Consider the following 144,179-nt stretch of genomic DNA (forward strand, 5'->3'; position numbering starts at 1 on the left):
CTGAGCCCAACCAGCAGTATAATCATTAAGTTACACGCAAACTGGAATATGTATCCTGATTTGGCACCCATCCTTTTCTCTGATGATAACTGCTAAAGACTGAAAAAATAATTCTTCAGTTTTTTGCTATTCCCTATGAATAGTCAAATCAAAACAGAGACAATATAGCTACAACACAGAGTGATTACAATATACTTTTTGTCTTAAAAATAAAGAATAAGGGGGGTAGGGTGTAGCTCAGCGGTAGAGAGCAGCTTAGTATACACAAGGTCCTGGGTTCAATTCTCAGTCCTTCCTCTAAAAATAAACATATAATTAACACCACCCCTGCCCCCCCCAAAATAAAAGTAAAATAATGAGAACTAACAAAGTAAAGCTAAAATTAAAGCTTTATAAACACAAACAAAATGGAAAACTTCTGGCAATACTATGTCAAAAAAAGTTCTCCGAACTGAGGAATTCTTGCATATTTTGAATAAAAAATAGTGAAAAGGTTGAATTTAGTAAATACATACTTAATGGTAAGTCACCCAGCTCACTCCTCATACTTAGTTTCCACAGCTGTTAACAGCCAGTTCTAGACATTCTACAGACAAATAATCAGAAGAAAATACTCTTGGGAATTTATCAAGTTCAACAAGAGATAACTGAAGATGGTAGCATTGGGCACCCTCTAATGAAATGCCCCTGAGGATGAACTACAATAAATAATACAGACTCATATGTGGAATCTAAAAAAAACCCAAAAAACAAAAATAAAAAAAAAAAAAGCATAAATACAAAACAGAAACAGACTCACAGACATAGAATACAAACTTGTGGTTGCCAAGGGGGTGGGAACTGGGAAGAGATAGACTGGGATTTCAGAATTGTAGAATAGATAAACAAGATTATACTGTATGGCACAGGGAAATATATACAAGATCTCACGGTAGCTCACAGAGAAAAAAATGTGACAATGAATATATATATGTTCATGCATAACTGAAAAATTGTGCTCTACACTGGAATTTGACACAGCATTGTAAAATGATTATAAATCAATAAAAAATGTTAAAAAAAAAGATAAATAAAAAAAAATACAGGCAGCATGCCAAAAGCATGGATACAGAGCCTTCTATTAATTAATTTTTAGAAATCCATCCTTAAATACAAGTAGAAAACAAGCATCGGCAGGTATCTTTGGAAAACTGCAATGACGAAAGATAAAAATCAAACAAGTAAGTGGATAGAAGCAACATGAAGAAAAGAAGTTCTAGTAGAAGGAGACTTTCACAAATGTACCATTCATGTCCTCAGAGGAATAAAAAGAGGAAAAAATGTGATCAATGAAAAGAAGCAGTAGGTTAGAAAACAGACAGATTAAGAGAACAAAACAAGTTCTTGGATATTATAAGTATGACAGCCTACCACTGTTGGGCATTTATCCCAGACAAATGCAAACTTACATTTAAGCAAAAATGTATACGCAGTTGTTCATAGAAGCTCTTTTCATAATAATCCAACACTGGCCCAGGCCCAAAGTCTTTTAGTAAAGCAACGGCACATCCATGCCTTGGAATACGACTCAGAATCCAAAAAATGAACAATCTTACTAAAACACATTACAACTTGAATAATCTCAAAATAATTATGCTGAGGGAAAAAAATCATCTCAAAAGGTTACATATTTATATGAGTCCTTCTATATAACATTTATGAAATAATATTATAGAGATGGAAACAGATTAATGGCTTTCAGGGGTTAGTGATGGGACAGGTAGGGAAGGGTGTGGTTATGAAAGAATAGCACAAAAAAGTCCTGTGGTGATGGAACTGTTCTTTGTCTCGATTAAGATGCTTGTTACACAAAGCCGCATATGTGATAAAATTGTGTAACTGAGCAGGACCCTGTGGGAACTTCCTGGGACAGACCCCCTCCCCCCATATCCTCTGCTGTAGCTCCTCTCTGAAGTACCCAGATAATAGTATCTCATGTATATTTCCTGAGTTTTTCAGATGCTATAAAACACCACCAAAAGGAGGAAATTAACTACTTGATGATTGTGAGCACTTGGCCCCCAGACCTTCTGGTGCCTAGGGGTTGATAGTGTTGACCTCTCTGACCTCACTTCAATCAGAGAATTGAGCCGAGCTGATTACTTACCCTGCGACCTCCTTCCCTTACCTGGCCTTTAAACACACTTTGCTGAACCCCTCTGGGAACTCAGGGTTTTCTTGGGCATGAGCCACCCCATCCTCCTTGCTCGGCCCTGCAGTAAACCTTTCTCTGCTCCAAACTTCAGCATTAAGGTTTGTTTGGCGTCATGGTATGTTGGGCACCAGAACTTGCCTGCAGTATCAATTGCATAGAACTACATATATGAATGAGCGGGCATGCTCAAGTGCATACACACACAAAGTGCTTGTAAAACTGGTGAAATCTGAATAAACTCTGGATTGTACACAGACAGTTCACCAGTTTTGATAGTGTACTATGGCTGTGCAAGATGTTAGCATTGGGAGAAGCGAGGTCAAACGTGTATGAAACCTCTCTGTATTGTTTTTTAAAAAAGCTCCCATGAATCTATAATCACTTGAAATTATGTATTTTTTGAAATACAGTAAACTAAAGAAAAATTGATACAAGCTTTTGGGAAATGTAGTTAAGTGTGTTTCCCATAAATCAGAAGGGGAAAAAAAGCACAAAACACAGAAAAAATAGAAAAATAAAATTTAAGACCAATCCAGGAGAGTCAGTAATTGAAGTAAAATGATATTTTAATTGGAGAACAAAGAAAAAGGAGAGGAAGACTATTGATAGGTGCAGCCTGTATTTATAACAGTTTACATTTTCTCACCTACAAAATTTGTATTTAACTTCCCTTCAGAATGGATTCCAAGCCTAGCAGAGAGTGGATAACCATAAACGTCACTGTCCTCTAAGCGGGGTTCGGCAAATGACGGCCTGATGGCTAAATCTGCCCCAACACTTCGTTTTGTACAGTCTACAAAAATACAAATTCCTTTACAATAATTTTAAAAATGATTATAAACGGTTACATAAGTATCTAAATAATATCTTAAAACTTCTCTCCTAACAAGCCTAAAATATTTACTATCTGGCTCTTTAAGAAAACATTTGCCAATCTTTCATCGAGAGGAATCAAGAAAATGAATTTTCTGCAGAGGTCAGGTTTGGATGAGACCAAACAGTGATCTGCCTAACAAAACTGGAAATTGTGCCAGGTGGGAAATATGTCCTCTATTACAGAGAAAGACAACTGCTGTGACATTAATCGACAAACCCATAAACTGAGAAACATTCAGGAAATTTACTGTAATTTCAAAGCTAAATGCATACCAGTAGTTGAATTTCACAAGTCCAAAATACTGAAAAACTGTGAGATTGGTAATTACTTTCTTGGAATGGAAAGCACAGTGTAGAATAGTTTTGAAAAACTCAGTTCCACAAAATCCTCATAAAATTGGTTAATGTCTACATTAATTTGTTCCAGGGTCTCACTAGAAATTTGGTGTGAACCAAAAAATTCAAAAGGATCCTTAAAAACTGGTTTTTAAGGATGCTGTCACATCAAAAAACGTTCAAAGGATAATGTTTTATGTGAGTTTAATTTATATGAGAAAATATTTTAAACATGAAATAATCTATTGAAGGTCATAAAAAGATTCATAAAGCTAACAGCTAATTCTAAAGACTCATAGAATACAAAAATTTGTAACATAAATAATATGGGCAAATAGAATTACAGACAGCAACTGACCACACTGATATATTAACAGATGGTACTTGTGCTTCTGATAAACCCTAAAAATGGAAATATTTGCAGAGATAGAAAGTGCCAGAAGATACTACTTTTGATAGGACAGATTCAGAGATCAGATTCTCTAGGAGCAGAACTTAAAACAAATTTTAGGGCACAAAATATTCATTATGGATCAACATCTATGAAAGGAAAAAGATGGACACAGTATCGGGCACATGGACGAAGTTTCACTGCAAATTATGCCAACATTTCCTCATCGAACTCTGTATCACAATGTCAAAGAAATTCTAATAGAAAGTAGAAAATTCACAGAGGTTCCCAGAAACATTTTTCTGAGGATGTTTTTAAATCTGAAGGAGAGAGAGATCTCTATATTGAAAAAAATAACATTTTGGTATAAGAAAACTACTTCGAATATTTACTAAATCATTAACATTGATTTCAGATTCTACAAGCTAGTTAAGAGAATCTTTTTGGAGGAATTTTTTTTTTTTTCATAGAGTAAACAGAATAAGTACTATGCATAAACAGAAATCCAAACAGCTAAACAAAACACACTGTTATTTCAGCAAACTCTTCTGATTGTAAACCTTCCAATATTTTACTTTTCCAAAATCAAAGAAAAATGAGTCTATTTTACCCAAATGTATCATAATTATTACTCAAAAATTGTCCTAAGCATTTTTTTTGTAATTTTGTTTGAATTACAGTATAATAAATCTGAGGAGACCATTCAGTTCAGCTTTCTGGGTCAAGCTGACATAAAGATCATGCATTCATTAATATTTTGCCTCAAAAATCTCAGATACTGTATATGCAATTAGGAAGGTTTTATTCAGCACTCAGAACTGAGAGCAGAATCATTCTATCTGTAATGCTGTACTTGTTAGATGCAATATCATCCCAACATTTCACTTAAGTGTAAGAATGGTTTGCTAAAGTACTTCAGTATTTTGTTTTGCAATATGAATATACTCACTTTGCAATTACAGATTTATTTAACTGAAAAAGGGACATACTAACACTTTCTTATTTAAGAGCTTATGCTGCTTTCTTCTTTTTTAATTTTTTCATATACACATATGCACATTATTTTAAGAGTCAAATGCTTCAATAAGTTTGTTATGAAAACAATAGCTTCCTTTCCTCACTTCATCCATTTCTCCCTTCCCAGAGACAAGGACTTGCAAATAATTAGCCAAGAGTATCAACTTTTGTAAAGCTGTTTTTCATCAAATAATGTATCAGTTTTAAAGAAGCATCTTTATCCTCTCTTATCTGGGCTGGTGGTTAGCTGGGTCTTGCACATTACTGTTTTTTGGTAACTCCATTCATTTTGGTAACCTCCTTCCTGGATAAAATATCCTATTTCCTTTTTCTTTTATCCCATGCCATCCTTAATTTGGTGCTTCCATTATAGCATCTTGGGAAAGACTGTATGAGTCCTAATACTTTTTATGCTGTGTTCTCTTAATTAACTTTTCATATTTGATTGACTGCTTGGGTATTGAGTTTAAACCCAAATGTGTGTGTGTTTTTTTAATTTAAAAAGTATTGCTTCCTATTTTCTGGCTTTCAGAATTTCCCATGAAGTTATTTTGGTTTATTATATTTTGTGTCTTCTTGCTGTCTTGTTTTCTTTTTATTTTCCTCTCTCTTTCTCTCTTTCTTTCTCTTCTGCACTCCTCCCCCATTTAAGGCCATTTTTTGTTCATGCTGTGAAATATCATGATAACTTTCTACATATACATCCATTTTCATCCATTCTCTTTAGCACTGAACGGATTTTTTTTCAATCTAGAAACTCAACACTTTTTAGGTATAAAAATGTTAAGTTCCATAGCCCTTTCACTAAAACGTGACAGGTCACACCTCCCTAGTTTTCACTATTTTTATTTCTGAAAGGAGTGTTCTTAATTTTATAAAGAAAACTATGTAAAATATTAATTACAAACCTATGTTGATGGAAAAACAATGTATGAAGATGAATTGTGATTAAAAATAGCATAAAGGAGTGGTGGACTAGAGCTCTACAGGAGCCAATGTCTAAATATTAGTGAAATTACACGGCTATTAATCTGAACTAGATTGTTATAATGTTAGTGGAAATAACATATCCTTACAGGTTAAGAAAATCTCCAAAGGACACAGCATTCTACTGACAAGTTATCAATTAATCTTTTTTGCCCATTTCAAAGTATCATAAAAAGATTAATGCTTGTCCTTCCATGTTCTGTGAGATATCACAGGTCGTAGGAACCTGTGAGAATGTCATTTTATAATGCAGAAGGGACTTTGCAGATGTGATTAAGGTCAAGGACACTGTGAGAGGGAGATTATCCTGGCTCACCAGGGTTGGCCTAATCTAATCACTCAAGTCCCTAAAACTGAGAATCTTTCCTGCATAATTAAGAGGTTAAGTGGAAGGAGAGATTTGAAGTGTATGAGAGACTGGCCCCTCCTTGCTGGCTTTCATGATGGAGGATGGGGAAAGGGAGACAGGAGCCAAGGAGTCTGGGTGCCCTCTAGAAGCTGGGAAGTGTCCTCACCTGACAGCTAGCAGGACACAGGAACTTAACATCGATGGTCGCAAGGACCTGAATTTTGTCAGTGGCTTGAATGGGCAAGGAAACAGTTCCTACCCTAGAGCCTCTAGGAAGGAAGACAGTCCAGCAGACACCTTGATTTCAGCCCTGGGATGATACTTATGTCAGACTTCTGACCTACAGAATTCTGGGATAATAAATTAGTGCTATTTGGAGCGACTAAGCTTGTGATAATTTGCTAAGGCACTGACGGGAAACTCATGCAGATATGATTAACTTTTCCTTATAAATACATACTAAATATATGAATGGATTGACTATTATAAACAGTGGGAAGAAGATAATCCTGTGGCCACAGGATAGGTTCTTACCTCACACAGGAAAGAATTCAAGTGCAAGGCACAGTAAAGTGAAAGTCGTTTATTCAGGGAGATGCATACTCCATGGAGTGTGGTCCCTCTCCATTCAAAGGGAGGGCAGCTTAGGAGATACACACTCCATCAGCGGAATGCGGGCCATCTCAAAAAGGTGAGAGGGGCAGAGACCGCGGGGTGTGGGGATGTTTAGTTTAAAGTAAAAGTAGATACACACTCCATAGATGGAGTGCAGGCCAACTCAGAAGGAGAGAGAGAAAGAGAGAGAGAGGGAGGGAGGGAGAGAAGGAGGGAGAGGGAGGGAGGGAGGGAAGGAGGGGGAGAGAGAGAGGGAGGGAGGGAGGGAAGGAGGGGGAGAGAGAGAGGGAGGGAGCGCGCAAGCGCGAGTGAGCATGGGCGTCATCAGGAGGTGCAGAGCTCTTAGTTTTTATGGGCTCGGTAATTTCATATGCTAATGAATAGGAGGATTATTCCAACTATGTTGGGAAAGGGGCAGGGAATTCCAGGAATTGGGACCCTACCCACTTTTTGAGCTTTTATGAGTCTAGGAACTGTCATGGAGCCTGTGGCTGTGTCATGAGGCTCAAGGTCTACTTGAAGTTGAATCTTCTGTCATCTTTGTTCTAACCAGTGTGTCCTGTCCTCAATGGCTGTGTCATTCCTTCAGTGGTTGTGTCCTGCCCTCTTCCCTCCTGTCTCAGTACGACTGCAGATTTTTTTTCCTGAATAAGTGGCATTTAGACACATAACTTGAAGATGGATTAACTTTTTAATTGGTAAAGAAGGGTTATAGAGAATGCAATTCAGTAACAGTTTGAGTGCCCCTAGGTAAGACGATAAAAAGTATACTTTCCCAGAACTAGAAAGCAACCACTGTGGTTAGACCAATTGATTATATTCAATGAATAATGTGCTAAATACTTAATCATTGTTACAGCAGGCAGATAGCTAGGTATGAGCAGAGAAAGGGAGACACAGACGAAATGGCAGTAACTGGGCAGAAAGGAGGGGCACAAGCCAAATGCAGGAAACCATGCATCATGTAAGCACCAGGGGTCCCCAGGCGGAGAAAGAAAAGCTGGAATCTTTGGGCTGGTAAGGGGCCACATCTTTTGGCCTGGAAACCAACAAAGAAAGGTCAGAAAAGTCAGGAAATTCCAGTGTCCGAATGTGACCTTTTGCTCATTATGTCCTTATTGCAATAAAATTAGCCTTGCAGGTCAGAAGTACTGATCATGCACCGACGCCATGACACTTCTGATCCAGACTAAATAAAGACAAAAATCCCTCCTCCCTTTGGGAAGGTGGAGTTGAGATGATAATCAGGAAGTATGACCCCAAGCCCTTCCCTCCTCAATGAACATTCCACCCATTCATTTTTACACCCAATGTAACTAACTTGCCAAAGAAACTCAGGGCAGCTGCTCACCTGGGCCTGCCCGCTCTCCCCTTGAGAGTGTACTATCCATCCTTTAATAAATCCTCGCTTTACTTTTTTTAACCTCTAAGTCTTGTCTTTGAATTTTTTCTGGGATGGGACAAGAACCTGGAACACTGGTTGGATCCACCGGCAACAGTATGTCCTCAAATTCTAAAATGTATACACTTTCATCACTATCAATCGCCATGAAAATCAAAGCAAAAAGAGAAAGAGAACAAGGTAGTGAATATATTATTATTATATTTAATCCTTTAATAATTTAATTATCAGTAGAATTACAGAATGTAAGTGTGAAGCAGAACCTGAGAAATAATCCAGAACAGTTTCTCTTCATGTAGGTGAGAGAGCAGACTCGGAAAATGCAAAAACTGATTTGCCAAAGATAATATAATTAATTAATACTCAGACTTATAAGAAACTGCTTTTCTGACTTCAATTTCAGTGGTATTTAATATATTTTAGCCAGCTGTCTTTCTGCTGCATCTTCTTTTACTTCCTGTTAGCACATTATTTAGCTTTTTAAAAACTTCTCCAGGGTACTATCTTTTTCTTTTAACTATTAAAATTAAACAAAAATTATTTAACTTAGTCTCTACAACACTGCTTCTTTGATCTGTTTTGATAACTTGTTCAATAAACATACACATTCAGTCTATCTCACCTCTTAAGTGAATAATTCAGGGTTGCAATTATAGAAGAGAAAAAAAAATTGCTGCTTTAAATGGTGACTTGGATAAAAATAACTTATCTTTGTAATTAAACTGAAAAAATTTCAGAGTTCTCTTCCTCAGACCAAGGCTTCCCGCTGCTAAAAAGTAAATTACTTTGGAGACATTTTGGGGATCTGAAGTCTTCTCTCAGATTCACTGGGACACACAGAATTCTCCAGCACATGGCCCCAGGGAGAGCTTCACTTCTGAACAGATGCTAATGTTTCATGCAGTTTAACGGTGGCTATGGTAATGAAACAATTTTATTTAACTTCAGTCTAGAAGGGAGACACACCCTGCGTGACTTGACAATGTTCAAACTGAAACTGCCTTTAGGGGATGGCAATTGACACCATCTAAAGTTGTTGAAAATTTACAAAGTACTTAAAATGTCTTTTTGTGAATAAAAATGTGCTTTACTGTTGTCTTCATTTGAAGTTTTAATCATTCTAACCATATCGTAATTGGTGTGGCAAAGATAAGATACATTGCTTTATTGGCCTTCTGTCTGCGTATATCACATTTTTTTCTTTTCATAGTAACAATATTTGATAAGGAGAATGCTTATTTTTAAATAAGATAGCTTATCTGAGGAACTATAAATTGTCACAAGAAGTGACCTTTTCTAGGCAATTCTTTATAAATCGGTTCAAAGAAAAACGTATCATAATGAATTTCTGGTTTTAAGTGACTGATGTTCATATTTTTTGGAACAGACAATAATGAATCTAGAACACCCTCTAAAGTCACGTTGTTTTCTTTTTACAGCACTGGTGAAATTAAAGCATCCAGAAAACAATATTTTTAATAGTCTACTGCTATTGTCAATTATCAAGATATCATGACTAAAGGGCCAACTGTAAGGGGATCAAACTGACTTTTAAAAAGAACTGTTAGTTTTCCTTATTTGACACCAAATACTTAATAAGCTACTCATATTTATAACCGGTTCTCCATTGGCAAATCACTATGTTCCGTCAAATACTCAAATTTATATTGTGTCTGCTAAATATCTGTGGTCATGTCTAAAATTTTCTCTGTCATTTGAATAAAAGGATCTTGAAAGAACCTGGATACTAGGATTCAATTGTGTTGTAATGAGAACTGGGAGCCAACTGCATTTTAATATAGTAGCTGGCAAAAAAAAAAAAAAAAAAAATGGCGCTCTAATAGGCAACCATGAAGTACTCAAAGAAGGGATTATTTCCCAGCGTGTCCAGGGTTAGGATAAACCATGGGAGATGTTGCTATCCACAGGAAAGAAGAATCAAGGGTAAAATATGGTTTAATCCAGGGAAAGAACTGCAGCTGGAACTTTGGAAAAGGTGACAAGTGCTTTAGACTTCTGCAGAGAAATGAAGCCACTGGCCACCTTCACCCTGTACCTCCTTATCTCCTGCCAGCATCTCCCATTAGCTAAACTCAGTGGGTTCAGAGGTCACAAATCCTGTTGATTCAGTACCTACATTCAGCCTGTTGGAATACTGATGAGGCTGGAGAAAGGCGGAGACTTGATCCTGTGGGGAAAATGAACATACACTCCTTCGGAGGATACTGTTTTACCACCCTTAGTGTTTCCTTCTACTTTCATTTTTCTCCACTCTGTCCCTTGTGTGGTGGAAAGTGATATATGATTTGAAAATTTGGAATGAATAACTGATGCTTTTTTCTCTGGGAATCCAGCTTGCCCAAGGAGAAGATGGGTTCTCCATTTGCTATCCTGGTCTCTGAGCCTCGCTGATCTATATTAGCACCACCTCCGAGAGCCTGGCTGAAGCCTCCCCAGTTCTACTTTAGATTTTGTTCGTCTGCTACTGCATGTTCCTGTATCGGGGTTTATCTAGAATAAAGGTAATTTTTTGGCCTTGATATTTACTCCTTATTTCATATCTCAGCTTGCTTAGCATCTGGGGAGAAAACAGAAATGCTCTGTCTTGGGGGGCCCTTAGGAATCTCCAGTGCTCAGAAGTTACTCTCTTGGTACTTCACTGCCATATTATTCAGCCTTCTCAACAGAAGATATAATCTATTTTTTTTCTTTGTTTGGAGGAATAGAAAAGTTTTGTCATAAACTTGAAATGGAGTAGTAACAGGAATATGCAACCAGCTTTCTTTCCTTGCAGGCAGAAAGGTTGCAAACTGCAACACCAACCCTGAGATGATCACTGTGCTCCATATGGAGTGGTTATCTTGCAACCTGAGAAAAATAGCGTGTGGCCTGAGAAAAGCAAGGAATGGAAAACAATATGGGCCAATTCCTGAAGTATTTAAAACAGTTCTGAAAACATGTTCCGAAATACCTGGAATATGCTATGGAGCCAGGAGATTTTTAATAATAAAGTAAACGAAAGCTTATGTATTCCTAACTTACCTCACATACTGATTTCTTTATTGGGTCAGAACCACTTGCATTAAGCCCAGTTTTTTCTTGCCTATTATAGAACAAATATTTGTCTTAGTTAATCTTTAATACTGTGCATAGTCCTACTTTTTGTCATTTTTCGAGGTTTAAATTATGTATAATACAGTGCACCCATTTTAAATGTACAGATCAATGAATTTTGTCGAATGCACCCATATAACCACCACCATGAGCAGAATGTAGGTTTTTCTTTTACCCTCAATATACCCTCACTCCTATTTCCAGTTAATTCTTCCCCATTCTGGGGCCTGGCAGTCAGTGAGCTTCTTTTTGATTAGTTTTGCCTGTTTGAAAATTTCAAGCAAATGAAATAAAATTGTTTAAATTTTTGTCATCACCAGCAAAATGTTTTTGATATTCATTCATACGGAGTATGTCAGTGGTTTCTGTCATATTATTGCTGAGAATTATTTCCTTTATAGAAATTCATTGCAATTTATCCATTCTAATAGTGATGGACAACTGTGCTATTTCCAGTTTTTTTTTCCAGTTTTTGATTATTATGAATAAAAATTTTATTAACTCTTATGTACAAGTTGTCTTGTGGACATATATTTTCATTTCTCTCTGTTAAATGCCTAGGAGTGGAATTGCAGTATGTTGTAACAATAGAAACTGACAAGAAATGCACCAAAGCGGTTGCACCATTTTATAATGGTGTGAGAGTTCTGGTGTTTTCATAAACTCACGGATACTTGATATAATTATATCAACTGTTATAATTCACCCATTTTAAATGGATGATTAGCAATATCTCACCGATTCCTGTATTTTAGTAACATTTAGGAAACTGTTCTTATATATTTATCCAAAACATCCTCTAAATTAATTTTTATTTCTTACCTATGAATTGATGATGCCTTGATCATTTATGCAAATATATTACTGTGTGTAAATTAATATTTCATTTTAATTATCATAATTTTCAAAATCAAGCCATCTTCTTATATCTCTTGATGATAAACAATCTTTATTCCTGCTAAATTAGACTTACCACTTAGCACTTACTGTACCTCAGACACTTTTCTAAGTGAACACATATTAACTCAATTATCAAAACAAACGGACTCATAATGAAGTTAAGAAAGTTGGCTAAATTTTTTTCAACCAAAAGTGTTGGAGCTGAGTATCTCACTCAGTCAGCTTGGTTTAAAAACCCATTCCTTTACTCATATGCTCATCTTATTCTCCTTTCTTTTTTAAAGCCTCTTTATGTGTGCGCCAAACTTTAAGTTACATAAGTGAGGACAAAGAGATGAAAAGTAAAAATAGAAGGCAAGGAAGGATACATGGAAATGAGGAAAAATAAGATTTAAGAGAGGAGCAACTGATTTTCTTTGTACACTGCATATATTTATAATAGCTATAGAAATAAATCTTACATCAACTCATGCTTTGAATTAAAATGGCATTTCTTTCTGGGAAATAAAATGGCATAATGGACTATTTTAAATCCACCAAAAACATATAAATAACAAATTTATAATATAAAAATTAAGCAAATGAATATTTATAGATATGATCAAATTTATAATTTTTTCCAGTGTACTCTCAAATCAAGAAAATTAATATTTAAGCAAAAATTCAGCTAAGAACACGAAGTGTAGATATCTCTAAATATTAAATATTTTTGCTTATTTATAATTTTTTGAACCAGGCAATTTAAAAAACAACATAGATTTGATGAGCATTTTGACATCTCAGAGTAATTGTCTAAGAGAAGAGAAAAGAGAAGCTACCTAAGGAAAATTTCTCTATATGGAAATGTAAAGAGTAATAACATATGTTCCCTTTACATTTGTGACTTTATCATAATTATAAACATTGCATGCCTTGTAATTATTGTCTTATAGTCAGTAGGGTCATCTAGCATTTAAGCTACACAGAAAATGTATTGACACTCTAAATAAAAAGACAAGAGGGTAGAACTTTGGATAGCCATGGATACAGACTTAAAGGTCTTGGGGATATAAGCCCAAATTCTTCTCTGGCATTTAAACAGGTTTTGTTTTAATTAACCTCTTGTCTCTGGGTTCCCATGGCATCACAGTGTCACCCACGGTTAGCAAGAGGAGGCAGTTTAAGTGAGTGTCATCACCTCTTGGACACTGGGAAGTCACTGGAGTCAGCAGGGCACACAAGCTACTTCATCCACTGCTACAATGGCTTCTGGCGTGAAGCTTGGATAATGGCTCTGACATGAAATTGTCCTTTATAAAATTTAGCTCTTCAGGTCTACCAAGAACAATCTGAACCTTAATTGACCAAACTTCTACAGGTATGAGAGTTGTTCTGTATCATCAACCTCACAGTAGTATTTTCTCATTATCCCAAACCTGAGACCAATTCCTCCCCCTCAGGTGTATCTCTTTATTTCTGTGCTCTGACGTCAGATACACACACATGATCAGGGTAATAAGAACATAGGACCCTTGGCAGCAGCTGTCTCATCTGGAAAGGGGAAATTAAAATGATAACAAATTTAACATTTGCAACCACTGACTAAAAATCCCAGACACTCTGCTAAATACTTTATGTACCTTATTTAACCTCCCCAATAGCCATTGGCATGGTGAAGACACTGAAGTTTGAAGAGGGCAAATTAATCATGAAAATCACACAGGTGACAAGTACCAGAGCTTAGATTAGAATCCAAGTCTCTCTGACTTCAAAGCTTATAATCACCAGGCTCTGCCTCAGGGTAAAAGAGAATCCTCTTTCTACAAATGTAGATAATGACACATTTGATCATCCACTTTCTTAATATATGGTAACACTAGAACAATGCGTACAGTATCATAGAATTCGTGTAAAAATGCATTTGTCTTACTGTCGTTTATGTGTGCGTAGATTTATATAGGTAAACATATACATTTATCTGTCTAGTTATGTATCTCTACTTTGAATGCTCAGTAACCCCTCTGAACCAAGAATGGCAATCCCTCTCGAAATTGACACACTTCCACTCCATGTGGCTCTGGAGGACCTGTAAATCACTCCACCTTCCTTCCCTTCCCGTCTCGGAAGAGAGCGAGAGTCAGTCTTGCTGATAACAATCACATTGATTGGACAATCACAGTTCTTCCTTTGCATTTTATATATAGTGACTAGATGCAGGAAATTCTTACTTCTCTCTGGAGACCACAACACAACAAAAGAAGAAACAGAGGTGACATAAACCTGGGACAGTCTGTGATCATGCTTCCTGACTCCCCTTTTCCTTGGTTCAGAAGGAAACCAATTTTCTGAGCATGAGAATAAAGTTAACACAGTTTTAAAAAGAAAAAAACTTAGGTTATTCATGGTGGGATATGTTAGTTTCCTATGACTGTTGTAACACAGTCCCACAAAATGAGAACTTCAAACAAGGGAAATTTATTTTCTCACAGCTCTGGAAGTTAGAAGTCTGAAATCAAGATGTTTTCAAGGCTGTGCTTTCTATGAAATCTATAGGGGAATCCATCCTTTCCTCTTCCTAGCTTGTAGCTTTCTAGCAATTTCTGCAGTTCCTTCCCTTGCAGCTGCATGACCCTGATCTCTGCCTTTATCACATGGTACTCTCAGTGTGCATGTCTTCACACGGCCATCTTCTAATAAAGATACGAGTCATCCAGGAGTAGGGGTTCTTCTTACTTCAGTATAGTCTCTTCTTAACTTATATCTGAAATAACCCTATTTCCAAATAAGGTCACATGCCGAGGTACTATGGGTTAGCACTTCAACATACCCTTTCCCTTTAGGCGGTGGGGGCACAATTCAACCCATAACATGGTTGCAAGGAGACAAACAGGTAGAGATAAAAGGAGAAATGTTTGATCGCTAGGTCCCATTGTGCCTGTTGCCAACTGTAATTCTGAACATTTCAGATACAAGAGCGGATGCATTGTATTTTGTTTCACTCATTGATTACAAGTAAAATAATTCTAACTCACCTCCTTCACTTCTCTAATTATAGGGACTCCTATGGCCTGTAACCAATGAACACTGCCTCCCTGCAGAGACAGTCATATCTTGCCAAATGTGGGATCTGTGTTTTAATGATCTACCATCTGTTCTAGAGTGGGGTGTCTAATCAGTACATGAGACCTTTATCAATAAAACTAGGTTCTATTAGCCTTGGTAATGGGTAAGTACTGGGAGGCTGAAGTCTCTACCCCTTTAACTATACCTGCAAAGAGACTTCAGAATTAATTTGGGGTAGTTTACTTTTGCATATTTCAGGGATTCTCACAGTGTATTCTACAGCCCTTTTGCATCAAATAATCTGATACCGTGTACTAACCATGCCCTATAGCCAACCTATAGAAAAAGAATCTCTAGGCAAGATTCTTTGGATCTTGGCTGCATCCATTTATATGAGATTAGTGTCCCCACTGGCAAATACAAGCAGGCAACCACATGTGTGAATCTCAAGGCATTATCTACTCTAAGTGAAAGAAGCCTCAACTTTTAAGGCCACATTCTAGATGATCACATTTAGACGGCATTCAGGAAAAGGCAAAATTACAGAAACAGAAACAGATCAACATTTGCCAGGGACTAGGGGAGTGAGGAAGGGTTGACGACAAAGGAGCATGAGGGATTGATGGGTGAGGATTTAGGAGCAAAACTGGTGGTTAGAAGTGTCCTATATCTTGACAGAGATTGTGGCTACATGACTGTTTTCTTTTGTAAAAACTCACAGGACTATGAACACAAAAAGCCAATTTCAAGTATGTAAACTACATCTCAATTTTTAAAAATAAACTATCTTAATACTTCTGTTTTCTCTTACAACTTCTGCAATTAATGCTGTTCCTATGTTTTTTGATTCATAATTTATTGTATTTTATTTAAACTTGTTTCCATTAATTTTAGAAAAGGCCTTTTTCACATTTAATGATTTGTCTTATTTTATGCCTTCCCTTTATCTGACAACAAAATTATGATTTATGTTTTAGTTTTGCGTAGACTTGCCTCATAACACTTTGTCCATGGCTTTGTATACAGCTTTACAGAATTATCTCCTTTTACGTATGTCTCCTGTATCCGTTGTTGAGTTGGGAATATTCATACACTCAATGTGCAAGTCTTATTCTTTTCATAGGCAAGTTTAATATCTTTCCTACACTGATTATAGCAAGATGAAGAATGTAGAATCATATTTCTTATTTGTGGTAGATTTAAACCCCAAGAAGTGAGAAAATAATGAATTTAATCCTTTGGGGCTTTCTTTACTGCTAAAACATCCTGAAGTTTTTTCTAGTGGTTAAAAATACAGGCAAAACTCATTCCGTGCGGCTGAAATTGGCTGTGCCCATCTGACTGTCTTCCTAAACGCATTTGACAGTGTTGATGATCTGTGAGAGACGTGGTTGCAGCTGCAGCCTCATGGAGATTTCTGAAAATAATACCTTGATAGTAAGGAAAGGGCCATATTTAGTTATGTAGTCCCCAAACATGCATTTCATTTTTTGCATGTAAAAGGAGCCATATGCTTCACTGAATATAATGATGAATTATAAACCACCCATGAAAACAAGCACCACTAAGGAGGCAGGAGGAAATGGAAGTTAATACAAATCAATGTGCAAGGCTGAAATAAATTGAACCAACAGAGCACTCATTTTGTATATAGTTTATATTTAATTTTTCATGGAAGTATATATCTAAGGATTTCATTGTTACTTTTCTGTTTTACTTCTGACTTGGTTTTTAGAAGATTATGAAGGATTTGTGCCACTATTCTAAGTATTCTAATTAATCTTGCATTGTGTTTTTCTCAAATTTATACTATATATTTCACACTACCTAAAAACTACTGGTTTTAAAATGTGTGGTAAGTAATTATTTTCATTACATGGTGGAATTTTCTCTGATGTCAAGTTACTAAGAAATTAAGATCGAAAGATTGTGACGTTGAGATTGCTATAATAAATTAGTTAATATGTTCTAGCTATAGTTATGATGTAGTAATCTTGCCAATTCACTGTGCACATATATTGTTTTACAAATAGTTAATTAGCAAGGCTGACATCCCATTTGCATGGATTTCAGATCTATTTACTTAATAGTGGACATTAGGATCAGAGTAAAGAAAATTTTTGTTACAAAACAGATGTATTGACTTATTCCATTGTATTTTACTCTTTATGCCTTCTTCAGGACCCTGAGCAATTTATACTTCATAATAGCTCTTACAAATACTGTCTAGAATATATTCTATAGTTAAAATAAACCGATAGTAGAAAAAAACTCCATTTGAAAAAAATCACGCTACTCTTCTTAGAAATATCCTGTTCTTAGAAATACCTTAGAAATATCACACTATTAAATTTTTAAAGCGTAGCTGCAGCTAAGTGTAATCAAGTGTAAGTGTTCTAAATGTTTCCAGTCCTATTATATCAAATATTTGCCATCTTTAAACACCATCATTTAAAAAAACACAGGGGACATGAATGGCAAAATATGTTATTTCTAAAATATTACGATTTAGGAAAAGAAAAAAAAACAGATTGAAGGTGTCTGAGAGCTCTGTGTAGTCAACAGATGGAAACATGTAGAGGGTTGACACTGTACCTCATGAATCCTTTTAGGAACTGTTCCTACTAGAATGTCTGACAAATGATTCACTAGATTCAGTTAGTCTAGGACTTTCTAGTTATTAACTGAAGGTCACATATATAAGTGGCATAACATGAAAACATCATGAAAAGAACACCCCTCTGGCTGAGGCTGACGGGGTCCAGGTTGGTGCCTGACGCTGCCTCATTTCATTTCCCTTCAGCACCATCCTGCACTGTTGCTGACGAATCTTCTCCACCACCCCTTAAGTCTGTAAATACTGTGCCCCTTTTCCCACCCTCCAAACTGCCATGTGTGTTCTGCAAGTGGATTTATCCTCTCTTCTCAAGGGTGTACCCTAGGGTCCTTGACATGCATAAAGGTGCACCGCACCATGTGTTACCACTGGTTACCAAGATGAAACAGTTAATAAAGACTGAGTTGGACATTAAGAAAAATATATTTAAGTCATAGCTGTAGTGGAATAGGGTGCTATTCAACAGGCAGGGAAGCTAGTTTTGATTTTTTTATTGGGTTTGCTGCAGTTACAGGATAAGTTAAATTACTGAGAATGTTTCATGGGGAGATATTTTAATCTTAATAAAATCAAGAGCAGCCTTCAGAAAGTCCCTGCCCCTTGAATTAGGATTGAGGTGACATGTACCTTACTTATATGTTAGTGGACAACAGGAGCTTTACAAAAGTCTAACAAGGCTTCATAAGCCGGAGGAGACAGCCCAGTCTCTGACCTCATCTCTACTTTAAGATCTTAGCGGAATTTTGCCACCAGTAAAAAAGTTCTGGAAAGCAGGAACCACAGGCAGAGCAGCCACGTGAGCATTCTTACAGACTGGATCTTAGAAGGAGCAGAGTTGACCAAGGAAACTTTGGAAATCCGTTGTCATGTTATTGCTAAGTCTACAACTCCCATAATGGAGTACAGTGGCCATCCCAAAACAGACTCTTTCTAGGAGACTAAAGCCTACATTGTAAGCAGAATTTGGCTCGAGGAATTCCTAACTTTGAAGAACCTTCTTTAGAATGAAAAGTAGTCTCCACCACATTCTTTCGTTTTTTTCCTCCCTTATTTGGGGTCAGAATTTCACTGTGCAAACTGAAGGTGCCCTATCTAGTCTCCTTCAAACATGCATTTCTCCTAATAAATTCCTTCAGCATTTATTTAATCCCTTCCTGGCATCTGCTTCTCTGAGGATCTAGACTAATAGCCCAGGATAATGGTTTTTGTTTCTAAATAAAGTTTTAATGCAACACCAATGATAAGAAAATATTTCCTGGAAATTCTATTCATAGGATATCACAGAATTGGGTTTATTTTCCCTTACAAACCTGTCTTTATGAAAGAAAAGAAACTCTTTATGTCAGAAATATTAGTTCTAATTTTACTTGAAATTACTATTTTAAAATACACTTGTATAAACACACGTCTTTACACACACATTTTCAGTTAATGAAGTGAGGACTGTTGATGGAATACTTCACTATAGACAAGTAATATGAATTAGAACTTTATAGCTGAAATGAGAAAGAGCTCAGACACCCACAGACCAACTTTCTCATTTCACAACTGACAAAATGGGAGCCAGAGAATTCAAGAAGTTTACCTGAATCAAACAGCTTGGTATTTGCAAAAACAGAAAATGCATATTGAGCATCTATAATGTACAGCACATTTTAATAGGTACTTACATGAACTTTATACCATTTAAACGTCAAAGCATCCCCATAAGGAAGACATTAATATCATTGCACCTATTTAATTATTAGGAACATATTTCTCAAAGCGATTTAAGTACCTTGCCTTGGGTCTCAAGTTAGGAAATGCCAGATTCTGGATAATTCACATTTCACAAAGTAGGACTTGAATGGAGTCCTGACTTCTCTCCAAGAGCCTCATTTCACATTATTTTAAACAGTGCTCTTAAAAATCCATATATCAAACGTACAGCCACTTTCCCTGATTTTATTTAACTGGTCATATCAATTTTCATTTGAATATGTGGGGAAATATATAAATTTGTCCATCAGATAGATATTATCTCTTCTTGGCAGAACTTGATCATGATAGTCTGTGTTATCAATACCACGGTTTTTAAGCAGCAAACGCCTTTGCCATGTTTAAATGGAAGGATGCATAAAGTGATTATAAAATAATGATCTATTTATCTTGCATTCTTAGACAATCTATAAATATACAGACAACATGCTAATTATTTAGATATTGAAAATGTTGTATAAGTAAAGGTCAATTAGTGTTATTAAATGCCCAATTTGAGAAAGCATTAATATTGCCTACAGCATTACTAGAACTTAATCAGATAAATTCTGTTGTTTTAAAAATGGTACAGGCAAACATTCCTTTACTGAGCTGTCAAAATATGCTGTAAATTTAACAGCTTGTCCTTTTTTGACTATTCCACTTTTTAATCAAATCATTTAATTTAATCGTGCTATGTATGACGTTACAGACAATGTGGGATAGCAGCTGGGACCATAAAGGTCCTTAATGACTAAATGAGTTCTTAGTCCATAGTTTAGTCTTTCCTGAATTCTATCATCTCATGCATTAACTGACTTATCCTTAAATCACTTACAGAAAAAAAAATCATAATCTTTAAAATGTGAGTATCACTGACATCCATAGAAGAGCTGTTTATTCACACTATTGATCCTCAGTTTTTGGGCCTGTATGTTGCTCAGCAAAAGTTACAGAAATAGAACTGAGTTTCCCAGTAGCCTTCAATGGATCTGCGAAGTGACTGATATAATATGTGATTATAGGTAAAAACTACATAAAACTCTGTGCAGCAGAAAATCCCCTTACAGATTTCATTTAATGGAAAGAGTTGCAGGAAAGCTTGTGTGTGTGTGTTGCACAAAGTTCCCAGAGTAGAATGAGGCTTGCCATTGTGCGAGGTCTCTGACATTAGAGTAAGTACCACTCCAACAATCTCACTGAGCCTTATTCCTGCCCAGTGCTTCCTTCTAGGGTCCACCAGTGTTTATATTTCATAGTCATTCAGATGCAAGAGGAAACATGCTACTTTGTCTTTGTACCATGTCTTAGAACCACAATACATATATATAGATGGTTGGTTGTTTTTAACTTAAACTATCCTCACAGGCAGAGACAAATCATTTTAAAACAATAATACAAAGAACAATAATAAAATGAACAAAAAAAAAAATACAGTCTGCTAAGCTTTTTACAGACACTGCCATATGTATTTTTTATGACAAATATATGAGGTAGTTACATTAGCTCCATTTCACAGGCTCAAAAACTGAGTTGGACTGTTCTTAATTTCAACATAGATAGATCTTTGTGAGTAGTGGACCTAGATTCACGGGATTCAAGAAAATGTAACATAGGAGGCATATAAACTTCATCATCCTTACTTTGATGTGAAATTAATAACAACATCAACAAAGGCATATAGTGATATCCCTAAGAAACAGGTTTAGAATTTCAAAACCATTCTTATACAAGTTAGTCTATATTTCATTTTATCCTAAATATTTCAAGACCTTCTTGCTCTTTAAATACAGATAATGCAATATTCACACTGATACATTCATCTTCTTCCATCCCTATTTGGATCTCCTTTATTTCCAAAACCTGTATTTCCTGAAAAAGCTACAGAGGTGCTCTTTTATTTGTGTTTATGCTATCTCCCATGTTACATCACCATGTATTTACTTTATGCTTCAAATTCCTTGAAGTTTCAATGCCTGAGAAATCACATATTTAAAGCTAGTAAGAGCCAATGGCCACACTACAAGTGTCATCCTCCAATAATTATATTAAGTACCAACACATTTCTCAATTCTATGCAAAGTTTACTGAATCTCTTCTTACCTTGAACTTTAACCTGTGTAGCTCTTGCCCATAGCTTCATGAAAATAACTCTTCCATATACCATGAGGAATTGCAAATGCACATAATAACACCCAGCAAGCAGAAATAACAAGCTGTAACACAGTATCATCAAGATCTACATATGTTTATATATATATACAGACATATATTAATGTATATATTTATATATGTGTATATGTTCCCAAAATGATTCACGATTTCAAGAGAAGTATTTCACATTTCAACATGGAAAAATTATCTTCAATCTCATGAAAGCACTTTTACCTCTTACAGGCCTCATTTTTATACAATAACTCCATTTCAAATGAGAACATCTGCTTTACATTTGTATAGATAAAAGGCACATTTAGTGGCTTTACAAAGAGAAAGACTATCAAAGGTGAATTCACAGAAAAAAGCTTGCAGCCTTAACAACAATGTTAAACATTTTCTCTGTCTTTTTCTTTGGTGAAGAAGCGAATGCTGCTAATGCTGATCTTCAAGAAATAATGGGTTATCTACTTCTCTGAAGTATAAAAGCTAAATAAACACAAATATGTATTGAAGTCAAAGTGTCAAGTAGAATAGCACGTGCTTTGGTCCTAAAGATACATTTGTATGTTCTCCAGAATAGATAAGCTTACAAGTGACAAAGTCAGTCTTCAAGCACTGTTAAAACGTTATTTATTTTTGCCACAAAACTCCATTTTGATGGCTGTGAGGAAGCATTCTACTTCATAGTCTTACTTGATAGACAGAAATGAGTGCTGGAATATGTTTCTCTCTCAGTAGCAATACCTGGGTTTTCTTCATTAATCTTTCAATAAAAATATTTCCAACTAAGGAAAATGTGCAGAATACTTAAATAAATATTTCTTGCATTTAATAAAGTGCAAGAATTAATGATTGTACTTAATAACATGCAAAATTAATGAATAAAATGCAAGCCAGAAATGGCCCGCCCTCCTTAACTAACTGTGGCAAAGTAGATCAATCAGGCCCAACTCTTGAGCTAATTTCAATTTTTTAAACTGTATTATTGCCACATAAGGTGGATGGATATTGCAGAATCAATACATCTGCTAATGTGTTTTTATTAAAACACAAGAAAAGCTAAATTTTATTCACTAGGGTATAAAATGTTGGATCACATACCATGATCAAGAGGTATTCATCCCAAGGATGCAAGGATTTTTCAACAACCACAAATTAACCACTATGATACATCACATTCACAAATTGAAGAATTAAAAAAAAAAGATTGTCTCAACAGATGTAGAGAAAAGCTTTTGACAAAGTTCAACATCCGTGTTTGATAAAAACTCACCAGAAAGTGAGCATAGAGGGAACATAACATAATAAGGCCATATATGACAAACCCACAGCTAATATTATATTTCAAGGTAAAAAGCTGAAAGGATTTCGTCTAAGATCAGGATGCCCACTCTTGCTATTTTTATTCAATATAGTTTTGGAATTCCTAGACACAGCAATCAGAGATGATAAAGAAATAGGAGAAATCCAAATTGGAGGAAGAAGTAAAACTCACTGTTTGCAGATGATATGCTGCTATGTACAGAATATGCTAAAGATAGCACCAGAATACCACTAGAGCTCATCAGTGGCTTTGGTAAAATCTCAGGATACAAAATTAGCATATAGAAATCTTCATTTCTATACGTTAGCAACAAAACATCAGAAAGATAAATTAAGGAAACAATCCCATTTACCATCTCATTAAAAAGAGTAAAACACCAAGTAATAAACCTACCTAAGGAGGCAAAATACTTGTACTGAGCAAACTATAAGAAACTGATGAAAGAAACTGAAGAGGACAAAAACAGATGTAAAGATATACTGTATTGTTGGATCGGAAGACTTAATATTGTTAAAATGGTCATACTACCCAAGGCAGTTTTCAGATTCAATGCAATCCCCATCAAAGTACCAATGGCATTTTTCACAGAACTAGAACAATATATTTTTAAATGTGTTTGGAAACACAGAAGACCCTGAATAGCCAAAATTATCTTAAGAAAGAAGAACAGAGCTGAAGGAATCATGTTCACTGATTTCAGACTATACTAAAAAACTACATTAATCAAAACAGTATGGTATTGACACAAAAACAGACACATAAATCAATGAAACAGGAAATAAACCCATGTATTTATGTCAGTTAATCTATGACAAAAGAGGCAGGAATATACAATAGAGAAAAGACAGTCTCTTCAATAGTAGTTCTGAGAAAGCTGGACAGCTACATGTAAAAGAATAAAACTAAAACATTCTCTAGCACCAAATAAAGAAATAAACTCAAAATGGGCTAAAGACTTAAATGTAAGACCAGATATTATAAAATTCCTAGAGGAAAACACAGGTAGAACATTGACATAAATTGCAGCAATATTTTTTTGGATCTGTCTCCTAAAGGGAAAAAAAAAGCAAAAACTAAACAAATGGGACCTAATTACATGCAAAAGTTTTGTATAGTCCAGTAAACCAGCTACAAAACAAAAAGACAATTTACTGAATGGGAGATAATATTTGCAAATGATATGACTGATAAGGGGTGAACATCTAACAAAAAAATGAGCAGAAGAACTGAATTGACACTTTTCCAAAGAGGAAATGTAGATGACCAACAGGGACATGAAAAGATGCTCAATATCATTAATCATCAGGGAAGTGCAAATCAAAACCACAATAAGATATCATCTCACAACTGTCAGAATTGCTATCATCAAAAAGAACACAAATAATAAGCATTGGCAAGGATATGGAGAAAAGGGAACCTTTGTATACTGTTGGTAGGAATGTAAATTGATGCAGCCATTGTAGAAAACAGTATGGAGGTTTCTCAAAAAACTAAAAATACAACTACCATATGACTCAGCAATCCCACTCCTGAATACATGGTGAAAGAAACAAAAACATTAATTTAAAAAGATTCATGCACCCCAATGTTTATAGCAGCATTATTTACAATTGCCAAAATATGGAAGTAAATAAAGTGTCTACCAAGAGATGAATGGAAAAGATGTGGTGTACATACACAATGGAATACTATTCAACCACAAAAAAGAATGAAAATTTGCCATTTGCAGCAACATGGATGGACTTGGAGGGCATTAGGCTAAGTCAGACAGGGAAAGACAAATACTGTATACTATCAGTTATATGTGGAATCTAAAAAATACAAACTAGTGAATATAACAAAAAAGGAAGCAGACTCTCAGATGCAGAGAACAAACTAGTGGTTACCCGTGGAGGTGGGGAGGGGCAATATAAGGATGGGGGTGTGGGAGATACAAACTACTGAGTGTAAGACAGGCTACAAGGATATATTGTACAACATGGAGATGGAGAATACTTTGTGATAACTGTAAATGGAGTGTAACCATTAAAAATTATATAAAAAGTAAACATTTAAAAAAGATGTCAATTGTTGGACACCTAGGAAACAGATTTGAGATGAATGTTTGCTATCTGAGCATCAGTGAACTGTTTTGTGATTTAAAATTAGCTGTAAATGATCTTCCATGTTGGGCCCACATAATTATCATACATCTTAATTTGTTGTTAATGAATGTCCCAGGTAACTGCTTGGTGCTTTAATTTCATGGAAGTCATCAGAAATTAACAGCTTTTAACACTCTCTCTCTTGATCTTGTGGCAAAAGTTCATTAACCTTATCTTTGGACAAAATCAGCTTCAGCTAAATTAATGCAATTCTCTGCCAACTTGATTTTAATGAGTCCCTTAAACCTAATGGCCTCTTACATTGTGTAATCTTTTGTGCTCACTGATGAGACACAGCGTTCACCTCAAGTAAAATCATCTCCGATGAAATTAGATTATAAATCTCCTTCACACATTTCTATCCATTACTATAGTATTTTAAATACTGTTATGAAAATCATGGCTGTTTATACTCCAAGAGCTATCCATACACCAAACATATTTAATAGACATCTTCTAAAAATCTGATTTTTTTTATTGGTGACCTATCTTACTACCAAAATAAGACCTGTCTTGGTATATCTTATGACCAAAATCAGATCTTATTAGGTTGGTTATACCATAATATGTCTCAACTCATCCCTAGAATAAGACACTTCATCAGACTTGTAACATTTCATTCACAAGAGATTGCCAAAAATCTGGGGATAAATGTATATTCTGAAGATAAATAAACATTTTGAAATACTTTGAAAACAAGAGAGTTTCTTCACTTCAGCAAGAACTTTAATTAAATAATACTAAACAAATAAAAGATCTGTTAAGTATACCAGTACTTCTAATGGAGGTGGATGTTATTTTTAAAAAATGATAGGGGAGGGTATAACTCAGTAATAGAGTGCATGCTTAGCATACATAAGGTCTTGGGTTCAATCCCCAGTACCTCCACTAAAAATAAATAAATACACAAATATATAAACTTAATTCTCTCCCAAAAAATTAAAAATGAAAAAGAAAAAGAAAACCAGCAATGCAGTGTATGAAGGCAGGGGGAGGAAGTCATATGGAGAATGCAGAAAATACCCTCACCGGTCACTGTGTCAGAAGAAACTCTCACTAACATCCTGGCCCCTTTACTACCCTCCAAACTACAACTTTTGAGAATTTCAAAGAGGCAGTGGGAAGCCGCCAATCAGTTCCAGAATACGAAAAAAATGGGAAAATATCTGGATGCAAATTATACAAGAATAATCTCTATCAATATGATGCCCATGTGGTGGCACCAGATCATCTGAAATAGAAATATTTTATATTTTACGTGACTTTACCCACTACCACAAGGTCAACTTGGCCACTGTACTCAGTCAACCCTAGTGAGAAAATCTTTCAATATTGGTGAAGATGTCTCTAGAGCATTCCTCATTATGTCAACAGCATAATACTGATAAAACCATCAATGAAAAATCTGGATGAGAACCTGAGTGAGCATCATGGTTGTTCTGAATACAAATGGATTTCATACAACTGTGGTCAATAGTGGTTCTAAATATGGTTTGGTTAATACACAGACACATAGAATGCAAGTAGCTATAAAATAATGTATCATGTAAGCAATCCATTTGGGAAGTTTAGAGTGCAAAATCTAGTAACAGATAAATTTATGGGTCAAAGGTGAAATTACAAAAGAAACTAGAAAATATTTTGAGATAAATGACAAATGATTATAATATATCATAAAGTGGGCTTGTGTAAGAAAAGAATGAGCTAAATTTTGTGAACTCACATTCAACACTACCAAATCAGAAGCAAAGTAAATACAAAGTGAGTAGAAGACAGCAAACATAAAGATAGGAGCAGAAATCTTTGAAATTAAGAACAAACAGACAGTAGAGGAAATCAAAGTTAAAATGGGTACACTGATGTTTGATAAACCTCTAGCTGAACTCTAGCTGATAAAGGAAAACCTCTAACTGATAAAGGAAAAAAAAAACAACACAAATTGACATTCTTGGGAATGAAAAAGAGGTTATTATAGATTTTATAGACATCAAAAGATTAGCAAGATAACACTATGAACCAAGGTATGCCCCCAAATTCAACAATTTGGATTAAATAGACAAATATCTTAATATAAACTATTTATCATAATTGACATCAAATCTTAAAAATAGAAAATTGATCACATTATCAAAATTTTTCCAAAAATAAAAATTTCAGGTCCAGGTGGTTTTAAGTGTTCATTGTAATGACATATTAGAGAAAACAGGAGGAAAAAAACTCATCTTAAATAGCTGTTTCAGCAACTTGAAGATGAGGGATTACAGCTCAACTATCTCTCCAACCCCCATCTTTGGAGGCTGGTATTACCCTAATACCAAGAACTGATAAATATATCAAAAATAAGGAGGAGAAAGGTAAGGAGAGAGATGGGAGAGGGTGAAAGAATAAGAGGCAGGGAGAGAAAATGAGAGACAATAGATCAGTGTGTCTTATAGATGGAACAATGCTTATAAAAAAGTAACAAATTGAACCACTGAACTGAATAAAATAAATGAAATGGTCAGCACATCAGTACTAAGTAGTGTTTATTCCAGGGATGAAAAGCAAGTCTTACATTTTCAAAACAAGTATAATTAACAGGAGAAAGCATAAGTTCCTTCCAATGTATGTAGCAAAATGTTTGAAAAACTACAACACTCACTCATGACAAAATGCTTAATAAATTAGGAATAGTAAGGAACATTCTCAGATTGTTAAATGGCATCTATAAAAACCTTACACCTGTGGACAAAGAATAACATGCCCAACATTATACTTAATAGTGAAAGACCTGAATTTTGTCTCTTTAAGATTAAGGATAAGGCAAGGATCCCTACTTTCATCACTTCTATTCAGTATTTTACTGGAGGTTCTATTATTGTACAAAGGTAATAAAAATTAATAAAAGACCTAAAGAGAGGAAAGAAATATAAATTTTCCTTATTATTTATGATTGTTAACATTAACAATTCCGGAATGTCTATAGAATACCTACTAGAACTAAGAAATGAATTTAGCAAGGTCATAGGATACAAGGATAATACACACACACACACAAAAAACCAAAATCAAGATTGTTCTTATATTCTGGTTGCAAACTATTAGAAAATTTTAAAACTATTTCTTTTATAATAGGACTGATGGCATAACTACCTGGAGATAAACTTAATCAAAAGATGACTAAAACATGTGATCTTGAAACAAAAAATATTGAAATTAAATACAACCTGAATAAATAAAAAGATACACAATGCTAAAGAGTTAGAAGGCTGTATTTTTGTTAAAATGGAAAATCTTCCCAAATTCACCTACAAAGTCATTCCTATACCTCTCAAAATTTCATCAGACTTTTTGGTAAGTATTGGCAACCTGATTATAATTTAATTGAAGTATATATAGAATAACCAAAGAAAAATTTTTAAAGAGGTTAGAGGACTAATAACGTTGTCTATTTTCCAGATTTACTATATATCTGTACTAATCAAAATAATTTAGTATTGACCAAAACATAGACCTGTACGTTAGTGGAAAAGAATAAGAATTCCATATCCCTGAATGTGAAATTTTCTCATATAGGGTCAATTTACCTAAAGCAGATTCCAACGCAATTTAATGGAAAAGTTAAAGACAACAAAGTATGCTGAATCAACTAGATATACATAGGGAAGAATGCAAACATCACATTTTACCTCATGCCACAGAAAAAAATTTGATACAAAATGGATCATTGACTTCAATGAAAAACCTAAACCTGTAAAATTTTTAGAAGAAAGTAGGAGAAAATATTTCCCATTTTGAGGCAGAAAAAAGTTTTCTTAGGATACAAAATATGTGATCCATAAAACAAAATGAGAATTAGATTTCATCAAAATTAAAGTTTTTGCTCTATGAAAGACACCTTTTAGAAAAGAAAATGGCAGGAAACAGGATGAGAAAATAATGGAAAATTGTGTACTAGATAAAGGTTTTATATTCAGAATAAATATTTTATAAACACAACTAAATAATAGAGAAGGATAACAACAAAAAACAAAACACAATTTCAAAACAACAAAAGATTTGTACACACATTTCACCAGATGCACAGATAGCAAATAACCCCATGAAAATATATTCAACAACATTAGCCTTTGGAAAAATGTGAATTAAAACCACAATATGATAGCACTGCACAACCACTGGAACAATACATTAAAATATACTGATCATCCTAAGTGTTGATGAGTTTGTGGAGCAATTTAGATTCTTGTGTACTCCTGGTAGGAATATGAGATGATACACTTTCTTCCGAAAAAAGGTTTTTAAGTGATTGTTGTTTGCCTACTACATGACTTGCCAGTCCACTCTTACCTCTACCCACCAAAAATCAAAACATAAATCCACGTGAGCCAGGAGGGAAGGGGGCAAGGTATGGTCATGTCAAGAATGACACAGCAATTAACATCAAGATGGAAGAAGATTCAACTCCCAGTAGACCTTGAGGCCCAAGATGGGGGGAGTTTTGACTTTTAGCAGACCTGTTCGTCACTATACGCTCATTGTAATATTAATATGGTAAATGACACTCCCACAGGGGCCATGACAGTTAGTTCCAAGGCTAACCGTAAAAGGTCAAAAAGTGGGCAGTAGACCAATTCCTGGGAATCGCCGCCCCTTCCCCAAAGTAGTTGGAATATTCCTCCCACTTGTTAGCATATGTAGTTACTAAGACCATAAAAACTAACAAACCCCACACACCTCATGGCCGCTCTCCCTTCTGTGTGAGATGGATCGCACTCTGTCTATGGAGTGTGTATCTACTCTTACTTTAAACCGAGCACCCAAGCCCTACACCTCATGACCTTTCCCTTGCCTTCTGAAACAGCCTGCACTCTGTCTATGGAGTATGTATCTCTCTGAATAAATCTACCTTTACTTAACTGTGGCTCACTCTTGAATTCTTTCCTGCATGAAGCCAAGGACCCATACTTGGTGGGTCATGTCCTAGGGGCTCAACTGAGACCTGGGACATGGCCATCCTCTCCCATATCTTTTTTTCCTGTATCATGCACAAAGCCTCATATTCAAATGTCCATGGCAGCTTTCTATGCAATAGCCCCCAGATGCAAACAACTAAAATGCCCCTCAACACTTAAGTACATAAATTGTGGCATATTCATACAATGCATAACTACTTAGCAGTAAAACAGAAGGAAATTTCAATACATGAAAAATAAAGGTAGATCTCAAAAGCAATATGCTGAGTCAAAAAATTCAGGCAAAAATGCATACCTATTTACATAAAGTTATAAAAAACGCAAACTACTTAGAAGAAAGCTGGTCAGTGACTTCCTTGCCTGAGGATGGGGATGGAAGGATACTCAGACTAAAAGTCACATGAAAGTGCTGGTGGTAAAGAAAACATTTGTTATCTTGATTGTGGTGATGTTTTTAGGTATGGAAATATATATGTATCAAAACTGATCACTTCTTCACTTAAATATGTGCAATTTTTTTTAATTCAAATATTCTTCAACAAAGCTTACAAAAATCAAACAAACAATTGTCTTCTACCAGAAAGATAAACAAGGATTTATCATCTTGGTAAACTAATGCCAAAATTCAGCATAGCCCCTCATAATTCACAGTTAAAGAACGAGTTTGGTCTATTAATTTTCCCTCTTGGAAAAACTGATCAGTGAGAAGTTAGCCCAAAATAAAGAAAAAACCAAACAAACAAAAAGCTAGTCCCTGATTTTATAGTGTCTTCACAACTGAAGGGGAATTCTGAACTAAATTTCTTTCTTTTGAGCCCAAGCTCCTTTATTTCACAATGCAGAAGAGGCTCAGCAGGGTAGGAAAATCCTACAAGGTGTAGTTCAGAGACTAATGGGGAAGGTATCAATAGCCCCAATGCCACAGAAATCCTTGATTGAGAGGGTCATAGGGAGTTGACAAACCCAGATAAAGACAGAAGCCCTGGATATAAAATTGTCCTCTCCAGATTGAATGTGTTTCATCCAGCCGGACAAAGCTTTCACTCATATCATCATAGTTATTTCTGTGGTTTTTAATATTGTAAAAGTCACACATGAAACAAACAAGGAAATCACACACACACACACACACACAAATTAACGTAATTTGGAAAATGTCCCCTTATGGAGTTTTGTGGTCTTTCTGGATTAGGGATGGGTATGCATGTCTTGGTTTAATTTGAGTGCTCTGGACTAGAAATTCTGGTCATCATCATCCCCTAAGTATGAGACTGTGTCAGAGTGTTCAAGTGTATAGTTTCCAGTGTCATTAAATGCTGTTTTGCCATCTTTGTCCAAAGGATTACACAATAACAAAGAAAAAAGAGAAAACCAGACACTCACAGAGAAAGAAATACCAGCAATGAGACATTGATATGCAGTCTGTACACCTCAACTCACTCCCACAGATGGCAGTGTTTATCCTCCGACTAAGGATGAGAATATACACAGGAGGGGACTGAGAACAGAGATCACCTGAGTCTGCATGACTCTGCTGTTAGCACCAGGATATTTTTTGCCTAGAAAGACTGCAAAAGAAAAAAAGAATAATTTCTCATTTGCTTCAGAAAACTCTTTACAAACCAATTTTTCTGGGTAAATGATTTTCTCTTTTAGTCATATATTGCCTTATCAGGGCAACAGTTTGCTTATCTGGACAAATAACTAACCTATGAGGCAAATCGTCTGCTGGTCAAACTTGGCTTCAATCTGTGTTAAATTCTCCCTATTTGGTTAAATACAATACTTATAAAAGAAAAGTTATATTACTCACATTATCATATGTAAACATGATACATACCCAAGTTCTTTTACATACACACACACACACACACACACACACACACACACACACACAAAATAGGTTCCATGAGTTGACCAATTAATGTCATTAAAATATCTTCGCTTCCTCACCTCTTCAGTGTCACTGGTGGAAAAGGCCAGCATGCCAAAGGCTTTTTTTTTCCCTTGTAAATACAGGAATTTTATTTTCTCAAATTTTTTTATTATTGAAAGAAATTATTTTTCTTGATTGCACAAGTGAGCTATCATAATACATATATATATATATATAAAATCTAGCAGTACAGAGAAATACAACAAAGAAAGTAAATATCATCCCAAATTAATTACAATGTAGTAAGCACGATGATACCCGTTCACTTTGTGTATTTACAAAACAAGAAATTCAATGCACGCAGAGCTTTCATTCAACATATATAATGGGCGTCTTTCCAAATCATTAAATACAGAATGCCATAATAATTTTAACAGCTGCTTAATAAATCCTTATAAATATTTATAAAGATTGATTTAACCAGCCCTCTACATATGAATATATTTTTCTCACATTTTCTATAATTTGAATAAACTATAATTGTGATGTTTAAAATTTATGTATATGGTACTTTACGTGTATCATTATGAAAAGTTCATAGCAGTTATCTGGTTTGGTCAAAAATAACTACTTATACTTACAGTGAGTATTCACCTGCAATGACCATGAGAATATTTAGATTAATTTGCACTCCGAGAGAGTGAGTAGAATATTTCTGCACTCTCTTTCCAAAATTTGACTTTCTCAGCCTCTTAAGTACTTGTATAACTTAAGTATAATATGAAAACTACATACTAATTTGTTACGCATGTTATTTGTTACTAATGGAGTTGAATAACTTACCATGAATTTATCAACTATATATATATATTTTTTTTATTTTTTTAAATACAAATGCTTAAAATCTTTACTCAGTTTTTCATTTTTATTATTGTTCATTTTTATGTATTCCTTTATATTGGGAACAGACTCTTCGTCATGTATGATGCAAACCTTTTGCTACTTTTTATTAAATCTAGTTCATTATAACTTTTTAGTATATCTAGCACATTTTAATCAATTATGGTCTACAGTTTAAAATGTGTGTTTAGTCAAAACTAAGTTTTATCACACACAGTGTTACAGAATTTTGAAATTCACATATAATCAAAGTAATTACTTTGGCATGATTTTGACTAATAAATTCTTTCATTTTTTTACACTCTTATAAGAATAAACAGTTTTGACCAAAAAAAAAAAAAAAAAAAGGTAGAGATGTACGGTACAACTAGAAGTGGGGGAAGGGGACTGTGAATTATGTTCTTTAGAAAATATGAGTCTTTGCCTTACTTTGGTAATTAAAGTTTGGCTCTCTTTTTCAAGTTGCCTTAGTTCATTTTGGCTGTGAGGAAGACAGGAGGATGCCTGTGAATGTACTTTTACAAAATCATTTGTTTTAATAGCCCTTGTATATGAGATTATATTCACAATATTTTAATGAGCAGTAGTCAGTCAAAACAGATGCTGCCTGGCCTAGAGGAAGATTCCAGGCGGACCACTGCTGGGAAAGGTCTTAATTCTTTATTGTTTGATGTACAGAGGTCCTTGGGAGTTGGGAGGAAAAACAGCATGGCTAGGGTGGCCTGAGCTGGGGAAGAAGGAAGCACTCAGCGGTCAATGAAAGCATTTCAATACTTTACCAGTCACTACGGCTCTCAGATATACTAAAACACACCAGCTAAATAACATATTCTGTCCTTCTTAATTTTATCATTTCATGGAGATATAAAGCTAAAGTATTGTATTTTGTTTAAATTAAGACTTCAGCCCTCTTTTTCATTATCAAACATATGATTCATGTATTCTTGATTTACTGTTAAATGACAGCCTATCTGACTGAACTAGTTAAAGGCTATTAAGTGATCAGTTCAAGGTGTTAACTTACTATTTATGAAAGTAAAGGGAGTTATTAACATCATTTTGATCAATATCAGGTGATAGAATATATTCATAGTTAAGTTTCCAGAGTCTCCCAAGAAGTGAGAATGTTCCTCCACTATGTTCATTTCCCTTCAGTCCTTGATGCGATTTCTCACTCATTCCACCTCCAAAAGCTTGAGGTTTCCACGTGCACTCAGTGTAGGGAATATGGGTCTTATTTCTTACCCACCTCCTCCTCCACTCACGAAAGCTGTTTCATACTCTGCCAGAGTTTAAACTTGGTGATGGTGGGTAGGAAGAGAAAGACACAGCCAAGCTGTCACTTCACCTCTGCTCCTTCTGGTGGGTATTTCCGTGTGCACTGCAGAAGCTCCCCAGCAAGCAGTGCCTCTCCTTCCTCTGGCTCCTCCTGTTCCCTCTCAGTGACTGATTTTCTTACATTCTTCCTCACATAGACCTGCTTCATGGTCCTGCCATCCTAGCCTAGAAGACGGTCTGAAGCAAGATCCCTTTTAAAGGATCCTGGTCATACACAGTTAGATTGAGTTCTGTCATGCAGCCCTGAGTTTCATGTTTCAATTACTATTTACGGTTGTCAGAAGGAAGTGCAGTTATTTACTAAGTCAGCAACAACCCCTACAGAGCCCTCATTCCTTCCATCTCTCTACCCAACCTACTGCCAAAGACAGAATCCTTAAATTCCACAGCCACAGACTAGTATCTTCAGATCCCTCAGGCAAGCATCCAAAGTCATTCATGGGTAAGCCCATCACTGCAGGGCACCTCGTTTTAATTCTCTGAGTGATCTCCCTGAAGGCCCTCCCAGCAAGCTATAGCTCAGATGTCACCAGCGCCCTTCATTTCTTGGGGGTGCTAACTGATATGGGGTGTGGAGGGACTTTCAGAGTATGACAATACTTTTTTTTCAAGGACATATCTTTAGCAACACACATTAAAAACAAACACAAAAACAGAATCTTCTTGAGCCTTTTTATACCCTTGATCTAAATGAAGGTTATCCTAAAGTGTTCGAAAATGAAATACCTGGCTGTTTCCTTGAAAATTTTCATTTTGGCCAGTCTCCCACCTCACTTTGGAATCTGATACCTATGCTATCTCAGACATTCACAGGACATTCCCAAATTAACATCCCATGACAAATGTTTCAAAGTGACACTCTGGGAAGAGGGGGAACAGGGAGAAGAGGGAGACAGAAGTATCTCAGCATAATTTATTTTGCAGAAGAAAAGAAGTAAAATATTTTTTCTCTGTATTCATTGCTATTATATTTAATAGAAGAAAATAAATTACTGAAAGAAAAAGCAATCAATGTTGCTTTTCTGCAAAGCATTGCAGAAATATGGAAAGAATTTATATATAAATTTCAAAAAAAATTGATGGCAATCACATACTAAGAAACAGGAAGCAAAATAGACTTTTTTTTTTTTTAATAGAAAAGAAACTTGAAAGTAAAAGAAGGATTGTAAACAAACAGTTTCAGGTTCTCTGCCTTTATTTCTTCCATTTTCTGCTGGGTTATCACCTCAATTCTCACAAATACTGCCAACCAGAGACTGAGGTACGTGCATCTATCATGCAAGAAATTGGTACTACATGAAGCCTCTTTTGAAGTATCTTGACTCGAATCTAAAGTTAGAAATGTATATTTTGGTGTCACACTCTGTACTTTGGTCCTGTCTCTGAAGTTTTAATGTCCTCAGAAGACAGCAAAAAGTTTGTGGTTTTTAAATTTTTTTTTCCCCTTTTCAACCTCATTTCACTCTCTGAAAGTTTAAATATGCCTAACTAACTACATTGGCTAAGGTTGGCATTTTAAAATGCCATTGAATCTTCACAGTGTAAAGGATCTTTCATAGTTTAAGAAAACCCACACACAGGGTAGATTTGTTTATGACCAATTAGTAAGCTTAGATATCTCACATAACACAGGATTCCTTCAAGGCAGCACACATCTAGCTAAGATTCATTCACAGTGACAAGGAAATGGCAGACCTCTGATTTTTTATTTCTGTGTATATACATACATATTTAAAATATGGTAGACAAACATCTTCAAGGACATTTCCTTTAAAACTGAAATGTCATCATCATTTTAGGAATGTCTGTGAGTGAAAACCACCTTGAAATATTTAATAATTAAACATCTGCTAATTTCTCATCAGAAAAACTCCTGTTGAGAAAGGGGTGGAAATTCAGTATGATTTAGTTGTTGCAACATTGAGCAATCAGTATGAGAACAGATTGCAAACTTTTGACATTAGCTTAAATTTCACAGATAGAAAATCAGAAAAAATGCTATAATTTTCTTACTTTACCATTTTTTCTCACAAAATAAAATCATGTATCTCTACTGAGTCTCTAAGCAGAGACTCATTCCAAACAACAGCTCCATTACTGAGGTGGTTTTTTTTTTTTTTTTTTTAGTGTCACTAATCCCATCAGTTAAATTTCCTTCCTACACATAGACATTAAAAAAAATATACAAATATTTACTAGTTTTTTGTATATTGCTCTAGTCTTTTTTAGACTGTCTCTATGCTGATATTCAAGTATGTATTAAACTCAGATTTCCCACACCATTTGATATTCAATATTTTTTTTTCAAAGTTTCACTTGTGGTGTTGAATTTCATGTAAATTAACTGGTTAACTGCTAAGTAGTATGTGGCATGATTAGACAGAGATAATTCTGTGTCAACTGATGTTACACGTGCAGCTTTGGTTTGTTTCCTTGTCCTGTCTTAAAATCAGGATCTTAAGAGCAATATTTAGATTAGCTAAAAAAATTTGCCAAGAATAACTGAATTTTAGGGGGGCAGGGATCAAAAGGGCTACATGGGTGGAGCCCTTGCCCTGGGGAGTGAGCAGACTGAGCCACAAACTGGGCGTCCAGGCCTGGGCTCCTGCTCAGAAGAAATAAACCTCACCTGATGGGAAGCCCACTGGGGCAGACAGAAGAGCTAGAGAAGTCTAGATTCCACATATGAGAACACACTTGCACACACTGGCCTGCCAACAATCAAGGCAGAAAGCACCTTGCACTGGCGACTGTCAGCTCACCACACTTCTCAATCCAAAGGGGCATACACACTGCCCTCACTCACTCCACACCACAGCCTGGTGCCAGTTCTGGGAGATTTGGTCTAGCTGTGCAGAGACAGACCAGGGCACCTGGGGTGTGATCCAGGTGGAGTCTCGGAGGTCACGGTCAGCATGCTCAGGGAGCAGTGCCACAAGAGCTTGAGCGGCTAAGTGCTGAATCTCAGGCACGCAGGCACTGAGAAAGGAGTCTTCTAGCCAAGCAGGGAAAGCCTGGAGGGCCTGGAGTGTGGTCCAAGGCCATTGACATTGAGCTCAGGAGTTCCTCTCCCAGCAAGAACACCCTGGCTGCAACCACTCCACACCACAGCTTAGCACTAGATCTGGAGCAGACAGGTTCTGGGAGAAGACAGTGACAGAGGCAGCTCAGATGTCAGGCAGTGGCACAGCCACCTCAAATCCTGAGCCACAATGTCCCAACCCCTAGCCCCAGCCCACTCCACACCACAGTGTTGCACTGGATTTAGGGTGCAATCTTGGGCTGCTTCTGAGCAGAACAACAGATGCCTATGCAGGAGGTGAATAGGTCCTCTGTGACCACATGGGTGTCATTTGTGTCAGCAGTCCTCCTTTGGGGCAGGGCACAGCACTCAGGGGCAATGGAGCCTGATCAAACCTGACCCTCATAGAGTCTAATCCAAGGTTAGCTTTTTTTTTTTTAAAGATGAGCAAAACCAACAAAACCAACCTCTGACCAAGTTCACCAAGAATAAATTAGAGAGGACCCAAATAAAGCCAAAATAAGAAATAAAAGAGAAGAAATATCAACTGATACCACAGAAATACAAAAAAGCCTAAGAGAATACTATAAGCAGTTATATGCCAACAAACTGGACAGCCTAGAAGAAATGGCCAAGTTTCTAGAAACATATAGCCTACCAAAACTGAAGAAGAAGAAAGCCTACCAAAACTTCAAGAAGAAACATAATTTGAATAGACTGATCACTAGAAGTGAGATAGAATTTCTTATAAAAATACTCCCTGCTGGATGGCTTCATTGGGAATTCTACCAAATATACAAAGAAAAGTTTATACCTTTCCTTCTCATTCTATTCCAAAAAACTGAAGAGAAGGGAATGCTCCCAAATTCATCCTATGAGGCCATCATCAGCCTGACACTAAAACCAGACACAGGTACTACCAAAAATACATATATATATATATGTACAGTCCAGTATCTTTGATAAGTATAAATGCAAAACTCCTCAACAAAATGTTAGCAAACCAAATCCAACAATACATAAAAAGGATCACATGCTAAAATCAAGTTGGATTCATTCCAGAGTCACAAAAATGGTTCAACATACGCAAATCAAACAATGTGATATATACATTAACAAAAGGAAAGACAAGAACCACAGGATCAAATCAATACACACAAAAAAGCATTTGACAAAATTCAACATCCACTCATGATAAAAACCTTTGCCAATGTGGCTATAGAGGGAACATGTCTCAACATAATAAAAGCCATTTATAATAAAACCGTAGCCAGTGCACTACTGGGTGAAAGTTTCCCCACAAAATTTAGGAACACGATAAGGATTCTCACCCTCACCTCTTCTATTCAACATAGTATTGAAAGTCTTAGCCACAGCAATCAGATAAGAAAAAGAGATAAAAGCTATGTAAATTGGAAGGGAAGAGGTGAAATGGTCACTATTTGCAGATGACATGATACTCTATATAGAGAATCCAAAGTCTCTATGCAAGAACTATTAGAACTAATAAATGAATTCAACAAGGTAGCAGGATACAAGATTAATCTACAGAAATCTGTTGCATTTCATTCCAATGAAATATTGGAAAGGGAAAGTAAAAGACAATTCTGTTTAAAGTTACATCAAAAAATAAAATAAAATAAAACAAAATAAAATGAAATAAAATACCTAGAAATAAACTTAACCAAAGAAGTGAAAAACCTATACACTGAAAACTATAAAATATTGATAAAGAAACTGAAGATGATTCAAATAAATGGAAAGATATCCCATGCTTCTGAATTGGAAAAAACTGTTAAAAATGTTCATACTATCCAGAGTGATCTATGTATTTAACACACTCTTTATGAAAATATCCATAGTAGTTTTCACAGAACTGGAACAAATAATCCCACAATTTATATGGAGCCACAAAAGACCCAGAATTGCCAGAGCAGTTCTAAGGAAAAAGAGCAAAAGTGGAGGTATAACCTTTCCAGACTTTAGACTATACCACAGTAATCAAAACAGCATGGTATTGACACAAAAACAAACTTACAGACCAATGCAACAGAATAGAGAGCACAGAAGTAAATCCATGGTCTTATGGCCAACTAGTCTATGACAACAGAGGCAAGAATATACAATGGAGAAAAGAGAGCCTTTCAACAAGTTATGTTTGGAAAGCTGGAGAGCCACATGTAAATCAATGAAATTAGAGCACTCCATCACACCATACACACAAATAAGCTCAAAATGGTTTAAAGACATAAATGTAAGACACGAAAACAAAAACCTCCTAGAAGAAAACATGGGCAAAATATTCTTTGACATAAATTGCAGTGATATTTCCTTGTATCAGTCTCCTAAGGCAAGAGAAATAAAAGCAAAAATAAACAAATGAGATTTAACAAAACTTGAAAGATTTTGCACAGCAAAGGAAACCATCAAAAAACCCCAAAAAGACAACCTACAGAATTGGAGGAAACATTTGCAAACAATGGAACTGACAAGAGATTAATATACAAAATATACAAACAGCTCATACAACCCAATATCGAAAAAACAACCAATCCAAAAATGGGCAGAAGACCTAAATAGACATTTTTCCAAAGAAGACATCCAGATGGCACAGAAGCACATGAAAAGATGTTCAGTGTTGCTAATCATCAGGGAGATGCAAATCAAAACCACAATGAGGTATTACCTCACACTGGTCAGAATGGCTATCATCAAAAAGTCCACAAATAATACATTGTGGAGAGGATGTGGAGAAAAGGGACCCGTAGTACAATATCGGTGGGAATATAAACTGGTGCAGCCACTATGGAAAACAGTATGGAAGTTCATTAAAAAACTAAAAATAGAGCTACCATAGCGTAGTCCCCCAACTGTGTAAACAAAGGAATGGGCCTTGGGCTGGAATGGTAAACAAGTTATAAAAGGCTGCAGACTCAGAGGTGAGAAGGCTGGTTAGCCAAGGACGGGTAAGATCCCCAGAGGGGGGCAACCTAAGACAGGCACAGCCACCTGAGTCCAAGAAGAATCTTGCTCAGCAGCTGTTTCTCATACGTTCCACCCTAATAAGCTGTAAGGCTCGCTGGTGCCAAGATGAACACGATTTACCAAAACATCAAGGGTCTTATGACCTTGAGCCAGATACTGTCTGTTAACCATTTCCCTTATTATCATTCTTCTTTGCTATATAAGACTGTGTAACTTAATAAAGCTTTAGAGTAGCCATCAGCTCTCTCCTCACACGGTGTGTATGTGTACATTGATATTGTGACACCAACACATAGGATCCAGCAATTCCACTCCTGGGTATATATCCAGAAAGAACAGAGACTCTAATTTGAAAAGATACACACACCCTAATAGCAACACTATTTACAACAGCCAAGTCATGGAAACAACCCAAGTGCCCATCAACAGATGATCAGCTTAAGAAGATGGGAGTATATACATACAAAGGTCTATTTCTCAGCCATAAAAAAGAATGAAATATTGCCATTTGCAGCAACATGGATGGTCCCAGATAATATTATACTTAGTGATGTAAGTCAGACAAACACTATATGATATCACTTATATGCAGAATCTAAAAAATAATACGAATGAATCTATACAAAAGAGAAACAGATTCACAGACAGAAAACAAACTTATGGTTACTAAAGGGTGGGGAGACAGACAAATTAGGAATATACAAACTGCTGCATATAAAACAGATAAGAAACAAGGATTTACTGTATAGCATAGGGAAATATCTTCAATATCTTGTAATAATCTATAATGGAATATAATCAAAAAATTCATGAATCAATATGCTGTACATCTGAAACATAATATAAATCAACAACACTTGAATAAAAAAAGAATTTAATTTTTAATTTTTGGTTACTTTTATACCCAAGCATCATGGATATAAAGAAATTATTTACTTATAATGTAAAAAGGTCTAAGTTGATAATTTATTTTTGGAATGTGTGAATATATAGTTACATAAACCTGAGGTTAGCAAACTTTTTCTGTAAAATATTAAATAGTAAATATTTTAGGTTTTGCGGCCATGTAGTCTCTGTGGTATCTATTCAATTGCCATTTTAGTATGAAAACATCCAAAAATCATGCATAAATAAATGAGCGTGGCTGTCTTTCAATAAAACTTTTTTTTTAAACATGAGGCAGATAGTTTGGCCCATGGGTTATAGGTTCCTGACCCTTAACCTAATACATTATGATAGAAAAATATATTCTAACATTTAGTGAGTTTCTGATGTTAATTTTGTTTCCTTTAAGTTTTAAAATTGGTGAAAATCCTGGGTTGTCTATTCCTATTTTTCATCCTTATTGTAATGATCATATTGAGTTCCTCACTGGAATATATTTGCTACAATATTCTTTGAAAATACTCAAATATTTTCCTGACTTTGAGTTCAATTTCTCAAGTACATCAGTTCAATCTCAGTAGTGTATCTTGGTAGGTATTTTCTACAAAGTTTCTGTATAAAATATTCTCTACAGAGTTATTTGAATGATTTGCTTCTCTGGAAAGTCTGTAAAATTCCATGGTTATGTGGCTCTCTTTCTCTCCAAACTATGAATTCCTCTATATTTGAATCATTTTTCTATGTACGTGGATCAAGCGTTGACAAACAGTTAACAAGGAAAGAAAGAAGAAAGAGAGAAAGAAAGAAAAAAAAATAGGAAAGGGAGGAGAGTGGGTGGGAGTGAGGAAATAAAGGATAAACAAGTCTTATTTTGTTTGTTTGACAGAAAGAATGGCTTCTTAAATGAAAACTAAGATGAAAATATTTGGTATTTATTGTTTTACTGAGAGTTCACGTAAGACTCAAAGTAAGTCGCAGTTAATACGTTAAATGAACACTTGCTTAGCTGATTACGTTCTTGCTCCCAGTTACTGACTGCCCTCCCTGTAATGGAATATAAACCTCTCCACTCCATTTCATGTGACCTGCATGAAATCTCCATGGCAGGAACTTAGCCTCCTACCTCTCTGACATCAAGTCTGAGCTCCTGACTTGCCTTGACCAATGAAATGTTAGAACAATGGATGTGTATTACTCTGAAAGAGACTTTAAAATCCTTGTAATCCATTGTTTTATCCACTTCTCCAGAGTAACAGCATGGCATAATTTTGGGCTCTTATTTTGGTTTAAGTTCTTGAATAAAGATGATACATGGAACAGAATTGAGCAGGGAAAAGCAGAGTTGAAATGTAACATGAGAGAGAAATAAATCACTTGTAAACCGCTGAGATTTTGAAGTTATTTGTTACTGCAATAAAACCTGATAAGAGTTTAAATGTATGAAGATTGTATTAAGGAATGGGGTGTTACAATCATTGCAACCTAACACAAGTAACACTGTCTTCAGGGCCAGGCAGCAAGCAGATAGTAAGAAAATTGTTAGTGGAGACAGGACATAGGGAATCACACTAGGCACAAGTCCAAAACATTAGATAAAATTTTTGTGGCACCTAGAGTCATAGACTACAAACAAATGAACTTGCAGTTTATTAAAGAGATTTGGGAACAGATTGTTCCAAGCATACCTTAGCGTTTATCCCTGACCATTTTTGTTTTTCTATCTATAGTATCAATTCTACCTAACCCATCTAATCTCAATTGTTGGAGATTATTAAAATTTTGAGTTTGCCTTCCAAGGCTTACTGTACTTTCTTTACCAAGGTGATTTTATTATTTCCTATGAAATCAAGTGCTACTTAAGTATCAAACATTTTTCAAATGTGTACCTTCAAATTACATGTCTCTTCTAGGATCAAAACAAATATATTCACCTTTCTTATTTAAACTACTAGGTGGATGATCTAAATGCTTCTAAAACTGAACAGAGACAGAGAAATGCAAGCAGCAGAATTCTGGATTTTCCACAACTCCCAGACTCCTCCTCCTGAAAGAATGACTCGCTGTTTTACAACTACCTACTTAGTAAATCTCCCCAGACAGGTGGGAAATTTACCCCAACATTTTTTATTACCTCCCTCACCCTCACTTCCCACTTCCACTCCAGAGATAAACTATTATACCTTCTAAGTCAATTCCTAAGTCACTCTTCATTATCACTGCTGTCAGATTAGCTCCAGCCGTCTGAACAGTTTAGATGCTTTTTAACAGATATCTGTGTATTTGTTCTTAACTTTTTTAAAGGCATTCTCAACTAAGCAACCAGAATTATCTTAAAAATGCAAAGTTGATAATTAGGTTACTATTATAAACATGTCTATGGCTGCCTGCTGCTTTAAGGAGAAAACTAAAACCCTGACAGCCAGCCCAGAACTCATGTTACTCTTACTTTCATCACATACGCTCAAATATTCTTCTCGTGGTTCAGCTCCTCATCAGCAGCACGCTTCATCTCTCCTAGACCTTACACTTATCCTTCCCTCTTCCTGCTTCCTTTTCTTATTGCTCTTTATTATTCTAACTCTGGCTTAAGTATCCTTTCTTCAGGGTATCCATCACTGTCCTTGAAGTCTAGATTATACATCTTTGTATGTCCCATAACAGCTATCAAAATGTAGTTATGCTTCTCATTTGCATAATTATTTGTTTAATATTCCACAGTTTCACTCCTGACACAGAACTTAGCACATGGAAAACACTGAGTAAATATGGGTTAAATGAAGAGATGAATATAAAGACAGTTCAGAATTGTGATGACTGTCACTTTTTTTTTTTGAGCTTTTGAGTTTCTTTTATCAGATTAGTTCTTTTTATTGCTTTCATGACTGTTTGACAGCAGCCTATGTTTTAAATGTGGCCACTAAAACAGCACAGTGCCTGAAGTAACTTAAAAAAAAATGTGAATTCTTCATGTTATTGTGACTTTTTTAAAGGATGACTTCTTAAGAGTATATCTTTCTTCCTCATTACCTCTTTAAATAATGTTTAGAAGTAAAATATCAGAAAATCTAACTGACTGCAACTTAGAGTGATGCCAAACTTGAAATATAGAAGTATTTTAAACCGAGAAATTATTAAGTATACTGACAACGAGGACTATTTTAACAGAATCCATGGGTCAATTAAATTTTGAATCATAACAAAAGACAACTAAAATACTTGGCTAAAAATATCTTTTCCCATGAAGACTGGGAAGGTGCATGTCAGAATGATGAAATTTCCCCATCAGTTTCCTTTCATTACGTTTCTTTTAGGATATGAAACTGGATACTTAACTTGCAATTTAAGTATTTTTTCTTGTATCACAACCCATGATAAATACATCAGCAATGTCAGAGTCTCATGCTTTATGTGTTAATTTCAAATTGGATAATTATTAGTCTGATTATATAAATAAAATCATTACGCTGCTTTGTTATTTCCTGAAATTCATACCTTTGGGATTTAAACAGTTAAAACTACAATTGATGAATAATTTATTGTAAACTTTTAAGAAAATCTTTTATCTCAGTGTTTGACTCTGAAGTAAGTAGCGATAATATCATAATATAAATATAATAAGAACAACATAGTACACATTTTTAACTCCTTAAAATACTTCTAATGGAGGTAGTAGTGGAAGGGTTGTTGAACAATTGAACCACAAAAGGCATTGTTAACAAAAAATGTTCTTGTATTGGGTACTCTCATGAAGGTAGGGGCAGGAGCTAAAGTTTGAGAATAAGAAAATGAGAGCAAGTATTAAAGTAAACGTTTGAAAATGCTTGTGATGGTTAATTGTATGTGTCAAATTGACTGCATCACAGGGTCCCCATGTATTTGGCTAAACAGTGTTTCTGGGTGTGTCTGTGAGTTTGTTTCTAGGTAAGAATGGCACTTGAATCAGCAGACCGACGAAAGCAGGTTGCCCTCCCCAGTGTGGATAAACATTATCCAATCCACTGAGAGCCTGAATAGAAGAAAAAGGCAGAAGAATAAAGAATTTTTCTCTCTTTGCCTGATTGCACGAGGCAGGATACTGATCCTTGTCCTTGGACTGGGACACAACTGGTGCTCTTAGTTCTCAAGTCCTCAGACTCAGCCTGGAATTTACACCATTAACTCTCTGGTTCTCGTGCCTTTGAACCTGGTCTAGGACATAGACCAGTGGTTCTCTTGGTTCTCAAGCCTTTGGACTAAGACTAGAACTACACCACCAGTCTTCCTGGGTCTTCAGCTTGCAGACGGCAGGTGGGAACATCTCAGCCTTTATAATCATGTGACCCAATTCCATATATATATATGCATTGCGTATATGTGTATATATATTATATATATCATATTTGAATATATCCTATTAGCTCTGTTTCTCTGTAGAACCCTAAATAATATAATGCAACTTAAGACAACTAGATCCACTCACAAAAGTAAAATGTTCCCTGCTAAAATAACATGTGCTTCATTGAAAATGTGTCTTTGCTTAATAGAAATATTATATTCAATCCAAATCTCTAATTAAATTAAGCACAACCTATTTTCAATACAGTATGCTAGACAGGGTGGCAATTCAGATTTAAATGCGTATGGCCCCACTTTTCCAGGAAACTGGAATCAAATCACAGGAAGGTCAATAAAGAATGACTATAAAAGTGAAAAGGACTAAATAGATGTAAAACATATAATATCCAGGGAAGATTAATTATAAGAATAATTCAGTAAAGAAGTAGTGGTCATGAGGATCATCTTGATTCCTGCACAGAGAGAGAACTTGAGTTAGGCAGGAAAAGTCACAGCTAGGTTAGCCAGGGTGTTGATTGAGTAAGAATGTGTAATACTCCAGGAAGTAAGGACAAGGGCAAATTCAGATCAGTAAGAAGATATAGCATGGATATAGAAGGGCAAGCTACCAAGTTTGACTACATATATTCGATTTTACATGTACTAAACTATATACTAAAAATCTACTTGTGCCAAGATGTGTTCTTAGCAATCACTACAAGAGATACAGTCTCTGTTCCTATCTGATGGGGGTGGAAGTAGAGGATGGGAGAATACTAAATTTAAAAAAAAAACAGATTTCAAAAGCAATAAACAGATAAACAGCACTATTTTGAGAACTAAAATAGAATTTTTCTGGGTAACTACTATCAATTGGTTGTGCAGGAAATACATAAGATGACAGGTAAAAACATTTTATATATATAAATGTATATATGTGTATATATACGTGTCTATCCAACTAGATAGACACATACAAGTATCGGTTTTAGTGCATACAGGTATATGAGCAGAGCATCTAATTAAGTAACTTATTACCTTTGAATTGGCAGGTCTTGCTTCCTTCTCACTGGGTAATTCTGCAACTGAGAGACTAGCTGAAACCGCCATCAAACAGCAGGTGAGAAGCTAGAAACATGACTACTTACTACAAAGGCAATGTTTTTTGGTCTCCTTTACAGTTAGCAATGACCCTGTGATTAAGTAATGGCCAATATAAGCAGAAGTGCCTTGTGAAAGTTTGTGAAATTGTCTCCAGAAGATCGTTAATGCACACTCATTGAACCTTTTATTCATCAAGCTTTCTCTCGCCTGCTGCCTAGAAACCCTATCTGACGGCTGGGGCTCTAGCTGCCAGTTTGGCTTAAGGGTCCCTCTGTAGGTGATACGCAGAACAGTGTTAACAGATCTGCCCTGGGCTGTCCAGTTCAGGAATTTTGTAAGAAAGAGAATGGCATTTATATTTTGTCTGGCTTTGGGTCTCTTTCTGACAGCTGCGTGTAAATATAGTGACATGCATAGATAAGAAATAATTAGAGAACTATTAAGGAACCATTATGTGATTATGAATGTCACATTCTGAGAAAGGTTTTTATGTACTTAGAACAATCTGGGGAAAATATTAAGTGATTTGTGTAAATTCAATGAATGATAACAAATAAACTGGCAATTACTCACTATTCCTACCACATTATACTATGAATGGGAATCATTTGGGACTGGTTCCTATTTTGATGTAAAGAGTTAAAAATACAGAGCCATTAAACTCGGGCCCATTTGGGCAGAAGCCAGATGTCCTTTTGACTACCACAATTTTGTAGGATCAGTTTTATCTTAATTCTACCAGGTACCTCCCAAGGAAAGTAACTGTGATGACACCTCAGGGACAGTGCATCTGGAATCTATCAGGGAGAACATGCCTCAGAACGTCCACACTGTCTGCACGTGACGTTCCACGCGCACGGAGAAGTGCTGGTCTTAAGAAATAGCCCATTTTTGGAAATGATGGGAAAGAGGAAGGCTACGTTATGTTTTAACTTTGTCCAATTGCCCTGAACAATAGGATCTTTATTTATTGTTTGACACACTGGGAATGAAAAATTCTTCAATTAGTCGCTCACATCCAGATCACTGAAGATGTTAGTAATCGGTGTACATCCTTGAAGCTACACAGTTTTATTATTTACATTATTTGGACCATCTGAACACACATGAAATAACAAAATAAGTAATTATTAGAACTAATTAGTTATAGAAAGTATGTTCATGTCTGCAAAAGCAATACAAACTCAATTTGATCTCTCCAAATTACTAAAGTGTTAATTTCACTTGATCAGGAAATATATACGTATACATCATAAATTCATTTATAATAGACAATTGCAAAACATGAAAATGTGTTTCCACTAATGTAGTTAATTTATACATAACCTATTTCAATATTTAGCAGAACTATTGCCTTGGGGAGAATTAAATTTGCTTAACACAGAGATTTAGGTGATGGAGGACAGGTAATTTGATGTACAGGAGACCAAATTAAGCACACTAATTTATCTGACCTCTCTCCAGCTGGGAAGGATTTACTGTTAAGCTAGAAAAACACAATTTAGTGTTAACTAGAAGAGGCAGTAGAGGTTGAAGCAGAAACCTGAAGAAAATGCGAAGAAGCTCTGGGTTCACTGTGATTTGTTAAGGCAGAGGAAAGGATTGATTTGTTGTGTTGAAATTTAATTCCTGCATGCAAGGCCACCTTCTTATGCATCTCAGCTGGAAGGTTTTTAGCAAGGCCTATTAACTTATAAGCCCTGTGCTTTCCTGCTTCCAGTAGATCTTTCAGTGAGAATTTACACTCCACTAAGAGACCTAGCATGAAACTGCTCTATTTATGAAATAGAAAAAGAGAAAAAAATGGGTTAAAATTATTTATAAATAATGGATGACAGAAGATCATCAAATTCAAGAAGAGAGACCACAGAAGTACATAAAATATTTAGAGCATACACAATGAAAAGTAAAACATACAGTTTAAAACCATGAGATTCAACACAACACTAATAGGTAAAAAAAAATTAAGAACAGAAACAATGGATCAAAAGATAATCAATAAAATAATGCACTGATTGCAATTTCTGTCATTATTAACTTTAAAATATATTCATAAATTGGACTACTTCTAACCATCTCTGCTGCCACCAGTGTCTTTTGTCTGGATTATTATGTTAACCCTCCAGTCATTCCTTCCGTATTGAAAACATCCTCTTTTCTTCAGTCAGTTCCAACTGAATAGCCAGTTGTCCGATTAATCATAGAAAAATCCAGATCTCCTGTCACTCCTCTGCTCAGCATCACCCAGCTGCCTGTTAAGTCAATAGAGTAAAATCAAATTCCTTTCAACATTCCACAAGAATCTACAACTTGTGTCCCTGTTACCACTTTTTGAAATCCAAAAGTCAAAGTGAACTTTAGCACAAAAACAATAATAGAATTACCACGTATGCACTATTGAACTAAGACTGCCAATTTTAATTTCTACTTCATCAAACTACTGAAACACAACATTTAATCTCTTTTCACATTCAAATATATTACACCAGTGTAATATATACTAAAAACTTATCCTAATTTGTAGATGAAACATAGTCTGATAAATCTAATTCATTGATGTAAGTATATCAAAATGAAAATTACAGGCTACTTGGAGATTTATAAAAATAATCCCATGGTAGATTCTATTAAATGACACAACTTCTTGAGAAAAAGTCCATAGCTTCAATATAATTATATTTATAAGCTAGAAAGAAATACAACTTTGAAAAGGGATTTATTTCAAGAAATTAAATAATTTAGTGAGAAGAAATCATAAAAAGAAATTACATAATGAATAAAATGAGCCCTAAAAAATAAAGGTGGGAAACAGAAATTACTGGATTAGATAATAGGAAATTTATAGATTTAATAATAAATACAAAAAACTACCTTTTAGATGAGCAGTGATAAAGGTAAATCATGACTTAGACCAAACAAAATTAAAATTCAGGCAAAAATCATAACCTATAAGGAAATATAAGATAATAATTACTTTCTTTTTTGAAGTAATTGTGAAACCTGGATGAAATGAGCAATTTTCTACAAAAAAAAGTAAATTAAAAACTTATCTTCAATGAAAATTTTAAGTCTAAAAGAAATCGTGACAATATTGTTTTAGAAATAGTGACTTAAACAATAGTTAGTTTCTCTCTCATGTCACGCGTCCATCATGAGTAGTCTGAGAACCCTATAATGTCTTATCTTCCCTCAGGACCCAAGACACAATGCAAGCACTTTCTGGGATGCTACTGATCTTTATAATGGAAGGAAAGACAAAGTAATGAGCTGCATACTGGCTCTTCAAACTGTCGGTAATACTTTTAACTTTTATTAAAAATTCTTTGGTCAAAACAAGTTAAATGGCCACATCTAATTTTAAGGTGGTAGGGAAGAACAGTGGAAAATATTTGATGGTTCTGATGGTTGCTATAATTTCCCTTTCTAATCACTAAGTATTATTTGTACTCTCTGACATGTATACGGTAGGTATGTTTACGTGTCAATCCTACTGGGCCATGGGGTGTCCAGATAGTTGATCAAACATTATTCTAAGTGTGTCTGTGAGCGTTGGTTATTTTTTCTCTTTTGGGTGCAATTAACATTTAAATAGGCTGACGGGTAAAACGAATTGCACTCCCTTAAGTGGGTGAGCCACAACCAGTCAGTTGAAGGACCGAATGCAACAAAAAGACTGAGCCTGCCTCAAGCAGGAGTAAACTCCTCCTGCCTGACTGTAGGGTTGGGACATCAGACTTTTCCTGCCTTTGAGGAAAGAAAAAAGGTTATATTTATACAGTTTTACATGTAGTTATATATTTTATATAATTTTATATAATTATATAGTTGTGATTGTTTAAATTTGTACTTTTAAATATTTCAGCAGTTAAGCCATTGGAAAGGAGAAGCTTTCCACATTTTTTTGTTTGCAAAATAGCAATTAATTTAGAATACAGCATGAATGATATTTCTTTTTTTGTAGATCTTGAAAGCAACTGTAGGATCAGAGACTGTAACTTAAAACCTGACATTATATTTAATGTAGAGTGGTTTGACTTTTTTTATACAAGCTATTTGGAGATTATTACTTGTTTAAAAAACCAAAACATATCGATGACTTGAAATGTCATATAATAAATATAATTAAGTAAATATGAAGCTCTTAATTTTTGGTATCATCTAGACACTTACCGTTCAAAACAGGCATGTAACTTAAAATTCTATTGACATTTTCCAAAAAAAGCTAAAACTAGATTTCTTAGTAGTCATTATATATCTCTCCAAATTTCAAATATTGTATCTGTTCTTCAAAATTATTTTTCCTACTTTTTCACCCCAAATCTCTTCAGTGTTCTCCAATTTATGTTCATTTTTTCATTGTTTTCTCTCATCCTGTCCTCTGCTCCATATCCCTTTTTCTAAATCCCCACAATCAATCCATCATAAATTCATAGACAATTACAATATGCTTCTAAAACATATCCTTGCAATTAAGTCTTTTTTCTCACATTGAAATTATTTTGCAAAAAGACCCAGCTCAATTTTTTCAATAAAAATGAGAAAGTTTGAAGACTGAAGCAAGAAACAAACATGATGTCAAGAAAAAAAGAAATTGAACAGGAGACTGTAGAATCTTTCCCTCCATTGTTTGCTTTCTAGTCAAAAGTGGAATTTAGTAAGTTACATTTATTTAGAAATACTTGAATTTAAATTTGAAAATTCATGATTGCCCTTTTTTATTAAAAAAACAAACACATCAAAGAGGTTCTCAACTTCCAGATAAGATGAAATCAGTTGTCAACTGTTGGGAAACTGAATCAAATTACTTATTAACTTTGAGTAACAAGGTAACTATTTTATGCAATGAACAAACAAAACTGAGTAACAAGAATACATATTCAGGGTAAGGTACCTAAAGTTTTAAAATTCAGATCCTTCTCAACCTCCCACAATCTCTCTCCCTCTCTCTCCCAACCTTCATGTTATCAAAAGTTTAATAAGAAAATACTTGACAATTAAGGACATCAAACATTAAGGCCTCAGAAGCACTTTGCTCCAAAGGTATTTGTGTTCAGAGTTTAGGCTGAAACTTGTTTTCTGCTGATGAACTGTCACATCCTACAGTCTAGATGTTACTAGCACTTACTCTCAGAAATAACCCCATTTTCTGGCCCCCTGGAAGGATACCCAAGTACACCAAGCAGTAAGTGCTCTCATGTAGAAAGGTTATCAGTACCTCAATGCATATTCTAAAAATTGTCTTATTTGTGTAAAGATTTTGTAGGTGGTTTAATCTGAAACACCACATGGGTCTTCTGGAAACCATGATTTTCCCACTTAGATTATTTGTACCATTAAATACATTAAAAATTCATATCTCGTGGGTGTATCATGCTCATAGGAAAATTTGGCATATTTATGCTAAAAACTAAATTCACATTTCCTCAGTTAAGTAAAAGCTATAAAACGTAATGGTGCATGTGATAGGAAACAAAACTACATAATGTGAAAAATGAAAAAAAAAAAAAAAAAACAACTACTCCCTTAAATTATTCTTGGTTGAAATGCTTCTCAATCAATGGCTGCATAAGATTTTAACAAGTATATCTATGCTCACACAAAGAAAGAAAAACCAACCGAACAAACAAACAAACAAAAAAACCTTTATGGTCATGACAGAATGGAAGACGGTAGGAGAGATGCAGGGTAATGATAAAGTGGAAAAGGACAGATAAATGCATAGATTAAAAATCACTTTCACAAATTTCCCCAGAATTTTAGAAAGCAAACATTTAAAAAAAAGTGTGAGGTAATACAAGAATTATCATACTGTCAAAATATATATCTACAGATACAGACAAAAAATGTAGATGTAGATACAAATACAGATGTGGATATAGATACAGATGATATCAATGATATGTATATATTTATGTAGACATGCATAATGCAGTAGTATACTTCCAAACATATTCAGTTGAATTTCAGGAACAAATAAAAACTAAACCCTGTGAATAAATGAATTACTGTTACTTTGTAGATTAAACATTTAAACTAAGGTGTTTATGCAGGTCTCAAATTTGGCACTAAAATGTTTTTAAGTCTCTTTGTATCACGTCTCATAATTACATTTAAATATCTTAAAGTAATTACATGAAGTAATTTTATGTAACGTTGCCAAGTTAACAACTGAGGTTCTCATTTTGTTTTGACTGCTGATTTAGAGTATGATTTAAATTAGTCTTCTCTCTCCTACTGCAACTGTCTTGAATAAAGTTTCTCTGCCTCTGTAACTTATCTGGTCTAATTTATCCATGATATCAAATTAACTCAAGAGTTTGTTCATGTTTGTTTTTGTTTATTTCCTTCTTTTTGTTTCTGGGGATAGGTTCACTTATGGTACATGAAAGGAGCTGACTGTTTACACCAGGAAATGCCGAAATTAAAATCATGTATGATTAGGTAACATGGATGGGAAAACTTCTCTCCAAACACGTATTCTCTGCATATATGGTACATAAGACTGTTTGCTGTGTTTAGATCATGAAATATTACAAGGGATGCAGAATGGGTGATGTTTTCCATAGTGCCGTATCCAGCATTGCCTCTCCAGCAGACTGCTTTCATTAAAACAAATTCAAAGGAAAGTCACTTCACTGGATTACACACCTGTTGACATGTGGCCCATGTGGCTGATGCACAACTCTAAAATGAGTCTCTCCTTTTCTTTTTAAAAATAAATCCTAGATGTCATTTATCCTATTCCTCTTTACTCACAAAAAAAGAGTAGTCTGTTCTACAGTTCATAGGCACTGTTGCCTGACATAATAACAACTGTAAAATATTGATGAAGCCAAAAGCACGTTCTCACTCTTTGGGTAGGAATTTTCAAAGCTGGATGCTCAAATTGGATATAGTCTCTTATGGCCTTAATGTCTTCTCAAGCTGCAACCTCTAGAGCTCACTAGAGTGGCTGATTCTCTCACATCTCTGGATGAGCAAAGAAAGCATGTCAAAGGCTACTTAAATCAGTCTGTGTTTTGGTAAATAGGGTATGGAAAGTTCAAGTGCACAAGATAGGCCTAGCCTGGTTTCTGCTAGACCACAACGGCTAAATAGGACAGGTAGCAAATGTACAGAGTCAGGATGCTGGCGCTCGACAAGAGAGGAAAAGGAATGTAAAGGTAGTAATGACTTTGTCCTATTATCAGAGGAAGATAGAAAAAGCCAATTGCCCTCTTGAGTTTCCCATTTACTGCTAAACTGTAGGAAAACAATCAGTACCTTTAGTCCCCTGGTACTGAGAAATACATTACAATCCTAAACCATTTAGTTACTCGTTATTCCTTCATCACAGAGAACTGTGGCCTTTATTCCATGACCACTAGGTATTTGTTAATGAGCAAACATTTCTTTTTTAGGAAAATAAAAGTTGTTTTTGAGTTTCAATAGATGTATGGGGGTTAAAGTATTCAGTTTGCATTTTCATTCAACATTTATCAGGAAAAATATAAATTTAGTGCTACTATGTGCTAGTGTTGTTCATGACAAAGGCAACAATGATGGTAATATAGTAAATACAGTCTCGACAGAGAGATCTTCTAATGTAGTGACAGGTAGAGGCATTAATCAAATGCAAAATTACAATGACACATGCTATAACAGAGAAGTGTATGGAATAGTAAAAGTATGCTAAAGTTAAGTAAGAACAGCAAGATACAGAAGTTAATATATGGTACAACCTCAAGTGAATAAAATGGATAAACCCAGAGTCTGAAAAACTTAAAGGATATTTAAATAATCTGCCAGCTGTGACTATCTGTAAATGATTAAGTTACTGAATTTTTTTATATCTTTTATTATATTTTCTAAATTTTAATAAGAATGATTTGTATTTAAAATGTGAAATGCAGTAAATATCTTAAATACAGTATGTTTTATTTTTCTTATTAAAGTGAGTAACTTGATAATACTAGAAAAATCAAAAACCAACACACAAAGCACAAAAATGTAATTCCTATTCTCTGACAGAAGCAAGCACTTCCATAAACACTTAAAACATAATTTACCAGGTCAAAATTTTAGATAGTATTGATTTATTACAATATACATATAAAATATTTCATTGATTTTCAGATGTGTATGTTGTTTATAACTACACTGGCAAAAATAATTCCATGAAAAAATCCTTGTAGATACAAATGAGATTATTTCTCTGACAGGAAAACATAAAACCTAAAATTTCTTATTAATACTTCACCAGTACCAACCACCACTCTTTCACTAGTTTAGAGAAAAGATATTCAGGAGTTTTTGACCATTTCCATAAAATGTAATAGAGATTTTATTGTGATAGAGAATTGACAAATATTTATTTAGCATAAGTCCAGGGGACAGATTCTAGGCAATAGTCTACGACAAAAAGCGAAAATGGAGAAATCAAATAAAATTAAAATATATAAAATTAAAATAGAAAATGGCTATAAATTCATCCTTCCCCTTTACAAAAAGATTTTTCTCTACCTGTGGAATCATAGTTGGTCTGTGAGTTGTGTTGATCAGTAAGATGCAGTGGAAGTGCATTGTGAGATTTCAGATGCTAGGCGTGGAGAGGACTGGAAGTTTCCAGTCTCACCCTCTTGGCAAATTGCTCTGAAGCTGCTATATAAATAATCCCTTTTCATCCTATCAGAGGATCACCGATCATATTAAGCAGAACTATTTTAGCTGAGTTCCTCTAAACCTACTATCTAACTACCAACTGATAGACAACCACAAACACAAAACAAGTAAGCCCATGTTAGAATATCTAGCAACAATACAATCAGAGGCTGACTATGGCCTGATGAGTGACCTCAGGCAAGGTTGCAGGAGAAATGCCCATCTAAACCCATCCCAAACTGCTGACATACAAGATTATGAGCAAATAAATTGGTTGTTTAAAGCCACAGGATCTTGTGGTAATTTGTTATACAGGAAGAGATGACTGGTAAATCTCCAAGACATCTAGTTTCTGAAATAAAATTAAAACTGTCCAGGAGCCCCTGATATAGTTCCTTTGAATAACAGCTAATAATAAAAATAGTAACTAATATTTATTGGTAAGTAATGAGCTAAATAATTTACATTTACTGCCTCTAATAATCCTCAAAGTAGTAAATTTAGTACTTATCTTTACTTTACAGATACTGAACTGTTGAGAGAGATTTAAAACGTTGTCCAAGGTTCTACAATTAGATGTACAAATGAATTCAAACCCAGGTCTAATTTTGAGGCAATGATCTTAACTAGTACACATATTACATCTTGTTCCTCTTTATTCTCTCATCATTTCCCAATACGTTGCCTATGACGAAGAGTAAAACTATTGAAACTTGGAATAACCCAGGTGAGAAACAAACCAGGAAACAATGGCATAAGAAAACTTTTGGGGTAATTTTGTCTATCTGCTCACACACTTTCAAAATACCTTCCTGATAGAAGTTTCAATAATTATGTCTGTAGGAAAGTGGTGCTGTTCTGTGTGGCTAACAGAGCATACCACTACACAAAGAGCAACTGATCATGTTCAGCTTATCAGAAAAAAGGATGCTGGTAGCTGGGGCATCCTCAGAAATATGAAATTGTACAAACCATGAGCTGTAATCACTGACAGTCATCGTGAAGCTCTTACAAGAAGAAACAAAAATTATATGAGAGTAAGCATCAGCTTAGGACAAAAGAGGACAGAAATTAAAATACAGTATTTCCTTAACATGATATTAGTACAAGCTGAAGTGAAACAAAGATCAAATATGCACTATAACATGTTTCACATGAATATTACGTGCATATTGAAAAATACAGAAAAATATAGCATATCCCCTTTTTTTTTTTGAATGATTTCATTCAATGCATCCCTCTAATGCATTTTATAAGCACGTGTACTGAGAAAAAGCAAAATATTGCTTCTCAGGAACAGGCTCTGCTCTGCTCAAATATTTCTTTCTAAAATTAAGTGACAAATTTATTAAGAAGAATATTCAAAAGTTTACCAAAAAGGTTTGTGGTCTGTGAATTCACAACTTTAGCAAATTGCATTTAAACTCAACTTTTAATTATCCTTCTTCAAGCTCCAAGATAGCATACAATTATGGATAAACCACGTGCCCTCTCTCTTCCGTGCACGCACACACACACACAAACACACATACACAAATGCATACATATTATCTACACCATGGGCATATACAAGATAACTCTATATATTCATACTACTTTGTATATATAATTATATTTTATTTCTACAATCCATCAACAAATAGTAAAGACTTAGAAATAAAATATATATGTAACAATACAAAATGATAAATATAAATGTACTAAAATTTTAAGTTAAAGACGACAAATAGAAAGATAACATCATGTATCATGTTCATGGATTGGAACACTTAATTAAGATGTTAGTTTTCTTGCTTTTATATAGATTAAACACAATCCTAATAAATTTCCAATAAGCCTTTTTAAAATAGGAGAAAAGCTGCTTCTTAAAATTGCATGAATATGCAAGAGAATATTCATTGAGAGAATATGGAAAGAAAATAACCCAAACAATTTGAAAAACTAAAACATTGAAATACACAAATAAGACAATAAAGGACACAATAAATAGAAGAGTTAAAAAAAGACTGACACACCAAATATTAATGAGAAAGTGGAGGGTCGAGAACTCTTATCTACTGCTAATTGGAAAGTAAAATGTTACAAATACTTAGGATGTAAGATTTTCACTTAAATGAAGTACAAGCCTAATGCCTATAGTTTTGGGTTTTTTTTTTTTTTCTTAAGAGAAAAACTTATGTAAGAAGACTGATGACACATTTTTTTTCCCTAAAAAACAAACCTGGCAACAAAATACTCAATAGTGGAATATGGAGAGCAAAATAAGTAAAATTAAAAAAAATTATGCTTCAAATGGTCCTTGAAATATCAGATTTGCCTTTTTATTCCGTCAAAATATTAAATGACACACTGGAACATGGTTTGTCAGCTGTTAAAAATGTTTTTAGGTCAAGCCATCATGTAAAAATCCATGACTCCTTGCGTAACACAATTTGAAGAGCATAATGGGAGCTACCCTGAGTGCTACTTGGGGTTTTATCTCACCAGTCGGGCCACGGCCGTGTTAGGAGGTTACGCAGTGCTAGGCTTGTTATTTTCTCCTCTTGAAAGCTTATTGTATTTTAACTTTAGGTCACTGACCCTTTCACTGCACCTTTCATTTGTATTTTCACTGAATAACAGAAGAAGAAATATTAACTTGCAATTTTCTCTAAAGTTATATTCTTTTTTTTCAATTAATTTTCATATGAATTTCTTTTTTTTAACATTTTTTATTGATTTATAATCATTTTACAATGTGTCAAATTCCAGTGTTCAGCACAATTTTTCATTCATGGACATATACACACTCATTGTCACATTTTTTTCTCTGTGAGTTATCATAACATTTTGTGTATATTTCCCTGTGCTATACAGTATAATCTTGTTTATCTATTCTACAATTTTGAAATCCCAGTCTATCTCTTCCCACCCTTCACCCCCCTGGCAACCACAAGTCTGTATTCTCTGTCTATGAGTCTATTTCTGTCCTGTATTTATGCTTTGTTTTTGTTTGTTTGTTTTTGTCTTTTAGATTCCACATATAAGCGATCTCATATGGTATTTTTCTTTCTCTTTCTGGCTTACTTCACTTAGAATGACATTCTCCAGGAGCATCCATGTTGCTGCAAATGGCATTATGTTGTCGGTTTTTATGGCTGAGTAGTATCCCATTGTATAAATATACCACATCCACATCTTCTTTATCCAGTCACCTGTTGATGGACATTTAGGCTGTTTCCATGTTTTGGCTACTGTAAATAGCGCTGCTATGAACATTGGGGTGCAGGTGTCATCCTGAAGTAGGGTTCCTTCTGGATACAAGCCCAGGAGTGGGATTCCTGGGTCATACGATAAGTCTATTCCTAGTCTTTTGAGGAATCCTCACACTGTTTTCCATAGTGGCTGCACCAAACTGCATTCCCACCAGCAGTGTAGGAGGGTTATATTCTTAATGTGTATGCAGTATCATTTAAAGTAGAGTACTGAAAGCCCCAACAATTATAAAATAATTATACATGGATAATTTATACTTTTTATAATTAAAAAAAATAGTATAAAATTAGGTTTCTCATGCCCTTTTACAGACCAATGTAATTGGTAAAAATTTAACTTAAACATTGATTTATATACATGCTTTAAATATACCTAAATGTTCACAGCAGCATAACTACAATAGAGACATAATTATTCTGAACACTTTCTAAAAGTATTTAAATTTACTTTCTACCTTCAGTAGTTAAATAGTTGAATATCAATACAATGTAATATTGAAATATTATGCAGCCATAAAATAATGAAAATCAGAATATATTGGTAATATAATCTCTACATTATTTACTAAAAATAGAGGCAAATAATGTGCAGAATATATTTGTTCCTTAACATTAAAATAATAAATATATCCTATAAATATATGAACTTATAAATATATAAATTAGAAAAAAATACAGATTCAAGTCTTAACTAGATTTTGGGTCTTGTTTATTCTATTTGGCTATCAATACTCATTTAAAGTAATAATACCAAGAGTAACAAAATCTGTACTTCAGTTCATTTACAGACATATTTTGTTCATGGAAAATTATATAGGACAGAATTAATGAAAACCAAACTTGGGAATTGTATTACTGGAGGGAAAGAAGAATTTTTTCATTTTATTTGGATTTCAGTGTATATTATTGCTTTTACTTTTAAATCAACAACATTATTTTGACAGTTGGATTAGAAGAATTTTTATTTTGTCTTTATATCATTCTGTTACATACTAAAAATATGTTTTTAATTAACAAAATTTAACCATCACTTTATTTTTTAATAAAATAACCTAGGAATACAATGATAGACTCTAAAGTAGCTGTTTCATATAATATCATGATATACTGAATTTCCATAGACTATAAAAATAGTTATAAAGAATTAACCTATATACAGTTATCTACCTATCCAAATGAATTAAGATTATATAAACACATAATTTCATCTCCTCAACATTTTAAATCAATCTCTCAGATATTACATATCTATTTGTTTAGCTTTGTTACACCTGTGCCACACAAATTTTATATGATGTTATATATAGATAAATTTTGCAAGATTTTCTAATGTAATTACTAGATTTCTGATTACAGTTTTGTAAATTTTAACAACTTATGTTCCAGTATATTCTCATTTGGGATTTAGTTTCTTGGGGAGATAACTATAAAAAGAGAGAATTAAGTACGAGGAATAACAAAAGCATATAAATAAAGCCGATGAAACAGGAGTAGAAAATGTCTCAATTTAGTCTGAGAAGAAATTTGAAAAATTACCTTGGAAAAGTACAATGTTGTTTTTGATTGGGAACTGAGACAGAGATCAGTCTGAGAGGGGCTGGTAGACACAGGTGAGACGAGGTGGAACACAGTCATTCTTGTCATAAAATCTAAAGGCATTGCCAACATACAAGAAGGGCAGACAGAACCAATTTCCCCTTTGTAGTTATAGTCTCACCTACAAAGCAAACTCACTAACTATTATCTCATGGAAATTAAAAGGCAGAGAAATCTCATACCTCATAGAAATTATCTTATAGAAAATAAAAGGTAGAGACAACTCAAAAAGTTATTTTATTCATAAGGGACGGTAAATAATTAAAATTACGGTATATATGAGTATTTCCAAGGTGAATCAATAATTATCCGTAAGATATGTTGTGTGTTTTATGCTTCATGTGTCAGTTTTCTTTTCTATGATATTGATATAATAGCAATTTCTTTATAGTTTACTTCACATGCAAACATTTTTAGAATTTCTGTAAAGCATTTGGAACAGGAATTCATGTAATTCAGGAATTTGGACTATTATTTTCATTGTTCATAGTAGTGGAAGTAATAGTAGTGAGGTGGCAGCAATAGTAATACTAGTAGTAACAGTAGTAGTAGTTTGTGCTCAATAGTATCTAATTTGGATTTCCTGTCTCAAAATCCTTTCACTCTGCCATCATAAATGTTTTCTTCATCTTCATACTGGTAGCAATAGCTCTAAAAGATACCCACATGTTGTCTCGTTAAAACATTGCCCAGAAAATTTGAAACGTCATCCCTTCTCCTGGACCTGATTTTACAAGTATGCTTTCTGACAGATGCAAGGCATGCGGTTTTTCAAAACTGATGAAATGTTTCTGTCTTTATACATTTCTGATTTTTTCTGGGATCACCATCAGTCTGATGACACCTATTTATATTTTGGGAATTTATTTTTGAGGATTACATATTTCTGAAAACAAATATTAGCATGTGGTAAACAAATGGCTTCTAAGGCTCTAAGTGACCTGTTGCCTCTTGCGTAATGCTCAGGACTTGGACTTCATATGTCTTGTTTTTAAAGAATAAAATACAGAAAAAGTGATGGGATGTTATTTCTGAGATTAGGTTATAAAATGTGTGATTTTCTCCCTCTCTCACAGCATTGGCTCTAAGGGGAGGAAGTTGCTATGCTGCGAACAGTCCTTTGAAGAGGTTCACTAGGGAAAGAACTGATGGCTACAAACAAACAAAACAAAAACAGCCCTTGAGATGAGGATCTGGTGTCTGCCAACAGGCACATGAGCGAGTGTAGCAGAGGATCTGTCCCCTAGTTGAGTCTTGGGATGGCTGCAGCCCTAGCCAGCAACTTGACTGCAGCCTTGTGAGCGACCCTGAGGCAAAGGATCCAGCTAAAGCACACTCAGACTGTGAGATAAATATGTGTTGTTTTAAACTGCTAAATAACTAACGTATTGCACAGTGATAGATAGTTAATATATTCAAAATTAGCATAAAAACTAGAAATATGTAAGGACTGATTTGTATGTACCAAATTTAGATACTTTTCTAAACTCACTCCATAAATATTTTACAGAGATTGTACTTGAAGGAAAAAAGTCTCAAATTTTTCTCATTGTAATTTTCGTGGGAAATTATGTCATTGCCACAGTTACCATAATATTTTCAAATCTTAACTAGATTGTTTACTTTCTTCCCTTGAAAAGAGCTTTAATGAAGTCATGAATCTTGTTAAGTGGGAGGTATATTTTATAGAACATTTCCTTCTCACAGTCAAAAATATCGATATGTTATTTTGCACCCAGCTACACTTGACTGCAGCAGATGTAGATTCCAGGTCCAACACATATGTATCAAAGACTATCTTAAGGATTTGATACCACTCTTAGAAACAGAGTTGATGCAAAGAATTCTTTTATCACTCCCCAAATTCCCCTCTCCCTTTTATAGAGAAACACCTCCCCCCAAGCGTAGGCTTTCCCCATCTGTTTAATATTTTAAAATTCAATTTATTTAAACTTAAAAAAAAAAAAAACAGTATTCATTTCCTCCCCACCTCCACCTCTGGCAACCACTAATTTATCCTCTGTATCTATCTGCTTTTTAAAATAAAACATATATATATAATATATATTTTTATATTTTATATATTCATATTTAATAGATATATAAATAGATTTACATAATATATATCTTTAGATTTCACATGAGACATCATGTTCTATTTTCTGCACATAAAGTTTTGCCTTTGCAAGAAAGTCATACATATGGAATTATACAGTATGTATCACTTTGTTTGCCTTTTTTAAACTAATGATAATGCATTTAAGATCCCTCCATGTTGTTGCCTATTTTATGAGTTTGTTACTTATCTATTCCCTAATTGAGGTAAATTTATGTTGTTTTTATGTTTTAACAAATTACCATTAAAGTCACTATAACCATTTGCATCTGTAACTTGTGTCAACATAGATTGTCACTTCACTTGGGTAAGCTCCTGACTTCATTAGAATCTTCCAGTTTTAAGAGTGGTCATAATATTTTGCATTCTCCTCACTGATGTATGTAGACTCAATTTTTTCCACATCCTTAGTAGTACTTGGTATGATTTTTAAACATTTTTTAAATATTATTCACTAAAATGGCTGTATGTTGATAACTCATTGTGGTTTTCATTTGCATTTCCTTAATGACTAATGATGTTGAACAGCTTATGTTTTTTTATTTCCATGTTTGCTATCCATGTCTCTCTTTTATTAAATCACATCTCTTTTGTGGCAAAGTACGTATTTAGATCTTTGTCCCATCTTAAACGTTGACTTATTTCTTATATTTAAACATTATGTTTTCTTTATATATGATGAACACATTTTACTGATATATAATTCACAATATTTTTCTTCTAGTCTATTATTTCTCTGTTAGTCTCTTAACAGTCTCTTTAAAAGGCCAGAATTTCTTAATTTTAATAAAGTCCATAGTATCATTTTTTTATAGATTGGTCTTTTGGCATTATGTGTAACAACATTTGGCTTAACCTAAAGTGACAAAAATTTTCTCCTGTGTTTTCTTTCAAAAGATTTATAGATTTAGGCTTCACACTCAGGTTACTGATTCAATGCAAAAAATTGCAAGTTCTTTTTTTGCATTTATAGGCATTTACCTACTAATATTTGAGTTTGCATTTTTGAATATAAATTGACCCAATATACGTGAATGTATTTTCTGGTTCACCACACCATTCCTTCAATCTAGATGTCCATCCTTTGTCCAATAACAACCTATTTAAATAATGTAGCTTTGATTTAGACCCCTGAACATCAGGTAGTGAAAGTCCTCCAACTTTGGTCTTCTTTTACAAAGTTGTTTTGGGTATTATAATTTCTTTGCCTTTCTGCAAATATATTAGATTAAAGTTACTAATATTATATACATGCAAAGATGTTGCAGTGATGTCCTTGTAATGCCTCAAATCTCTAGATCATTATGAAGATAATTAGTATCGATCTTCCAGTCAACGAATATGGTATCTCCATTTGTCTTTCTTGATTCATCAGTATTTTACAGATTTTAGCATATTTGTATTGCATTTATGATGATTTGAAGATTTACACCTCATTATTTCATTTTTTACTATTATTGTAGATGGTAGTGTTTGCCTTTATTTCAATTTCTAATAGTTTATTACTACTATGTAAAAATGGTGTTCAGTTCTGTATTAATATCACATTGAATTTTGTATTGGCCTTATATCCTAGTAACTTGTTAAGCTCATTTTTCAGTTCTAGTAACTTTTTGTGACTTTTAAAAGAACTTTATGTACAGAAGTAGGTCGTTAGTAAACAGAGATTTTTGTATCTTGCTTTTGAGTCTCCATGGCTTTGATTTGTCTTTCTGTATTTTCCAGCACCTTCAGTATGAAATTGAATAGCTAGACATTCCTCTTGTTCCTGATCTTACAGAGAAAGCACTGCCTTTCACTATTCAGGATGGAATTAGCTTAGAATTTCCTTTAATGCATTTAATAAGCTTTACTACATATTCTTTTATTTCTAGTTTACTGAATATTCTTGTCATGAATAGATGTTTAATTTGCTCAAAAGTTTTTTTCTGAATTTTTTGTGGTTGTTCTTGGTAAGTCTGCTCATATGGTGAATTACATTGCTTGATGTTTTGAATGTTGAATTAGCTTTGATTCACAGGAGAAAATACACTTGACTGTCTCTATTATCCATTTAATATATTGTTAAATTGGATTTTCAACTATTTCTTGTGAGAATTTTTATGTCTATTTTTATGAAGAATATTGGTATGTAGTCATCTGCTTTTTTCATGTCTTTGCCTTTTTTTGTATCGGGGATGCTAACCTTTAGATGATCTGGGAAGTATTCCCTCCTCATCAATTTTCTGGAAGATTTTGTATAGGATTTAGTATTATATTCATATTAACTGTTTGGTAAAATTCACCATTGAAACCACCTTGGCTTGAGGGGGTATGTGTGTGTGTGTATATATAAATATATTTAACTAAAATTCAAATTTTTATAAAAGATACAGGGGAATTTTTATAACTTATTTTCCAGTGAGCTTTGTTAATTTATGTCTTAATGAATTTGTCCCTTTTATCTATAGAGTCAACTTTATATTATAATTTAATAAAGTATTATTTATATAAAGTAATATTCTCTTATTAGCTTTTAAAAATATGTATCATTTATAGTGATGCACCCACTTTTATTACTGACACTATGAGCACATTCTGTCTCAATTTGTGTTCTCCAACTATTCCAAAAAATGACGAGAGAAACGATTCTGACCAGCACCAGCATCACCCTAATACCCAAACCAGACAAAGACATAACAAAAAGAGAAAATTACAAGCCAATATCATTGATAAATATAAGTGTAAACATCCTCAGCAAAATATCAGCAAACCAAATTCAACGATACACTAAAAGGATCATACACCGTGAAGTGGGATTTATCCCAGGGATCCAAAGATGATTCAGTATCTGCAGATCAGTCAATGTGACACACCACAGTAACACACTGAACAATAAAAATTACATGATCAACTCAATAGATACAGAAAAAACTTCTGACAAAATTCAACATCCATTTATGACAAAAACGTTCAACACAGTGGGTGTAGATGGAATATTTTTAACATAATAAAAGCTATAATGACAAGCCTACAGCCAACATATTCAGCAGTGAAAAGCTGAAATTAGTTACTCTAAGAGCATGTGCCTCTGAGGCTTTAGATCTTCTCTTTATGTCCTAGGATTACTACTATTTTCTTATTTGTACTTGGTGATTTTATTGCAGAGAACACCCTTATAACTTCTTTTTTTGTATTTCCTTTTCCTTACTTAACTTTCTCTCAGCCCAACATCAGGTAAATTGGAAGACAGAAAATCACCAAAAATGGATGTGAGGGCATTCTATCAAGGGGAAATAGATATTGACATTATCTTGATTTGATGATGTTGAGGAAAGCCATAGCTAATTTTAACGATATATGTGTAAGATTTATCATTTTTCTTTCCTATTTTACCTTTCTATGTTTCCAGTAGAAGCCCCAGAGCAGAAACCATTGCATTAAAAATTATGATCAGTACTATAACGAACATCTTTTATTATGCATAAATATTTTGAAAAATAAATTTTTCGGCGGGAAGACCGAACTAAGTTATCAAACCCACAGATGAACTAAATATCAGAAGAAATTATGGAAAAATCACTAACTAAAATGAAAGATGTCTAATAATAGAAATATTTTTGCTTATGATGCATAGTAGATTATCAATTATTACTTTATAGAAATCAAAAGTCATAACCCACAAGTATCTTCCTGTTTTGATCTTGCTTTTATCATTAGTCTCTGGTAATCATGGTAAGAATAAATATAAATTTCAGTTGCATTTAAATTGAAAAGTTGTTTATAAATATGTCAGGGCTCCATAGTAAGTTAATATTACATATATATTAGTCATTCACAATGTGAGAGGCATTGCTCTATACTCATAAATCTGATATAAATAAAATCAAAACCCTTGTAATGATTTACTCATTTTCTATACCAAGAGACTTCAAATGTGATGCAGGGGGTTCAAAATACCCTTTCAACATGTCCATGAAGTCAAGACTATTTTTATAATAACACTGAAACATTATACATCCTTTCCACTCTTTTTTCTTGTTATGAGTAAAAAGTGAAATTTTTGAAGCAAATAGAATGAATGCAAAAATCGATATGAGAATACAGGTCTTTTCTTTAAGCTAAACATTAAAGAGATCTGTAAAAATTATAAAATAATACTGTATTCTCCTTAATTTAGTTTGATTTAGAAAATAAAGTGATATTTGAAAAGTATATTATTTATGTTAACATGCAATGAATTTACTGTTGTTATTTTAAATAAATATATAAATATTACTACTAATAGTAAATAACACAGAAAGTTTCAGTTTAATTTCTAATATAAATTTATTGATAGATGCAGCTCAAATTATGAAAAAAAAATTTGATGGGCCTCAATAATTAATAAATCTCTAGGATTCCTACAACACAAATGCCTTAAAATTGCTATAATAAAAAGAAACACATTTAATTACAAATTATTTATTAAAAATGCCTTACCTTCAGTGATTATTCTAGCTAAATAATATCACGCAATCCCACATACAAACACACACACACACACACACACACACACACAGAGGAACTTCTTACTAGAGTTTCTTTTCTATTTGGGGAAAACAAATTATGGCTAAATAAGGTGAAACAATGTTAGAATTAAAGAAAGAATCGCTATATTTTCAGAGAAAGTAATTTTATTGATTAATTACAAATATTTAAATAAGAAAATTGTAATTTTTAGGTTTTTTTTTTTACATTTGAATTGAAGAAATGAGATCAATCCAAGGCACAAAATTTAAGTGAGGAACAGTTTAATATCTCATTTATAAAAACTTTATCAAATCTAAGTAAACATCTGGTCGGAAGTTTTTAAAGTGAAATAAAAATAGTAAAAGAAAATCATTCAAAACATTATTCCCATCAGTCTATGAAGACTAAAAACTGATGTCTGTTGAAATTGGACTTTATGTACAAGTGAGACAGTGAGTTCAGTTGGAACCTATTTAGATAAGGACTCAAATAAACAGTGTGTGGAGTGTTTAGCTCTTCTTATCAAGGTTATTTGGCTAATTAATATGAAAGGTCTAGAATTGAGATTCAATTTCAAATTATGTAAAATATGCAATATTTAGAGGTACCAGGAGACAAAAGGGAAAATGGAGCTGAAGAAATATTCAAGGTATTAATAGCTTAGAACTTTTCAAAAGTTACAACATGTTTTTGGAAGTCCTAGCCATAGAAACTAGTGAAGAAAAATAAATTAAAGAAATTCAAACTGGAAAAGAGGTAAAACTGCCACTATCTGTAGATGATACGATACTAAACATAGAAAATCCTAAAGGCATCACAGGAAAACCACCAGAGCTCATCAACATGTATGGACTTGGAGGGCATTATGTTAAGTGAAGTAAGTCAGACAGAGGAAGAAAAGTACTGTATGATATCACTTATATGTGGAATCTAAAAATACAACAAACTAGTGAATATAACAGAAAAGAATCAGGCACAGACACAGAGAACAAATTAGTGGCTACCAGTGTGGGGTCAATATAGGGATGGGGAAGTGGGAGGTACAAACTGCTGGGTGTAATATGGGCTCAGGGATGTGGGAATATAGCCAATATTTTGTAATAATTGTAAATCAAAAGTAACCTTTCAAAATTGCATTAAAAAAACGTGTGGGGAAATACGTTTTACTTAAAATAAGTGCTTTTGGACAAAAAAGGAAGAAAATTCAAGAGTAAAGAACTACTAATGGGAGATTTCATAATGATTGTTCAAATTAAATATTAAAGACATTAAAAACAGATTCTGATCTGATATGAAAAATTACTTACATCTTGAGTTGCTATTTTAGAGATGTATACAAGTATATAGAATTGTATGTCTATGTATGTATGTTTCTCTAGTCATCAAAATATGTAAATATTTCATTAAAATATTTTAAAACTCATGAAAATTTTAACCTTTTTTTGGTAACATAATGCTTGCAGCAAAATCTTGTCATTGTGCATTTCTTAATCGATGATTGAGTAGAATTTCATAGGGTGTAATATATATGCCTTTAAATAATTAAAGGCACCATAATTGCCACTCTTATTTGAAAGAAATCTGTACTATAAACTTTTTTTTAACTTAGTATTGTTTTAAAAATACACATAAATAGCCACCCTATGTCACAGTGCCTCCTAAAAGTTGGTAGGCCAAATTTGTCTATGTGGACACTAGAGGCTTTTCTTTAGGACTTTGATGACTTATTTCTCTCCCTGACAACACATGAAGGACATATGCTACTGGTCTAGCTTTTCCTTAAATAAATTATCTCAGTAGTTTTGATGTAATTAATTGGCATTTAGAAAATATTTAAACACTCCCTTCGCAGCCAATGAAGGCAACAAGTTTGTTGTTTTGTTTTTGCTCATAGCGTTCAGACTTAAGTTTTATTTGCTTTAAGCTATGTGTCTGTACACGTTAAAAAAGTATGCTCCCACAAAGGAACTTGTATAAACTTCAGATTTATTTTTCCAAATAAAGTTTAATTGCACTGGAAATATTTGTATTTGTAACAAGCTTGCCTTTAACAACTTACTTTAACATATTTTATGCAATAATTTTTTGTAATGTATTATTTTTTCTTTTCCTGTATTTTTTTTCCAATTTCTTCCCAACTCTTACATTTCTTATAATATGCCCTAGTTTATTTTCTTATATAACTTTTTTGGCAAGAACTGCCAGATTCATGTTCAAAAATAATAAGGAATAAAATTCCTATTTTTAAGGCTTAATTTTTTTTTTGAGCAGCTTTAGGTTCACAGTAGATATAATGAGAAGGTACAGAGGTTTCCCACATGCCTTCTACCCCAACACAAGCAAAGCCTCCCCTATGATAAACATCACTCATCAGAGTGAGACATTTGTTACAATTGATGGATTTACACTGACAAATAATCACCCAAAGCCAATAGTTTACTTTAGGGTCCACTCCTAGTTCTGTGCATTCTATGGATTTGGACAAATGCATAATGGACACCGTATCCATTGTTATAGAATCATATAGATTATATTCACTGCCTTAAAATTCTATGCTGTGTGTATTCATCCTTCCCTCATCCCAACGTCTAGCAACCACTAACATTTTTACTTTCTCCATAGTTTTGCCTTTTCCAGAATGTCGTATACTTGGGATCATACAGTATGTAGACTTTTCAAATTGGCTCTTTCATTGAGCTATATGCTAAGTCCATGGCTTTCCATTGCTTGATAGCTTCTTTCTTTCTAGCGTTGAACAATATTCCATTGTCTGGTTATACCACACTTTATTTATCCATTTATCCACTGAACAACATCTTATTTGCTTCGAAGTTTTGATTAAGCTGCTATAAACAGCCCTACGCAGGTTTTATGTGGTCCTGAGTTTCCAAATCCTTTAGGTAGGTACCAATGAGCAAAACTGCTGGGCTGTATGATAACAGTATAATTAGCTGCGTATGAAACTGCCAAACTGTCTTTCAAAGTGGCTGTATCATTTTGCATTCTCACCAGAATGAATAAGAGTTCCTATTGTGCCACATCCCTACCAGCATTTGTTGTGATCAGTGTTTTGGATTTGGGCTATTCTAAAGGGTGTGTAGTGGTATATCATTGTTTTAGTTTGCATTTCCTTAATGATGTAAGATGCGGAGCATCTTTCCATATGTTTATTTACCATCTGTACACCTTCTTAAGTGAGGTACATCTGTTAGTCACTGGCCCATCATTTAATAGAGTTGTTTGTTTTCTTGTTGAGTTTTAAGAGTTTTTGCATAGTTTGGGTAACAGTACTTTACCAGATGTCTTTGGCAAGTATTTTCTCCCAGTCTGTGGCTTGTCTTCTTATTCTCTTGGCATTGTCACATGTAGGGCAGATGTTTTTTATTTTAATTTTAACAAATAAGTCCAGCTTATCAACTATTTCTTTCATGGGTGGTAACTTTGGTGTTACATCTAAAGTCACAAATACACCACAGAATTTTTTATTTTTTTTCCATGTGGATGCCCAGTTTTTATAGCACCATTTCTTGAAGAAATTGTCTTTACTCTACTGTATTGCCTCTTTTTATTTTGTCATTACTCAAAGTTTAACTAAATGGTTTCTTATAATATTTATACTTATTTCTTATTAGGTTAATGTGTAATTTTCCTAATTTAAAATGTTTTAAATTAAAAACATATATTGGATTGCTCTAAGATCATATAATTTTATCACATTTTAGTTCATTAAAATACTGAAATGCTTAATAATTATTTGATATTTAGATAATGCTTTCAGTTTATGAACTAAACCTTACTTCATAATGATGCATTATTTTTAAAAAGCATTTTGTGTATATTTAGCAAACCCTTTATATACGATTTTTCCATCTGTATCTATGAAAAATAAGTAAACATAGTTTTGCAATAATTTCTTAGTAATTGTAGGAAATTCACTAGTTAATAATACAGTTCCCAGAAAGTGTCCCAAGACCTCCCAGCATACTCATAGGGAACTAAGGAATGTTTTAAACTTTTAGTGAAATACAGTGAGCACCTTAGATACTGTGTGTTCTAATAGCATTCGTAACTATTTCACAAACAGTTTTGGACTGGGGCACCAATGAAAAACAATTACTAAGAAACTGAAAGTGCTATAAACCATGAACGTTTGGTACTTCTGGTTTAGTAATTTTAAGGAATGGCAGAAGAGCTTCATAGCAACACATAGTTGAATTATTTTAAATGTTTAATAAGACACTTGTGATTTTAAAATGTATTACTTCTTTCAGACTCTAGAAACTTTGTATTTACAAAACTAAATATAAAAGTCTTTACACAGTGAAAAAGTTATAAGTGTATATGAGTGAAATAGTTTTTAGAAAAGATCATAGGAAAGAGTGGTTCAATAAAACTGAATTGGTGTTTTGAAATTTTCTAAGAACCTATCCAAACTATCTTATTTTAACCACTGACATTAGTAACTGATGGAAGAAACATCCAGCTGATCCATAGAGTAATAAGTCATATGGAAACATGAAATGTATTTAAGGATACTTCCATAACATGAAATAAATTGAGATTAAGGATGGTATGTAATACTTAGATCCTGTTAATAGACACAACTAAAAAGAATATTACAGCTTAAACAGAATACAACTTTAGCTTAATACTGAAGCTGAATCAATTGTTTCTTTGGCCATCATTGTATTTGACTATAAAATTACTTGCATGATTTTAGTGCTATTAAGCAGAATTTTTTTGTTAAATGCATCCCAAATTAATGTTATTTTAAAGTCACTTTAAAATGCTTTTCAATTTCTTTAATCTTACTTTCCTTCAATCAATTCAGATTTTTAACTTTTAATAGTGGATCAATGGCATTTTAGGCTTTTATACTGAGCTGATAAAATTGAGTAACTTAGCAATATATGGTTTTCTGTAATAATCAAAAAACAGAGCAAAGCAAGCAGTTTTCTCAATTCATTTAAATAATGAGTGTATTGAGGGCAGGAGTGCAAGAGAACAATTGTGAATCTGTTGATTTAGTGAATACCCAGTATAGGAGTTTTAGAAACCTATTTCAATTTTCTTACAAATGTTCATAGAATTACCTGCCTCACTTTTATTTATCTTATTAGACATATCTTATAATTAGGAGTATCTAGGTATCAAAAACTAAAATCCTCTTTAAAACTATGTAAATATATAAATTTACATTTGTATTACTTATATTCATTTGAAAACCAATGAATACCAGACTTTTCAAATAGGGAACTCAGGGAGATTAATCCCATTTATATAATTTCCTTTATAAAATGTGGTCCCAAATGCATAATCAGGAAATGCTATTTTCTAAAGAGGAGCTTGGTCCCAGTGTGCAGCTCTCTTTGATTGAATTTCCACTGGCAATACTTCTCTGCGTGATTCTAAGAGATGGATAGATTAAATATGACTTTACAGAGGGTTCATTTTCTTCTACTTCCAACTAGGATGTAGAGTTATTCCATCCTCACTTAAAAAAAAACATACTTTAATAAGCCAAAAAATGTATAAAGCTTTTAGCTTTAGAGGGAAAACAATCTATCTTACAACATGAAAAAATAGAGGATAAATAATTTCATCATTTGTGAAACATTCCTGTTAATGTTAATATCACACCTTTAACTGGCTCCTCTGGACATTGAAATCAACTCAACATATTCAATTTTACTCAGAACAAAACTCATATACTCAAAATTTTAAAGAGTGTAACTGTTAAAACTGCAGATAGGAAATGATGGTCATTAAGTCTCAAACAACTTTACCTACTATTCAAAGTATTTTGATGTTCTGTAATATATTAAAAAACCGTTGACATAAAAATTGTTTGTTAAGTTAAACTGTGTTATTCATTTTTGTTTAGAAAAACATTCATCTTTGACAAGGAACAGTTTCAAAGGAAACTTCCTGATGTGATTTAGGATGCTTGTAAGTATATGTGTGCTGTAGTCTTTTACTGGACTTTTAGGAAAAAACTATTCTATCCAAAGATTGTATCTCCAATCCTTTAAAAATCTTAGGCCCCTAAAAATTCAGATGAAAATATTTATTGCCACCTCCATTGTTTGATTAAACTGATGCAATGAATAGGCATATAACATTACTGAGATTCAGAGAACAAAAGTGTTTCCATTCAGAACAGCAATTTCTATGAAACATTTTCCATTGAAATAAATGCCAGAAATTCCATTCATAAGTCAACACAACTCTAGTAATACCAAATTGCATGGAAAACTACAATATCGTCTAACTCCACTATTATATAAATTCCTTTAAAAAAAAAAAACTCAGCCCCATAATATGCCCACTGATATTATCCTACCAATGTAGGAATGAGGTCCAGATTTGAGTATATTTTCTACTCTTTCCATATCTTGTTACACTCAGGATTACCTGTTATTTACACAGGGCTTCCAAGTTTTTATCATTTTATAATTTCCCAATTTAGAGTTTCTACCTATACTAATGATATTTAAAATGTGCTTAAAAACAAATGCAACATTTTTTCTTTCTTTTGAGACAAGAGAAATTGAAACATAATAAAAGCTGTATGCTATTGGGAATCCATAAATAATTTACTAGTGTAGAGAAGTTTACTATGAAAAAAGAGTTTGAAATAATTTATTTTTAAAACCTATGTAGTAGAGTGACTGGAGTGCACAAACCCAAAATTTAGCAGGATAAGACATTACTCCAAACAATTATTTTGGATATTTTCCTGATAACCTAAAGACTACCACAAGTAACAGCTTTTTTTAATTTCATGTATCATTACTTAATTGAATTTATAATAAGTACTATAATCAAAGTGCATTTGCTAGTGCTGTACCTAATATGAACTTGTTTTACACAATTCTTAATCCTTTTTAAACTGAAAATCTTACTATACAATACACAGTCATACATATAGTTATAATTCAATTTGAAAGTGATTTTTTTCCAAAATATTCTTCTTTGAAGTGGTAGAACACTGTTTTTGAAACTGCATAAAATGTTTTGTCTACTTAATATTCCATTTGACTAATACACTTTGAGTATTACACAGATTCTCTGCAAAGATTCTATAGTTTCAAATATATTATGACGTAAGCTAAAACAATGAAAAATTCCTTTATGCAAATTTGGTTTCTTCTTTTTGTTTTTTTGCTTTGTTTTGTTTTATTTTGATATAAATTCCTGTATGTAGGACTTTTTACTACTGTTCAGGTAAAATATTTATAACAGTCTTGATTTATATTTACAAATTTTATTCCAGAAAGAACTTTTAAATCAACTTACGGCTTTAGCAATATTCACTTAGTTGTATTCTATCTGTTCTTAAATTATTGCTTTGTTTTCATTTATGTTATTTTATAAAATGCATTGTTGGATTTAGCTCTTTTGAAATAAGAATTTTTGTTACCTTGTAAAACCAGATTACTGTGGTAAACGTGATTTCTAAGGTGTACATATTGCATTATTTTTGTACTGTTTGAGTATAATATTTCAGTATCATTTTAATCTTATGTTACAAGGCCAAATTAAGTGTGACAATATCTACTTCCAGGAAGGTGGTAGTAGTCACAGCAGGCCAATACTTCCACTGAAAGAATTCAAAGAAATGAATACACTCTTAAAATTACACTCTGAAGATATTTGAAAGATACGTATATTATTAATTAGAGTGTACCTTTGAGTCATCTTAGATAAGGCTTCTATTGTAATGTAAGAACTTCAAATCATATGCTCCTAGCTCCTCTCTTCTACCTTTTGTGGCATTTTATATTTATATATTATGTAACATAATCCATCAATATTTATTTCCTTATGTTTACTTAACTTTGAATGACAAACGATAAATGCCATTAATATTTTAATTAATTGTAATCATTTACTAAGATGTTCATTTTTTAATAGACCCAAGTTTCTAACTGTATCATATTTCTAGTGCCAGAAGAACTTTATTTAACATTCCATCTCTGATGGTAATAAATCCTCTCAGCTTTTGTTTATATGAAATAAAAATTTATATATCCCTTATTTAAAAGGAAAATATTTTTATTGAGTGTAGAATTCTCATAGAATGGAAGAAATTACTTGTAAAATATATATGTCCTATGAGTCTTGTGCCTAGAAAATGTACTGAAAAATCTTATGGCTCAATAAAAAGTCTTAAAACTCCACTTAAAAGGGGAATTTTTTTACAATACATACTTTATCAAAGAAGATATATGGGTGGCAAGTAAGCAAGTAAAATACTGTTCAACAGAATTAGTCTTTAGGATAATGCAAAATAAAATCATAATGGCATACTACTACAAATCCTCTAGAAGGGTAAAAATTAAAATGATTGTACCAACTGTTAGTAAGGATGTGGAACAATTATGACACATGTATTGTGGGGATGGTTGCATAAACACTTTGGAAGACAATTTTATAGTTACTTAGAAATTTAAATATTCACTTACAAAACTGCTAAGCTATTGCACTCTACATATTTACTCAAGACAAGTGAATACATATGTCCATGAAACAACTTTGTTCACTGCAGCTTTATTTGTAAAAGGAAAAAGCTGGAAATCTAACAAGTTATGGTTTAGCCATACAATAGAATACTACTCAGCAATGAAAAATAATACACAATTTATACACAAAACAAGGTTAAATCTCAAAATACTTATGTTGAGTTTTAAAAAGCTTAAAAAATGCATGTACTGCACAGTTATATTTATGTCATCTTGAAAATACAACCTAATTCATAGAAACAACAGCAGACCAGTAGATGCCTGGATTAAGAAGGTAAGAGAGAGAGAGATTGATTATAAAGAGGTATGAACCACAAGCAAACTGCTTGTAGCGATGTGCATGTTTACTATCAACATATGGCAGAATTCACCAAGCTGTATTTTTTAAATGTGTGCATATTATTATAAAAATAAAATTTCAAAAATGCTAGGAAATAAGAAAGCATATTTCAGTAGTATTTCTTTGTAAAGATCAAGGAACTTTTAAAAATGTAAAAAGAAGAAGAGAAACTAGAATAGCTGAAAGAATTTAGATTTTAAAAAGTTGTAGAGCCCATAATATGCAATTATTAAGACTGTGTCATATTGGCAAAAGCAGAGACACATGGAATAGAGAGTAGAAATAAACTAATTCACAGTCAATTGATTTTTAATAAAGGTCAAGGCAATTTGATTTAAAAGAAAAATGATCTTTTCAAGATACAGCTTTGAGATGATTTTTGTATCCATAAGAGAAAATAAGACTTTCCACCCATAATTCACATTTGAAAAAATAAAACCTCAAATGAATCATATATCTAAATGCAATATATACAACTATAAAATATCTAGATTAATACATGGGAGATAATCCTTTTTAACCGGTTGGCAAAGATTTTTTAGGTAAGACAAATTTTACAAAAAAAAAAATCAACAAACTTCACAAAAATAAAAAAAATTACTTTTTACTGAAGTATAGTCAGTTACAGTGTGTTAATTTCTAGTGTACAGCATGATGTCCCAGTCATGCATATACATACAAATATTCTTTTTCATTAAAGGTTATTATAAGATACTGAATATAGTTCTCTGGGCTATGCAGAAGAAACTTGTTTTTTTAATCTATTTTTATATACACTGGCTAACATTTGCAAATCTCAAACTCCCAAGTTTATCCCTCCCCATCCGTTTTCCCCTGGTAACCATAAGATTGTTTACTATGTCTGTGAGTCTGTTCCTATTTTGTAGATGAGTTCATTAGTGTCCTCTTTTTTTTAATATTCTACATATGAGTTATATCATATGGTATTTTTCTTTCTATTTCTGGCTTACTTCACTTAGAATGACATTCTCCAGGCTGCAAATGTTGCTGCAAATGGCATTATTTTATTATTTTAAATGGCTGAGTAGTATTCCATTGTATAAATATACCACAACTTCTTTATCCAGTCATCTGTCAATGGGCATTTAGTTTTTCTCCATGTCTTGGCTATGAACATTGAGGTGTACTTATTTTTTGAATTAGAGTTCCTTCCAGATATATGCCCAGGAGTTGGATTGCTGAATCATATGGTAAGTCTACTTTTAGTTTTTTGAGGAATCTCCACACTGTTTTCCATAATGGCTGCACCGAACTACATTCCCACCAACAATGTAGGAGGGTTCCCTTTTCTCCAAACCCTCTCCAGCATTTATCATTTGTGGAGTTTTTAATGATGGTCATTCTGACTGGTGTGAGGTGATACCTCATTGTAGTTTTGATTTGCATTTCTCTGATAATTAGTGATATTGAGCGTTTTTGTTTTTTTTTTTTCATGTGCCTATTGGCCATTTGTATGTCTTCATTGGAGAATTGCTTGTTTAGATCTTCTGCCCATTTTTGGATTGGGCTGCTTTTTTTGTTGTTGTTATTAAATTATATGAGCTGTTTATATATTCTGGAAATTAAATCTTTGTCAGTCACATCACTTACAAGTATTTTCTCCCACTACATAGGTTGTCATTTTATTTTATGTCCATTTTTCCCAATGATTTATAAGCTATACAACTAAAAAATTTTATTTTATATGATATATAAAAGTATATCATAAAAAATAAATGTAAAAATATCTCACAAGACTGGTTAAGAAAAAGATAGAACAAAGGAGACTTCAGTTACTAATGTCAAAATTTTAAAAGGATGCGTTATCATAAACAATTACTATAGACAATCAAAAAAGAAAAAAATTATTAAATGTTTTATATTATACAGTTGGCAATGTATGCAAATCAGATAAATTTTTTGCACATACCCTCTTACCAACATTGAAGCAAGAAAAACAAAATTTAAAAAAGTACAGAATAATCCTATACCTGCTAATAAAATAATTTAATAATTAAAATAGTTTCCACAAAGAAAATCCAGGAAGGGATGGCTTAACTCGTATGAAATTATAACTATTTCAAGATGATATACCAGTTAGGTACATATATTTTTTAAGAAAAAATAAAATGAACATTTGTCATATTTTAAAAGGCCAAGATATGCCTCATAGTGAAGGTACCACATAGTAAAGAACTTTCACTACCACAATAAACAATTAGAAACATACAAATATACATATATACTTATATGTATATAAATATGTATATGTAAAACAACCATTTTCAAAAATTTAGAAAATAGGCATTTGTTATGAGCTAAATTATTATCCCCCAAGTTCTCATGTTGATGTCCTAAACCTAGTACTTCAGAATGTGACTGTGATTAAAAATAGGGCTTTAAAGAGTTAATCAAGGTAAAACAACGTCAAATGAGTGGGTCCTAATACAATATGGCCACTCTCCTTATAAAGAGAGGAGATTAGGACACAGCCCCAGAGGGAAGACCATGTGATCACACTGGAAATGACCACCATCTACAAGCCAAGGAGAAAGGCCTTAAAACAAACCAATACTGTTTTATTTATTATTTTTTTGAAATTTAGTTGATTTACAATATTGTGCTAGTTATGAAACAGTAATAATCGATTCTAAAAAAAAAAAAAAAAAAAAAAAAAAAGAACCACAACTACTGCCTACCCTTGAGTTCAGACTTCTCATCTCCAGAATTGTGAGAAAACAAATGTCTCTGGTTTAAAACCATCATCTGTGGTGCTTTGGTTACTGCAACCCTAGCAAATGAATAAGCACTGCAGGACTGCATTCCTGAGGAAAAGGAAACAAAGTGTCCCCTGCTTTGACCAAGGCTTTCTGCCTGTACTCATTTTTTGCAGCACATGGAGAAATAATTAAAACAAAGCACTGCTGTTCCACTGACTTGAGGGCATATACATATATATAATTATTTTTCGAAGCTGAGGGATATGAAATTTGAAGGCAAACTACTAAAGAGAAAGAATCTATGAAGGTACAGAGCTCCAAAAATATTTATAGGTATCCTCTTGAGTCTTTTGGCTGAATATTAAACTTCACATACGTAAGGGGAAATTCCAAGAAGCCTAGCCAAGATGCTGAAGAGATATAAATGAAACAATTTTTCAAACTCACGCAGGAATGGAAGACATTTGGTTTCTGTCTAATTGAAGAAGAGACACCTTGTTAAACACTCAATGCAACCATAGACCATACAAAGCTAGTCATTAATATTAGGGCTTAAGCAGCTTTACAATAATGCCTACTCTAGATTCATTACTTATCAGACCTTAATATAAATGTTGAAAGGATCAACATGATTTCCAAGTAACTAATCTTCCTATCAATACTAACTTCAACACTTGATAAAGGAAGAAATTACTACCCAAGTGCACAAAACTATAATATTTAAATTAATCACATTTAATAAACTTACCTAAGAGAAATGAAACTGTATATTCACAAAGATAGTTGGTCACAAATGTTCATGGCAGTTTTACACTTAAGTGCCAAAACAGGAAACAACTCACAAGCCTACCAAATTTGAATGAATAAAAATGTTTTCGTATCTACACAGTGGAGTATCAGGAATAAAAAAGAATTAACATGCAAAGGTGAGTCAACAAATAATTATGTTGATCATCTTTTCATGTAACTGGCAATCCCTCTGTCTTCTTTTATGAAGTATGTGCTCAAATATTTTGCCAATTTGAACTGTATTGTTTTCCTCTTCATTAATCATTTTTAGGAATTCTTTATATATTCTGGGTGTTGTCATTTATCAGAAAGATACCGATTTAATTAACAGACAATGTCAATGTAATACTGTATGATTCCATTCATCAAGAATTTAGAAGTAACAACTGATTCCACACTGACAGAAAAGCTGGTCAGTGTATTTCTTTAGGAATGTTCAGTTTGAGAGCATGTATGTGGACCTATTTGGGGAAAGATAGTACTGATATCCCTTGACACCTCATACCCAAAGATTTTCTCCTGAGGACCTGAGGGTGAGAAAATACCAGTCACACCCAAACAGTTGGTGTGGAGAATCATTTAATTTCACTTTTCTAGAGGCCGTGTATTGATATATCCTGATTTTATTTTGCATTTCACTAAAGGCTAATTCTGTTGAGCGTTTTCATGTTATTATTTGTCATCTGGACATCTCCTTTGATGAATTATCTGTTCAAAATTACTCAGATTTCAGCAAGGTTGTTTTTTAAGACTAAGAGGTAAAAGAAATTGATACGCTATAGACACATATCACTTGTCAGGTATATGTTTTGCAAATGTGTTCTCCAAGACTGGGGGTTGACTTTTCATTTCCAGATCTGTGAGGGAATAAATGTCTATTGTTTTAAGTCATTTAAATAGTGTTGGTTTCTTACAGCAGTCCTAAGACACTATTAAAACAAGGGAAAGAGAAATGGGCTATCTCTGCAGAGGACTGCTAAGGGAAGCCCAAAGTTGCCAGGAGATGAAAATATGGCAACTAGAAGAATCTTTAGCAACAGAAAATACTGATAAAGTAAAATTAAAAAAACTAACCATACACAACTTACTCCTAGACAGATTGATATAATTCCTTACAATAAAGGCCCATTTACTTTAGTTCCTAATACTGGATAAATCAGGTCTGGCTTTCAATAACAACAATTGCAACAAAAATACAAGATACACCAAAAGGAAAGGGAAAATAATATGAAGACCCAGAGCAAGCAGCAGAGTCAGACTCAGATATGACGCAGATATTTGAATTAATAGGATAGGAATTTTCAGTTACTATGATTAATATGTAAGAAGCTGTAATGAAAGAACTAGACAGCATACAAAAACAGATGGATAACACAGAGAGATATACATTCTAAGAAATTATCAAAAGGAAATGATAGAAATCAAAAGCTATATAAAGGCTATGAAGAATGTCTTTGATGGGGTCACCAGTAGACTGGACACAGCCAAGAAAATAATTAGTGACCAACAAAAACTTACTAAACTGAACTGCAAAGAGAAAGAAAATGAAATAAAGAACAGAACTTTGAAGCAAGATTGGCCAATTTCAAAAGCTATAAATGTGTGCTGATTGCAAAATAAAAGGAAGAAGAGAAAATGGAGAAGAAATATTAGATGTAATAATGGACAAGAACTTTCAGAACATAATGAGAGATATCAAACCACTCTGGAAGCTCGTGAAAACCAAGCAGAATAAGTCAAACAAAACGGCAAACCTTACCCCCCAAAGCCCTACCCCTAGGTATGCAATATTCGAACTGCAAAAAAACTAAAACAAAGAGAAAACAATTTAAAAAGCCACATGATTTTTTAAATTATCTACAGAGAAAATAGGAGCAAGGATAAAAATTATCATAGACTTTATGTCATAAATCATACAAGCCAGCGGCAAGTGAATTGGAGTATTTACAGTGTTTAGAGAAAAATCCACCAAACTAGAAATCTATATGCAGAGAAACTGTTCTTCAAAAATGAAGGAAAAATAAAGATATTCTCAGAGAAAAACTGACAGAATTCACTGCCATCTGACATTACATGTTAATGACTTTTTTAGGCAGAAGGAAAAGTTAGAAGTCAGAAGCATATCTTAATAGAGAAACAAAGAGGGTTGATGAAGGAGTAAATGAAGGGAAAACAATCTCATTTGTCTTATTTTTAGTTTATCTAAAGAATAACTGTATTTAAAGTAGTAACAGTAACAATGTATTGCTTGATGATAGTGCATATTAAGTGAAATGAATGACAGCAATATAGTAAGAGATAGGAAAGGGACTGAGAATATTCTGTTATATGTTTCCTGTACAACACAAGAAGTAAAATAAAACCTGACGTCACAAATAAAGCTTGAGAAGGCAGAAAAATAAGTCTTCAGCAACAAAGAGAATACAATTATGAATTGGTTGATATTGATCTTAATATATAACCATTTAAGAAAGAAGGGTAGATGGATCCATATATAACAGAGATTGTACAAAGTATTAAATAAGAAGACCTAACTATATGTTGTTTGTAACAAACCCATTTAACATTTAAATATTCAGGAAGGTTAACAGTCAACGGATGGAGAAAGATATACCAGGCTAACCTTGATCCAGCAAAATCTAGGAGAGCTATATTAATTTCAGACAAATCAGAAAATTATCAGGGATTAAAAAAGATACTACAAAATGATAAAGAGATTAATTTTACAAGTTATAATGATGCCTAAAAATATGTTATCCAAATATGTGGAGCAAAACTGATAGAATGGAAAGTAAAAATATAAAATCTACAATTTTAGGTGGAGACATCAGTATTTCCTTATTACTAACTGATAGATCAAGGACGTATAAAATCATTAAGAGTATAGTCTAACTGCACTATCACTCAATTTGATCTGATTGACATGTGGACAACTCTTTCATTAAAGCAGCAGAATTCATACTGTTCATGTTTGCATGACAGTTTTGCCAAGATAGGCCACATTTTGGGACATAAAACACATCTTCAATTTTTTTTAAATTGAAATTACATGAAGTATTTTCTCAGATTACAGTGGAACTAAATTAGTAAAAACTAAAAAAGATAGCTGGGACATACCCAGGTTTTTCAAAGTCAAAAAGCATATTTTTAAGTAGCAAATGAGTCGAAGCAAATTCAAATTAAATTTTTAAAAAATTAACAAAAATGAAAATACAACTTGTCTAAATTTGTCAGATGCAGCAAAATATGTGCCTAGAGAGAAATTTATATTATTAAAGACGATATTTGAAAGAAGTTAAAAAATCATGAGAAGGCAAGGCTCTAGAACAGTCAACACAATACTAAAGAAAAACAAAGTTGGAGGATTCACACTACCTCACTTCAAGATTTTACTACTATCATAATAAATATAGCATCACTGGCAAAAGAATAGACATGTAGGTCAAATACACTACACATAATAATCAACAATCAATCAATAATGATCCTTGAAAAGAAATAAAGTCAAGTCATGGAATAAATGGAATGGATTAGACAAATCTGTGTAGGAGAATTCCAAATGCTGAATGCAGATATTCTGTCCTTATAGAGGTAGAGAATAACCTCCCATTCCTTAAGTGTGGGCTGCACAACATGACTTCTATATAAAGAGTGTATATGGAAAGAGGATTGAGTACCTTCAACAATGCAGAAACTTGACAAACATTACCCATCCAGGTGATCAAAGTCAACATCAAAAGTGAAGGTAACGTTTACAGTGGGTACCCAGAATGACACAATAAGAATTAGACTTTACTTCCCTGGTCCTCCTTCCAAAACCGTTGCTACAGTCTAATCACGAGACAAACATCAGACAAACCCCAATTGAGAGGCATCCTGCAAAATATCTGATTAGTATTCCTCAAAACTGTCAACGTCATAAAACACAAGGAATGTCTGAGAAGCTGTCAAAGCCAAGAGTAGCCTAAGATGTGTTAACTAAATGCAGTACTGTGTCATGGCTAGGATCCTGAAACGAAAATAGGACATTAGGGGAAATTACAGAAATCTGAATGAAGTGTAGTCTTTAATTAAAAACAGTATGTCAATACTGGCTCATTAATTGTGACAAGTATGCTAATGTCAGATATTAATAGCAGGAGAAACTGGATGTGGAATATATGGGAACTCTCTGTACTATACTCTTAATAATTTCATAAATTTCAAACTGTTCTAAAATTAAGTTTATTATGAATATATAATTGGACTATTTTTATGAACAAAATGATATGAATTAATATTGCATGTATAAAAATATGAGCTTTCTTTCAGTAATTTAACTCTCATTTCAGCATTCAATATCAAGCAAATATTGCTGCTTCACACAAGCTCCCTTAACCTTGCATTGTTGATGTGTTTTCCCTTTGTTTCCACTGCTTACTAAACAATCATGACCTCTCTTTGTTATATCTAATATATCCACAAAAGTGCATTTATTCAGTTATTAATCATGCCCATCAATTTCTCTGAATTAGATAAAACACTAAGTGAAAATAGAGTTAATAAGGATAGACAGTGATTCACAGTGTTCCAAAGATGCCATTAAGATAACAATGCATGTCTCTTTGACTAGATGAAAAGGAAATCACTAAAAAATAAATAGAAGTCTATATTAGTTTTTGGCTTTGGACATTGTTTAAACCACAGTGTTTGTTTACTTTCTCTAAAACCTTCATAATTATAATGTAACTATTACTTTTAATCAATTACATTGCATCTTTCTTCCGAGTGATTAATAATCAGCACTTCTCTATAATACTGAAAAGTCATTAAACTTTAATACTGAAAGGTGATGCATTTTAGACATGCATATATAGATAATTTTAATAACTGGACAGATATATAAGTCCATAAGATAACTGGGATGTTGTATATATTAAAAGAGATAAAAATCATTTATGGAACTTATTGTATTGCAGGTCCATAATGCAGCAGTGCTTAAAATGAACTTATTTTTGAGGTGCTTTCTTGATGTTTTAGGCCAGTTTTATGTGAGATTATTAACTTATAATTTATATGGTAATCCTCTGAAAGAATTTATAAAATGAAAAGCAAAACTGAAAAGTGTAAAGTTTAAATATATGAAAACAAGGAGAAATAAACAAGACAAATGAACAGCATACTGAAGTTCCTATACAGTATGGTCTTAGGGAGGAGGAGCCTTGGCGTAGGTGCTCATGGACTATAAGGCCAAGCACATACCCATTATGCTCTTTCTTTGTTCTTCACATTTTTTGCTCACTTTTTCCTACTGTTCTGATTTCTGCAAGTGCCGGATACATGTTTGTCCTCTATTCATTTGTTCACTTGTTGACGCACACATTCCTGTATTGAACAAATGTTACCTACATGTCCGCCAAGTACCAGCTATCCTTGTAGGCGTAGGTGGTCCCTGCCCCCACATAAATTTCTACTGATCTCCATTCCAGCTGCGTAATGGGATCATCTTTTTCTTCTTCTGCGAGGACTCTGGATAGGAATTTGGTGTCATTACTGAGCGTCTTTGGCTTTTGGGTAGAACAGGATATACTTCCAGTTTGAGTGATAACTAGAAATGGTCCCCAGTATCCTAGATGATCTCTACTGATTAAATGCTTTTTCACAGGCCACTGACCTCATCCACAGATGTAGCAGCAGCCCCAGTAAAACTTGGCTATGTTGCAGCTTGTATTCATGTGCTCTAAACAGTTACTTGGAGAAAAAGCTATGTAGATCATAGTTGTCATCATTCAAGCATGCATCAGTAATGTATTAACTGTAAAATGAAATGGGTAAAAATACATGTAAAAGGACTGGGGTATTAACATTTTGCTAATGAAGGGTAAGTAGTGAAAAGATTATTACGAATGGGCAAAACTAAGAAATTTATGTTTTATTAACCAAATTCGATTGGATATTGCATCTAGACATTTTAATAATTATAATTTATATACATGTCACTATTTATTTCTCTCTGCTATATTAATATGAAATAATGAGTTTTTTTCTTCTTTGTTATGTAAAAAAAGTGGCTAAGCCTCGGTGTTTAAATACAAGGGCACAGATTTAGGAGTTACTAATTGCTTCTGTGTTGCACAATGGGAAATTGAAAATTCTACTAATAGGGAATATTTCCTCACCACCCAGTTTCGATTTTGAACCTGCATTCATTTAAGAAGACTCTTGTGATGGACAGCTCCTATACTTACAAAAGCTTTCAGTGTCCATTATTTGTAAGGACACTGCCACGAAAAAAGAGCAAAATTGACCATGATAAAGTCCCAGGAAATTCTCAAATTATCTAGTTATTCCTTTTTTCTACATAGCTAGGAAAGGACCCCAAATAACATGATTTAGATTGAGTTTCTCATTACAAGGGGAGTGATAATTTTATTTTTTTACCAGGAAAAATGTTGAATTGTAGTATCACTTGAATATATATGCTACGAAGAAAATTTAAACCGGTTAGAGAATAGGTTATCTGATTTTGGTTTCTTGTGAGTTTGATAGCTGTTCATAGCTGGATAAATCCTTCATTGTGGGCTAAATATGTTCCCAGTCAGAATAATAGTGTATGCAGCTCAAACACGGAGTATATTCTGTTCACGTGTTCAGTTAATGTCTACAGTGCACTAAGTACGTGAGAGGTCTTTTCAAAACATTTAGGACACAGCCATGGACAAAACAGAAAAATTACTCTATTCTTGGACATTACTATCTAGTTAACAGAGATAGTCAATGTACAAATTAAACAACTGGGTAAGCAAGAGAAAACCAGTTTTTATAATTGCTATGATAAATGGAATCAACTAATTGATGTAGAGAGAACTGAGGACTACTCTATGTTGGATGGTCAGGGAAGGCCAATTGGAGAAGGTGGCATTTAAGCAACTGCTGGAATGAATTAGCTATTTAAACAGAATAACTTCTCAAGTAGAAGAAAATAGGATGAAGGTTCTGAAGTGATTTAAAAAAATTCAGTACAATCAAGGACCAGAAAGAAAGCCAATGTGGCTGGATGGTTTATCAAACTATGGCTTAGTGAGTTATGAAGAGTAAGCTCAGAGATGTTTTCAAAGATCTTGGGCCAAGTTGCAGCTTCAAGGGTTGGCCTCAGTATCAGTGGCCCTGGATGGAGATGGGGTTTCTAATTCCAGATGTTTCCACCCAAACCCAAATTCTCTCCACCTGCCAAATATGCTCTGTCAAATCAAGGCACTTATAATTGTTGTTGGTAATGACTGCTAATTTTTCTTTTCAAACCTTGTTAATTCAAATAGAGATTAAGGACGGTTTTTGAGAAAGTAAAACTTTTATTAAAAATATTTAAATTGATGAACTGAGGCTTAAGTTTTTGCTAATGGTATGGCTACAATTGATAAAAAAGAGGAAGCTAGCAGCTGGGATGGAGGGTAGTGACCATTTTATCATTCAGTATAAATAAAATACCTTCCTGAACATGATAGGGAGCTGCGTACTTTCTGAAGTGTACTTGCTGGAAAACCATTACAGTAATAATAAAGTTCATATTTTCAAACATCATTCTTTTCCTTTCACAAGGTCAAAGCAACCTGCATTTCGCTAGGAATGTTCAGGTAGACAGAGTGTAGGTGGATGAATTACCCTCCAGGGGTGAAGCGATCACTGATCTCCTCCAGCACTTCATCTGTGAGGATTTACTGTTTTCTACTGAGGGTAGGAAATGAGAGACTGAGGGTTAACATTTTGTCCATTTGCATTCCAATCACTGAAATAATAATAGCTGTACGGTTTCTAGAGTAGAAATGGTGCTTTAAAATAAGGGCTTTCTCTCAAATCTTAATACTTTCCGCTATAAACCCGAGGACCCTCCTTCCTAGATTCAGTGTTTCAGAGAACTGTTATTAGTTGAGTCAAAACTTTAAATGGTTTTGTTGTAAAATAAACAATTGGTAGATGGCATTCAATGAGAGGGATGGTCTGAGAATGGTTTATTGTGACAATGCAATCACTTTCAGGTATTAAACTTCAGGATGGAAACTATAAATCATTCACCTTGCCAGAGTGAAGTTTGACTTATTCCTGGGGTCAACATGGATATGGACACCAAGGGCAAATGAGTCACAATAACTGGATGAAAAAAGCCCGTAAGCTCACAGAGAAAAAAATGTGACAATGAGTGTGTATATGTCCATGAATAACTGAAAAATTGTGCTGAACACTGGAATTTGACACAACATTGTAAAATGATTATAAATCAATAAAAAATGTTAAAAAAATTCCTAAATGGTTGTCTGATTAAAAATACTTAATATCACAACCTATAAAAAAAAAAAATAAGAAAAAAGCCCGTAAGCATTAATCATGTCTATTTTTCACCTCTTGCACAAACACGTGCTAAATTTTCACTATTAGCAATTCTCTAATTATAGATTAGCCATGATTTTTTTTTGGCTATGTGATATATTATTTTATCATACAGTATGTATTGACATATGAATGAATGAAGGCCAGTAATACATACCAAGCTTATAATGGGTTAGAAAAGTCTATTTTGTTTTTATCATTAAAATCATTTTCATTGTTGTCTATAATCGATGATATGTACCAATTATAACTGTGTCCCTAATAACATGGTACTGAGGTGTTTTTGTCTGTTTTTACAGGTACAATGTTTAATCCACCTTATGAGAACAATGGTATAAATAACTATAAAGTTTATAATTCAATTACAGGCCCCTCAAGGTCTACAGAAAGTGTTTCTCAACTTTTAATGTGCATGTGAACCACATGGGATCCTGTTAAAAAGCAAATTCTAATTCAGTATGTATGGAGAGGAGGGGGAAGACTTTTATTTCAAACTCCATGGTGACACTAAAGCTTTCATTCTGCTGATCACAATTCAAGTAGCAAATAATGTAAGTATATCAATAGATAAAAGAAATATAACGTAAAATATTTTCAGTACTAAGAATGGTTACATTCCTACGTAATTTTTGTCTAAGTGAAAGAGACAAGAGGCAATGACATTTTCTAGTTCCCTTTCCTCTTTGCCTTTTTTCGCCCACATTTCTTATTTCCATTTTAAATAAATACCTAAACTACAAATATTTTCACGAATGACTCATGCTGACTTCAAAATCAACAGTACGGCTGAAAATTAAAAGCACCTTTTACAGTAATGTGTTCCTTCTGGGAAAAGGGTAACTTCTGGTGCCATTCTCCCCATCATTCTCACTCTCTTCTTCCTGCCTCTGGCCAAGGATGTAACAGAGCATCCTCAACTGTACTCCTTTGCAAACGGGAGCGGTGGCAAAGATGAGTGCCAAAGACCAGGAGACTTAAAGACCACAGATGATCTCTTCACCTTTCACTTAATTTTTGGAAAATATTACAGTATAAACATTTGCTGTCATTCAAAATTTTTTCCCCCAGTCATTTCAAGGCATCTAAAAAATGTATTCAAAAATTAACAGCCGAACAGCTGAATGTACTCCATCTGGGGACCCTCAATAGACAATTCAGGAATGCTGATTATGCATTTTTTAGTTTGTTTCTATTCAGGGAGGTTATATATGTATATAATTTTGTATATATACACACACACACATACATACACACATACACACACATCTACATATATCTAAAAAATACAACTTCTGTATAGAATATATTTTTATGTGATTCTTTTTTCCTCTGAATTAGTATTTGCACAGTAATAATTACCACCTGCAGATCTCAAGGCAATGTAATGGCAGGTCAGCAGCTGCAGAAGCCACAGTAGCAGCTGTAACCTGGTTTTCAGAAGAGTTGGCATCATCTTTCACGGGTACACTTAAATTTGGTGTCAATACACAGCCAGATTTCAACTTTTGTAGAGTAGTCATAAGGATAATAGCGTAACAAAGAGTTACACTTATTAAATTTGAAAGCAGTGTCTCTTTTGCTTTGTCACTGTCTTCAAATGTATTATGTAGGTTTGATTACATTTGTAAAAACAACTGCTGCTACTGGAAATGTAAAAGTTTGAAATCTACAGAGGTGCATGCTTACAATAATAAGTTCCATTAAAGCAATACTAACACATATGGAGGGATTTTAATTGTAAACTGGCTTATAAATTGATTTAGATGACAAAGTTAATAGTGCTGCGTCATGATTTAGAAAAGGTTAACTTGGGAGGGACACATGAATGAACATACTTTGAAAGAATTTTCATATACAGGAAACTTGTTCTCAGAATCTTCACAAGCAATCAGATATTTTTTGCAACTATGTTAAGTGGACTTTTCAAAGCAATAAAAAAATAGAGTTCAGAAGATACTGTTTTCATGACAATGTCATAGCAGTAAAATAAATGTAAGGAAAACATATTATTCACTCAACCTACAAATAATTGAAAAGCTTACAAATATGAGCAAATCCCTTAATTCATAAGCCTTATTTGTTAAATGTCCAATTAAATTTCATTTTAAGTCCAAGAACTATCCAATTTTTCCCATTTTTGATTTTAATAACAGTATAGTCTTAAGTATGATTATTAGATAAAATGTATTGAAATAAATTTCAACTTAGTAAATTGTACTGGACCTATCAACACTTGGCAATAATGTATATTTTGTTTAGTAGTGAACAGCAGAACTGACTTAGAGGTCTTTGAAATGAATCACTGTACCTTCTCCATTTTGTTCACTGGTTCACACATAAATTATACATATTATACATATATATTTATTTGACAAGTCAGTAAGTGGATATTAGTAAATTAATGATTGCCTATCAAAAGTGAAGCTGGTTATATGTATTCTTTGTTTAATAACCATTCAGGTCAATATTTATTATGTAATTGAATATAATTTTCTCTTTTTATCTCAGTCTTACAAAAATTTTCATGGTTTTTTTTACTTCGAATATTTTAGGAAGTGTCATGGCATTTCATCTTTCTTAGATGCAAGTGTGCTTTTTTAGGCTTAGGGTTACATGATTCTAAGTGACTGGATAAATTTGGTATTTTCAACAATTTTTGCTTTACTTTACTCATCAAATTTAATAACAAAATACATTTGTCATCAGACTGTATTAAACATAATCACCTATGATGATTCTTTTTTACTGAGCATAGTAATTTTTTCACTTTTTAAACATTTTTTATTAAAGTGTAGTTAATTTACAATGCTGTGTTGGTTTCAGGTGTACAGCAAAGTGATTCAGTTATGAATATATGTATTTATTTTTTCAGATTATTTTCTATTATAGGTTATTATAAGATACTGCATAAAGTTCCCTGTGCTATACAGTAGGTCTCTGGTATCTGCTTTATATATAGTAATGTATATATGTTAATCCAAAAATGAAGATTTTTTTTGAAATAAATGTAATGTGGAAATTAGTTTCTATAGTTCTTGTCCATGAGAATTTTACTTTTAGGTTTTTTCAGGAGTCATCACTTACTCATAAGGAAATGTCTACCTTACAATAGTAGCCTATAAACCAAGCTTGACTTCAACTGTAAAATTTAGGATATTTATAATAAATTATGAAGTTTGACAATAATCAAAACCATGCTTGAGTCTTAATGACCACCAAAGGTTAAGCCCTTTCCTGAATATGGAGAGGATATAGTGCAGTGTTTAAAGAGCCTAAATTAGTCATGTCTTTGAAAAATTATCTGCCATTCACTAATTTTGTGACTTGAAATTATTTACACATCTCTTTACCTAATTTTCTTCATTCATTTAGTGTATGGCACTTAGCAGTCTAATGCTCCAGCACTTAAGATGAAATGCAGGAACAAGACCAGGAGTGAGAAACCTGGTTTGCACAGGGAAGAATTAGAAACATATTATTCACTCATTCATTCATTTATTCACTTGTTTATTTTTACTTTAAAATTTATTTTTTCACAAAGATATAAAGATATTATAAGAAGCATTAATGTTTTTATTTTTTATTAAAAATGTTGAGTTTTAAGTAACTTTTCTTTTAATTAATACATTTATAAAATTTATTTTAAAATATAGAAAATTAGGAAACTCTAAAATTTTGCTCATCTATTTAATTTTCCTAATTGGATTTTTTTTTCTAATTAATTTCTTCCCTATGGCCTAAAATTTATTTTTAAGGTACTATATTTTTAATAACTTTTGCCAGATAGAAATCCTAATTTTCTATATTGACAAAAGACATCTACATCTCCTTTAAATAGTATGTCCTATTACTAATAATGGAGAAAAAAGGGAAAACATTTACTAATAAAATCATACTTCTTAAAGGAAATATTCAAATAACAAATAATTATTATAAAGTGTTCATTTCATGAAAATATGAATATCTAAGTGTGAAAAATTAGTAATAATTAAGTGTGTTTTAAATATTTCCATGGATTAATGTTAGTGCAACAGAAAAGACTAAAAATTGTTAATTTTCATCCTGCAGAATAATATGTTCCACAGATATAAAAGAGCTTTTATTTGTCTTAACTGCATAGTCTGGCATTACTTTATATATACATTAGTTTTGCAATTTCAATACATTTAGTTTTCATAATTTATTTTTTTGCTACTTATATGAAAAATAGTAACTCTTTATATGACAAATGAAAACAAAATATGTATCAAAAAAAGGCCTTAAAATCTTCTTTTTTTTAAAATAAAACTTTAAATTTCAGAAAAAGGTAACTTTTTTCCTGATGTGATTTGAGTCCATAAAAATTGGTACTACAGGATAATTGCATAGTTCCATGTTCTCAACCATACTAAATAGAAGCAAACATACAGGGCCTGTAACACAGGTTTAAATTAAATCTATTTTTATGTTTCGAAGCCTAGCAATTTTCTTAATGTTATTTAACTATGGCATAACGTGCAAACTGTACTAATAAATTAGAGGGTGAAGGAATGTGCTTCAGGTGTTAGTAGAAAATTTGTGCTGGTGATAGGCATTATTTTCTGCATTATCGAGCAACAATTATCTTGCTTCACATGTCACTGCAATATTTTTAAGTTTTATTTTCATCTGAAATGGCTTCTAGTTATCATGAGAACTACAAGTATGCTCAATTGCGTGGCATATTGCATGTGTTAAGAAAACAGAAGCTGATCATTCCATTAATCCTAAATTAGACGAGTCTATACAGGTAGTTTCTGTGTTAGGAATACGAAGGTACAGATATATTTGTACTATTTATGTAACTATGTTGAAAGCATGCCACATTATTTTATACTTCTTCCAAAAATACGAACAATTAGGTAAACTGCATTTGGACTTAGCTGAGTACTCTTAGTGTTTGAATGGAACATTGTGATTCCAACTTGGTTTTAAGTACATATCACATTTAAATACCTTCAAGTTGGATCATACTGAAAATAAAATATAGTAATTAGGTAATGCTATTAAAATATTTGTGTTTTTACTAGAATGTATCTTTATACCCATAAACATCTGTCTCTTTCTCTTTTTTATTGGTCAACCTATTTATGACTAAAAAACCTACTTTTTCTTCTATCATCCACGTATTTCTCTCATATCTATGACTAAGATGATTGGATAAATATGGGTGAAATAAATGAAGAAATTAAGGATGACTTTGGGTTGCCTCCACTGAATAACTATCTGGATGATATATTTAAAGTAATGTTGTAATTGGGAGAAAGTCCATTCAAGAGAGACACAAGTGTTCAATTTTAAGTGGTAAAATACTGGGATATCAGTATGATGTCCAAACATGCCAGCTGATCTATAAGATCTATAACTAAAATATCTAGGCTACAAATGCAAGTCAGTAGTCATCTTCATAGAGAGTATTGAGTATTTTTTAAAGCCAGAGAAATAAATGAAGAAATTTAAACAGAATATAAAAATTAAAATAAGTACTCTATGGACAATGAGGACAAATTTTGAAGAACAGAGGTTGATGTAGGAGAAAACAAAGAGTAACCAAAGAAGGAAGAGCTGGGATGGAATGGGGGTGGGAGGACTGTGGTGAAGACCAGTTAAGTAAAGCAGAAGTATGTTAAGAAAAAAAAAAAATAGGTTGGGTCAACTGTGAAGAATACTGATGAAGGGTCAAGCAAGACGAAGATGTGGCAATATGAGATTACGGACCAGTCTGATAGCTCACTGTAGTTCTCTAGTGAATGAGAGATAGTAAATATGCCATTTTTTAGAAGATTCTTTTTAGAATTTGGCTATGGGGAGGGCAGAAAATGAAGCAGTAACTGGAGGGTGATGCTGGAAACACTCTCACTTTTAAAACCACTCCTGGTATTATAATTGACAGTGAGATGCACAGAATTAAAATGGACAATGACTTTTGATAATTATCATTATGGATGTAAACAACTGTCAGATTAAGTTATAGAATCACTGATCTAAACAATACCTAAATTAAGTTATAGAAACTTCTTCGCATTTCTTTTTTAGTTCATTTCTTCAGAATCCCCACACAGAAGCTACCGGTTTCAATTTCTGATTTGTCACAATAGGTAAGTGTTATAGTTGCTGGGCCTTCGTAAAAAACTGAATCATACATTTTATATCAGGCTTTTTTTACCCCCTCAACATACAGCTTTTCAAATTCATGAATATCATTATATTCTTCACTTGTTTATTATTTTTCATTGCTAAGCACTACTGCATGGTAGGAAAATACCCATTTAATCATCTTCCTGTTGATACATGTTCTCCTGTTGACGCACACATTTCTTTCCAGATTTGAGCTATTTTAAGGAACTGGATGTTAACACCATTTTTATACAAGTGTTTTACATGGCTTCATTTCATTCAGCAGATATTTAGAAGTTAGATGGCTAATTGTTAGAGTAGTTGTCTATGTACTCAATAAGAAAATGACAAGCATTTTCATGGTGTTGGTTCCATTTTACACTTCAGTTATGTATGCAAAGTTACATTTGGCTTTGCAGTCCTGCCCCTATTTAATATTGCCATGACATTGTCAGTCTTTTAATTTGCATCCATGTTAGAATGTATAAATGATACCACATAGTTGAAACTTGCATTATTATATATATATAGCTTGAAAATATTTCTTCATTCTATAGGCTGCCTTTCCATCCTGTTCACTATTTCCATTGCTGCACAGAAGCTTTTTAGTTTGACGTAGTCCATTTTATCTATGTTTGTTTTTGTTGCCTGCGCTTTTGGTGTCAAATCTACTCAATATACCTTCTGAAAATAAAGACAGTGTGTTTTCTGCCTTTTTTTGTTTTGCTGAATCGCACTATGACATTTGGTAAAATATTAGTGAGCATGGTGAAAACAGATTTCTTTGCCTTGTGCTCAAATAAATAGGAAAAGTGTGAAGTTTTAACATAAAGGATGATGATGGGTATCTGATTTTCTTACACACCCTTGATTTATATTGAAAATGCTCTCTTCTATTACTGATTTGCTAACAATATTTAATCATAAATGGATTCTTACCTGTCCTTCTATTTTCTGTTCCTATTAAGATAATTATATTTTATAATTTTTCTTTTACAAATTTTCCTTAATGTACTCAATTATATTCTTTCATCTTTAAAACATTTTTAAACCAATGTTGAGTGGGATAAACCTTATACAGACATAGTATATTATCCTCTATATTGCAGGTATATAGTTGGTAATATTTTGCTATGCACATCTAAGTTTATGAAAGATACTGGTCTATAATTTTCTTTTCTTGTAATATGCTTATCAGGCTTTGGTAGAGTTATGACTGTGTCAGTAAAATTACTTGATAAACACTTTTTGTCCTTTTTTTGAAAGAGTTTGTGTAAGCTCAATTTTGCTTTTCTCTTAAACATTAGGTAGCATCCAGTAGTTTCATCTGATTTGAAATTTTCTTTTTGGAAGAATTTTTTTTACTATAAACTCAAGTTTATATGATAGAAGATAAAATGCTACTTAGATTTTTAGGTTTTTGTTATGTAATTTTTTGGTTAGTTGTATTTTTCAAATAATTTACTTTCTTCCTCAGAGATGTTGAATTTTTAGGCACAATGTTGTGTGTGTGCTTCTGAGTGTGGTTTACACTAAAATGGTTAAAATTCTGTACCTTATCGAATGACAGTTACTGGTTCACTTCTGATTTTGGAAATATGTGTTGTTTTCTCTCTTCTAAATCTTAATAATCTTGCTAGAGTTTATCAATCTCATTTTTCTTTTCAAAAAGTTAAGGTTTTCTTTTCACTGATTTTTTTTTGTTTAACATTTTATTATTTTCAAATTTTATCTTTATTCTTTCTTGTCTTCTTATTTTGGGCATAATTTACTCTTTCTAAAGATGAAAAACTATCTTATTGATTTTAAACTTTATTATTTAATTCATTTTTTTCCTCTGGTACAACTGTTTAAATCCATACATTTCCCAAAAAGCACTGTCTTTGCTGCATCTCACATCTTTCAACAGATTGTATTTTTATGCCCATTCAGTTGGAAATGTTTTATAATATCCAGAGTGGTTTATTATTTGACTAATGCATTATTATCTGGGGATATTTCTACATATTGATACTGATTTTGTTCTGTTACTATCATTGTTCAAGAACATATGGTGCATTATTTCAGTCCTTTAAAGTGCATTGAGACATGTTTTGATGTCCTAGTTAGTATATGTAGTCTATTTTGGGGAATATTTATCTATTTTGGTGAATGTTGCGTATATTCGTGAAATGAATGAGTTGTCAGAAGTCATTACATTTAGTGAATAAATGTGAACTGGGTTAGGTTTTTGAGACTATTGCTGATATGTTTTATGCATTTGTGTTTTTTACTTTTTCTTTCAATTACTTAAGAAGGATTATTCAATTATTTGGACATATTTTTGGATTCTTTTTACTAATTTCCTTGGCACTTCTTGGTTTAACTGAGAATTTCTATTGTTTCTTTACAAATTATCTTTATTGGCTTTAAATTATAATTCCTTAATTTATTATGTAGTAGTTATCCTAGATCAGTGCTATCCAGAAACACTTTCTGTGGTGACAGGGATGTTTTACAGTCCTCACTGCTCAGTATGATAGCCACCAGCTACATAGGCAATTATACAACTGGGATGTGGCAAAAACAATTAAGAAAATGAATTGTTAAATTATTTAGTTTTAACCAATATAAATTTAAACAGACACATGTGATTCATGGCTGCCACACAACTCTAGAGATTGCAATAAGCCTAACTAAAGGAAACAATTTTCAAATGATATTATACTATGTCACATGTAATATGGTATAAGTACCAAATGTTAAGCTGAATTTTGTGATTGTAAATTTAGGGTGAAACTGTCAGCTTTAAAATGGGCTTTAATCTATCAAATTTTACTTGCTTAGGAAAATGTATGGAGAAAGTAAAGAAAATATTCTTCTGGAGTTGGAGAGTTTTTTTTTAAGGCTACTGGGAAGAATTTGAGATTTAAAAGATGCTACAGTTATTGGTAAGGATAAGATCTAACATGTGACATTAATCTGAGTGGCTAAGGTGAATTAAAAGCAAACATCACTATATTTAAGAAAGCAAAACAAAACAAAAATACAGAGATGAAGTGTTTTGCTTTCCTATAATGATGTGAAGTCTTTGAGAAAAAAAAAAAAAGAAAATTACCAAGATACCAAAGGATCATTACTTTTTCCCTTTACTAAAAACCAGTTTCAGGAGTGTTCTTGTAGAGACGAAGTAAAATATTCATAGAATGTACTTATCACTGGGAGCTTAACATTGTAAGCTCTTGATTTATATTAGTTCTCTTAGTTATTGTTATCATTTGGCTTTTTAGAAAGTGCACTACTGCTGCTTTGAAGATAAAGAAAAAGATGAGGATGGCCCAAGTAGGAGTAAGATCATGAACCCCAAAACCTGACCTCTAGCTCAAAACTTGAATTACCACCCACAAAACCTGGGAAAGAACTTTGTCACATTTTTTTTTAACCTCAGTTCATGAAAAACGAGGCTATAGTGTCAATTGCTTAGGGATTTTGCTGGAATGAGTTCATGCAAATATAGTACTGCAAACACCGGTCCTTAGTAAGAGGAAATGAATATTTACTAATGCTATTAATAATTAAATATTACTATGATTTACATTCTTTGGGTTATCAGAGGACTATTTCTGAAGTTGTGGGGATTGTGCTGAGATATGGAGAGTAGAATGTAACTAGAAAATCAAATGAGGTACAGGACTGTTAGAAGACAACAGGAATGCGGGTTGCAAAGCATATTAGAAAAACTAAAGGAATTCCAGTGTGGACGAAACACAAGAATGGATAGAAGCCTTTGACAGCTTCAGATGGACATCAGATGGGGAAAAAACAAATTGGATGTGTGGTTTTACCCAGAGAGAAATAGAAAGGCATCAAATTGTTTCAAGTGAGGAATTATTGCCCATTTATAGCAGGAATTGCAAATTCAAATGCCTGTATAAGATGGGTGACTACCACAAATACGTGAGGTGTCAAGGAAAAGACTCTGGAGTGTAATAAGAGCAGACACAGACTTAAATAACTTACACACAAAGGGAAACATCTAAAGTTGCCATTTTCCAGATTCTAATTTAAGGCAAAATATATCACTTTAAATGAATATTTAATAGACTTACTCTGTAAAGTAAGTATTTCGATAAAAACACTTATCTCTAAGCTTAAATAAAACCATGATATATATGCATATGTATATATGTATGTGTACATATTCTTTTATGAAGTAGAAATAATCAATTTACAGTAAGTAGGGTATCATTCTTCCTTTATTGCTTAAAATTGAGATAACTAGACATGGAGAGGAAGAATTTTTTTTTTTTTTTTTTTTTTTTTTTTTTTTACCATGGATCAGCAAATTATAGTCTGAAAGGCTTCATTTGTGGTCTGGCTATGTATGACTTGAAAGCTAAGAATGTTTTTTACAGTAGCAAAAGGTTATAAAGTAGAAAATGAAACAAAAACAAAGAAAAACATGTGACAGAGACCATATGTTCCAGTATCTTAAAATATTTACTCTTTGGCCTTTTGCACAAAAAGCTTGCCAACTCCTGTCTTAGGTGATAATATATTATTTAAACTTAAAAATGAGAAAAAAATTTAAAAGTTTAATCGACATAAATTTTAATTTCATAGTAGACATACTATTGAGATTTAGACAATGACGACAGTACATTATCCAGGAACGTTGGTCCTCAATGATAGCTTGCCATATATATGCTTAAATAGGAATTTACAGTAAGCATATATTAATGTATTAAGCATATGTTAAATTTAATATATGGATGAATATTAACATTATATATTGCCATTTTGTAAAGACCGCCATTAAAACACATATCACACATATATGGAATAAAATATTGCTGCAACAGATGTTGATGGAGATCTTAAGGACAATAATTTATATAAAGAATAATTTAAATAAAATTATAAAAATAACTACCTTTGGTTGATTACTGGTAGACCACTATTTTATTAATGGTCCTCACAAAAGCATGCCTCTCTGTATCCATATCCTGTTTCAGTTCTCTCATATCTTATTCAGAGATTGGTCATATGATTTATTTAGCCCAATAGGATAATATGAAACAGACAGAGGTTTGAGAAGTACATCAGAGCTTTTTCTCTTGGAATGCTGCTCTGAGACTGTCAAGTAGGGCCAGAATAGCTTCCTAGAACAGGAAGAGGAAAAGTATCGCCTCTTAACCAAACCTAGTTTGCTACATATGTTTTTGTAAATAAAGTTTTATTAGAACATGCTCAATTTGTTTACATATTTTCTATAGCTGTTTTCACACCACAATGGTAGGACTGAGATCTGATGACCCAGAGATCCTGTGCCCCACAAAACCCGAAATATTTACTACCTGGACCTTCACAGAAAATGTTTGCTGAATCATGTACAAGAGAATAAGGGCTACATGGAAGAGAATCAAGACACACCTTGTTGGCTGGCAGCACAAACTACAGAAGTTGTAAGTAAAGCCATCTTGAAACTTTCATCCGGCCACCTGTCTGGGCCCAGATAGAACCAACAGAGAATCACCCAGCTAACTTCTCACAGAATCATGAGAACTAATAAACCACTTGCTTTTCCAAGTCACGACGATTTTGAGTTGATTTGTTATACAGCAATGGATAACTGAAATTGGTGCTGTTCTCAGAATAAAATGTGTGTCAGTGACTTTGGGATTGTGCAGCAGGTGGAGTTGAAAAGGGCAGCACACTGATCATAGTTACAGGCAGACAGAATAGTGAGAACAGCAGCATTCAAAGTTAGATCAAAAGCTAACACGTGCCACACAATGGGTAAAAAAAAAAAAGGTAGCAATAATGTTTGCCTGGTGTATAACTTGGACAAACAGAAACGTTACCAAGTTGACTATATACCTTGCTAAAGACAGTTCTGGCAAAATGAAGGAAATGGTAGTTGGCTTTTCTTAGTTTCAGGCAGGACCAACTGGATTAAAAAATAAAACTGTTCTTCCCAGTCTATGAAAAAAAAAATCTCCAAGTAGGAGCTGCCCACAGTGCAGTAGTTAAGGGTAAAACTAAAACTAAAATTCTTTGTTAAGACCTATTAAAGAATTTTGGTGTTTTCTAGTATATAGTCTCAGCTAGATAAAGGAACTTCCAGGAACCTTAAGTTTCTTGCCCCAAGTAGCCTCTTACACAGCCGAAAGTCAGTGCAGATTCAACAACTAGTTTGAAGGGCAGGGGTAGTGATTCACATGGAGTAAATACTCCCAGTTTGACTGGCTCACAAAATTCCGTAACATTTGAAAATTGGCTCTTATCACTTGTAGGCTAGTGCCAGCTGGCTCCTGCATTCCACGGTAGTCAAAGGATGCTTAGAGAGTTCCAGATACCATTATTTTTGGGTACATGGAGAAGAAACTGTCTCACCTCTCAGCTTCATTCTCTACGAAATCTCAAAAGTTGTGCAAAAAATAGAACCATGGGCCTGACACTGGCAAAAGGCCGTATCAGAGAAGCCTGAGATACTTGAAAATCTGAGGACTGTGAAGGGCTGAACATGCTTTATGGAAGAGAAAATCTTTTCTCCCATGAGAAAAAGGGGATTTATGAGAGTGACAATGGCAGAGATACTCCTAGAGGAAATGCACACGAAATGAAACCTCTCACTAGTTCTCAGTTTTGCCTTTCCAGATTTGAGGGACTAGGGAGAGGAAGAAAGTAGAAGGCACTGCAGAAGACTGTTACACTCCAACACTGGGGATCAGGGGGTTCAAAGGGTTTGAAAAATAAAGCAGAGGGGAAGTCTGCATACTGTTACTGTGGTCTACTGATTGAATTTTTCCATTTCTCTTTTTAAGGGGTGATGACTTTCATTAATTGAAAGTGGGAGCAAGAGATTATCATTTGAAAATTGGTTATTGAAGTTTTAGGATAATAAAGACAGGATTTTCAACTAGTGATTGAATAACCTTGGTTACAACTTAAGGGAACTAGCAAAAACGATGTGAATTAATCTATTAAAACAATAAAAATTGAACCAAGTGCTTTAGAAAACACAATTTCAATGTAAGGAGCTATATGAGGGTTTTAAAAGGTAAAGCGAAACTAATATTTATCATGATGGAATTTAAAATCTAGGTGGATAAATGTGGAAATAAGCTCCAGGCAATAGGAGATGAAATAAGTGTAAAACTTCATCTCAATTAGTGTCAGATTTCAGTATTTAGTCTGCCAATAAGACTGTGATTGTATGGATGATGGTTGGTTGAACTATCTTTTACTGAATGACTATCTGAAAGAGACTGTATACATTCCACTGAAACCTATATCCTTATAATAACTGATAACAAATCTGTTAACTTCCTGTTGTCTGACATAGTTTAAACTGATGCTGAACTGTGTGATTTTCCAAATCGAAAAAATTTTCCACTGATAGGTCTTTACGATTAAATGATTGCTGATAGGCATGGAGCAATTTAATCAACATAGTGTTCTCTTAGATTCAAATAATAGTTATTAGCAAGAGCATATATAAATGTACAGGGTCACACATACAGTGTATTTAATGAGTGTTATAAGGCTCTCCAAATTGTTATAAATGAAATTTCTCAGCATGACTAGACTTGCACAAAATGATTCAGTGATTAAGATGGTTGGCATTTTAAAATGAGTAGTGAATCATATAAACCATCATAACTAATTTTAAGTATTCTGATTGCTGTTGTTTTTAAATTTGGGAAGGAATACAGCTTGACCAAAAACAAATTAATTAAATTATTGCCACAAAATATGTTTCCTTGTCTGTGTTAAAATATGCCATTAAAACAAATAGGCTTTACATGCCTATTGAGCTGATAAATCCCATTACTGACTCACTTTTCCCTGAGGCATAGTTTTCATGGCTACTATTCTGACATTGTTAATAACTTGCATGATAGTAATCAAATGCTTTTTTCCACATCTCTATTGTGCTACATTAATTTTTTTTTTAACAGCCCAAAACAACAAAAACACTGAAGGAGAATCTAATTGTAATACCAACTTCGATCTTGCTTTATGAAATTTGAACTCTACAGATACAGATAATGTTAACATGGCTTTTTGTTTAAAATGCAGTTTCAAAGTTCTAAATACTATTATTCTAATCTCACGAATAGGTCTTGGAACACTATTAAAAAGCTTGCTTAGAATGATAATGTTTGTGGCATAAAAATAAATGAAGGCATACAACATGTGATTGAGCTGTCCATCACAAAATCACACACTTGTGAAAATAAAAGCCCATGAAACTGCCAAGACTAATTTAAAAAAATAGTCCTAATCCTTTATTTTATTATCTGGAATAGATACAGGCATACCTCAGAGATATGGCGTGTTTGGTTCTAGACTACAATAAAGCAAATATCACAGTAAAGCAAGTAATGTGAATTTTTTAGTTTCCCAGTGTATATGCAAGTTATATTTATGTTATACTGTTGTCTACTAAGTGTACAACACCATTATGTCTAAGAAAATCATGTACATACCTTGATTTAAAAATGCTTTATTGCTAAAAATTGCTAACCATCATCTGAGCCTTCAGCAAATTATGGTAGTAACATCCAAGATCACTGAACACAGATCACTGAAACAAACGTAATAATAACAAAATTTGAAACATTGCAAGAATTACCAAAATGCGACACAGAGATGGGAAGTGAGCAAATATTGTTGGAAAAATGGTGCCGACAGACTTGCTTGACACAAGGTTGACGCAAACTTTCAATTAAAAAACACTGTATCCGTGAAGCACAATAAAACAAACTATGCCTGTGTAAGAAGTGAATGAAATGGTTAAAACTAATCATTTCAAAAAAAACAAAAAGAATCTGTAACTCTAAGAGTAGGAAAGTCAACTTTCATCATATCTCTACACTTATTAAATCACAACTTTGTCTCAGCATATGCTTGTGTAATATTATCGTGTTGGTCAGAATTAAGTAAAACCTTACTTTTGTGGTAGATTATATTAAATAATAATATGAACAGAAGTTAATACAATATTTTCTACAATACATGCTGTAATTATTATTTAACCCTCACTTCACACATAAAGAAACTGAAGCCCGAACACAGGATTGTTAATGGCACAAATTTATTAAGTGGCAGAGCTGGGATTTGAAAGGTCTTTTGGAAGAAACTGCATTTTACTGCCTGTTTGATCTAAAATTAGCTTACCCTTTAACAGTAATTAATGATTATATATTTTTTACCCAACCTGTATTTATTTAGTGCATTGTAAGTGTTACTTTCTTAGGCTCTCAGGATACACTGAAAAACAAAACAAGCTAAATCTTTGTCCTCATAGAATTGATACTGGATTACAGCTTTGAACTATTAAGCAAGAAAATAAACAAGAAAATTTTACGAAGCTTAAGAAGAGGGCTTATATAAATAAGAGTAGGAGGGATGTTTTCTAAAGGTAATATTTGAGCTTATTCTTAATGGTGATACAGACATGAGGAGACTGAGAAGGTTATGGAAGGCTTAATATACATGGAATTGGATAGCCACTAAAAAGCAATAGAGAATGTGGTAAAAGTAGTTTCGTGAGAGATAATAAAGTTTTCCAAAATTATTTAAAAATGAAAACAAAATAAGGACATTCAATAGCCCCCATAAAATATTAAAACATGAATAAATAAGCAAGTTATAAAGAGATCATACATCACGTATATGGCTTGGAAAACTCAGTATCAGAATTATTCTCATTGCCACAAAATTATTCTGATTCAACTCAATCTTAACAGAAAACCTAACAAGTAGACCTGATACATATATGGGGAAAAGGGAACAAGAAAAGCCAAAATATATATATATTTTTGGTGGGGGGAGGCATTACAACATGGATGGATGATAGTCAATATATGAACATATAGAATTTTTTATAAATTAATAGACTGAGAATGACTAGTTATAGACAATAGAACTAGAAAGCTTAAACAATTTATACAACAGACTATAAAGCCAGAAATATTTAATATTACTATGGTAAAAAAAAAAAAGATCAAGAACAACACTAACATGTCAAATATATTTTAAACACATCAGATTTGCAAAAAAAAAAAAATATATATATATAGTGTGTGTGTATGTGTATATGGGAGGAAAAGTGTATATTTTGAGGAGAAACAAGTATTCTGATAGTTATTTATAATAAAATATTATTAAATATTCCAGAAGACTACCTGACAAATGTCATCTAAATTTTACAATGTTTTGACAAAGAAATTCTACTTCTAAGTATTTAATAAAAATTAATATTTCTAAAATAACTACATATAACATTTTATTGTAACATTGTTAACAATTGCTGAAATATAAAATAATCAAAGTTAACATCTGTGGGAAATTGATCAGAATTATTATATCTATGTATACAAAATTATTATAGTTATGTTTAAAGTCACCTGATACAGCTTATAAAACAGGTTGCAAAAAAAGCATTCTCAGTAGTCTCCTATTTTGGGGAGAGAGAGCATCTAATATACTTTCTGGTTATCTGCCTATCTTCCCACATAATTTCATAAAGAATTAAAAATAATGATAATGGATTACATTCATGTACTGTTTAATTCAGATCAAACACAGTTTGGAATTCTTAACATTTATGATCTTATTTAACCTTTACAAGTGCCCTATGATAAAGATATTATTCCAGTGTCAACTGTGTCTTTTCAGATTCAAAAATGTATGACGCAGAAGGTTAATTAACTTGCCCCAAACAATCCATAAGTGTTAGAGTTTGAATTTTAATTCAGGCATTTGCTTCTGTTCGTGCTCTTCAATACTATACCAAAACTTCATCACCACAAAAGATTGCAATAAAGCAATCTGGAAACAAAACATAATCCCAGCAGTTTACTTTTTCTCATCCTGTCATCTGCTAAATCTCGTAGGTGCTTCATTGGAGAACTGTCCTCTGCTGAATGGAGCTGCCTCACCAGGGAAGTTCCACCTCCACCAGCAGCCCTCAGTCAATGGCTCTTGATGTGTGGTTACAAGGGCTGGATCAGACCTTTAGCAGGGATAAACTTGTGGTGCAACTGATGCTCCAGGGGGTTCCCTCTGTGGGTAAGGCCAAGGCTAGGCTTTATCTGAGACTAAATCCTTGCTCAGCTGTCTCCTGCTTTCCCATTCGGCCTAACTCCTCCCTCGTACACATGTCTTGAAAAATCCTCTTCCAAAAAATTGTATACACTTGGATCCTCACTTCAGACTTTGCTTTTATAGAACCTAGCCCAAAACATTTAACCTTCTCTCACCACATTTCCAAAATGCAGATACATAGAAAGCTGAGATACTCAAGAAAATGTATGATGCTGATCACAAATGATGCAGTGGAGAATTGAGGACCTCTTAGGGAGGGAGTAGTTCCAGGTGAATGCAGCCAGGTGTGAACTCAGCATCCAGGCTCCATTTTCCCAGATGTCTGATTTTTTTAAATAGATTCAGAAAATATTTAATTTATGTGAAACATGTGATGATTTCATTTGACAAATCCTGTAATTAAAAAAGGTATAATATTATTTGAGATAAAATGTTTACAAGCTAATACGGCATGCAGGCTCCACTATTACATTTCTGTATTTCCTTCTTATAATCAGAAAATAAACTATACAATACAGATGATATTTTAAATTTATAGTCTTAGCAGATCAGGTTGGGTTTTGTCTAGCAACTCCTGTTTATTGAATCCTCTAAGCATTTCATATCTACTCACTTTATAGAATCATAGCATACGGATTAATGCTTATTAATTATTAAAATAATTATCATGTAGACAATAGAACTGAAATAGATACATTAACTAACTTTACTTTGTGTGATAATGGGCCAGTGGGCAACTGGTGGATGGGAGTGTCAAAGATTATGTTTTGAACGCCATATCGTATTGCCTCTGATCAACAAAGTTGATCAGTTCGTTTTGTTCCACATTGAAACAAAATAAAACCTATCAATTAAAGTATCAATTAGAGAAGTTCCTTAAAGGACTATGAACTGCTCTAGGACAGACTGTACATTCACAGGATTAATTAGTTCCTCAAAGGACCACCTAATCAATTTTACTGACTGTTGTACTGAATTGACCCCTTTAAGTATTTGATTAGGCTTCCAGAAAATACATCTTTGAAGAAAAATCACAAATTCCAGACTTACAGGGAGAGTGTCAAAGAATATTAGAGCCAGATTTGAAAACTGACACGCACATGGTTTCCAAACTGAGTTTTTTTCTTAACGTTTTTATTGATTTATAATCATTTTACAAGGTTGTATCAAATTCCATTGTACTGAGTTTTTTATTTTCTTCTCTTACGCTTAGATTTTTTTCATCATGAATCATTTTAAAATTCATATTAACATGAAAGTTTCATATTTTCGAATGCCTACAAGATTGTTTTATAAAAATAACTGGTTGATAATGAAGAGATTTATCAGAGACCATGAGGTTTGGGCAAATAAGCTAGCTGAGTAGACCTTGAGAAATTAGTGACAAGTAGTAAATCTAAATTAGAAAAGAAAAAATATAATATAAAGCCTGCTGAAAATTTTAAAGTGATATATTACTTATTTTCAAAGGAGGAGAAATCAGTGAAGTATTAAAATAAAAAGAGGGCAGTGGTTCCCAAATATGGTCCATGAATCAATAGCATGAACATTACTTGGGGCTTGTGATAAATCCAAATTCTTATAGCCCACCCCAAACCTATGGATATTGAATCTGAGAGTGAGGCCCAGAAATCTGTTTTATTTAGTCTTCCAGGTGATTCTAATCTACTCAAGAGTTTGAAAATCAGTGATATATAGAAATTTTTGTGCATAGAACTCAGCATGCCACTCAGCAAATGTTGAAGGTTAGGCTTTTATTTGTTGTTTATATTTTTATTTTAACTTAAATTATAGCTTGGAGATCATCAGAATTAAGAGTATTTGTGTCTGCTAAGCAATCTAAAAAGAACTGAGGCATAAATCAAAAGGCAAATATTAATTCCCTAAAATTGATGATTGATGTGTACATCAGGGCTTTGTTATGAGAACAGAAAACACTGCAGGTATTTTATTAAAATGGGATTTGTAGAAGAAATGTGTTGCTTTCAAAACCATTGCAAAGGGATGGGGAACAGATATCATGAAGACCAATAGGAGGAAATCTGGTAGTACAGAAGTCATGAGAAGCTACCTCCAGTGGTCCAGCTGCCTGCATCACATAAGGTGACTCATTGCATATGTCCTAGAAGCCACTGCAAACATTTCTTTCACCTACCCAAGAACTGATCCATTTCTGCAGGTGCAGAAGAGTAACTGTGGTTTTCTTCCAATTTCAAACCTCACATGTGTGTTCACAATTTGGAATCCTGCAGTCAAGGGAGTCTGGGAAATGTAGCCACTACGTTTCCAGTCCTTGCTAAACAGCAAGATACTAGAGGGGCAATGGTAGATTTTGATACAAAAAGAAAATATTCCACACAATCTGTTCCTTTGGATATTCAGGTTTCAAATACACCCTCTTAGATATAAAAGTACAGAAACAATAATAACCAAAAACGCGTCTACACTTTGTATGGTGCAAGTACCACTGCACAAGTAAACAGATGGTCACCCTTTTCCTCAAAAGGGAAGAGACAAAATCCACCCATCACTGGAGCCAACTCTGGGTGCCCTTGAGAATCTTCTGTCTTCCAAACATACACCCCTTACCCCAGAGCAGTGTCATCTCTTCTCCATCATCATAATAAAGATCAATCACCATGGTTACCAGTTATGTTTCAATGGCGTATGTTTCAGAACCTGAAATGGCCAGATGGCATGCAGAGATCAAAATGGAAAGGAGATGGCATCAATCTCTAGTTAAGTAGGACAATAACTGTGTTCCATGGTAGAAACACGACTACCCTGGAGAAACAATACCTCTAAATCACAAGAGGGTAAACCTGGAGACAGGAGATTTAAGGATAATTGAGAGTATAATTAGGGGTCGTATTGAGATAGCATTCTGCCTTGCTTCTCTTGTTCCGAGTTCTGGCTTTGAATAAAGTACTGTATTTTCATTGCAGATTCCAAGTGCTCTATATACTTCCTGGATGAGTGCCTAAACGTGTAAGCTATTAATACCCGGCTGGCATAGTGACTGATACTTTAATATTCTGTTACAACTCTTACTAATTAATAGGTAAGACCACAAACTTCCTTGAGGGATTACTCATTACCTCCTTTGCTGTACAATTATTGACTTGTCAAAAGCAGTGTTGTGTGAGGTAGCAGGGCACTGAATACGATAATCACTAAATCCACATGTGACAATGTGGACAGGAGCTTCAGTAGTAAGGAAGAAAATCAATATTAAGATTAATTCACTTATCTAATAAAGAAAAAAAAATTGCTGCTCTGTCAATTTTGGGGAAAAAAAAATCAGTGTAACCAGTTTGCTACCAGGTAGCCAGATTGTTCTTTCTTGGAAAAATAGCAAATTGGTAGCTCAGTATTGGTATCCTTCATGCCAGATGTGGTACTCAGAAATATGTCATGGCTAGTTATGACAATAAACAAGTAAGGTACGGCCGGGGAAGGAAGCTGACAATCATACAAACAACTGGATGTATGGTCCTCCTGATTATCAAGATGCTCCTTTGTGGTGGTTAACTTTGGTGTTTATTCAAGTAGGACATAAAATACGCTTGAAATTTCAATTCTACTATCAATATAAACCTGTTACAGATCTACGAGTCAACAAGTCCATGATCATACACCCAACCATTACCCACTGTGTACAAATCAATGTGTATTTTGTCTCTGCTCACATTCTACACCAAGGAAAGTACTCAGCAAGATCCACTTCTGACATTCTTATCACTGGGAGAATTCCCGCCCCCCCCAGTTTTCTTACATAATGACATAAGTATGGGGTTATAATGTAGGACAGACCTCTTCAACTAGTACTGGAATCTTCTAAAACCTAAGACTGGAGTATGTTTGTTTTTCAGGCAAATTTTTGTTGGAAATCACTGAGGCCAGAAGAGAAGGTTGATGGAGAGATTTAAATACGTTCTAAATAGCTGCCCAGGAACACTGAACTTAGGGAATCTGAATCTTTACTAATGGGCCCGAAACAAGCCAGTCCTTTGCTCTTGAGGGATGTACTGTATACATTACACTAGACAATAAACATAATGTCCTTTACTGTGGAGAGAGTAACTGAAGTACATATGGGACAAATCATTTGTATCAAAAATACACAAAAACACAATGGCTCAGTAATAAGTAGACAAAGAACTTGAAATACAGGCAAATATTTTGAAAACACATTTCACTAAATATGTAGAAATATAAGCATGTAAAAGTATCCTCATTAATTTCATTTTAAGAAAAACGTCAGTTAAAGTTCAAAAAGATTCCACTACACTCAACACGCATATAGTATTTGAAAGACTGAGGGTACCTATTTTTGGCACATATATGGAATATTTTTTTCTCACAAATTGCTGGTTGAATTTTAAGAATATATAACCACTTTGGGAAGACATATGAGAGTTTCTTATAAATATACATGTTTTTAATATACAAATCACCAATGTCACTCTCAGATATGTTATCTCTTACTTATTTATTGCCATTATCCTGTTGCCAGAATGTAAACAGTGTAATAAATATTCAAATAAATCTACAAATCAGTGATTCCCAATCCTGGCTGAATTAATATCTAGATATTTAACTACTTAACTATATATTTATAGTTATAACTATATAACTAAACTATATTATCAACTGTATACACTGTATATTACATATAGTTTATGTATATATATTATATATAATTTAATATGTATATATAACATATATATTAATAAGTATATAAATAACTTTCTGGATTTAAAAAAAATACCTGTACCATTTATCACCTAACACCCAGCCCCGCCTCGGCCCCTCATACACACACAGACCAGTGCATAAGCCTCACTCCAAACAAACTAAATCAGAATTTCTGGGAATGGGCCTGGGCATCATTATAGTAGATGAAACAAAACTTGTAGGATATCAACACTATGTCAGCCATATCGCAAGAGGCAGGATTCCCATTTATTTTAATTGTTTGAAGGAACAATTAAACAGCCATATAAAATCTTTGAGGCCTATTTTGGAAGTAAATTTTAAAATCATTAATATCAAGTGTCACAACACCAAAATCAGAAATATTTTCTATCAATAAAATACTAGAAATATCCCAAATAAAGAAAATAAGTATATTATCATTGGGTTTGAAATCTAGCTCCCCAATGGCTAGTTACAGTCCTTGAAGTCAATTACATCTTCCTTCCATTCCACATTCAAAAAAATTGCCTCCTAAAGATATTCTGGGAATCATCATATAATAAACATAAACTACTTAGAACACTTAGCCTTTAGACAGTTTTCAATATGCTAGTTATAATAGCAGTATTAAAAACCCATTGATCTTAAAAAAAAAAAACAGTCAGAAATTCTCCAGCAAAGATGGATTAATTTGAGGTCAGCCAACACGGCAAACCACACAGCAGTCCCAGCTCAGCAGGGAAGGAGAACTCTTTTAGAGGAGAAAGGAAGTGGGTGTGGGTATAGGAAACAAACATGGCATTTTATTGGCTGAGTTCTTGCCAGGAAAGAAGAGGAGTCTTTTTTCTTCCTGTTGGGCTCTGCTATCACCTCAAGGTGTTTTATTTTTAATTCTGATTCTTGTAGAAGGCATATGTCCAAGAGTAATTAAATTGAATTTGCCTAATTATTTTCATTTCTTAAATGATTATATAGCTTTAAAGAGGCCCTGTGGCCAGCTGAGAGAAGTAGGAGCTAACTCATGAATAAAGATACTAATTGTTATTATGTACTAACAAAATCAAGGTAACCTAGTGTTGCCCAGATCTCACAAAATGAGAATGTTAGTTTCAGTCTTTTCCTATGATTGTAAGATTGAATTTAGATAATTTGTTTTTCACAGTTGTTTCCATCTATATGACAGAGGCCTGACTTATATCTTCCATAAGCAATTTCCAGATGTAAGGCTAAATACTTTCTGAAATGTAAGTTTGTGTGTGTGTGTGTGTGTGTATGCCCAAAATCAGCTGTTACATCACTATGGGCAATTTTACCTAGGAATCGCACTTAAATGTAGATGAAAATATATTAGATTTTTAATTTAAAAGCTATAGACAAAACAACTATCCAATTTTTATTAGAATCATGGGCCAGATGATGTTTATTTCAATATTGTGTTTTTCTTTTTTTGGTACATTAAGCTGTTCATTCATGTGGTTAGAACAATAAGAAAAAAATTAGTTGTAATAGGTAAAATGTTTTTCAGACCATATATATTACCAATTTCCATTTGCCTCCACTGCAATTCAAATTATGAGCAGCAATTAAATTTTCAAGTTGATTTTTGCAATCTAAGTTAAAATGATCCTTGGTAATATATCAATGGGAAAACATTCTTTACCTCTTATAAACTCTATGTCAGATAATGATTACTCAGGTCACCAAATTTCCAAAAACTGCTAGTATTACTTATTGTAGTCACTTTCTTCCTTTTTTGTCCAATGTCTCATCTTTCCCCGAATCACAAAATCCTGATAATTTTCCTTCTTTATTATCAATTACCCCCCCAAAACACCACTGCGGTACAGGGGTTCAAATCTTCATTATTTCTTAGCTGGATTTCTCTGGCTGATTGCTGTTTTCTCATAATTAGTCTTAGATCTTTCAATTTATCTACCTGATTAACTGACAAAATGATCTTCATAAAACACATAACACTTTTCTGATTTTAATCTATTTTTATAACCGTAGCATCATATGCAAGGATTTTACACTATTTCTCTGCTTGGTTATGTAACTTCAAAATAGCTTTGTTTCATGATAACTAATACTTTTGTGCCATCTGCCATAATTAGCCGTGTTCCTGGATATCATGGATAATATGTGGAATGCCACTAACGTGTCAGAAATAGGGTTATTTGAGACCTTGCATTAGAATCTTCAATTTTCCTTATATGTTTATAGGAAAGTTCTATTCAGAAGCAAGTGGAAACCCATGGTCATAGAGAATCTGAGTGCTAGAGAATCCATGCTGTCTGCTTCTAGCCATCTTTCTTAACTTCTATCACCTGATACAAGCAGGTGTTGATTCTTACATCAAAAATCTTTTCCTATGACTCCTACCAAAGGTTCCTTATGAGATCAGGGGTAAATCCATCATAGACTTTTAGGACTTGGTATGGCTAGTCTGAATAAGATGGAAATTCAAGCTTCCTTTTAATACAGGCAAGCAGAGTTGTTTTGTGCCATAGAACACAATTAGACTGGTCTATCTCATGCCAGAAGACGACTTGGAAAGGAAATTAGCTAAATATATCTCGTGACATAATGAAGGGGTAATTGGACAGGAATATTTTGTTCCACAAGGGGGCTTTGGACAAAGACATGTTGTTATAAATGGTTGTGTTCCCTTAATTGGGAGAAAAAATTGCAACAAATATTGCTAATAGGTTAAGTCAGATGAGTTCTGAAAAAATGATAATTACATTCAACATTTAGAGGTGAATGCTTGAAAGGAATGGTGGCCACAAAAATCTTTTTAGTGTGTATTCAAAAAAGAATAAATATTATAGCTGTAAAAATAAGCAGAGAAGTAAGTCACTGTTTGAAGGAGACAAAGGATCATTGGAAGGATTTGCTTTTTCCTCTTTTAGGTACTGGGTAGTACACTGACAGGACTGATTCAGTAAAGATGGAACAGTCAATTATGAAAAAGTACAAAGGAACAATCACATATGGAATAAGATTAAATAATCAAATATACACTGAATCCAGTACACAAGAGCATATGTCCTTACACAGGACAATAGATGGTTCATCATTCAGTCAAGAGGGGAGGAAGACAGCTGAGAATTTTGGTACTTCTGTGTGTTTAAATGTGGTCCCACCTTTATCCAAAAACCTCTGAAATTGAAACACTACAGGACGAGCATACTGGAGAGTCATGGGTGCAACCTGGAGTGTGGAACACTTGAACACTATGGAAGGTGTTATTACTGGTAAAGACAAGATCTAGGATTTCGCCATAGAATAATGGATGGATAGACAAGAGGAAAAGATATTTGAAGATAAATCCAACTATTTGAGGATGCATAATTTGTGTAACTATATCAAATGTAGCTTTCTTTGTTTCTATTTTGCTTAGAGTAAATTTCTTCCCAGAAGATTCCTGAGTCTCTCATAAAAATACACCAAAGTGATCAACTTGGACATTCACACATAAATATCACCCTAAAATATTGCAAAATCTTTCTGACTGACTTTAAATTATCCTGCTGTTCCATCTCACAACAAAGATGGAGAATCCAAATTTAACTACATTAAAAGTAAAATTTAGCTTAGTAACTTTGACAACCTAATTATTTGGTAATTATATGAAAATTAAATGTAAAAATTAATTCATTGTTTTTCTATTCAAGACATGAACACCTATCAATCAAAAAAGAAAAAAAAGAGAGCAGTAAGAATTTTCTAAGACAAAAATTTTAAACTGAATATGATTAAAGAACAGTGGTACCTAAGTATGCCACTCTAAAACAGAACATAAGATGAAGCAAAATTTTCTTTTTAGGTGAATACTAACTTGACCTCGAAACTCACATTTATTAAATTACTGAGCTCCATTTACTTTTTTTTTTCCTCAATTTTGAAAAATGCATACGTGCAGGTGCCTTAGTTTACAACACTAGCAAAAATTCAACATCATATTTTAAATTTATTTTAAAGAAATAAATTTACATGTCCAACAACACCAGTTTATGAACTCATATATATAATTACTAAAACATTGCTCAGGAAATAATACTAAGACATGTGCAAATAAAAGTCAAAAATTGTGTATAATTGAGCTGTTTCAAAACTGCATTCTAAAACAGAACAGGAGGGAGGAAAGGAAGGAAGGGGGTTGAAAGAGAGAAAGAGAAAAAGAAAGAGAGAATACAAGAAAAACATCCAAAAATAATTTTTTCAGTTCCAAGAGAAACGATGATACAGTACAATGTCTATTTAAAACTGAAGGAACAAAAACTTAGTTCCCTAATTTCCTGCTACTCTTCTTTCCGGAGTTGTGCCAAATGTCATTATTAAGGTGGCTATTTACATAAGGGCTATAACATGGGGCACTTAAAGGTTAAAGTCAGTAGTAGAAAGAACTTCATTAAAAAGGCCACATTTTCAAAATGGGAAGGTCTTTTTTTACAAGTACCGCTAAATGGGGGAATTAAGGCAGTGACCCAAATAATTAAAGTAAAACAAACCCTATGCATCTGAGAGAAAAATAGAACTTTGAAGCTTAAATCATCCCGAATTACTGTCTACATTCATCAAATTAATGGGTAATTGCTCAGCATGCACTTTAGAGAGGCTACGTTATCTTCCAACTGAAGTCATTTCTATGTGCAGACACTGATTTACTTTTGTTTTATGCTTTTCAAAGTCTCGGAGCGATTGATTTCCTGTAATAAAAATGAGCTAATTTTGATATTAAGACTGGAGAAAATTGTATAGTCAGTCTGTCCTAAGTAGTGCTTATTTTTATTTTTGTATTTTGAAATCCATATATTGTAAGGGTCAGATAAAGTATTGTGGCGATGGTAGAAATTACATAATAAAATGTTATCTTTTCAAGCTATCTAAAACATATAAATTGGAAGCACATGGCCCCCTACAACTCCGCCAACCTATTATTTCCTCAAGTCTTTTAAAACCACTGCTGTCAGAGCCCACTAGCTCATGTTTGTCACAACCATCAAAGGGATCGACAACTGATAAACAGCATGGACATCTTCGTGCTTCAATGGCTTCCACCCTTCCTCCCTCTTTCCACCCTCCCTTCTTCTCTTCCTCCCTCTGTTTCTTCATAGTTCTTTCTTTCTTTGCCATTGAGAACAATGCGAAATGGGAAATAGTAAAGAAAATGAGGAACATTTACTAAAAATGGCACACCGTCTTGGAATTTTGAGTATTTAAGCCTACAAAGCCTAGTATACAAATTCTAAACCTAGGAAGTTCAAATTTTGACTAAGATGATAATTTTAAAACACATTAAAGACAAAATATAAGAAGTCTACAAGACGAAACCATTATAGGAGGAAACAAATGAAAAATATTTTTAATTACGTGAGTCTGAGGGTCATGAGGGTGTGAGGCTGAGGTGCCGACTGGTACGAGAATGGCACACCTGGAACATACCTGGAAAATGTTCTACAGGAGGGACTGTTACACTTGGGAGGCTAACTGAGCACGTCTGGGAGGTATAGTCCCCAAGACTCCCCAAGGAAACTTGAGCAAATGTTAGTCACATTTCTCTTAAGGCACAAAGAGAGGCACTGAGGGAAAAGGCATAAAGCAAGTTTAGGAATGAGATAGCCAAAGGTATCCCCTGTGGCAGACATGTCGGATTAAAGAAAGCTAGAATCACAGAAATGCAAGGCACCCTGGTCATAGATTTGGAAACATGACCAATTCTAGCAACACGTAAGGGCTGTTGCAGACCTGTAGTAAAGTGAGACGATGGAGTCAGGAAATCCAGGAGACAGGATAGGTCAAATTCAAGTATAATTTATAATTCCCTCATCTTTGAACACTTCCCAAAGGACACTCTGGGAAGGCTTGCATGACTTTTAACTTTTAAATCCCACCACAGATGACGACAACACATAGTACAACCTGTTGTTCTAGATAAAAGACATCAGCTGGCTATTTCAGGTAAGGGAACCCAAGGAACCTAAGAAAGATGAAGATTTAAAGTCTCGGTCAGTATCCTTTACGTCTAAAATAATTATATTAATTTTGAATGTGAGTTTGAGGGGGTACCTACATTCACTGCCAAAAGATGGAGGAAAACTTTCGAGTGAGAAGTGAAATAGCAATTGTGTCAGAGGAGTTTGAAGACTGTGATAAGTGCATAAACAGAACTTTGAGTTGGAAATGAATTAATGGAAATCCCATGAGCTTTGCCTAATTTTCTCAATACTGTTGCTTCCAATCGCTGATTTGTTACTGAAGAAAATTAAATCCTCATGATTTGGCAAGAAATGGTAGCATCTGTACAGCTCAGAGGGAAGATCAGTGATTTTTTTTTCACTTATTAATGTGCAATTCAGTCCTACCCACCTACAGACATCTACATTCCTATTACATATTCTTTCTGTAGCTCATGACTGGGAGAAGCATATACAGAAATGTCATGCTGATGGGTGTTTCAGGGTTCACGCTGCAGGGCAACTTCCCTGTAGTTCAGGGAAGACTTAGATTTATAAGTCAGAGCCCTGGACTTGTGCCCAGTCACTGTCATAGATCTACAGATTGCCGTCTCGACTCCTGCTTTATGCGGGACTGTTGGATTTAGAGAAGTTTCAGGAATTCCTTCTTGCTTTCATTCTCCATCTTTTGTAGCCCTAAACTTGAGCACCTCCAGCCTTAAATTTTAGGTAAGTTACATACTTCATGAAAATAAAGTTTATAACATTAGATGTTCAAAGATCATGCAAACATACTAATATTACAATAATAGACAATTTATCCTAAATTATGAAAAGATACTAGTTTTTAAATATTTTATTTATTATTGTATTACTTATCTTTTTGTCAGGGGGGAAATTAGGTTTATTTATTTTTAGAGGAGGTCCTGGGGATTGAACCCATGACCTTGTGCATGCTAAGCATGTTCTCTACCACTTGAGCTATGCCCTCCCCTACAAAAGACACTAATTTTGATATCACAGGACAGATTACCAGTTAATATGCCAGTTATGTAACTGGAATTAAGGTAACTGGAGAGATTTCTGTTTCTTGTGAGTGTCCCTAAATTCATAGACATAATAAATGGATAAATTTGAACTCCTGAGAAAACTTCTTTTTAAAACATCTTCAAGGTTATTCATAGTCACACTATATAGACTGAAATGGGAGATTAACAGGCAGAGTTATTTGCCCAAAATACTGAGTCATGAAAACACTCATCATTTGAAAACACCTGTTAAATCTTACAGCTAAATAACTGGAATATGTCAAGCAGACAAACTTCTTGCTCCCCTGGGGCCCAGGGTTTAGTGACTTGCTGCACATAAAGAAAGGAGGAATAAACCCAGTTTATCTAGCTACACTTCATTTAAATAGTGATCAGAGCCTGACTAATCCAAGGGAATTATATTATCTGCAAGTGTTTTTGTCTATTTTTTCAATTGTTACATGGCAAATATGCAGAAAGTATACAAATCTGAAGTGTATGGTTTGATGTTTGATATATACCCACATGATGCTCCACCCCACCATCAAAAAAAAAAAAAAAAAAAAAGGAACATTTTAAGCAATTTGGCATCCAATCTCATGATCCCTCTGTGGCACTGTCAAGTCCCCTGGCGCAGGTCATGACTATTTTTACTTCTATCACCAGTGATTAGTTATGCCTGATTTGGAATTTCTTACTTTTTTCATTCCATGTTGTATCTGTGAAACCCATCAATGTTTTGCGCGTAGCTATTTTTGCTAAGCCTTTAGCCCCCCTGCTCCTTCTGCTGTAATTCTTGGTGTCTCATCAAGCATATGAGTCACTCATACATAAGCAAATATTCGAAGAAAGGAGAGCCATCATAATTTTAGGTAAATTTCATCAAAGTTTTCTCCTCTCCATGATTCCATCCTCTAGATTTTGAAGCTTTGTCTATCACAAACTCAGATCTCAGTTTCCTCATCCCATTTCTTTTCTGCATCTCAAGTTTCTCCCTTTACTGGATTTTTGTCTGATCATTTTACAGACATACATGGATGTCTCTTACAACCACATATGTGTGCACACATGCACTCATGCAAAACATGTCTCTTCCTTCACATTCCTCTCCAGCTATTCACCCATTTCCGTATTTCTTTCACTCAAATTTCAAGTTTATCTTTTCTCTTCTTATCTCACTTCATTCCAAACCATTTCGCTCAAACTGCTTTACCGGGATCACTAAGGACCCTTACAGTGCTGAATTTCAAAGTTGCTAGGCTGTGAACATCTTTATCAGTTTGTCAGCCTCATTTGATGCAATTTTTAAGTTCCCCTATACCGATTCTTCTTTTGGCTTCTATGTCACACTTATCTTACGTGTATTTTTAAGATTTCTTTATTCACTGGGTGGACCACTAACTATAAAGAAAAAGAAAGAAGAGACCCATGTTATGTGGCTACTATAGCAATCCATAAGGAAGCCTGTATTTGACTTAGTTGTGGAAAAGGATAGAGAGATAAATACATATAAACAGGACATATTTTCTAGTTAGAATATAAATTAAAGGTACTATGGGCTGGTGAGAGAAAGGAAATAATATCTCAAAAATTACTTTATTTCTAGCTATAGCAATTGGCTGAATGTGGGTACAATTAACCAAAATGATCATTTGCCAAAAAAAATCTGGGTAAGCTTAAAATTTCTCTTTTAAATATATCAAGTAGCAGACAGGACATACACATGTCATGGAGTTTGAGATAGAAGTTTGAAAGTCCATAGAATATAATGTAAGCCATTTGGAAAGAAAGTAGATTGCAAAAAACAAAAACAAAAACAAAAACAAAAACACAAACACAAAAAAGGAGGAGGGGAGCTCCATGGAGAGCTTACTTTCCAAATATTTACAGATAGACCTCAGATTAGATAATTACTGAATTACTCAACAAACATCCTACTTCTCCAAATCTGATATCCCATCTTCAAGTACCGAGTTACTTGTGGATTGAAGTATTAAAACTTGACTCCTTTTCCCTTCTTTTCGACTCTTTACCTAGGCAGCCTGGGCAGATCATTTGAAAGCACATGAAATGGCTCAAGGTCCTGTCTAGCTTTGCAGGGCAGCAGAGTTCTTTTGCCTTACGGTGTACAGAATCCCAAACTCCCACACAGCTCCACTGTGCGTCCTGATCAGAGCCTGACCTATCAGGTCCACCCCCAGGGCCACCTTGCCTTGGCCACCTCTCTTCCCTCGTGTTGGAGCTGATAGAAAAATGGCTGGAAAGACAAGCCCTCAGTTAAATGATGAAACCCTGCAACACATGTAAATGACCGACTGGTCTGTGTGCTTCACTTCTCCGTATAATCTTTGCCCTTATGTCTATGTGTGTACCTATCAGTCTGCTCTCCTGTTTCGTACAGCAGGATAGTAGGAAATGATGCCATCATGATTCTCCTATCTCCAACAAGTCGAGGTGTGAGTAGAGCTATGAGGAAATAAGGTATTGAATTTTCTCTGCCTTTAATAAAAGAAAATGGCTGTAAGAACAAGACAGCAAAGGGAAAAAGCTCGGGACACAGGAGGGACTAGCAATCAGTGATGAAGATGAAGAAGTAGTTTTTCCTGCTGGAAGAGATGGGAGTGAAAGATAAAGTTTAAAAACACGACAGAGAACATGGACACAAGCTGAGTGAAGAGAGACATCAGGTACAAATGCACTACAGACCCGAGCCTGTTGAGCTGGTGAAAGCGGTCAGCACCTCTCCATGGCTAATATTTCTGATCAACTGTAAGAGCTTAACTGCTACCTCAGATCCACAGGCAGAACTTCCACCAACACTCTTACCCCCCATAGCTTTTCAAGGTGCCACAATACAAATGATGAAGGCGTGAAGTGGAAATATGAAAATACCAAGCTCTTTCTGGATATAAAGATCGATTTAGTTTGGCGATCACAAGTCCTACCTACCCTATTCTCTGCATTCTGTGATCAGACTACTCACATCTTCCCAGACTGGGTATTTTTCTGCAGGACTACATAGACATGAGCCAACTACAGTATTTAACATCTGCCTGCCAACAAATCAGGTGCTGGATAATGAGACTTCCTGAGAAGCAAGCTGCTGGACCAGTTTAGCCAAATACCATTAATGGAGAAATTATCTTTACAGACTGTGGAAATGAGTGACCTCATTTATCACTGGAGATCCTGAACACTAAGGTAAGACTAAAAGGAATCTTTGAGGAAAAATAAAAGGCCTCCTAGCAAGGAAATTCAATGTTTTTATACCTTTGACTTTAAAATTCATTTTGAAAGTTAAAAGGAATATAATAAAAATATTCAAATGTTGCCTATAAAGAGCAGCTTTTTATATTCCCTTTTACTATGTGCGCAAAGAAGTAGGATGAAGGTTTTAAGTCAACATTTCCTGCAGTGATACAACCTTGAAAATGAAGAAGCAGATTTATTACTAAAGAAGAATATTCACACCGAGAATGGAGACTTTTAGGGTGCATTTAAGAAAGGGAGAAACACTTTGTAGGACTTTTGTTTCTTTCTAGGGACAAGAAATTGGCTCTTGTTTTATCTGACGTGCGCTGTGTAACTCTTTAGAAGAGCTCCTGTCTTGGCTCAAATAGGCCTTAGGATTAATTCATTCATAGCTTTCCTCTAATTAATTTCAGAGGCTTTTGGAAGCAACATCAAAATTGATTCTTAAAAGACCTAAATCAAAGAGAAACAGTGATTCAGACAAGAAACTGTCTCCAAAAAAGTGTATGATTCTCTGACATCCCATAATTCTTCCTCCACCACCTCAGATCCTAGAAATTAGCTACAGTCCTAGAAGAAACAGGCTCAGATTTTAATTTCATTAGAGTTACAGAAGAGAAAAAAAGATACACAAATCAGCTATCAATGTGACAGTCGGTCAGGATGTGTTTTGGCATATAGTTAAGGTCCCTATTTTATGCATCCCCTTAAAACAACAACAACAAACTCAGCACCAATAATGGGCCAGGATCTGGGTCTTTCTCTCTGCCTTTACTAGGTGTTCTCTCTTTCTGAGGTGACTTTCTCATTGAGGTTGACTTTTGAATGAAACTGCTGTACACTCGCATTTTCCTAAGCCTTCTCTGCCTGTCTGATGTATTTAGGATTTGTTTTCTTTACAACAATGGAATTTGACTCACATTTTAAACTTGTGGGCCTGAAGCAGATGAAGCAACCTGCTTACTGGGATTAATATTGCTTGCATGACATGAAGCCTCTCCGTGCAACACCATAGCCCACTTGTTTTATATTGAATTTGGGAGTCAAATAACAAGACAGAATTAAAATGGGATGCTTACATGCTTCATCAACTGTTCATAAATGTCCCTCTTGGATTTCGAGGCAAGGAGTGGCTGGTTAAGGAGAGAATCATATTTGGAAACCTGATGTGATAGGTGTCTATATTTTGGATCTATCTGCATCAATGGTGGCTTGATTAATGATTTCCCTACTTTGTTGTTACGAACATTAACTAAATCTCATACTGCGTTTCTAGGTGTTCATATTTTGAAGTGATATCTCAGTAGATTGTTTCCTTTATTGTTGTTTTTTTCTAAACAAAGAAAATCTTCCTACTTAGGGGCAAAAATCAAAGCTCCCTCATACTCAGGAATGAGCTGATTATTTGTAATAATTCTAAGCAAATAGAAATGATCGTGTAAACAGTGTTCCAATGTCTGAAAGGAATATTAGCATTCAGACTAAAACTACAGCATTTTAATAATCTCATCAGGGCTGATCAATTAATAAAAATGGGTCATTAGGAAATAACTAGCTAGGCCTTTCATTAATGTGCAAATAAGCCAAAATAGTATTAACATCTTCCACATTTGCCTAAGATGCATGCAGACAATGTTGTTCAAGCATCAACCTCTTTTTCCTATGTTACTAAATTTTCTTAATTACATATTGTGTTTTACTTACTCATATAAAACACTGGAGAAAGGGGAAGTATAGGAGGTAGAAAATGAATTCATAGTTGGTCATTTGATTGTGCAAAACTGGTGTCATTGCTCTTAACTGCCTCCCTAGCTGCTCCTTCTTCACAACATCCTTGCCCTCACCGCTGCGCAGACTGGAAAACTCAGTCACCCTTGATGACAGTTTCACCTTCACCCCCATATCCAGTAAACACAAGCCCTTGTAGATTCCATTTCATATTAATCTATAGAGTTCTTATCTACCTTTCTTTATTACACTATTTTGGTCCAAATCACCAAATTTTGTTGTCTGGCCACTATAACTGCCTTTTTTTTTTTTTTTTTTTTTTTTTTTTTTTTACTGGCTTCTACCAATGAATTCACACTTCTCCCAGCTACACAATTTCAATATTCACTGAGTAAAAATGTATTTTTATTATCCTTGTGCTTATTATAGGAGAAGGGCTTCCCATTATTTTAAAAGTATAATTTTAAAAATAATCTATTACATGAGCATCATTCCATACCACGTACCTTCCCAGCATTTTCACCCTTGTCACACATCTGCATTCCATGGTCTAGACTTACATGTATTCCTTATGAGAAAATATGCTGTATTTTTTTGGATTCAACAGCCTTTACCTACTGTCTTAAATAGTTTTTCCGTATTTTTATTTTGGCTAAATCTAATTTTTAATTTCAGTATATGGTTAAATGTTACTTTGTAGTTAAGCTTCTAATGACTTCCAAAATTGATCAAGTAGTCAGAGTATATGGATTCACAGCATGCTGCATTTTACACTTTTTAAAATGTATAACATACTTAATTTATTTGACTAACACAGAAGAGCATATGCCCTAGGAAATAAAGGATGATATGTCTTGCACACCAGTACATCTACAGCGTTTCTTTAGTGCTTGCTAGATAGAAGATAATCAAATGATGATTTGAGACCTTCTTACCTTATCATTCACTTGATTTTGGGAAGATATGGAAATGTAATTAATGTTAAACCCCAAAATGAATTAATAACTGTCTTTTTATGGTAAGAAGTATATTTTCTTCCATAAAAATCTCCATTTATTGTGTGCTAAGATCTTAGAATAACGCAAATTAATATTGTTTTAAAAAATCAGTAAAAAACTCTTAGAGTATGCACAAGGGCCTTAGTTAAACATTCTGGAATGAGCATGCCAGTTTACAGCTGCTCTTTTAAAAACAAATTTACATGAAAGGAGTGGGTTTAAACAATAAATAGACCCAAATATCAAGAAAATGAGGAAGGTTAAAAACAACAACAACAACAATAACAACAACAACAACAACAACAACAAGGTCTGGGAACAGGAAAGCAGAGGGGTGATGGACGGACGGATGGATGGATGGATGGATAGATAAATAGAAAACGGACATTATGCAAAACTGTGAATAAGGCTGAAATTCTCAGAGTGGCTAAGGAATTGGATGAGCCAAGTACTTCTGAAATTTTCGGGTGCCTGTGAAGCTGACAGGAGAAATCATACAAAATCTGTAAAAACAGAAAATAGACTCATGTGACTCTTCACCATCTTTTCAACTGGTAAATTACCCTTTGTCCCTTTAAGAGTAGACTGTAAATTCCTCTTTGGGACTGCTGAAAAAGAGAAACTTAGAAGGGATCCTAAGACACAGCTGAGATTAAAGGTGCTTTACTTCAGACATGGAAATAATGATAAAGTCTGTGTTCAGAATAGAGGTGACAACTCCTCCCAAGACACGTTCTCCCGTTAGCTGTGAGAACATGGTAGCCAGGCTTGCAATCTCACCCAAGACACTGAAGAATTCCTCTCCAGCAACACTTATCTAAGAGAAAAACCATGCAGAGATACTCCCTTTTTGAGATACCCTTTTATGTAAGGGTCTGGAAAGATCACGCCACAATAAAATCAGCAAATTCCATCAACCTGCATAGAACTTCCAATTAGCTTAGATACAGCCTTGCTCTTTAATGTGAAGAGAGCCTAGTCTTACCAGACATTTGTAAAAAACCTTTACCATGAAACACAGATACCAAAGCAAGTAGACACACACACAAAAAAGAGAAAATATGGGTAAAAGAAAAAAAAAGTCAATTGTTAAACATTAACATTCTAAAATATTAACTAGATCATCCATGCAAAACACCAGTAGGCACTACAAAGAAACAGTAAGAAGGACTTCAATAGGACTTTCTCCAAGAAATAGACAAAATTACTAAACTAGCTGAAAGTCCTGAGAGGAGAGTTACACTTCTGGTGGAAAGTTAAGGTATATTTTATCATAGATACATAGAAAATTAAGCAAAAAGTGAATGAGCCTATTATTAACCCAAAGTATATACACATAAGGGAATAAAATCGTAATATGATAGATTTACAACTATAAGTAATAATTACCAGGTCTTGATATTTGTCATACTAAGTAGCACAAAATTATGGCACAATTATATTAAAATATATGATAGAAAGAAAAATACCATATGATATCACTCATATGTAGAATTTAAAAAAAAAAAAGGACACTATGAACATCTACAAAACAGAAACAGACTCACAGACATGGTAAACATTCTTATGGTGACCAAGGGAAGGGGATGGGAAGGGATAAATTTGGGAGTTTGAGATTTACAAATGTTAACCACTATATATAAAAATAGATTTTTAAAATAAGTTTCTTCTGTATAGCATAGGGAACCATATTCAGTATGTTGTAATAACCTTTAATGAAAAAATATGAAAATGAATTTATATATGTATATGCATAACTGGGACATTGTGCTGTACACCAGAAATTGACACATAGTAATTGACTATACCTCAATTAAAAAATAAATATATAAGGAATTGTATGCATGTGGGGACAGATACAAGGAAACTGGTTGTATTTTTCCTTAGTAGAAACTCCTTCCCTTAGTAGAAATATTTCAAAAGAGAGAAACCAAAAAATATAAATATATTATTTTTGCAAAATACAGGCAAACTCAAAAAGAGCTTAGCTAAAGATTATAAAGACTTTACCTCTGGATATTGTGAAATAGGTGAGACATGTGAGAGCTATTGTTTTCCATTATCCGTTTGGCAGAAGTCTTTAACTATTTTAATTACAAGATTTTGCATCCTTAATATAAATGTTTACAAACAAACCAAGAAACCTCATGCCCAGTTATTTTAAAAAGCCTTGTACACCAAAGCATATCATAAGCTTTACTCTACTCCTGACTAAATTCATGATTATTCAGGTAAGAAAACTGGTGAGAACTCTCTTTGAATAGTATGGGTTAGGTATTATATATATATATATATTTATTTCTCTGAAATTATTTTCAGTATATAATAGTGACAAAATTGTATTTTTATATGTTTTTCTCAAAATATATTTTATATTAACATAGAGATAAAATGTAATGAAATGAATTAAATTAAGGCATTATTTTCCTACTACAATTACATGTAATTATATCCAATTCTTATGGTGGTGTGGTGCCACAGAAGTATGCATAACCTGGTGCTTTGAGTATACACCAAGAAATTTAAACCAAGATAACATTTCCTTTATTCTGTAAACCCTTTAGCAAATATACATGAAACAAATTTTATCCAATATGTTTGTGAATATCACAGTTATGTTTTATTATAGTTTCTGTATTTCTGATTGTTACTTAAAATAGGAAATTTTGGACATGGCAAGAATTTAGAAATGTGAAAATAATTTTAAATGTGAAAATAGTCTTGGCAAAAGTATAAGGTTATATATGGCAAAACTGTACACATTTATTAAAAATAATATGTTCAAAGTTACTGACGTTGGGAAATGTTCACAACATAAATATAAGCAAAATTGGTCACAAAAATAATTACTTATTAAGGTGATTCAACATGTTATTATTAGTTTTCAGTTTTACTTTGTATATCCTCTATTTACAAAATCATGTATCAAATGAATATAAAGTGTTACACATTAAAGTATTCCTGTATACCTAATATGACTAATACAACATATTTCCATTTATTAGAAGCCAAGACAAGTCAATGCAATGGTGTTTTTCAGGAATTAAATAAATATAATAGAAATTTCATTAATTTATCCCCTGAGTAGCAAATATTTGAAATAGTCTATATTTGCTGATCAATTCTATAAGATGCAAAAACCATAATTTTTAAAAAGTTATTATTTTATGCATTATATTCTTTTGTCTTTCAGATGACCTTTCCAGAATCAAATGCAATAAAGTATATGTCTATTGTTTTATGACTGTTAATGCCTGTTGCCATTTTCCACTTTACTATACATTAGATATCCATCTTCATGCATCAGAATTGCATATTCTATTTTCTACATAAGGCTTTTAGTTACAAAGGGCTGTTGACCACCTGTATTTATCAATTCCCAAGATAATACTAAAGTTATACTACAGGGATTCCAATAGGAGAAAAATAAAATACCAATGATCATAAAACAATTACAGTTGGAATTTCAAGTCAAAGATATACCTCAACGTGAAATAAAACACCGAGTAAAAGAAAGAGAAAGAGAGAATTAGAGAACTGGGAAATTCAGATGGAACTATTATAATATTCAGAGAGAGAACAAAGAAAACAAAATAAAGGATATTATCAAAGAATAATGGGGAGTAAATTGAAGAGGATTGAAATATATATATATCTCAATGTTCAGCTACAAATGCTTTTTTAAAAAAAAATAACTAAACCCCAATCTGAAGAAATAAATCTTGTACCCAAATTTTGTAAAGAGAAGGGGAAAGAATGATGAATTGGTTCAATGCAATATTATAAACTCAAAGTTTAGTCCTTGGAGTATATTTGAGCACAAAAGCCAAAATAGAATTAAGCCATAAAGCAGAGTTACCATGAATACAAGAAGTCATAGAAATACTGAGTACCCGGGATGTACTTATCAATGGTAGAGCATGATTCACATGATTAACAGTGCTATATATTATAAAGGCCGTTATAAAGAGTAAATCCTAATAGTTCTCATCAGAATAATATTTTGTCTTTTTCTTTTATTTCCTATGTATATGAGATGGTGCATATTCACTAAAGTTATTTGTTGCACACTTTGAACTTACACAGTGCTATATGTTAATTATATCTCAATAAAACTGAAAGAACAGAAAGACATTATTCAAATAGAAACAGAAAGTAACAATAGAGAAAATCAGTAGATCCAAAGCCAGTTTTTTGGAAGAAATCTTTAGCCAAACTCAGAATATCTTGAATGAAGATCTGTAATGAAAAATAGGATATCACTATAAATACTATAAACTTTAAAAAGATAACAGGAGAACATGATGAACAATTTTATGGCAGAGTATTCCACAAATTATAGAAAGTGGTGAAACTCCGTTCTTTTTTTCAATGTTTACTCAAGAATATATACATAACCTAAATAATGATGTATGTGTTGAACAAATTACATTTATTACATAAACACCATTCTACAAAGAAATCTTCAGATCTATCCAGCTTCATTAGTGGATTTTACTAAACATTTAGGTAATAGGACAAATTCTATACAACCTATTTCAGCAGAGGTGATAAATCTTCCCATTCATTTTGTTAAGTAAGCATTGACATGATACCAAAACTAGATAAAGACATTACTTAAAAAGGAAAGTACAGGTGCATATTTTAATAAATGTAGACATTTGACTGTAGTAAAATCATATCTAATGATAAAGACTAACACACTATAACTAAATGGAGTTTACTGAAGAATTTAAGTCGATGTGACATTTAGAAATCAATTAGTATGATTTATTGTATCAATAGACTAAAAATATGATATTTCAACATCCATTCATGGTAAGAATATCTTAGCAAACTAAAAACATCAGCATCCTTACTTAGGTTAAGGAAGTCCCTAACAAAAACGTACAATTTAGACCATACTTAATGATCAAATACTGAATGATACTCCTCCAATATTAGAGACAACACAAAGATACAGAGACTCATTATTTCTATTCAACGTTATATTTGAACACATAGCCAATGCAAAGAGACATGCAAAAGCATCATGAAGATAGGAAAAGAGGCATTAAAACTGCCCAACTGAGATGTTCCTGATGTCCTGACCCACAGAATCCATAAACATAGCAGAATTATTGTATCACACCACCAAATTTTTAAATGGTTTGTTAGGTAGCATAGAAAAGTTAAATATAAGTTTTTGAACAGAAGCTATAGCAATGTTCCAGGGAAGTCATGATGGTGACTTGGAAAAGGTCATAACAGTGATATTAATAAGATTAGATACTGAATATATATTTTGAATATGGGAGATGTCTTTTAGACATACAAGCGGAGAGGTCAGCGAAGTAGCTGAATATAGAGAACAGTATTTTGAGAAGGATCTCTAGTTGGGAGGAAGACATCTGAGAGTCATCAGAAATTATACAGTATTTAAAGGCATGAGACTGAGTGAAAAAAAAAAAAACAAAACTATGGTGGTGAATTTAGTTAGACTAAGGAAGAAACTCAGTAACCCCTGACATTTCATACAGAAGAGTTAGGAGAGGACTGTAATCAGGAAGGTAGATGTTGAGAAGTCAATGAGGCTGAAATAACACCAGGATTATTATTATTTTTGCCTGTGAAAGACAAGTGAAGCAAATATAATCAGAAAGCAAGTTGATCAATAGTATCAGATTATACTCAATTAAGTAAGAAAAAAACTCAAAACTGATGAGCATTTATTTAATACAGAAGGCACTGTTAGCTAGGCCAACGTCAGGTTCACTGATGTAGGCCGTATTCTGATTAGAGTTGAATAATGAGGACCAGCAGAATAAAAATTACACTATTATAGACAACTACTGAGATAAATTTGGATCACAGGGAAACAGAGAGGGATGTGGGTCAAGAGAAGATTTTTTTGTTCTTTTTTAAATAATATTGAAGAGGTAAGAATGTATTTGCATGCTTATAAGAATAATCCAGTAACAAGAGAATGAATGTAACAGAAAGATGTTTAAGATTTATCTATTTCAAAATTAGAATTCATGACTTAGGTTTTGTTTGTGATATATTTATATAAATTGAAGAACAAAGTCAGATAATTTTTTCCATAACTTAAAGTCTATTTTGACAATACAATGTAGTTTGCTGATTTAAGTTAGATATTTTCCATCAATTGAAATCATCTGTAGTGGTATATATTTAAGCAACTATATTTAAAATCTAATTTACACATTTTATAAGATAAACTCTCTTCATGGTATTGAAGTTTAAAATGTATTTTGATTTTCTAAAACTACAAGTGCATTGTGTTAAGCAGAATTTCTCTAGGTGAAAGTTTAACAGTTATATTTCTGTTACTTCTGTAATGGAAATAAAAGCAAAAATAAACAAATGGGACCTAATTAAACTTACAAGCTTTTACACAGCTAAGAATACCTTCAACAAAATGCAAATACAGCCTACAAACCAGGAAAAGATATTTGCAAAAGACATGGCCGATGAGGGACTAATTTCCAAAATATACAAACAGTTCATACAGTTTAATATCAAAAATCCAACAACCCAACCAATCAAAAAATGGGCAGAAGACCTAAATAGACATTTTTCCAAAGAAGACATCCAGATGGCCAACAGGCACATGAAAATATGCTCAGTATCACTAATTATTAGAGAAATGCAAATCAAAACTACAATGAGCTATCACTTTCTACCCATAGAACAGCTATCACCAAAAGACAGAAGATAACAAGTGTTCAAAAAGATATGAAAAAACTGGAAAACCCACACTTGTATTGTGAAACATACAATTATTCTATGACCTAGGAATTCCACTATTAGGTATATATTGCAAAGAAATAAAACCATATTTGCACCCAAAAACTTGTGCATAAATGTTAATACCATTATTTATATTAACCAAACAGTAAAAAAATCTGAAATATCCATCAAATGATGAATGGATAGACAAACAGCGGTGTAAGTCTATGACGGAATATTATTCTACAACAAAAAGGAAGTCCTGTTAAAGTGCTACAACATGAATGAACGTTGAAAACGGTATGCTGAGTGAAATAAGCCAGTCACAGAAGACCACTTATTGTATCTCTGTTTTTTAGGAAATGCTCACAATAGGCAAATGAGTAGAAAGAAGGTAGATTTTTCATGACTAAGGATGGAGGAATGGGGTGGGGTGGGAAACAACTGCTGATGATTACATGGTCTCTTTTTTAGGTGATGCAAATATTCTAAAATTGATTATGGTAATAGTGGCACAACTCTGTTAATATGCTAAAAACCATTAACTGGAGGGTTCAATGTGTGACTAGTACTATATATTAATTATATTCCCAATAAATCTGTTAAAAATAATTAAATAAATGGATAAATGGGTCCAATATTACTGAAAAAGACTACACAAAGTAGCTATTTTTAAGTTTGATCTTATTTCTGCAATCAATATTATGAATGACCTGACATTAATTATAATTTGGGGTACCTGTACTAATCGACTTGCATTTTTTAACATGATTTAACTCTTGCTACTTTATGGCGATTTAAGTAGTTTTTGATCCATATGTAAATTCATATACATCCAAGCAATTTATGCAGTTTTCATTCCCCTGTTTTACTTCCTAGAATAACGTGACAGTATTCTCACCTCATAGCACTTTATTTGAAAATCAATATCCCATTAGATATATTGAAATGTGTGACTACCGATGCCTGGAAATACAATCTAACACAGGCTAAAAAACTTTGCCAATGTTGAAATACAAGCTCTCTTTTTTCGTAAAAACTACATTGAAAAGGAGATTGAATAGTTACCTTATTGTGAAACATCATCATTATTTTTACATCTAAAGAAAAGTGGGATGTTAACAAGGTAATCAAATAGAGTTAACATGCTCTTCAATACAAGATGCAATATTTTTCTTTAATGTTTCACCATATTTTGTTTTCAATTTTTTAAAATTCTTTTTCTAGAAGTTTAATTTTTTTGCTGAGTCAATGTAACTAATGCTAAATAGTAAAATTCATTTTTGTCACTTCCTGTCTTAGTTTTTTCCAACTAGCTTTCAGAGACTCACTACAGAAACAGACTTGAAAAGATGCACAGATGTTATGACTGAATATACTAAGAATAAGTTCCAGCTTCCCCATAAATGGAGAAAAATAGGTATGGTATTTTAAGCAACATCTCTGACCATCAGCATCCACATGTGTAAAATAATGGCAGTAACCCTTCCTTTCAGAGTGTTTGGAAATAATAAACACAATGGAAGATAAAATGCCCAACATTGTATCTGACAACCAGAATGTGACAAAATATTAAGATGATGATTACTGTAATACATGTAAATATGTAATAATATTCCTGGCCACTGAAAGGTACATGAGCTAGTCCACTGTGGAAAAACAGTAATAGAAACAAGTGAAAAATCTTGTTAAATAGATTATGTATTAATGAAAGCTTGAGTCTTAATTTCAGATTTAGGCAAATTCTAAAATCTCATGGAACATTGTAACCACAGTGTTATTGTCTTGCCTTATTGTCCTACTGTCCAATGATATGATACCAGATTGGGATTGTTCTCTTTCTAAAAATTCACTTAAAGAGATTTTTTTAAATCTCTGTAACTTACCTGTCCAAATTAGCTTGGTGGGTTTTTGTCAGTTTCCTCAGATAATCTTAATGTAAATTTAAATAACTGTAAACAGCTTCTTACTCTCACTTTGCTTTTCCTGAAATCTATAGAGTATGTAGTAGCTTTCAAATGGATATACTAAAAACTAAGTGAGATTAACTACACAGTGATGCCTGCAACATGCCAGAAATCCAATCTTTGTTACACTCTCTGACTTAACCTCTAGAATCATCTGAGATGCATTCCAGCTTCTACAGTTCCATTTCTGCTTTACTTCCCAAAGAGCTGAACACAATCCAGGTCAGAGATCAGAAGGCTTCTTTATACAACTGTCTTAGTACTTAGTGCATTGACAGGAAAAAAAAAAAAACAAACTTCAATAAAGTATCAGGATTTGTGGATTTATATTTTGAGCTTGATAAATATTCAAGTAGTTGGTACATTTAGGGACAAATTTTAATGGTCTAACAATTTTCTGACAAAAAATATTCTAACAAAATTCTAATGAAAATAAAAATACACTGTGATTTAGGTCTGAAAGGTTGTGTTTCACTCCTAGAATTCTGATGTCACCATTTTTTAAAGAACATAATGGTCTTGATGTTACACTACGTATTAGACCTATCAGTCATATTATGATTTTATGTCATTTATATAATGATCACATGAACTTCAAATAAACTGCCAGCTATATAATACACTTGGCATGTGTTAATCATGTTTTCAAATATTTATGAGAAAATACAACGTCATAATACAGGGATAGCACATAGCACACAAAGAAACACATCATCCCTTTAAATATACAATGTCAAGAGCTTTGAATTCAACAAACAAAACATGTTATCTAAATGGTGTTAAATCATACAATACCTAACATTCAGATTTAAAAATAAATTTTAATTAATAATATTGATATTTAATACTTAAAATTTACTTGTAAGGAAAAAAGCATTTGAGTGCATTGATATCCTGTGAAATTACTGTTGATTGATTGTATACCTAAAGTCATGACCATTTTACTAAATATCGTTGCTATGTCCTACTACATTCTTATCTTTTTCCTCTCAAATGCAACATAAACACATGAACCAAAGGTTATACAATGTGCCACCCAGAAATACTGAAACATTTAAAGTTCAAAATTCCTATTAACTTTCCAATTCCAGTTTCCAAAATTGCTGCGTCTTTCATTTTACCTGATCAGTGCAGAATTAGGTCTGAATTTACACTCTCCACGAAATGCCAGATTTTTAAATTTTTATCATGTGCACTGTGGAAAATGAAAGCATTGTTGCCAGACTGGCCTAGAATAAAAGACAGTCCATTAGGAAAAAGAGATGTTAATTAGATTTGCAAAACAGAACCACCTGACACAATATGAAACATTGCTTACATGTGTCAATATTTTAAAAAATTATAGATGGTATTTTTAAAAGGAGAAAACTATTTATACCTTTTAAAATGAAGTTACATTATTGTTAAAAGGTATATATTTGTGTAAAAAAAAAATCTAGTTATTTTTCTCCAGTTGGAGCTAAAGAAATTTTAATTTGATGGCTGTTTTTAATAATAGGTTATCTTTGTTTTTAACATAAATTTCTACATATTTTTATACATGTGCATTGAATTTATGTACATATTTCGTTTGATATGTCATTATTACAATCATTGTTAATACAGAAGAAGATAAATACAATCAGCAACATAATTACAATATTTTGTGTTTTTTTTTCCTGCACGGTGTATCCATCAGTGCTTTGTGGAAAGAAATGAGAACTCAGCCGAATATGTACATAATTTCTTTACAAAAATAAGATGGATGGCCAGTGTATTTATGTAAAAGATGACAATTATCTAGAATCAATCATATAAGGATATTATTCCTTTTGATTTTCAAAAGTATGAATTAAATGAAGTTATCAACAATATGGTGAGGATTTTTTCCCAAACCCTTGTTCAAATATAACTTGTGTGATTCTTAGTAGAATTAAATCATTCTAAATGTTTTCAAATTCATTTTACAAACCATTATATTTATGGTCGTTCTTATACTTTTCATTTGCACAAGTGACCAAGAAAATTTTCCTTCACATTTCACACCAATAAATCTTCACGATGCACAAAAATATAGAAGAATTTCCTTTAAGAAGTACTTTGTTTAACAGTGCTTTTTTAAATGTTTGTGGTGGTCACAGACCCAGGATGAAAATTCTGGATTCTATTTCTGGGTAAAAAAAAATATACATAAATATATTTCACAATTTGTCTTTAAAAATCCCTCAAATTATTATGCTGTCTGCTATCAAAATACTATGAAGTGATTCTCTCATTCCTATAATAGATTATTAATATTAAAGAAAAATATTCATTAATATTTTATTCTATTCAGTCTTTACTGTGAAAAAATAATTAATGAAGATAGGGTATTATACATAGAATACTGACTTTAATAATATTCTGCCTAAGCCAGAAGGAAAGATGAGAAATTATCTGATAGCCATAAACACAGATGGTACAAAAGAAAATCTGGAAGCCATTCTGCCATTTCTAATATTCAAAAAAATAATCATGGCAAGTAGTCATCTCTGAAGAAAAGATAATTTATCTTGTAAATTATATTCTTAAGCAATTTTGTTAAAGATGAATCAAGTTGCTCAATATGGCAGATCATGTGGATGAGCTTATTCAGCATTTGGTCCAAGATCCACTCATATATCTTCCAAAGGATGCCTCCTAAAAAGAAGTCCACAAAGAGAAGACAATAACACTGCTAAAGCTGGAAATCTAAATTTCATTTCAATGATTGCTTACAGCTAGGGTGTTAGATTTGATTTTCATTTTAGTATTGCTGTGAAACTTGGAATTCATTGGGTGGTAACTGAGGAGAGAAGAAGGGTTGGAGACGGTCCTGTGGGTATGGACTGTGGCAGGGAAGGTGCTTTCAAGGACTGTAGTTATATTGACAGGATCCCATTTCAAAAGGCAGTTCCCTTCCCACTGCAAAAGGAACAGCAAATACAGTTTAGGGGATGATTGCTGGAAGCTTGCTCTGAGTTTATCTGCTCATCCCCTCTTACTGATTCTGAGTGATTTAATGCCCAATACTGACTCATTGTCTGTTTCACCTTGCATGTATCATATGCCTTGCAACTTAACCCTGACTACTGTGCCCACCAAGGTCATTTTTATTGTTACCTGGTATTTACCTTTGTACAATAGTTCAGCGCATCATATAGTCTCATTGTTTTTATCTTCATTACTCTTGTTTGGGGGATTTTACTCCCTCAACTGTGTCTTCTTAAACTCTCAGTCAGTGCACTCAGTCTCTGTCCCCAACCTGTCCATGCTGGGGATGGTGAAACAACCTCTCTGAAAAATGTGGATATTTAAACTTCTGACCAAAGCAACTGCTTCAAGAAGTGGATAAAACGCTCGATGTTAACCAGTTATTCGCTAGGATTGTTATATAAAAACTGAACGACTTTGTTGCTGTACAATGCAGTGAATTTTTTTTACAGGAAAGAGACAAGGGAAGAGGCTGTGACAGAAACTCTGAAAATAGAAATCAACAAGGAAGACAGCGCCTGGCAGAAGAGGTCTTCAGCTCCACTCCTTGGGCCCAGGTAATCAGAAAACTTCCTTCCATTCTATAAGATTTCCAAAAGGCAAAAATTACATAGTTTTGGTGCAGAGAGTTATTTTTATTTCTCATCAATTCTTTAAAATGATACTTCCTTGTCCTTTAATTTCTAATTTGTGATGAGTTGACTTCTGCATGAAGTTGGACATTACAATTTTGATGGAAATTACTCTCTTCTTTCCATTCTGAATATTGTAAATGTTTTGTGCTCTGATTAAAAAAACCTACTGTTCTTCTGCGTGATATTTCAGAATAAAAATATCTTCACATTTGAATTCTATCTATATTAAATGTTGAAAGGCAGTAACCAATAGATTTTTAATTGTGCTACCTGATTGCCTTCCAGAAGTGCTTTATTCCTATTTCTCAAATAATTGAATGAGCAAATTTCAATAATTTATCACATTTAAAAGGACTAGGGAGAATTTCCTCCTTAACCCCTTTTTACATAATTGGAAGTAAGTTTGGTATATTTAGCCCATACTTTGAATTCTAAATCCTACTTAGTTTATTCACAAGTATTTCTCTCTAAAATATTTATCTTAAGCTCTAGTCCTAACTTCTGCAGATAATTTCATTCTGTGTATTTTATGATGTGAGCATTTAATAAATATGATACTGGTTACCTCAAATCGATTCAGCCATGACTTACTTCATTACGTTATGTAATGTGGTAAGGGAAAATGATCTTAAGCTGTGTTATTTAAGAATATATAACTATTTTAAATAAGAAATATTATTTCAAAATTATATAAGGAAAACAGTACTGATCAATGAGAAGAAAAAAAGAAGACTATAATTTAAAAGTTGATCACTTTCATACAGAATTATTTCTATATCAAGTGTCAAGGACAATAATAAATAAATGTGTATATAATGATTCTGGAGTAGTTTTCTCAAATCAGTAAGTTTGCTTTTACAAAACAGTAAATATATATGCTAATAGAGCATTTGCTTATGTTCCATAAATTTTATTTAATGAATAAATCATCAAAAATATCTAGCTTGCTTTTTAAGTAACTTTATATAGTTGAAAAGCACATGAAAGTAAATAAGGGAGCAGGAGGACAGAGAGAGACTGATGTTATATACCTGTAACATTCCATCAACAGATCTGGCATTTTTCTTCATATTTCTTTCATTTTCCCCTCTCATTCAAGAACCAAGTGTTGATAGACGTTCCAATTCAAAATTCCTCAAATTCTGTCCAATTCTTCATCCCCACTATCACCGTTTTAAATCAGGACTTTGTTATCTTTTCTCAGTTGCATCTTAACAACTCACCATAGCCAGATTATTATTTCCTCATCCACACCACTACCATATTTATCCTGCTACTACTAAGAATTTATACTATTTATATATTAAACAAACAATCTACAAGGATACATGGTACAACACAGAGAATATAGGCAAGATTTTATAATAACTAAGTGGAACATGGCTTTTAAACATTGTGAATCACTATGTTATATACCTGTAACTTATGTACCTCAACTATATCTCAGCAAAAAAGAGTGTAAGTGCATCTATGTGTGTGTGACATATAATACATTCACAGATGCATATGAATATGTTAAATTTATGTGTGAATGTGTGTGTCCCCCTTTCAACATGTCCACACAGCCTATAGGTGTAAAATATGAATATCTTTACATGTTACAGGAGACCTTTCATAATTCAACAAGAGTTTGTCATTGGAAGCTGTCCAACAAAACCAAATTTTATACTAAGATCATTAAATTTACAGATTATGAACTTTCCTTACACTGAACTATGTGCTTAATTTCTTTCTCCTTTCCTACATATCCTCTACAAACTGTAACATATCAAAAAAACTTGCACATAAAATTTAAGTTCAAAAATTTCCTTTTCTGTATCTCTTGTCTTTTACTCCTTTCCCAAGCAAAATTGGTTATTTTTCTCCTTGTTCCTAGAGTGCCATCTACCTACTTCTCATACCAATTAATATGTGTAAGTATAAATATGTGTGTTTCTTTATGTGTTTAAAGTTTTTATTTTTATATGCTTAGATAGCTAGAAGGCTCTGTTCCTTGATTTAAATTTTGTCTCTGTATTTCCAAACTCTTTATAATGAGCAGAATATAAAATAATAACTTCAGAAATGTTTCAATATTTAATGAAAAACTCACATTATAGAATCCTCAAAGATTCTTTAAAAAATAAAAGAATGCAGGTAAGGTTACAATGTTAACTTTAAGAAATCATGTGGAATGTTTAAGAATATTTGTTATCTTTGCATACATGTAAAATAGATGGACAGTAATTTCAAGTTCATTTATTCTGCTACCCTATTAAATTGGTCTCAAAAAGAAGGCCTCATTAGTGGTAGAAATAGAAAATATTTATGCAGGACATACTGTTTAATGATTCACTACTTTGCATACAAGTGAGGTCAGAAGGTCCTCTAATGAAAACCAATGTGCTTTCTCATATTCATCACTGAGCTTTATCATGTTATGAATGGCACGTGCTATGACAGCAAGTTTTAGATTCTTATTAGTAAGCATCCTGTTGGAATTCTAAAGAGTGAAGATTATAACACCTTAGCAAATATGGATACAAATCATACAATTACCTATTTTAAAATGTTGGTTTTTTAAACACAAACATGTGGAGGATAAATATACTACTGAACAACCAATGGATCACTAAAGAAATCAGAGGAAATCAGAAAACATGATCCTGTACATAGAAAATACTAAAGATGCCACCAGAAAATTACTAGAGCTCATCAGTGAATTTGGTAAAGTTGTAGGATCCAAAATTAATATGCAGAAATATGCTGTATTTCTATAGATTAATAACAAACTATCAGAAAGAGAAATGAAGAAACCAATTCCATTTACCATTACACCAAAAAGAATAAAATACCTAAGAATAAACCTACCTAAAGAAGCAAAAGACCTGTACTCCAATAACTGTAAGACACTGATGGAAAAAGAAAAATTAAGAAAACACACAGATTGAAAGATATACCATGTTCTTGGACTGGAAGAATCAGTATTGCTAAAATGACCATTGTACCCAAAGTAATCTACAGGTTCAGTACAATCACCATCAAATTACCAATGGCATTTTTCACAGAACTAAAACAATTTTTTAAAAATTTGTTTGGAAACACAACAGACCCTGAATAGCCAAAACAAACTTAGGAAAGAAGAATGGAGCTGGAGGAATCACACTCCTTCCAGTGATTTCACACTGTATTACAAAGCTACAGTAATGGAACAGTATGGTGCTGGCACAAAAACAGACACATACATCAATGGGACAGGATATAAAGCCCAGAAATAAACCCACACACTTATGATCAATTAATCCACAACAAAGGAGGCAAAAATGTACAATGGAGAAAAGGGTCTCTTCAGTAAGTGGTGCTGGGACAGCTACATGTAAAAGAATCGAATTAGAAGATTCTCTAATATCATATACAAAAATAAACTCAAAATGAATTAAAGACCTAAATGTAAGTCTGCATACTAAAACTCCTAGAGGAAAACATAGGCAACACACTCTTTGACATACACAGCAGTATTTTGGGGGGATCATCTCCTAGAGTAATGAAAACCAAAGTAAAAATAAACAATGGGACCAAATTAAACTTAAAAGCTTTTGCACAGGAAAGGAAACCATAAAAGAAAAGAAAAGGCAACCTAGGGAATAGGAGAAAATATTTGCAAACAATGCAACCAACAAAGGGTAATATTCCAAACTACACAAACAGCTCATACAGCTCAATATCAAAAAACAAAAACAAAAACAAAAACCAATCAAAATTTTAAAAATGTGTAGAAGATCTAAATAGACACTTCTCTGAAGAAGACATACAGTCACGCTGGTTAGAATGGACATCGTCATGAAGTCTACAAATAATAAATGTTGGAGAGGGTGTGGAGAAAAGGGAACTCTCCTACATCACTGGTAGGAATGCAAATTAGTGTATCCACTAAAGAGAACAGTACGGAGGTTTGTTAAGAAACTAAAATTAGAGTTACCATAACGATCCAGCAATCCTACTCCTGGGCATACAGCTGGAAAAGATAAAACTCTAATTCAAGAAGACACATGCACCCCAATGTTTATGGCAGTGCTATTTACAATAGCCAAGACATGGGAGCAACCTAAATGTCCCTTGATAGATGAATGGATAAAGAAGATGTGCTACATATACACAATGGAATATTATTCATCCATTAAAATAATGAAATAATGCCATTTGCAGCAACATGCATGGATCTAAAAATTATCATACTAAGTGAAGCAAGTCAGAAAGAGAAAGACAAACACCATATTATATCACTTATACATGAAAATTTAAAAATGATACAAATGAACTTATTTACAAAACAAAAATAGACTTACAGACATAGAAAACCAACATGGTTACCAAAGGGGAAAGGAGGGTAGGGATAAACTAGGAGTATGGAATTAACAAATACATACCACTATATATAAAATAGATAAACAACAAGGATCTACTATATAGCACAGGTAACTGCATTCAGTATCTTGTAATAAGCTATAATGGAAAAGAATATGATATATATATAATGGAATCACTTTGCTATACACCTGAAACATTGTAAATCAACTATACTTCAATTTTAAGATTTTAATTTAAATTAAAAATAGTTTTTTTATTGCAGCTGAGTTCTATTAAAGATGAGAAAACAAACAAAAGTGGGAACATACATTTATAGGATTTACATAACCACCTGAAACTTACAAAGGAACATTTATTCCATCCAACAAATATTTGCTTTGTTATATAAACTCAACCAAATTAGAATGTTATAATTCTAAGAAACATACAAAATTTGAAAAATAATTCATTTAATGAAGAAGCCCAGAAATTTTTGTGAATTAGTATTACATGCAGTCAATTGTCGTGCAATGTGACTGTTTCTCTAAACACACACACACACACACACAAACTGACACTCATGGAAAGACAAATTTGTTGGAGAATACAAATGGGAATAAAAAAAACAATTAAACTCTTATTTAACCTGGATATTAAACAAATATCATTATTTGATGTGTAAAAACCCACCATCAAACTCCACTTTGAGCTCTCAGTGATAATGTGGACTTAGAAAAAAGATGACATTGAATATTTTGTCCTAAAATGCCTGCTCTTTTATATATAAATAGAGGCAGCAGGAATAGAGAAGGAAGGAATCATATATTGAATAGAATACAATTCATAGTCCTTAATTAAGTATAATAATTACCATAATTACAATTCAGAACCCACCATTATATTAGACTAGGCCTCTATTTTGTGTGATAATTTAGATTTCAGTTTGAATTTCTCATCCACTGCAGTCTGTTTTGGCACTGCCTCCATTTCTAGGATAGACCACAGTGGAGAGTATTATATATGAAATTTGCCAATTAAAATTTTAATGATCACTCACAAGATTTTAAACATACTCTCATTGCAAATCATTTTTATCTGTCTACAGCATTAAACGCAGTCTCACTCTGCTGTACCATGTCCATAGATAATAATGAATTCTGCATTTGTTATTTTCCTCCTGGATGTCTGTAGATAAATTTTATGCAAACCCGATTTATTTGTTGTTTTAAGCTATCAGGTTGTCTACAAACATCCAGAATTTGTATTTGTGTCAACTTGGCTGAGCCACAGTGTCCCAATGCCAGGTCAAACTTTATTTTGGGTGTTTTGGTGAAGGTATTTTTGGGGTGAGATAAGCTTTCAGTCAATAGACTCTGAACAAAGCAAACTATCCTCTACAGTATGGGTGGGCCTCATCCAGTCAGTTTAAAGATGTACCTTCCCAGACCAAGAAGGAATTCTGCCAGCAGACGGCCTTCAGACTTCAACTGCAGCTCTTCCCGGGGTCTCTAGCTTTCTGGTCTCCCCTGCAGTTTTTGGCCTTATCAAGCCCCCATGATGACATGAGCGAATTTTTCAAGATAAATCTCCTTCTGTCTATATACACATTATGTCAGTTCTGTTTCTCTGGAGAATCCTGACTAATACAGGGACTTAGACAGAGCTGCTAGAAAACTATAATAAAACTGGGTTCCAAAACAGAGGTAACATTTGACTTTACCTTAACACTTGCTAACTTCTTAACTGGTATCGTTGCCAGGTTTGTCATTATTGCATCAGGTTTTTGGTGAAATGTAATTAAATACAATATCTGTGAAATATATTGGATATAGATAAAAAGATTTGAGTAAATAAGAATCAAACCAATAAATATTACTAATCATTACATTTATGGTCTTATTGTACATATGAGTTGATGTCTCCTATATGGATTATTAACAACTTATAATTAATAAGCATGACAATGTAGCTAATAAGCATTTATTGAGTATTCACTGTTTACCAGGCCTTAAGCTATGTACGCATCACCAGTTCATGTAAATCCTCAATTCATGTCAATTTATTTGGCAATATCTAACTCCCATTTTTATTTTCAATCATGCTAGAAGATTCATTTGCCAAATTTACTACTACATATGTTCTGCACACTTTGCCGTCTTACAGCATATGATATCAGAACCCCAGATTTTCAAGGATTTAAAACTTCAGCTCATTCTTACAAAAAGCATGCACACAGTGTCCCAGTTGATTCTTTATTTTGGATGAAACATAATCTGACACTGTTTTACCAAACACATTTTACTGGTGACTGATTTGAAAGATTGCACTGTGGGTAGGTTAAGGGCATAGTCTTTGGAGCCAGAATGTCCGGGAACAAATCTTATCCCCTCTACTGTCTAGCTGTGTGAACTAAGTCAAATCACTCAAACCTCTGGGTCTCAGTTCCTCCATGTGGAGCAATAGGATAGTAAAAGTATCCACCTCAAAGGGTTTTTGTGGGGTTTACACTAGTTCATGCTTGCAAAGCTCTTGAACAGTCATAAGTATGGTACAAAGGTTTGGTAGTACCACTCTTATTTTAAGCAATAATTTAACACGTTATAAAATAACCACATGGAATTCTATTCTCTTTGATAAAAATATAAACTGACTGTAATATTAAAGTGATATTTCACCTGTTACTGTTTGGATTACTTTGTCTGTTGTAAACTTTATCTTATTTTTCCTGCCATTCAGTTTACCACTCTTGCTCAGTCAGCCTGATAAGCCAACCCCCATTCCAAACAGAAATTCAGCCATCCATTATGTGAGCTCTGTTATTTAGGATCAGTGGTTAATGGATTTCTGATGTAGATGGAAGTTTTTGTGTAACTGAGATATCACTTTGACAGATGAGGTCACAATAGCTTTAACTGATGTTCTTTCAAGCCTGAGGGCTGCCTGCTCACAGGTTCAGCTGAAGCATTTCAGGCAATGCAGGGGACCTAGCGGTCCAGATCATTCTATATAGATACACATTTTTATTTTTAAATTTTGTTTCAAGGCTTTTAATAAGCTTTAAAAATTGATAAAAACAAAACTCTTGTTCATTAAACATTATCTTTTTAATGGATAGTTTGAAAGGATTGGACATACTCAGTACAATGAAATGGTGTCTTTGATGTAATTTTTATTAATTTGAATTCAAAGTTATTAAGTTCAGTATCTTCTTTCTACAAGCCCTTGCTATTTCATTTATATGTGCACCAAGTAAAGCGTGCTGAAACAAGAGCAGTTAAAAATTGAATTTTATTTGAAATCTTTTTTCCTTTCTATTAAACCAGTGCTTCTGTCACAGTAATATTAAAGCATCATATAATTATGTTCAGGAGACTCAGGTATTATGTTTTTAGATCATTTTCTTCATTAATAAAAGAGCAAAAAAATTGGAAAATTACCTTAAAATCTTTTTCATCCTATCTCAAGTAGTCAAAATGTCAAATTATAGTTCAAATGAGGTTAATTTTACTTTGTCATACTTTGGAAGAAGCAATATGAATGTGTGTGCTGATAATTAAAATAGCACAATGTATTTTCAGATAAGAGGATCAACAGAAAAAGTAAACTACATATAATGTATAAAAAGCAAATACATTTCAAAACAATGCTTCCCATAGAGTTCACACGTATAAGTTCAAACACTTATAAATGAAGCAGAGTGTTGTGTGGGATTTTGTATTTAAATGAATATATTTCATTCTGTCAATAGCAGAAAATAAAAGAATCCAGTGGTTTTGCTTTAGTTTTTAGAGAAAGGAGAACGGATGATTCTGGAAAGAGGATCAAGTGGAGATACTGACTTACTCAGGAGCACGGGCAGCCAACAGCTGTAAAAGGAAGGAAGACAGAGAATAAATGGGTAAGAAGAAAGCAGATCACAAAATTTGGAAGAAGGAACATATGGAGGTTCTTTTTAATTGCTTCCATTTTTCAGTGAATCACAAAGTACGTTTATTAGCTAAGAATAAGAAATGGAGAAACAGTATTGGGAAACTATGAAGAGAATGAATGAAACAGTTAGTAGAGCAGAATATGAATTGACTGGGGTGGCAGAGCAATCATCTAGGGTTTCCTAATTTTTCTCTTGCTCTAATTCACTTGAAGTATTTACTGGAAATAGAGATTCTCAGGAAGATTTTGATTCCATATGCAACTTTGCCCAGAAATCTGTTTTTAAGGGACCACAATCAATGGTACCATCATCCAAAACTGGAAAACCAGATGGAAATAATTCATTAAGAATGTTGTATGCAAGTAATGCACTAGATAGTACCAGAGTTAAAACAAATGAATGTTTGTTATTTATGCTAAATACGGGAACTATGACCCCTCTATACATTAATATAATTTCAAATAAAAATGGATTATAATGTGAAGGCTTCCTTTATAACTGATGGATATGATGTACTACTATGTAAAGAATTCAGAGGCGGAAACATGACGTTATGGCTAGATTAAATGACAGAAAGAAGGAAGGATGCAGGCTTGCTTGAAGTTTTTAGTTTTCATTTTTTAAATCAGAAAGCTAAACAACTGAGTGCAAGGACAGGGATGCATTCTATATAGGGAATTGCATCAATGATGGCAAGGAGGGAAGGAGGCAGGATACCTTTAAAAAGACAACAGATCTCACTGAATCAATTATAATCAGTAATAGGAGATGAGAGCAGAGAACTTTAGAGTACTTTTATACACTGGGAATACACTAACTGCTTACAACATGCAAAGTGCAAAGAATAATGAGGGGAAAAGGAAAATAAGAAAGATCCATTCTTGAAGAACTCATTACGCTACAGAGCGATTTGTGTTACAAGAAGGTAAAGCAGAGTATCCGATGGGAGAGCATAAAGAATGACCCTCTACATATGGAGACAGGTGTGAAGGGACAGGTTTGTGAGGCAGGGTTTATGGAAGTCTTTCCTGGTGTATAAGTTGGAAGGTGAGGTGATAATCAATAGCGTGTGGGCCTAAGTGTGGATGTGTGTGTGTGTACGCGTGCACACACGTGTGTACACGCATACACACCTGTGGATCAGGTGAGGCTTTCTAAGTAGATGAAGCTCAGCTCAATCCAATGACATTATAATGATATGACCAAATGTACATTTCAAACCTGTTAGTCTGACTGAAATATGAAATGAAAGTCAAGTATAGAAAGAAAACAAAAATTTAAAAAA

At 33.4% G+C, this 144,179-nt stretch overlaps 1 pseudogene; it reads left to right on the forward strand.

The window, feature by feature from the left end:
- Positions 1–118,266: 118,266 nt before the first annotated feature.
- LOC105086813 (protein downstream neighbor of Son-like) lies at positions 118,267–119,527 on the forward strand (annotated as a pseudogene).
- The last annotated feature ends 24,652 nt before the right edge of the window (positions 119,528–144,179 follow it).

This window comes from Camelus dromedarius, chromosome 2 (genome assembly GCF_036321535.1).
Source record: "Camelus dromedarius isolate mCamDro1 chromosome 2, mCamDro1.pat, whole genome shotgun sequence".
In the NCBI taxonomy this organism is placed as follows: Eukaryota; Metazoa; Chordata; class Mammalia; order Artiodactyla; family Camelidae; genus Camelus; species Camelus dromedarius.